General features: G+C 45.0%; 1 protein-coding gene across 1 annotated transcript; it reads left to right on the top strand.

Moving 5' to 3' along the window:
- Positions 1–26,307: 26,307 nt before the first annotated feature.
- Positions 26,308–88,311, top strand: WNT9A (Wnt family member 9A). The gene is made up of 4 exons (XM_051611767.1): positions 26,308–26,435; positions 66,343–66,602; positions 70,571–70,833; positions 81,550–88,311. Exons 1-4 carry the CDS (start codon positions 26,341–26,343, stop codon positions 82,021–82,023), a joined length of 1,092 nt encoding a protein of 363 aa, XP_051467727.1. The 5' UTR covers positions 26,308–26,340; the 3' UTR covers positions 82,024–88,311.
- The last annotated feature ends 55,868 nt before the right edge of the window (positions 88,312–144,179 follow it).

The raw sequence follows: 144,179 nt of genomic DNA, 5'->3' as shown, positions 1-144,179 counted from the left end.
GAATCACAGGATCACAAAACTATCGAGGCTGGAAAGACCTCTGAGATCATCAAGTCCACCACACCAGCCAGACCATGACACTAAGACCCACATCCAGTCTTTCCTTAAACACTTGCAGAAATGGTGGCTCCACCACTTCCCCGGACATGCCATTCCAGTGGCTGATCACCCTTTCCATGAGGAAGTGCTTCCTAATATCTAACCTAAAACTCCCCTGGCACAGCTTCAGGTTCCAAGAAGGAACCATCCAAGTCAAACATACTGGTTGAAAAGTAGCTTATGGATGTGGCAATGAAGTGGTCTCATAGAGTCATGGAACAGTGTGAATTGGATGGGACCTTAGAGGTCATTTAGTTCCAACCCCCCTGCATGGGCAGGGAACCTCCCACTAAACCAGGTTGCTACAAGCCCCATCCAACCTGGCCTTGAACATTTCCAGGGAGGGGGCATCCACAGCTTCCCTGGGCAACCTGGTTATAAATCTTGTGATGGTTTAGGTTAATCAGGGTTTGATTAGCATCAGACAAGTAAGACTGACTGATAACACCCAGTGCAGGTGACTGGTGACATTGCCTTTAAAGAACTTTATCACCATGCAAGGCTTCTCCATGGACTGCCACCTCTCTGAAAACAAGTTGTCCTCAGTGTTGTCCTGTTCCTGTGCAGGAATGATGACTTAAAGAGAGAGAGAGAGAGAGAGAGAGAGAGAGAGAGAGAGAAAGAGATTAAGGGAGTCTGAATATATCCAGGAAGAAACTGGGGATAATGTTGGGAGTGCCTCATGAACATGAAAATTGTGCTCAGCTTCAGTCACCCTCTGTCAAAATAGAAAAAAAAAAAGGAAGGGAAAGACAGAGAAAGAAGAGGAGCAGATTAAAAATACCAGGGTTTCATTGCCAAGAGGAGGAGGTGAGTAAGAGATGTCCAACATAATGAACAGGATAGAAATCAGTCAAGAAGTTATAATTTGTTCTGACTCATAATACCAGCCCAATGGAATTCAAAGCAACAAAATTAAAACCAGCAAAAGAAGATGCTTTTAAATATGGAGCTAAAGATTAAACTGAGAAACTCAAGACAGCACAGGAATTTAGCAGAATTCCACTAAAAAAAAAAAAAATATCCCAGAAGAACTTAAAAAGTTTTATGCTCTGATAAATCAAATAATTTGAGACTATATTTTGGAGAAGTGCTGTAATGACACCTCCAACATGGCTTGGAGTCTCTGTTTTGGGCCTTTCTCGAGGTCTCTTGGGGATGTTCAACCTTGGCTTGCATTGCATCTGGTTTCTAGCATCTGTGAGGCTTTGTGGTTCCCTAAGAAATGGCACTTGACCAGAGATGGAGATGAAATGGAGGTGAGCTTGCAAATAAATTTCTCTTTCTTCCACCCACCCACACCATTCTGGTACACGAGCATTCACTGACTGCAAGGGATAACTGCAGAATATTAATCGTATTACATCTATAATTAAAAATCTTCATCTCAGATGAGCACCCACGGTCCTATGCTCATCTGGAGTGTACTACAGTCTGGTATTAGCTCCTATTTAAAGCTGACCAACTCAAAAAATTAGAATAAACAATTCCTCTGGCCATCTCAACCTTTGATGCAGTTAGCGAGTCAACAAAATCAAATCAGCTGATTCCTTTTTTTGTTTGTTCGTTGGTTTGTTGGTTTTTAAGAATTTGATTCCTTGGTCAGATGAACAGGAAAATGCACCACTGTTTGGAAAATCCCCTTGAGACATATCTTGCAACCCCCCCACATTTTCTCATTGTTCTCAGGTAGGCCCTTACAGTCTCGACCACCATGAGAGCCACGCTCTGTGGGGAAGATTAGGGGTGTTCTTTACAACAGTTGTTTGGGTGCAGATGATTTTTTAAAACTCCATCTCAGGTTTTTCAATATGGTGGATGGGATGTATTTTCCACAAACATAAAAAAACCCCTATTTTTAATATTTTTTTTTTCTTTCCCAGTGTTGTCTGTATGGCACTGGCAACCACCATGGGCTTGCCATGCTCATGTGCTGCCCTGGCAGAGGAGAGGGCAGTGACCTCACATGGAGAGCAGACCTCTTCCTTTTCCCATCTTCTCTCCACTCCTCAGAAAACACAGTGGGCAATATCTTCTGTTCTCCCAGCTCCTTGTGCTGTCACTGATAAGCCCACTTGAGGTAGCAGAGGAAACTGATCCCTTGTAGAGCTGGAAAAAGACCCGTGTCAGACACTAAGCCAAGGACAAACTCAGGGGAGGACATGCCCAGGCTCCACTGGTGCTCTACAAAGGGAAAGCACCATGTTTGGATGTGCCCTCAGCATCTCTGACCCAGGTCTTCAAAGATGTCAGATGGTGGTTAACCAAGGAGAGATAGGTTCCTTCATGTCCTGAGGCCCAGATTCTGAAAGGTTTCATTACATGACCTGAGGCTTTTCTACCTCAGGAGATAAATATACGTGGTGAGGATGCAACCATTGGGCCAACCATAATTGACCAAATTAGTTGTCTACCTCCCTTAAAAGCCATCTACAAACTGTGCCCAATTAAGGGTTCTCATGGAAAATGATCTTGTGGGAGATCCCTCACAACCAACATTAATGGGTTCCTCTCTACCCTGGAATTCCCAGGAATGCTTCTTCCCTTGCCATGGTGTTATTTTTATTTATTTTTTTTTTTCCATTTGCAGTTATATTTCCTATGCCCTCATAATGAGAACACCTGTGTAACCCATTTTGGTATTAAAATAAATTATTGGCAGCTGCCTTGTCTCAATATCTTGCAGCAGTGAGTTCCACTGGCAAATGGTGTTACCCTTACAGGCTGCAGAAGTGTAGGAGCACCTCACACGTAGTGTCCAGAACAGCACTGCCACCTTTTAGGCAATGATTCCCAAATTTAGCTACCAGCACGCCCTGACTGTGACTACAAATGTGGAATTTACAGAGGGAAAAGGGATCACCAGCAAAATATCCTGCTGCCTCCCTTGCTGTTCGTGCTAGACAATGATCAGGGGATTCCCATGAGTTTTGGGCAGTGCCAGCCATGCTGCACTCCATGGCTTTGCATGCAACTCCTGCACTGCTGAGAGGTCAGACCTCTGTGAAGGGGATTTGAACCCTTGTGTCTCATGGAACTGTGACTGTTGAGATTTGTGGTAGAGCCCCAAGTCTCCCGTGCCTCAAAGAGGCAGAACAAGCTCAGTCCACTCCAGAGCATCTGGAGCTACAGATCTAGATGTCTGGCAGATCCCTGTGTCCTGTGTTGGTGCAAAGCTGAGCCAGTCTTGACTAAGCAGTAAGAGGGCAGCACTCTGGAGCTATTGCTGCTTCTGGTGGTACCCATAGCCAAGGGTGGAGAGGGAGTGCAGAGCCCCCAGCTTCAACTTGCTGTGACACACGGATCCAAAATAGCTCTGAACCTTTGAAGGAGCTTCACTGTTTCACTAGGTGGCTTGTCCCGGTGGACTATCAGTGAGCACCCGTCCCAGCAGCCCATCAAGTATCCTGGCTGACAGTCTTCTTTCTTCTGACTTCTTCTCACCCTCAAGACAGCCCTCATCTGTCAAGAGCTGCCAAATGTAAACAGTCACTGCCACCTAGTGACCATGGAACAGTTCACACCTTCTGGAAAACTTTTCTGGCTTCCTAAGCGGGGGCACGTGGGAAAGGAGATGACCAGCAGGCCTCAGACAGACACCAAGCCGGTGTGTAGGTACATGTGAAGCTAATTTCGGGTGTCAGTTGAAGATGGCATTTATTATCCATTCGTGTGCTATTCTGGAGCAGGTGGGATGGGAAGATGCACTTCACTGGAGTGTCCTTCAACTAGATGCTCACGTCCTCAGCAAAAGCTGCCCTATCCATGGAGAGGATGATCTGGGGAGGTTTATGTACCTGTTGTCTTTTCAGCTTCTACAGTTCCCCCTTAGGCTCAAGCTAGAGCTGAGCCACAAAGGTGCATCTAACAGTTGTCATTTAGCAGAGCATTGTAGTCATTAAATTAATTGATGGTGTTGTCTTCTGCAATGTAAGAGGGATCCACTGCTAGGAAGAACTGGGATTTAGGAGATCTGCTTCTCAGCTACTCATCCTCAGTATTCCATGAGATGAGTTGTTTCAGGGTGGTCTCAAGCCAAACCTCAGATCCAAGTGACCCAGGGTAGACTGGCAAAATGGGACTGAAATTACAATTAGTCTCTGGTCTGTTAATGGTGCAAGTTGAAGTGTGGCCGTGTTGCTCCTTCCCATTGTAGAGTTGCTGAGAAATCCAAACCTGAACCATCACAACTTTGTATAATCTCACCATACTGCACGGGTGAGGCAGAGGTGGATTTCCAGCTCTTGAAGCCAGGGACAATATTTTATTCTGCATCAGCCCAGCGAAATGCAGCTGCAATCCAGGGCTAAGTGTGGTGGCAATACAATGTTGGTGCAGCTTCAGGAAATCTTGCTGTCCAAATCAGTCCTCTAAATCCAGTGTCGTGCACTGGCTGGCCAGTGATCCCAGGCCGTGTGCTGCCTGCCTGCTGATGCTAGGCTGGGAAAGCTCTTATTTGCCAGAAGATGGCACTGGTTCTCCATGGAGAAGCATATGGGAACAGGTGCATCCCTATCCCAGCTGCTTGTGCTCCTCAGTTCAGTTAAAGCCCTTATCCAAGGTGGTCATTCCTGGGGATCCTGCAAGTTGCTGGCTGATCAGGGGTACAAGGACAATTTTAGCCCCACCTGGCCAGAACTCAGGTCCCAGAGGTTCACATCTCTTCCTATGTAACTAGTACAGAGCATGCAGACTAGATTCCTCACTTATAAATCCATGAAAAATCCACCACTTCCTGCACTATTTTACTCCCTCATCACAAAGCCTGACTTTAAGGAGAAAAAGCACCTGAAACAAATGGTTTGAGCTTGGCAGGGACCAGGACTTTTAGGTGAATTGCTGTTTCTGTCTTCACTTGCAAATAAGTGGCAGCCACTGGAGATGTATGTCTGCTCATTTCAGCAGATGCTTTGAGAAGCCCACAGAGCTCATGGGAGAAGGGGGAAAATGAGGAGCATCATTCAGTGGTAGATGACATGGTTTGAAGGTCATAGTGCTCTGGATCAGCTTTGTGGCCAATAGATGGGGCCATTTCCACACCTACTACCTTTGGGTCCACCAGAGCAGGTTCTCCCAGTGCCCAGAGGACGGTGATGTCCATGGGATGATGGCTTCCTCTGTACGTCCCTAGTAAATGCTGTCAGAAGGGAGGTCAATGCTTGATCTTTCCTTCTCCCATTTGCAAAAGACCAGCAGAAAGGCAGGAGCAAGTTTCCTGTTGCTCCACTACTTTCCCATGATACAAACCTGCTGCTTCTCCCAGCAAAGCCTGGAGAAACTCCCTGAGGGCACCCTTGTTTCCTCAGGGGAGAAGAAAGGCTTTCTTAGCCTGCCAAAGCAGGGGACCCCAGCAGACAACAGCCCTGAGCTCTCCTTTATGCTTTCCACACCCCCCAGGACCAAAGGCAATGTGTTCACTCTATCTCTGAACTTTCCACCTGTAGTGACATGGGACTTCTCTGTGCCTTGAGGAAACGAAGCTATTAATAACCTAATGACACACGGCACTTCTAAGAGGTCAGATGCTCACTGATGAATCACAGGATTCCCAGGCTGTGATCTGGGCCTAGAAGTGGATCCATCAGAATGGCAGAAAAACCTACTTCTCCCACATCTGGAAAAGCAGGGAAAAATAAGAAACACTAGTTGGAGAGGGAGATGCAAACTCCTCCAGTTTATTCCAGTTTCAGTGGTCATTCTGGGTTCCTTGTGCAGTAAGACCTCAACATGCAAAAAGCAGAAATAAAGGCATGCACAGCAGAATATTCCTGCTGATGAATTAAAACCCAACATTAAAGAATAGCCCAGCAAGTTTCAGTTTTTAATCCAGGGCATGTCTGAGTCACCCAACCACACTCCAGCAGTGCAGGTAAGTGCTAGTCCTTGATTATTGCAAGGCTACTGCCAGTCACACTTGTGGAAATATTTCTGTTTTCAGCCTTTTATCCCCTCACAAAATCACTCTTCTTGCTCAGAAATCACAGAAAGACAGGGGAGCATGGCACTGGTTTCCACCAGAAAGGAAACTTCAGCAGGACAAAATGGACATACACCACTTGCATGCACACAATATGCATCTATTGAATGAGGTGTCCTCTCAGCACCGTAAGTCTCTCTGAACATCTGCACACCACAAATGTACATACATTTTCAGCTGAGGAAACCTTCCCTTCCTAGAGGAGTCAGCCAGTCCAGAACAGTGAAAGGTGTAATTTCAAAGAAACCCTTCCACCTTCTGGAGGCAAAGAGTCTTCCTGGCTGCCAAAAATAAGAAGAAACCTATTCCCATTGTCTCTCTCAAAATTCAAGTCTTGGGCTTCTTGCACGGAGAAAATACCAAACTCTGCAGCATAATGAAAGCCTTCTATCTGTCCCCATGTCCTTATTTTCTCTCAAGGCCAACCACTTCACCCAAAAGCCTCTTCCCAGCCTCTAGGCTCCTACTATTGATTCTGGCCAAAGCTACGAGGACAGCTACCTTCAGGATCAATCATAGAATCACAGAATTGTTTGGGCTGGAAAGAAGGGACTTCAAGATCATCCAGTTCCAACCCCCCCCGCATGGGCAGGGACACCTCCCACTAGACCAGGTTGCTCCAAGCCACATCCAACCTGCCCTTGAACACTTCCAGGGATGGGTTTTCCACTGCTTCCCTGGACAACTGTGCCAGTGTCTCACCACCCTCACACTAAAGAATTTCCTCCTAATTTCTTACCTAAATGTCCCCTCTTCCAGTTTTGATCCATTATGTCTTGTCCTCTCACTACAAGCCCTTATAAAAAGTATCTCTCCAGCTTTCCTGTAGCTCCTTCAGATACTGGAAGGCTGCTATGAGGTCTCCCCAGAGCCTTCACTTTTCCAGGCTGAACAGCCCCAGCTCTCTCAGCCTGTTTTCATAAGAGAGGTGCTCCAACCCTCAAGCCATCAAGGCCACCTTCAGTAGCTGAACCTTCATTCATTATACAAGCATCTGCTGCTGTAGACCTATTTCAGCACTTTCCAGCTTGGCCTACATGTCCCAAGCTTTGCTGCAACTTGCAATTACATGAGCCTTTACAAATATCAGAACGATTTTGCTTCAAGACAGGACCTGAAGGATGGACTAGGTCCAACCTGTACTAAAAGTGCCAACAAACCTTGGCCAACTCATGCATACTTTTGAGGATTTAAAGAGAGTGGTTAAAATAGATGTCTGCCCAACAGCAAAGGCCAGGAGCAACATGCTCTTGGAAGCTGCACATGTCTTCAGCTTTTTAACATGCCCCAGTGAAGGGAATGAAGGACACAGGCTTAGCCCTGCAGGAAGCATAACAGCTGCATCCTTGTCCTCAACATGGAATCACACAGACCTGCTGGGACAACCACACCAGTCCCTTCCTACCACCATCGTGGTGCATGGAAACCTTGTTTTGCCCCATGTGAAGTACAGAACGGTAGAAGCATTCAGGTTGGAGGGATCTCAGGAGGTGTTGGGCTGAAAGAAGGATGAGGACTGACATTGTAAAGAGATGGATGGGAAACACTTGTTTGGCCTGAAGATGTGATCCAGAAAGAATGTGGAAATGGAGGAAAAAGAAGACCTGGGCTGATAAAAAGGTTAAGAAGGGGATTAAGAACAACTTATGCAAGTTGACCATGGTGATCTTTTTGTTTTTCATCCATGGTGCTGTTTGCCTGACTCCAGCTCATATTAACAATCAACATTGTGCTTCAGAAGCACAAAATCTCTCAGTAGATAACCTGCAGGAGACCCATGGCCCACAGCTGATGGACTGTGGTGTGATGTGCTTTGCCCATGTCTTACCCTTACAAATCACAAGAATGAAAGTCTGGTCATGTAGTGGCCAACTGATCGAGTGGGCTCACTCCTGACAGATGAAGTAGGTGTGCTATAGCTTTGAGACCACACCTGGAGTACTGTGTTCATCTCTGGTGTCCCTGACATAAGAATGACATAGAGTTGTTGAAGTGAGTCCAGAGGAGGCCGTGAAGATGATCAGAGGGCTGGAGCATCTCTGCTGTGGAGACAGGCTGGGAGAGTTGGGGTTGTTCAGCTTCGAAGAGGCCTTAGAGCACCTTCCACTACCTGAAGACTTTACAGGAAAGCTGGAGAGGGACTTTTCAAAAGGGCATGGAGTGATAGGATGAGGCGGAATGGTTTCAAGCTGAAAGAGGGGAGATTGAGACTTAGCTATGAGGGTGGTGAAACACTAGCCCAGGTTGTTCAGGGAAGTTGTGGCTGCCCCATCCCTGGAAGAGCTCAAGGCCAGGTTGGATGGGGCTTGGAGCAACCTGGTTTGGTGGGATGTGTCCCTGCCCACAGTAGGGGCTTTGGAAGGAGATGACCTTTAAGGTCCATTCCAACCCAAACCATTCTATGATTCTGTGATTCTTTACTGGGAAAACCAACATTTTCCATATGTGAGGCATCTGAATGTGATGAAGCTGCATGTCCTCTCACTCACAGGAGCACCTGAAAATGTCTCATGCTCCCCCATAGGCTGAAGCCCCTCTGAACTTGTGTGAGGAACCACCTTGGGAGTGTTGTGCTGTGAGTGCTTGTGAACCAGCAGCATGCTGGCATGTTTCAGAGTGGATGCTTCATTGGTTAGTCCCTGAACTGTGGCCTAATATGTGTGAAGGCTGACAATGATTTACAGGCCAGGGTTGGTTTGCATGCCCACACACACACTCACAGGTGCCAAAATGCCCTTGCGTGCCAGCAGCTTTGCACTCCCCTCCATCTCCTGGGATGTCCTGGCATGGCACAGGCAGGTTCTGCCTCTCTGGTCCAATTCCATCAGCTGTGCAAGGAGAGGGTGAAGACCAGATTGCTTCCTTCTTGCTCCCCATTGGGGTCTAGCAACAAGCAAAATAGGGGAGAAGAAGGAAGGGCAGGAGGGTGATGGGGATTGGGCAGCAGGAGGAACCTGGGGTGAACCCTGCACGTCACATGTGAATTCCTGCAGCAATTTTAAAATGTCATATTGCATTTTGAACTTGTGTGTGCCAGGCTGGCCACAGTGCTGCCCACGTCTGCCCTACAACTGAGCCAGGACCCTGTGGCAATACCTGTGCCACTAGATAAATTATGCAGCTGGAGCATGCTCTCTGCATCTGAGGGGAAACAGCATGACATGGACACATGCACATGCCCACATGGTGTCCTCTTTCCAAATTATCTCCTGGGCAAATTATACTTTTCCCAGAAATGCACTGGAAGATAAGAAGACTCAGTGGATAACTATATATATATATATATATATATATGCAGAATCATAGAATCATCATGGTTGGAAAAGACCTCCAAGGTCACTGAGTCCAACTGTCCACTCAGGGAAAAAAAAAAACCACACAAAAAAGAAAAAAAAAACAATCCCAAACCAAGCTAAAACCCCCAAACCCCCCAAACCATAAAACCACAACCACACACCCCACAAAACCACCACCAACATACAACCCCAAACAACCCACCATGCCCACTAGAGCATTCTCTGAAGTGCCACATGAGCATGTTTCTTGAATACCTTCAGGGATGGTGACTCCTCGACCTCCCTGGGCAATCTGTTCCAGTGTCTATGTGATGCTTTCCTCCAAATATACACACGCACTAGTTTCATGTAACAACAAAAAACCTTGACAAAAGCTCCGGAACAAACCAGTCCTGTGACTCAGGCACATGGACCATTGTTGTGGAATGACTATTTCTGAGCAACACAAAGAAATAGGCCTGAGCATCCAGCACCTGCAGTGCTGAATGTTTTCCTACTATGTTGTTCTCAGAAACCCAACACTGGTCCAAAACTGAAGAGAAGATGAAAACATTAAAAATAACATAGGATAAAGTAAACTGTAAACTAGTGGTGGGAGCTCCTGCAACCTTCCTGGCAGGCAGGGGAGGATGTAAATGCAGAACCATAGTAAGTTGGCTTTTAGACTTCTAAGATCAGATTTTTCTTCTCATTCCCTCTCAAAGCTGAGGGCACCAGGCGATCACGCGCAAGTTAACCTGACACTTGTGGATCTCTGGGCCCCAGAAAATTCCAGGAAAAAAGCTTTGCTGGATGCAGCAAATTCAGGTAACATTTACTGACATTCGAGTCGTTCCATGTGGCTTGACTGGGTCCAGGCACATGAGTAGGAGATAAGCAGTTCCTGTATGTCTGCCAAGATCTGTTGAGTGATTGCCCATGTGTTTTGTGATGGTGGGAAGTGCCATGGCAGCTGAGCCCCCTTCACTGACATCAATCTAGGCTGCTCTCTCCCATCATGGTACAAGCAAGAGACTCGGAGATAACAGCTTGTGGCTGCCTCATCCCCTCCACTGTCCCTATCCGCCAGATCTCCACTGATTATAATGGGATCTTACATATCCACTTGAATAAAGACCCCAAATCAGCTACCTCAGTGTAGATGTCTAGTGCTATCTGAGACACCCTGAGGCAGCAGAGACACCTCCATGAGCCTGGCGTGCAGGATACAAGACCTTTTGAATTCAGATGTGTGACAGCTGGAAGCTAGTGGGGCATCCACAGAGCATTTTAGATGGCAGTAGGTACCTTTGGTTTGAGCAACTGAGTTGTGCCTCCAGATGTAGCCACGAAAATGTAGGTGCTTTAATATGCAGCCAAATCACACTCCTACAGCTCTTTCAAAGTGGAGATTAATCCAAAGGCTTCCCATGGTCAGCAGAGTTTTAAAGACAGCAGCAAATCAGAAGAAAACAGCCAAACGGGTGAAAATCTGGCAACTGGGATCTGAAAGTGAGTCTTCACCCTCTGCAGAATTTTCTTGGGCATGAGTTCTGTCACCAGCAGTCTCCTACTTAGCTATGAGTGAGCTGCCCTGGGCTGCTGCCAGTCTTGCCCTTGGCCACAGACCTGACAGCCACAGAGCTCACGTGAAGCACTTAGGAAGCAATAAAATAAAACCATTTGTTACAGGAAATGGTGGACGTTCAGAAGGGGAACCACCGAGAATCAATGTCAATAGCTTTATCCAAACTATTTATACAGCAATCACATTGTAAAGAAATGGAAGTTTAAACTCTGAAGCTCTTTTCTTAGCTGCCAATTGGTGTGGTAAACACTTCAGATGTGTTGGAAAGAGATATTTGGGTAGGGAGAGACCTGTTGCTTGCATTGCATTGCAATGATCAGCACTGTGCATTTTTGGAAGGACAATCAGCCTTTCTCTTCCCTTCAAAGCCAGGTTGGATGGGGCTTGGAGCAACCTGGTCTAGTGGGAGGTGTCCTTGCCCATGGCAGGGAGGTTGGAACTAGGTGATCTTCAAGGTCCCTTCCAACTCAAACCATTCTGTGATTCTATCACTCTATAAAATTAGGGGGCACAAATAGACAGGTGTCTATTTCTCCTAGGTTAATTTTTTGTGTGTGTTACTCTGCTTTTCTACCTTGATAGTTTTGCCTTTTCTCCATTGAGTAAAATACTCTTTGTTGAACTATATTATTTGCCTTGGTTAGCAGGGGAATTTTAGCTCACCAGGCACTGGGGCGTTCCTGCACGTTCCTGGGGTTGGAGGCCCAAGCTGATGTTTTTTGAGTGACCCCTTCACACCTGAGCCCAGTCCACGCTGCTGCCAGCCAGGCTGGCAGACAGGTCACACTAATATTTAACTTCAGCCTGTGTCACTGCATTCAGAGCCTGTTCTTGCTTCCCCTCTAGATGAGCAGTTTATTCCCTCCCTTTCCCAGCAGTGCAAGTGGACACACTGACCCCATCACGTCTCTAGTGTCCCCTACACTAAACAAGTCTATTCTTGCATTGCTCTTCACAGTTACTTTTTCAAGAGCTATTTCCATTTCAGTTGCTATCCTGTGACCCTCTCAAGAGGGGACACATTGCTCCTTGAAGCAATGGAAAGTCTGAAACAGGTCAAGGTTTATTTTCACTAGGAAGGACATGGTGATTCCTGTGCTGGTATGAGGATAAGGTCCCAAACCAGGTAAAATCCATGCCTACATAGTGAGATGACTCTGTCTCATGGTCCCTGAGCAAAAGCAGGAGGGAAGTCCATCTTTTGTTACCCTTTGTCCACAGTGGGGTTGGCTATTTTGTCCAAGGCAATGGGCTCATCTGGAGTAGCTGGGCTGTGGGCAGTGGGCAAAAAGATCCATGCCAGCTCAGAATGTCAGTGTTTATCTCAGTCTACTTCCTTGTGAAGAAACTACAGACATCCCTTTCCCCACATTTTTAGGGTGCAAATTAAGCAAGTAACTTCTATTCCTGTCCTCTCCCCATGACCTCTCCCCATCATCCAATGCAATATTCACTTCTTAACAACAAAACAATCTGGTGAGGCTGTGGTGTTGGCACACCTCTCCAGACAGGAAGGGGACCTTTACTTCAAAGGTTACCCATCCATGCCCTGGAAAGCTGGAAGTACTTCCCAAATGACAAGTATCCGCCAGGGAGGAACAAACACTCTAAGTGTTTGTAGACCATTTTCTTATTACCTCTTACCCCCCTAGATGATGACATGAAGTCAAGGCCATTGTTCCTAAGTGGACTTGAAGTATATTGACCATATTGAGTCACAAACATTTCCAGACAGCTGAGGGGAGTCCTTTGTCTGGACTGTTAGCCAACATTGTCTGAGATGTGTCTTTTTTCATCTAGTGGTAAATTCCAAGTTTTCTCAGTGCTGGGTTGCCTGGCTACATGCTTTACCAGATATGAAAATCATTGCATCCTACTCGGGGTGATGGGAATGCATCAAGGATAGTTATAAAGGGTAGTTATAAAGGACATCTCTCTGGCATATTGGTGGTTGGTGTTTCCTCCCATCAACAACTCATAGACACCTGTCTTGGGAAGGGACAAATTATGCTCTGGAAGTGACCATCTTGAGAGAGTGGTGCAGGATGTTCAGTTTAGACTATATGTAGAATTAAACTCCTATCAAATTAGGGGAGCTGGGAGGGAAATCACCATTATCCTCAACCAGCTAAAGTGCATATTTGCCACTGTCACATAGACAGGGGTTTGTAGGTCAAGAAGTAATTATGCAGTTTGATACAGTAAATCAGAAAATTGGATCCAGTGACTCCTGCCTTGACCCTGACAAGCTCTGACTTCTCATTTGAATGACTCCAGGTGTTTCAAAACTCAAAGTAGTGGGGTATTCCTTGTGCTAGAGATGTCCAAGAAAGAGACACCTCCTAAATAACACTAGACAATCAGGGACAATTGTAAGAACAACTTGGCTGCCTGACTTGAAGGTCCACAACATTTCTCCCGGATTTATTCAGATAGGATAGGATGCAGGGGTGAGATGTGCAAGTTTGGGATCCAGAAGCTGGGAGTTGTATGGTGTTCAAGAAACCAGAATAAGAGACTACCAAGATTTGAAATCCTGAATAGTTTTGGCCCTCAACCTGACTTGCTGCTTAAGAGAGATTTGAGCGAGTCTTGCATGTCAGCTTGCAGCCACTTGATGTCTGATAGCCAGCAAATGTAACAGTTGGAAAAGGGTCTGGGGTTGAAATAGTCATTATATGTGGGTCTATGTGTTTCTATACGTGCATTTTTAAGGTGCGTGCACGTAAGGCTGTGTTTATGTACACATACACACATTTGTGTGTGTTACTGCTCCCATTGCTGCCACCAGTTTGAAGTCAGAGCCTCACAGCCTGGCTTTTCTCCTCTCTCTTTTTCTCCCAGCATCAAATACTTTCCCCGCTCACAGCTGGGAAGTCAGCCTGTCACATGAACTGTAGGCAAGGAGCATTATCTGCCTGGGTTTACTTGTTGAACAATGTAAGTAGATGATTAACCATTAAAGCAACAGAGTTTGCTGACCCATTAACCAAATAGGAAGGCTCTCTGGTTGGCTAAACAATGGGGCCCATACAGAAAGCACCCTGACTTGTCCATCTCGGCAGCGCTGCTGCTGACAGAGCCGTGCGGATATCGCGACGCAATGAGTCCCTTCGGGCTCTCACGCAACCAATCGTGTGCCAGAGGCTGGTGCTCCCCACATTTTCATCTGCACTCTGTTGACCTTGGAAACTAATCTTGCCCGAATCCATGCTTTGTATTAAACCCCATGAGAATTAATAGCTGCCGCTCATTTTCCACCCTCACTTTTGCACGCAGGGTGCCTGTGGTTTCAGGAATCATAGGATCACAGACTGGTTGGGGTTAGAAAGGACCTTAAGATTATCTAGTCCCAAGCCCTCTGCCATGGGCAGGGACACGTTTCACTAGACCATGTTGCTCTAAGTCTCATCCAGCCTGGCCTTGAACACGTCCAGGGATGGGGCATCCAGTTTCTCTGGGCAACCTGGAGCAGTGTCTCACCACGCTCACAGGAAAGAATTTATTCTGAATATTTAACCTGAATCTCCCCTCTTTCGTTACTGAGCTTTCTCTTGCGCTCTTGTGCCTTCTTGCCAATACTCTAGCAAGTTGTCCTCTAAGAGACTAAGCATATTTTGGCTCTCAAGCCCTGCCCTTCAGGGCTGTGGCTCTGGAGATGTTGCTCAGTCAGTCTCATGTGGCCTCCAGGCATTGATCCAGGAGGATCTGGATCACATCTGTCAGCCACATCTTGGTGTCTTGGATAACCTAGGTCCTCTCAAATGGCCCAAGATGCTTGTGTTAAGACAACTGATTCCCATTTAGAGATTGTACTGATTCTATCCCTGCCAACTAGGATGAGAGTTCAGATTCTAAAGGGAGAAGAATTGCCCTTTAGGTCTCACTGCATATAGTAGATCTCCAGCAGCTATGAAAGGAGTCTAGAGTCTCTAGGTCAGATGGAGGTATCTAGTCTGTAGACCTCTACATCCAAACCAGTGAATCTCATTTAAGGATTGAATGGAAGACAAATCAGTATGTCAGCTGGTGGATTTTGAGCCAGATCTGGAGTGACCAGGTTGGTACACCAAGGATGAGCATCCTGCCCTTTAGACTGCATGCAGATCACAGCTTAACAATGTGGAGGGACTCTACTTTTCAGTGCTCTACTTACCAGCTACCCAGACTGCCCGTGTCACATCACAGACATTAACCAGACAACACAGCCTGGGAACTCTTCTAAGATTTGGACTCTTGAACTCTAGGAATGTTCAGCCTTTCTGCAAGAGCCTTGTGGACATACAAAGCTGGCTGCTGAGAGACAGCAGAGCTTCAGGCTGTCTCTTGAACCAGCTGTATTAGGTATTGAGCTTGTAATCTAAGACATAAGGCTACAGAGAGGGAAGAGAACAGAAGGAAATAGTGAGATGGCCTTGCTCCTAAGGGGTTACACTAGTTCAAGCAGCACATGCTGTCATCATCTTTGGTCATCATGATGATGGGGGTCCCACTCCCAGTGATATCTGAATGGCAACACAGAGTTCAGCCCCGAGTCATACCAGTGGCTGAAAATGAAGACCACCCCAGCTGCACCAGCTACCTCAGTACTGGTATTCAGATTTTCCACAGCAGTGAATTACCTCTGTTTCTCTAGATGGAAACAAGTGGTAAATGATTTCAGAGATGTGGTGGGCTGGGATAAGGTTTGCAAGAGCTTGAGCTGCAGCTGGCACATTGCAAAATTATTATTTCATCACTCTGGCTGTGCAGGGAGATATTAAACATTGAACAAGCAAGCAGAGAGCAGGACTGGCAGCAGACAGGTAGCGTAACAAGAATAATCCCCTACACTCAGGCAGTCCTAAACTCAGGAACATTTAAGTCTTTACAAGCACCCTGAATGTTCAAGCTCCCTTTACAGCCAATGGAGACACTCAGTGCAGTTAATGGGGTGGGATTTAAATATCCAGGCATGGTAATCTAGTGCTATTTGAGATATCCTAAGGTGTCCTGGTGACTTCCAGTTGCTGCTGCAGAAGACACGGGTCACCTGTGTCACAGCTGCATATATGTCCAAGGTGTCCAAGACCCCCTCGCTGACAACAGACACCTGCCTTCCAACTGTAATGGGGCTCAGGTGCCCAGCAGACATGGGACATCTTCTCTGGAGACCTCTGAATGGAGAGAGCTGTCTTCTACTCTGAGGGTTTTTGTGTTTTGCCATATAATTGGAAGTGTTCCAGGCCAGGTTGGATGAGTCTTGGAGAAACCTGGTCTAGTAGAATGTGTCCCTGCCCATGGCAGGGAGGTCGGAACTAGGATCTTTAAGGTGCCTTCCAACCCAAACCATCTTATGATTTTATGATACCCACCTGGGAGCATATTGGCTGACCAGCCCCATGACTGTGCTCCTGACTTCTGAGCTTGAATTTCCTTTCCAAAGGCTCATTTTTGCTCACAGGAGCAGGGACTCAGTGTTGGGGAAGCTTCTTCCAGCTCAGGGCTCACGAGCCAAAATCTGGCAGTCTACTCAAGCACTAACATAGGTAAAACCACCCAGCTGCTGGACTCTTTGGCTGAAGACCAGACAGATGGCAACCTTCAAGACAATGACATTTCAGTTACAGCAGCAAATTGTTAAGTCCCACTTTCAAAGAAGGCAGTGAAACAAACCCCTTTTATTAGCACGAAACATCCAAGAAATGAAATAACATGACCAGAATCACCCCTTGTCTAAAAATAAAAACAAAGAGAGAGTTTTCAGCAGCCCTGGAAAATACATGACCCACATTCAATGGGTGGGCTTGATATTGTGACTACAAAAATATTTTTGCTCAGTTTGTTTCTGGCTGTTTTGCAGCTGCTGAGTTGCCAGATCTCTTGGCTGGGTCCCTTCTGCTTCAGCATTCAATAAGTTGGGTTTGCTGGGTTACTCATACAGCCCGATGAGACGGCGGGTGGCGCAGGACTTGGGAAATGACCTCCTTGGTAAATCTCCTAGAAATATCCCATCGTTTTTGATGGATCATGTTCTGTCAACAGTTGCAGAGAAGCTTCCCAAAGCTGCTTAAAAAACAACCAACATCTTCTTCTTGCTTCAGCGTTTCGAACAGGGAGTAGCGTGGCCGAGGAGCAGCGGTTTTGTTCCTTTTTGTTTAAGTGAAGTGTGGCTGCTCGCAGGATGGAGGAGCACAGGAGGACAGGTCCCTGGGGACATGCCTGCCATCCAAAAGCTGGCAGTAGCGTGGTTTTGGACAAACACTCTTGGTTCTTCTCTGCCCAACCGCATGGCCCAGCATGGAGGAAAGGGAGGTGGATCTCCTCGGGACAGCCAAAGGGAGGCTGAACCCAAAAAACAGAGGCTGGAAAGTGGTGACAGGAGTAAGTTCAGGTAGATTGGAAAGACCAAAGGGGTTTGTTTGTTGTTTGGTTGGTTTTGTGGTATATTTTTGTTGTTTGGTTTTTTTTTGTTGTTGTTGTTTTTTTCCAGGTTTTCCAGTAAAAAATAAAATCAACGAAGAGCACATGTCCTTTTGGCTCAGCTTGTAGCAGCCCATTTGAGCTCTGCTGTTGGTTTTGTTTCCTTCTGGCCACATTTCACTCCCCCCTTTACTGACTTTCCTTTGCACATTGGGACTTTTTTAAAAAGACAGCATATAATTTTTAAACAAAAAGGTCATATTTTGAAATATCCGAGGAAATCTGTTGGCATTTTGGACCTGCCTTGAGAAGGTTGCAGGGAAATGTTTCCTTTTTTCCTCAGAAATGTTCTCCCACCTTTTCTCCAGCCCACAGTATTTCAACACAAATTTATGAATATCTTCTCTCCCTCCTGAATTCCCATTTCTAAACAATTCACTACGCATAAAAAAAAAAAAAATATTAAAAAATAGAGAAAAGACATTACCCAGGCCTGTTCTTCATCCATTGTTCTTATGATTTCTTGTTCTTTGCCATGTTAAAAATGGATCCAACATCCTTTATCCCTTCTCAGTGGAACCAATGGAGAGAACTGGATCCAGGATGAGCATCCACAGCCTCAGTCACCAAAACACACCCTGCTCTTTCCCTCACTTCCCATGATCATGCTTTGACATTCAGCACACTCCAGCCCATCTCACATGTCTGGCCCCGTGTTGCAACCCATGAAGTCCAGGAAAAGTAGATTCTATGACCTGTCATAGGAGAGACCCAAAATTAATCGGCAGGAAGAAAATAGGAATCAATAAGAGAATTTTTTCCTTCTTAAACTTTTTTTTATCAAGGTGCTAGTTAATTAGGAGAACTTTGGAAAAAAAAACAACCATGGTGGATAGCAACATCCACAGACCACTGGGGCGGCTGGAAACTAGTACAAAACATCAACCAAAAGTAATTTGCCAAGATCTAAAGAGGTTTCTATGTACCTCTCTCCAAGGGGACACCCGTGACTTCATCCAGGGACACAGAAACAGGGGCCAGCTGGACTCTTGAAATGCAGCCTCTACTCCCCATTGTCTTTTCTTTTCCCCTTTTTTTTTCTTTCCCTTTTTTTCACACATTACCATTCCTCTCCTCTTCTCTTTCAGGGACCATGGTTAACTGGTTTAATATATGTTTGAGGCAAAAGCCCTTTACTTGGGTATGTCCCTGGTCATTGCCATCAGGCCCTAAGATACAGACACAAGGTGGGTGACCTTAAAGATAGAGGAATAGTTTAGCCCAGGGCACCTGTCATCCTAAGGATGAGGTAAACAAGAGGTCCTACAAGAGCAGAGCTCCTAAGGTCTCCTATAGATCCTCATCCTGACATTTCCCCTCACAGTAACCCTTGTGTCACCTTCAGCTCTCCTAATATCTACCCCCACACACGCACAGCCCCAGTTTCCCAGCTTCCCTTCTCCAGCTGCTCTCCTACCACCTCCATTATCTCCCTAGTCTGCTGGTGAGCAGCCAGTCTGGGAGCTGCTTCAGGGCTGGCACCACCTTACTGGTGTTAATCATCTCCAAGGAGCTGCTGAGCTCACACAGGGGCCTCTCCCTGCATCCTGCACCCATTCAGGTCTCTCTCTTCTATTTGATTTTTCCTAAGGGAGGAAAGTGTCACCAAAGTCACTGTTTTACAGCAAGGGCACAGGCAGAGTGTGAGAAGAGTCTCTGCTTCCTTGGCTTTATTTCTTCAGACCTTAAAAGCACCTCCTGCAGCTGTGTCTAACAAAAACACAATCATTCCTGGCATGCCTGGTTGTCATAAAGACAATAAGGACTTTATTTTCCACTGGGACTAATTGCATTAAGAATCACTCTGGCCCAGACTATAAAGTCCTCAATTCTCCATGAAAGCACTAGAAGAAAGGTGTCCATGTAACAGACAACCTGTCTGGGTTTGCTCACATAACTGCTTCGTATTACTTGTGTACTTTGGAAAAAAAAAAATCCCTTGCCAGAGCAGAGCACAACTGAGGCAAAACATGCAATGGAACAGGTGGCAAAATCACTGTCTTTAGGTCATTTAAAAATAATTACGCCAGCTCTTGGGAGCATCAGTGAAAAGAGATGTCCTTTACTGCCAGTGAGAAATTGTTGGACCTGAAGAGAAGCATTTACTGGGCTTTCCAGAAGTGGGAGATAATTTATGATTCCAATTTTTTAAATGATGTTTAGCCATTCAAAATTAAGATGTTTGAAAACATTTTGTTTCACACACATACATATATAATATCAGCAAGGCCTGAGGCTTGTGGAACCCTGATGGTGCTTTCCTATGGTTCAGGCCCATCAAAGATATTTGGGGGAGTCCCACTGAGTCTCCCTCTGCTCTCCACCTCACTGCAAGACCTTATTGCCTGAAGGGCAGCATCCTTACCTGCCCCTGGGCATGATTTGCTCACAGGTTCACCTCATGGATGCTTTCAAAGCTCTGCAAAGGTATTGCTCTTCACCACCATGGAGACTTTGTACTACAGGAGTCCAGAGAGCTTCCCCTGAGTGGGACATATATCTGCTGCTGGAGGTTGTTGAGCTGCTTCTGGTTGGACTGCCCTAATTGGGATTTCTTGCAAGCCTATGCAGATGCTGGGTTATTACTGTCATTGCACCTCACTCCAAAGGCCAAGAGCAAATACAATAGGGTATCAGCAGTTCCCATGGGCCAAGGTGTGTACAGTGTGCCTTGGGATGTAGGAGACCTTGCAAAGGATGCACAAAGGTAGACAAGCTGCAAACATCTCACCAGTGTACGATGTTTGTATGTTTGTATGCCTCTTAGGGAAAGTCTCTGCACCCACCTGAGCAACACCACAGAGGTGATGGATTTGGTCTTTCTTTCAGTTTAACTTTCAAGTAATAGCCTCTTACACTAAGGGGCGAGGACTGAGTGCTCCTAAAATCACCCCTTACTCTTCTTGCACAAGATACAGTGCTTGGAGGAGCCTTAGGAAAGCTGAATAGTTTCCTGTCTCTTTTCTCTTACTGGCATAACAGAAGAGCAGAATGCCTGCTGATTGCTCTTAAAAATCAGTAAGAATGGAACTGCTCCTGTCGTGGCGTAGGGGCTGGACTAGATGACCTCCTGAGGCCCCTTGTAAACATATTTTATGAGATTGCCTGATTATACCCAGACCTGGCAATGCTCAGAAAGGATCTGCATGAGCCTGTTACCGTGGGCCAGGAGTAAGGTTCTTAATAAGATTTAGCTGCTGTGTAACAGATGCCTATTGGGACCTGTTGGTTAAGTCCCTTTCAAAGTATTTTAATATGGGTCCTGTAATCAGTTAAGAGAGGGGATCTCTGATGGGAGTGAGGTTTAGTGATTGAGATTTGGTGTGAGGGGCCCTCCTAGGGGTCAGTCCCACAACAGCTTGATGCCCTGGCCCGATTCTGGTTCTGTTTCCATCACACTTGCCTCATTTGGGGCTACATTTACAAAGGAGCAAGCAAAAAAACCCAACATTTGTAGCCCAATGAGTTCAGCAGGGTCTCCACAGCAAATAGATCTCAGAGGACAAAGCTGGTGGTCCTGCACCTTCTGCTGCTGGGGGAACACACAGGTTGCCCAGTGTGGTGGTAGATGTCCCATCCCTGGAAATGTTCAAGGTCAGGTTGGATTTGGCTCTGAGCAACCTGATCTAGTTGAAGATGTCACTGTTCACTGCAGGGAGGTTGGACTAGGTGACTTCTAAAGGTCCGTTCCAACCCAAACCATTCTATGATTATATGATCTACGATTCTATGATTTCTCTGTCCCTGCATCCAGCTCTGCCCCCGGATGGAAAGGAGGGAGAAGGTGCTCCATGATGGAGAATGGCTTGCAAACCATCATGGCATGACAGGCTCTCATTTGGTCTTTGCCTGCAATAACACTGAAGTAATGGTCTGCAGCTGGCTTCAGTGCCTTCTCTTCATTTGGAAATGGGGGGGAGACACAAGTCACAAGTGGGGACAGGGGTGATCAGGATCATGCTGCTCCTTCTTTACAGTGATTTGCACTATCCAGAGCTCTGAGGAAGCAGGGATGCTCTCAGATTGGCTTTCAGTAGCCTGATTGAAAGCAACAGGCATGTTTTGTCAACATTTCTACCCCTCAAAATCATTGACCGTGGTGGAGATATAACACAGCACCCCACGGCCTGAAGCTCAGAGCTGTCCCCAGGGTGACACTAACTGCCTTCATGCCTGATGGAAAAGAAGAGAGAGTCTGGCTTCCAGACTGCTTGTGATCACTCAGAGGGAGGAAACACCCTGGAAGTCCACGTGATGGCGAAAAAAGAGTAACTGGAAATGAAGGAGGAGGTGGTGGTGGGGGGAACTTGCACGGTGTGACCCTTGGGATGGTGGAATAAACGACGTCCCGTGGGCAGGCGGCGTTCCCGGGTCTTGTCTGTTATTTCAGACTGTATCCGGAGGGCAGATAAATGCCAGGCCCACTTCTAATTAAGGAAACTGAGGAAGGGAAATGTGAGTGGCTCGTCTTGGAGGCAAACTATCAGGAGGAAATGCAGCTGGAGGCTTCTCAGCTATCCCAGGCACAGCCTCAGATACCCAGCCCAGACAGAGCCTGGTGAGGTCCCCACCTCTTGTTGCTTTGCTTGAGTTACTCCACTCTGGGAGTGAGTGCCAATTATCTGGTGGGGAACCCATGCAGGACTGGCAGCGAGGGATGAACGAGGTGACCTCATGGGTATTTTCCTTCCCTCTCATACTCCTATGACTCAACCGCCCCGCTGAGCTGGAGTTGCTGCCCTGGAGAGGTTTGGTTCATGGAGTGAGACCTCAGTGAGCTGGTCGAAGTCCTGGCCTTTCTAAGGGGAGCTGCTTGGAGGGCAAGACAGAGCCCAGTTCTGTGCTGCAGAGAAGAGCACCTGGAGCAAAGCCACAGGGAAGTAAGGGGAATCCCAAGCAAAAGACGTGCTGGGTTTCTTGCAAAAACCATGGTGAGGATGGTGGTGGGGGTTTCTCTGGAGTGGGGAAGCCTCTGGAGCTATGCAGGCAGACTGAGCCCTGCCTGAGAGCTGAGTCATGGAGAAGGAAAACTTGAAGTCACTCTCCAGATCTGCTCTAACGTTCTTCAGAAGATCTTGATGGTACAGCTGCAAAAGCCTTGTGCTGTCTGAGGATGTCTCCTTGACTATGATGGCTGGCTGTCACTGCTTGGTGTCACCTGTAGGGCTGGGAGGTAGAGCTCACCCTGTCAGTGGGCTCAAGATGCAAGGTCCCTTTTCTGGGATCCTTGCAGGTCACTTCACCAACTGTCTTGCATGCAGAAGCACGTTACAGAAGCACAGTGGTGGGGCTGGGGTTAGGATGTAGGTTTTCCATGGATGCTAAAGTAGAGGTGGGTCCAGCAACAACTATTCTGGGGCTTCTTGCCTAGCTTTAGCATTCATAGAATCATAGAATAGTTTGGGTTAGAAGAGACATTAAAGACCATCTAGTTCCACCACCCCTGCATGGGCAGGACATCTCCCACTAAAACAGGTTGCTCCAAGCCCCATCCAGCCTGGCCTTGAACATTTCCAGGAATGGGGCACCTGCAGCTTCTCTGGGCAGCCTGTTTCTGTGCCTCACCACCCTCACAGGAGATAATTTCTTCCTAATATCTCATCTAAATCTCCCCTCTTTCTACCCATTGCACCCTGACATCTTTTGATCCTACAGAGGATGTCACGGTGCTGGCAGTGACACCATTCCCTGGTGAAGATTTTGCCCCTCTGGAATTATCAGTTGAAATGCCAAACACCTGGGCCACTCTGCTGCTTTGCTCTGCTCTATGGTCTGTCCCCTCCATCCTGGGTATAAAACACTCTGCTGAAAAATGCCCACTTACACACCAAGTGCAGGCCAGTGTGTCCTCACTGCCCTTGTCAAGGCAGCACTGCACTGATGTGGCACTGCCCTCTGCTGTTGGTGGCTATGGGGACACGATCTAAGACCACTACCACAGAGAAGAAACACCCAGCTTTTGTTCACCCTGGGGACTGCTGAAGGACCTGGAAAGCCACAAAGCTTCCCCAGGGGGATGCTGCACCCAGGACCACTGGAAGGTCTCCAGGCATGACAAGGAGCATCTGCGAGTACCAAATCTCTGGAGGAGTCAGCACCCACTTGGGCTTCCCCTTTCCCCCAGCTGAAAGGAGAAGTGGTGACTATTTTTGGTGTTGTCTCACTTTGGAAAGAGTGGCACACACCCCACAGCATCACCCCAGCTATGGCACCTTGATCAGGGAAGAAGAAGTAACAGCAAGGGTCACACTGCCTTTCCATGACTGGCTGAGTGCCCTGGAGCTCTGCCTCAGGGCTGCCTGGCGTCACTGGAGTTTCCTTCCACGTGTTGGGTGCAGCAGCTTCTTGGGGACACGTGTGAAGACTGGCTCTTAAACTGTGTTTTCCAGCAGGGAAACACTCAGACAAAGCCTCCAAATAATGTATACATATAACCTTGCTTGCCTTCCCCTCCACCAGCAGTCCTTCATTGCTTTTTCTTAAGTTGGAAGAGCTTGGGTGGGAGAATGAGGACACCCAACATGGTTTCAGAGATGGTCCTCATCTCCCAAACTTTCCTTAGTGAAAGGCCTCTAGATGGGGCTTTAATGCAATCTTGCTGCTGGTCTCTGCCAGGCTGCAATCACCCACAGAGTCCAGGGGCTGCTCACAATCCAGCACTCACGGGGGCACACATAGTGGTGGCACAGTGTCACTTCACCCCAACCATCGGGATGAGGGAACTGAGATATTCCCAGACCTTGAAGAATCATGCAGATTTGAGGAAGCCACTTGCTTCATTGGGTTTGACACTCCCCCTTGCATGTTTCAGCCACCATCCCGAGGGGTGCAGAGCTGCAGTGGGAGCCCCTAGACCCCCTCCCCAGGTGTGCACGTGTGGATGTGTGAAGATTTGCGTGGTGCAAAGTGGGCTGCTTTTCCACAAGGCTGTTTTGCAAAGGTTTGCTCAGGGACTGGCCTAAGATGTTTTATATATTAACAATTAAAGCAGCTTTTCCCCCCGGCCCAGCCCTCCCCAGCTTTTATAAGCAGAAGCCAAACAGTTTACACAGTGCTGGGAAGGCTGGAAATGCCAGAGTGCAAGGCCCAGTGTCACTCCAAGGGCCACTCCAGGACAAAAAGTTCATCCCCTCCCCTGTGTGGTTCCTCAGTTAGTTTGTCTGCAGATTATGAGGGTCAGAAACAGACAAATCCCACCACAGCTCTCCAAGGGTCTCACTGACTCCTCATGCACCCAGTTGTCACCTGCTGGGCACAGCTCTGCAGAGCTGAATGGTTTAAACCCCTGAGAATGGTAGCTTTTGAGATGGGAATCCAGTGTCACGTCCCTGCGTGTCCTCCTGGGGACACAGTGGGGGGTGGGGTTCAGCAGAATGACACACAGGCACGCTCAGGAGGAAAACCTGTTTGTTCCTGGGCAGCAGCGGGTGCAGAAATTGCCTCGAGAATGACGGGTGAGTGTGACGTCTTCAGTAGCCCTGGAACAACTTTGTCACCAAGGGCTGACATTTAGGCCATTAACTGCTTCCCAGCTGGGGTGCTCTTCAGCCTGTCCATACCTCGGGGTGACTGTGCTCCCCTCTGTCCAGCAATCCCAGCTGTCCCTTGTCCCCAGCAACCGCTGGGGTGCATCGCCCTTGCACAGGGTTGGGAGTGAGTGTGTGCAGAGGGGTGTGTGCTGCCTTTCCACACCCAGCAGCAGCACAGTCACCTCTGTCCGTGCTGGCTCACCCCTGCCCATCTTGCCTTCCCATGGCTGCCTGGTGCTTGAAATATCAAGCAGCATGTTTCAGCCTTGCACAGCTGCCCAGCTCTTGCAGGATGGACCAGCACTTGCACCCTCAGCCCTTGTGTGACCACCCAGAGGCTGCACCCTTAACGTTTGCACAACTGAGTGGCTGTTGCACATCTGGTCCGTGCAGAGCTGACCAGCCCTTGCACACCTACCCTGTGCACAACTACCCGTCTCTTGCACAAATGCCCTACCCTGGCATGTCCAGCCCTTGTGCGACTGCTCAGACCTTGCACAGCTGTCCAGATGCGGCAGATCCACCCCTTGCACATCTACATTTTGCACATCTGCCCACCCCTGGCACACCCAGCCCACGCCTGGCACATCTAGCCCTTGCACACCCAACCCTTGCACAGCAGCCCATCCTTGACACACTCAGTCCCTGCGTGACTGCCCTGACTTGGCATGCCCAGCCCTTGCACACCCAGCCCTTGCACGACTGCCCAGCTCTTGCATAGCTGCCCAGACGGGCCACATCCAGCGCTTGCATATCCAGCCCTTGCACACCCAGCCCTTGCACGACTGCCCAGCTCTTGCATAGCTGCCCAGACGGGCCACATCCAGCGCTTGCATATCCAGCCCTTGCACACCCAGCCCTTGCACGACTGCCCAGCTCTTGCATAGCTGCCCAGACGGGCCACATCCAGCGCTTGCATATCCAGCCCTTGCACACCCAGCCCTTGCACGACTGCCCAGCTCTTGCATAGCTGCCCAGACGGGCCACATCCAGCGCTTGCATATCCAGCCCTTGCATACCCAGCCCTTGCACGACTGTCCTGCCCTGGCACACCCATCCCTTGCACACCCATCCCTTGCACACCCGGCCGTGTCACACCCAGCCCCGGCACCTCCCGGCTGCCATCCCCACCCTCTTTGACACCCCCCTCCCCGTCCCGTCCCTCTCCCCTCTCTCCGCCGCGCCGCTTCCCGCTCCCCTCCCTCCCCAATTCCCGCCTCCCGGGGGAGTGTCCCACGTTTTCCCTGCCCTCCCCCGGCCCCTCCCCGCCCCCCCGGCCCCGCCCCGGCCCCGCCCCGGCCCCGGCTGGGCTCTCGCCTCCGGCCGCGCTATAAGAAGCCCGGAGCGGGCGGCGGGGCCGTAGCGGGCGCGGCGGGGGAACGAGATGAGCAGCGCCGGCGCCGCTGCAAGATGCTGGATGGACACGTCCTGCTGGGCTGGCTCTCCTCCTGCGCGCTCCTAGGGCTGCTCGCCTGTTCCCCGCGGCCCTCCGCCGCCTACTTCGGGTAGGTGCCCCGGCTCCACCTTTTCTTTAATTTCGTTTCATTTTGCGCATCTCGCCCGCGGCGGGGATGCTGCCGGCGCTGCCGCTTCCCTCGGTGGGCGCGGGCATCTCCTCCGCCCGCTCTGACACCCCGGAGCCCCCCGAGAGAGGGGGCCGGGAAGGACAGCCCGGTCCCCTCGGCTCTCCGCCCGTGCCCTCTGCTCTCAGCTCGGCGCCCCTAATCCCGTTGCCGGGCTCTCCGGGAGCTGCTGTGATTTTTTTTTTTTTCCCAAGCAAAAACTCTGCGAGCGGGAGAGCGCCTCGTTCTTCCCTTCCACGACGGAGCGGCCCCGAACCGGGGTGGTCGGGGAGCTTGGCTCCCCTTGCGTGCTCTGACCCCCCGACCAGCATGAGACAGCCCCGAAAAACTTGTTTTTTTGGCCCTAATTTAAGCACGTGCTTCAGCATCAGGTGCTGGCAAGTGGGTCCCGGCATCACTCCGGCCACTTAGTTGTTTTTTGGGTTGGTTTTTAATTTTTAAAAAAATTTTATTGTTTGGGGGGGTGCATGCTGCTATCAGCAGCCCGGGACGGTGCAAAGCTTGTTCCCGACAGAGGTGAGGGTGAGCGCGGAGAGGCGCGGAGCCTCCGCATCCCCCGGCGCTCACCTGTGCGCGGTGCGCAGGCGGGACCAGCAGGGGGCGCTACCGGCCCGGGCCCCGCCGCGCAGGTGGATCCGGTTCCCCCATCTCGCCCCCCTCCTCCGACCCCCTCTTCTCTCTTATTCCTTGGGAAGCGATGGCTGAACTGCAGGAGCCAAATCCCCCTCTCATCCCTTCACCTTGAAGACCCCCCGCCCCCAGCCACGTCACGGGGGCTTCAGCCTGCAGCAAAGGGTAGGCTTGGCTTTCCATCTGTGCAGCCCCCCTTTGGGTTTTGGGGTGTCAGTGTAGCTGAGTTTTGTTTGGGTTTGTTAGTTGTTTGTTTGTTTCAAGACTTATCCCAAAATTGATTTGGTTGGGGAACGGGATGCAAGCACCTGATAGAGCGGTTGCAGTTTAAGTTTCATCAAGAGTGATGGTTCTTGCTGCTTTTTGGGATGTTGTATTGTGGCCGCTGGTAGGAGCCACTGGACCAGCCCTGGAGAACGTTTTAGCAGACCTCAGGTTTCCCCCCCTCCCTCTTTCCAGTAAAACAAATCCTGGTGTTGAGGCTTGTCCATTGCTTGTGGTCTGGCAAAGTTTTCCAAACAGTGCTACTTACATCTTCTGTTTCCAACTCAAGAACCATTTGACTTCCTGCTGCTGGGGCTGAATTTCTGAGGAAACAGCCTGTTGTCCGTGTGCATGTTTTTGGGAAAAGCCCTCTTCTGCAGCATTACACTCTGCTGAGCCTGTAGGTCATGTGTCTGCTGAAGACCACCAGCACTGTGTAGTTGTACTGTGCCTCAGGGACTGACAGGGCTTGTAAGGGGCTGGGTTGTAACTTTCCTGTTAATCCAGGTGGTGCTGGTATCTGCTGTAGTGCGGCAGGTAACTCATTCCAGTCTCTTACTTCTGGGATTTCTCTTCTGGCCTCGTGTGGCTGGTGTAGATTTTAATTTCATAGTGAACATGTTGAGCTGCGGGAAGTGTGCTGCTAGGTCTGTCCTGACCACTTTGGGTTATTCCCTCTGTCTCAGTATGGCTGCTGTTTCTGATTTGGGACTGGCAATAAGGAGGGGGAGAGGAGATGCTGCCAGATGTGCACCCAGCCAGATGTCTGCTCCAAGTGCTCCAGGGCTACTGCAGTGTGCAGTGAAGTTTGCTTATGCAAAGCATTCTGCTTGCTGATTAGAGCCACAGAGAAGCAGCAGCATCTGCTGCTAATCTCCTCTTTATTCTTCTGAGAAGCCTAAGGCACAGATTGCACTTGCTGAGCTGCTGGGACACCAGGCTATAGTCAGTGGTGAGGTCCAGGGTCCCTGCTAATCCTCAATGATATGTGATCTAACAAGTGTGTGTGGAAGAGCCGAGCCCTCCTTGCTGCAGACTTGTGTGTTGGGAGAGAAACAACCAGCTTTTACCAGGTAAGATTTTGTTCCTGCAGAGCTGTTGGTGCCTCTGCAAGTGCCTTGTGAAGGCTGGTATTAGTTCTTCTTGCTATGGCTTGAAAGTTAGATGCATGTGTGAATGAAATCCTCCAGGTAAGGAAGCACATCTGGATTCTAATATACATTTTTCCTAAACCTGGATCCATCACCCTGAGCTGAAACAAAGTTGTCTCAGTTAATGCAGCACCCTTTCTATGCAGGGGAAGGGACACTCCTTCCCAGCTGTCATCAAAGCCCCCATGACACCTTTTGGTGTCCTGCTAGATAGACCCTCTGCTCCAGGTGCTACCATCCCTGTTGGAGGAGGTGGTGGGGCACAGAGCACAGCAGGTGGCTGTGTTGAACAGATGTCACACTTGTAGCTGCAGCTTAGCTGCTCTGTTCTGCAGTCTGGTGGGGGATAGGGACAGCTGTGGATGATCCTTTCCACCCCATCCCCACTGTCTTATTTCAGGGAAAGAATTCAGTGTCTCCAAATGTGTGGCCTGGCGGGGAATTAGTGCTTGGGGGACAGGAATCAGGCATGGTTACATGATAACAAGATTGTGTCAGCATGTAGTTATGTCTGTGTCTGCCCCACAGGGGCAGCTAGTGAGGGGGAGGGCAGATGCTGGGGTGGGAAGGCCATGGTTGGAGGCTGCTGCTTCTCTGGTGTCTTAGAGGGTTGTGCAAGCAGCCAAAAAATGATAAATGCACTTTGGAAGTAGCTTTGGTGTATGTGAGAGAAAGTGTTGGTGCAGATGGGGCACTTGCTACTGTCTTGTTCCATCTTCAGGCTGCCTGGTTAGAACAGGTGCCTCAGGTAAGTTCACTGTCTGGGGTGAAGGGAGGGACAGGCTTGTCCCTTGCACAGGGTTGCACTGGCAGCCTCAGTGCTGCTCCCTGGGTGTTGCTGACCTCCCTGGTGCAGGAGAGAAACAGGTGCCCGCTTGATCTGAAGCTGATCTAAGAGCAAAGGCAGGACCTGAAGTGATGCTGATGTGCAGCTGTGAGCAGAGTGGAGTCCCTATAGGGGACTCCAGCTCAGGGTGGGGTTTGTTAGCCTAAATTACTGCAAAGCAGCTGAGAGGGATGTGGTGATGCTACAGTTCCTAAGCCTTGCCTGATATGAGAACTCTTGATGCCATGGAGGAGAAAGCCTGCCCGCAAGACTGAGCAGGACCTGATGGCTTGTTCAGTTATGCAGCAGGATGCCTGATGCTGAGGGGTGTTTCAGGGTAGGAGTGTGTATGGGAGACTGTTGCTGGCTGAGTCTACACCAGAGGGGGAGGCATTGCCTTCAGATCAGCGGCAGCCGAGACGGGCTTGTTGCGATGCACTGGCTGCTCTGAAAGTGAGCCTGCTTTTTATGTTCAGCCTCTGCAGCTGGGCTGTCTGAAAACTAATTTTCACCATATTACAACTGGCTGATGGGGGTAGTTTGGAGCAGCCCCAGACTGCTGGGATCCCTGAGAAAGCATTGCATTTCACTTCTCTGCTTTTCTTGTGCCTTAGAAACTTTGGGTGTGGGTATCTCCCCTCCCTCCCTTTCCTCTGAAATGTGACTTTGGGGTGGTGGAAATGCCATAGTGGCATCTGGGAGTTGTTGGGTCTTGCACTACTGGGCTTTGGAAGTGGCAGATGACAAGATTAGCCATGCTGGGGTGATTAACTTCAGTCCTGCAGTGCCTTGGTGCTTGCGGGAAGGCAAACTGGCCCATAGGAGCTTGCTGTTTTCCTGAGCTGCCTGGAGGATCCAAGGTTGCAACCTGTCCAGCCCATAAATCAAACACCCTCTATTTATTTCTGGGTGTTCTGATTTATAGTCTGACTTGGTTTTGCTGCACCCCTCCTTTTTTTTTTTTTCCTTGCTGGAAGAAATGTTGGCTTCTGCAGGTTGAAGCTTGCTCTGCTTTCCTCCAGGAGCCGAGCAGCTCTGCTCCCTCTGCAAACACTTGTCAAGACAGTAGTAATGTTACAAGTGCTTCATGCTTACATAGTGTTTGTATTGACAGATTGCAATGTTCTTCATAAATGTAACTGATCCCTACACTGCACGCAGGCAACAGGAACCCTTAAATACTTGAGTGGGGGAGAGGGAGGGAAGGGAAGCATAGCTTGCCCTAATTTACCAACACTTTGCTGGTGAGAGCAGGTTCCTTGCTGCATGGTGAGGTTTCTCTGGTGTGGGAAGTGCAATATATTTTTATTCCTGTTGGCAGGTGCAGAATAGGTACCCTGCTGCTGGGGTAGAAGTATTACATGCCCTGCAACTCAGGGTGTGATTCTGCTGAAGTTGTTAAGGAAAGATCTGAATACTGGACTTGAAGATATATTCAGGGGTTGTGACCACCCTGATGAGGTAGGCTCTTAAGGGTGCTGTGAGTTAGGATGAGTTTCTGAACTGTGGCACCAACCTGAGTGTCCTCTCCAATAGAAGGAAGCCCACTGGTGCTGGCAGGCTTTGCTGCTTGTTGTTTTTTTTTTTTACAGCCTGTGGGCTACTGTAGGTACTAACACAGCTCATGCCTATCAAGAATTTCTGTACCTGTCACTTGATGGTAGTGTGGGGCCACACACTGGCATTTGCAGCTCCGGCTGAAGGCGTGTGAACTCCTCAGGAAGCTGCTGCATAGCCAGGCCACAGTGTGTTGGCTTTCCAGACAGGCCAGTCGTCTCTGGCGTGTGTGAGATGGAGCAGCTGGTTGTCAGCACAACCCAAAAAAACAAAACCTGGACTCGGGTGGTGAGGGAGGAATGTGGCACGCAGGCAAACACAGCTGGAGTGTAAGGAGGCAGCTCCTGGGGCTGGGAGGGTGGCTTTGCCATCCCACCCTGTGGTGGTCTGCTTTTTCTAGGTGGTGATGCTGGTTTTAAGGTGCTGGATTTCTGGTTTTCTTGGGAATAGGAAGGGTGTGCCTGACTTTTTTTTCCCCTGTTCCTTTTGAACTGGGTGAATTGTCACGTAGAGACTGATCTGTCTGAGTCCTGACTGGTTTCTCTCCCAAAGTTGGCCTCTCTGGGTCAATTGAAAGCTGTGTTTAACCTCCATCCCTTTGCAAATGGGAACCTCATGGCCAGAAGAAGCCCTTACATTGTTGATGCTTGAAGGTGGCACTGGAACTGATGAAGCGCCGTAAGGGTGGTGACAAACACAGGAACATTTGGAAAAATAATTGTATGCAACTACAGTCCACCAGACTTCCATCATCAGCCCTGGGGAACCAGTTCAGTCCCAGAGTAGAGTGGGAAGTATCTGAAAGCTTCCTTCATCTGCACTATGATCAGAGGATGGAACAATGTTTATTCAGACATGGATTAGTGAATCTTGGACTCATGTACTGGATTGGCCATGTTGCTTGAAACTCAGGGACCACTACCTTGTGCCTCAGTTTCCCTTTCTTAGAAAGACATTGAGGCCATCTCTGAACTCAACTGGTTAATGGACACAGTGGCTGCATACAATGGTCACCAAATACTGCATGTTTTCTTGGCCAGGGTCACCAGTGCTGCAGATGACTCCTCAGGGGGAGAAGATGGCTCATTAGGAGAATATTAAGTGATACTTGGGAAAGCAGGAGGAGGCCAGTGACTTTTTTTTAGTGTGACTGGTGATGCAGAACTAGAGCCCAGGAGTCTATGGGACTCTGGTCTCCTGGTGAAAGGCTTGGTCAATGATTAACTTGCTTTCTGGAAGCTGCTAACAACAATAAAAGGGAGTCCAGCCCCACAACCCAAACACAAAAAGCCCATGAGTGTTTAATAATTAAAGGCCTTGTGCTTTATCAAGGGGTAATGAGAATCGCCTTAAGGCTTATTCAGTGGTGGGTAATTGAATTAGATTGTGGGATTGGGAAGGGGGAGGGTTAAGTGGGAAGTCTGGAAGATTGCACAGAGAACCTGGTGTGGTGCATCTTAGTTTGAATCTTTCTAATCAGACTGGGTTTTGTCAGTCTTTGCTGCTTTCTTCATTTTTTTTTTTCCTGTTTGCTTAATCCACTGTGCTTGCAGACTTGGTGTAATTGCCTCCTGGAGATGTTCCTGTCCCAGGGATGCTCCATTGCCTTCATTTAGGGAGATGCTGACAGTGGTTTTATTCCTGGTGTTTCCCTAGGTGAAAAGATGATTTTTAAAGGCTCCTTGAGATTTTTTTTTTTGGAAAAGCCAAGCCATAAAACACTGAGCTATGTCATCTGTATTCGTGGAGGAGTCTGACCAGCAAGAGGAGTTACTGGACCAGTGAGCATCACCAATGTTTCCTCTGCATGAGGCAATTTGTGATGCAGAGATGCACAGGGGTGGTAGGACCTTAAACTCAGTTCAGAATAGGTGAAGTCTACACTTGCCTGCTCTGTCTGCCTCTTATGTCACCTGTGCATAGCTGCTTTCTAAGAGGGACTTAGGTTGGAAGGAGGTTTTGAAGATTTTTTGAGACTGAGGAGAAGCTACATTGGTATATCTCCATGGAAGAGACTGTTTTGAACATGGTATGAGACTACCAGAGATGTAAACTTCTGCCAGAAGCCCCATGTGCATCCTCTGCTCCAGGTTCATGGAGCAATGTGGCATCTTCAGGGCTTGAGTTTTCTGGTTGCTTGAGTGCTCTAGCATACATGTGGGACAACTCATTCTTATGTTTACTGCCTGAGACATTTGAGACAAGGGTCAATGCATTCAAACATCTTCATCTGGTGTATGTGAAAGGTCTCTCTATGCCCTAACCATGCAGTCACAACTGCCTCCTGGAGAAACCATGCTTGGGTGGGATGGCACTTTAGTCACACTAAAAGCCTTAGTACCCTGATGGCCCAGGTAGCAACCTGCCAGCTTCCCAGTGCTTCACTGAGGGTGTGTGTTGAAGCAATCCAAGAAATCTCATGTACCTGGCTTCCCAGACTGCAGACATGCTGAGCTGCTGGCTTCCCTCCATAACGAAGCAGCCTTTCTCTGTGCAGCCAAAAAAAGCTCCCTGGTGGCTTGTAGCATGTTAATGCAATTGGTTTCTCAATCTTAGCAACCATCAAGCAGAGAGCCTGTTGCTTCCACTGTTAAATGCTGATGGGAGGCTACTGCTTCTCCTGCAGAACGTGGTTGCAGGGAGATTGGTGCTGCAGGTCCTGGACCAGCACATGATCTGGCTGCAGGTAGGGTATGTTCTCCTAACTTGCCAAGCCTAAAGGTGGGGAGCCAGCTCAGGTCAATTTGAGCAGGAGCTAGAAATGACTATGATTCTGGGTGGAATGGATTTAGAAGCTGTGTTTTGGTTGTCTAGTCTCAAGTTTTTCCTCTTTTCCCCTGTTTTAAACCAAGCTTTTTAAGGTTCCCTCCGAGCATGGCTGTAAGTGCTAATGAGCCTTATCTCTTCAGATACTGTCATAAAATACACTTATGAAGTTTATCAGCTCAGTAAGCTTTACATTTTATTGTAATGCATGTTTGCACTGTGCTAAGTGGAACAGGGAGTATTTTGACTACATGGATAAACATAGCAGTTACTGGATTTGCTTTGGCTGATACAAAAATCTGGCTGTTTTTTCCTTAGCTGTTGCAGAGAACCCTATTTCAAATGGATCCAACAGCTCCTGCATGTGCTGTGTGGTCTTCCAGTCTTCTTGTGACCTTAAATCATTCTTCTAAGGTGTGGGGAGTATTTAGTTAATTCAGTTGTTGAAGGATTATTTGGGGGAGGAAGGGGAAATGATAGGTTGAAAAAACTTGAACTCTTCTTTTTGGAAAGAACACAGAGCAACACAGCTCTTCTATGCATCCACTGTAGAACATGCAAACTCAACAGTATTTGACATGAATGCTGAGTCTGTGCTGGCTTGGAAGGCAGTGTGGAGTGTGCAGTGCATGTTGACGTGATGTCAGGCTGTATGGGAGTTGGCATGAATTTTAGGAGTGGGTTCATTTGGCCTAGATTATTAATTTAGTATTAATTAGGTGGCCAGATGCTTGGAGTTTTGGGAAAGCTAGCTTGTGTTGACTTCTGCATTTGCTGAGCACTGGGTGGACGAGTTTCACAGTTGCAGCAAAAGTTTCCGTTCTTGGAAAAACTGTTCTGAGTCTTCCAGAGACTGAAGCAGCATAACTGGCTGTTTACTGTGCAGGAGGTGGCTGCTTGTGCTGTGCAGCAACATCTGATTTTCCCCTAGATGTTCTGGCTGCCCCATCCCTGGCAGTGTCAAAGGGCAGGTTGGATGGGACTTGGAGCAGCCTGGGCTGGTGGGAGGTGTCCCTGCCCATGCAGGGGGTTGGAACTAGATGGTCTTTAAGGTCCCTTCCAACCCAAACCATTCTGTGATTCTATGTGACTGAAGTACCAAGATGACTATAGAATACCTGAGGTTTACTTAAAGACCTGTCAAGTGGCCCTGTCTGGCTGGGACTAAATGGGCTAAAGTTTAGCCAGAGCTGTGGTCTGCTGTTGAGCTTCTCCAAATTGTTGAGCAGTCTCCCAGAGAAAGTAGGGTCAACCAACTGTTGCTTCCAACACCAAGTTTTTTTTGGAAGGGGTCAGCTATGAAGCAGAAGAATTAGCTTCCATCTCCTCTTGGTCTACTCATTTTTTTCCTCCATTGTTTGAGTCCAGCAAAATGAAGTTTCCTTTCCTTCCATACACAAGAGTATGTCTTGAGTCTGACCCCTGAGTGATGCCTTCATGTGTAACATACAGGTAGGTGTGCCAGACTGCTAAGTCTGTAGAATCACAGAACAGTTTGGGTTGGAAGGCACCTTCAAGATCATCTGGTTCCAACCCCACTGCATGGCAGGGACACCTCTCACTAGACCAGGTTGCTCCAAGCCCCATCCAACCTGGCTTTGAACATTTCCAGTGATGGAACACCCACACATTCTCTGGGAAACCTGGGCTAGTGTCTCACCACCCTCACACTAAAGAATTTCTTCCTGATATGTTACCTCAATCTCCCCTCTTTCAGCTTGAAACCATTCCCCCTCATCCCATCACTCCATAACCTTGTTAAAAGGTCCATCCTCAGCTCTCCTGCAGCCCCTTCAGGCACTAGAAGGTGCTCTCAGGTCTCCCTGGAGCTGTCTCTGAGCTGAAAAACCTTTGATGCACAGAGCCCATGGCTTGACACTGAGTTTCCTGCTTCTGTATCTCAAGCACCTCCTAGCTTCTTCCCAAAAGGAAAGCTGGTGATGACTCTGCTCCAAAAGCATCAGCGCTGCCAGATGAACACCTAGCAAGACAGACTCACCCATGTCTTCAAGAATACCTGTTCTAACTTTCAGCCAGGGCAAGTTATTACCCTTTAGCTTTCACCTCCACAAAGACCTTATTTATATTCCCTGCTGTCATCAATCAGCTGTAGGTGACAGCTTCCCCAGCTCTGCCTGTGGGAGTGTGCTGTGCGTTGCTACAGCGTGTGCAGGAGTGCACTGGTGCTCACTGACCCCTTGGAGGCTTGGCTGGGGGGGCCGTTGGTGGGGCTGCAGGATCACCAAGTGCTCATGTTACAGAGGAGTGCCCATCTGCTGAGCTCTGGCATGCACAGCCTGGCAGGTTGCTCTCATTACTTGCTTGCTATGGTGTGGGGTTTTTTTGTTGACTTCCCCACCTGACTGACTAAAAGAAACTGCCCAGGGGCATGGCTATGCCCTAGTCCTCATGGTCTGCCTACAGCTATATAGAATCATCCAGTTGTTTTGGTTGGAAAAGACCTTGAAGATCATCAGTTCCAACCATTAACCCAGCACTGCCAAGGCCACCATTAAACCATGTCCCTCAGCACCATATCTACATGGCTTGGAAATCTGTCCAGGGATGGTGATTCCATCACTGTCCTGGGCAGCCTGTGTCAGGGCCTGAAAACCCTCTTGAGGAAGAAGTTTATCCTAATATCTATACCTAACCCCCCCTGGCACAACTTCAGGCTGTTTGCTCTTGTTCTGTCACTCCTTACCAAGGAAAAGAGACTGACTCCTCCCCTTGCTCCAACCTCCTCTCAGGCAAGTCTTCCCTCAGCCTTCTGTTCTCCAGGCTGAACACCCCTATTTCCCTCAGCTGCTTCTGGTCAGACCCTGCTCCAGCCCCTTCCCCAGTTCCATTGCCCTTTTCTGGATATGGTCCAGCACCTCAGTGTCCTTCTTGGAGTGAGGGGCCCAGCACTGAACCCAAGATTTGAGGTGTGCCCTCAGCAGTGCTGAGCACAGGAGAAACAGTCTCTGCCTTGGTCCTGCTGGCCACAATATTTCTCATACAAGCCAGGATGCTGGCAGCCTTCTTGGCCACCTGGGCACATGCTGGCTCATATTCAGCTTCTGTCAACCAACACCCCCCAGGTCCTTTTTTGCATGGCAGCTCTCCAGCCACTCTTCCCATCTTGCTGTGTGAACCCCTGCTGAGTTGGGTGCATTGATTGGCTTTCACTGCTATGGTGAGCTCAGCCCTGTAAGTGTCCTCATTGTAATGTCTTCTCTGTGGGTTCATTTTTTTTTTTAAAGATTGGTGATCTCATGCTTGGGATTGCAACCAAACAAAGCCAGGCAGCCCTGGGGGGCATAACTGCACTTCTGTTAGAGATTGCAACTGAAGATTGTAGATGACTCTAGTTCTGCAGTTTCAAAGGACCTCTTGTGGGGCTTTCCAGCTCCATATTTTTTTGATTACTGTTAGTAAACACCTTGCTCTCTGAAGTTGCCAAGGTGAGGCATTCGATCTGTGTGCTCATAGAACTGTAGAATCATTTTGGCTGGAAAAGACCTTTAAGATCATGAAGTCAAACTGTTAACCTAGCACACTGCCAAGTCCACCACTAAACCATACCCCTGTAGTGCTTCTTGGCTGTGCTCGAAGCTGAGCTTAGAGGGCTTCATTTTACTCTGGTGACAAATACAATGCCTCACTGAGTGTGAAGACTTCAGAGCACTGCTAGGATGTGGGTTTTTTGGTAGGGATCTACCATGCTTCACCTTAACACTGCAGCTCCTCCCTCTGTCTGCAGGAAGGGTAGATGCCTGCAGAAGGTCTACCAGATCCTTTCCCAGATGGTCTTCCTTTCCCCAAATTTTGCTTTGACTTCAATGTCTCCTGACTCCCATGGAAAAGCAATCTGACCTGTCTTCTATGGGTGGGGAGCCTCTTCTAAGGACTGAGGTGTGTGAGTGAGGACCCAGCATTGCAAAATACTTAGGCTGGGTTGGAAGGGACCTTAAAGATCATCTAGTTCCAGCCCCCCCTGCATGGGTAGGGGCATCTCCCACAAAAATGTGCCTCCACTTGAGTTTAGCCTAGGAAGGCCACAGTGTACTTTGGTGTTTCTCAGCTTCTTTACAACCTGCTGCTCTCAAGCCTCAAGCATGACTATCCTGACTCATCCAAGTTTGCAGACGCCTGGATACCCCGCTTCCATAGTCTCAAAGGAGGCTTCCAGTGTCCTTCCTGAGGTGCAGGAGCATCTGGACCTCCCTGACCTAGGGCATGTTGCAGCACTGCCAGCCCCTGCCTCTCTCAGTGACACAGCTTTGGAGCTGAGCTTCTCCATCATATAGAACCAGCTTTGGTCTTGCTCAGGTGGGAGTTAAGATGTGAATGAAAGAGCTATGACAGTATCTGGGAGCCAATTTCAGCTCAGGGTGGGGTATTCAGCTGGGGAGCCAGGGCAGCTTGATGTGATGGCACTTAGGATTAAGATCCAACTTGGGAAAATCCTTTTGAGCCAGCCCCATTGATGATGGATACAGGGAAGTCTCCCAGAGTAACCAGTGACTTCAGTGGAGCTTGCCCAGCTCAGGGACACAGTTCATGTTACTGCTGTGCTGCAAGTCCTCCTGTGCTGCAGCTCTGCAGGGCTGCCCATCTCCCCTGACAAGAAACCCTACCCTGGAGCCCCATCCCCTCTGGGGACAGTTCACCAGAACTGATACTTTATTTAAAAGAACTGACTTGTCTTGCTTAATCTTGACAAAATTCTTTTCTAGCCCTAATCCTCTTCCAGTGTAAGGTGAGATCTTGAAATACCTGGCAGACTTATAGCATAGCTCTTTCTGTGTCTCTGGACCTTTCTCTAATCAAAGGTGAGGGGGGTAGGGATGTTTTCAGCCGTTGCCAAAGATAAATCTCCTGCTGGGAGCTATTTCCCAGTCTGTGGTTAGCAAGTTGATCTGAGAGGTCAGAGGTGAAACAGCCACTTAAGATGAGTTACAGGGTCTAACCAAAGATCCAGCACTTCCTTTGGCTCATTAACATGGCTATGTTGCATCCCTGGTGACTATTTCTATCTTCTGGCTTGTCCCATGTTGACTCTGGAAACCCAGAGGCTTAGCATGGGTTTGAAGAGGACTGAGGCTGAAGAGCTGCTCTTGGGAGAGGGTGAACTGGACTAAAGAGGGCTTTGAGCAGTGCCTGGGGTCAGTGTTGCAAGCCATAACCTCCCTGCTGGATTTTGTAGCTGATGAAAGTGTTCATAGGCAGAGACCTGTCTCTGCAAAGTGCAGGACAGATGCTTGGCCTAAGAGATAACATACAGCAAAAGGACAAAGGGTAATGACTTTAAACTGGAGGAGGTTAGATTTAGTTTAGACATCAGATGTGTTTGAGTGACCTGCCCTAGATTCTGTGGTGGTCCTGCTCTGGCAGGAGGGTTGGACTTGATCTCCAGAGGTCACTTAATCCCCTAACATTCTGTGATTAGAAAGGTTGCCCAGGGAGGCTGTGGCTGCCCCAGTGCTGAAAGTGTTCAAGGCTAGGCTGGATGGGGCTTGGAGCAACCTGGTCTAGTGGGAGTTGTCCCAGTTCCTGCAGGGGGGGTTAAACTAAATAATCTTTAAGGTCCCTTTCAACTCAACCCATTCTATGATATAGTGGAGATGCCTTAGAACTAAGAGTTTGTCTCTGGGGACCTTGTGATCCTAGTCTCCCCCAGTTCATGGACTAGGTTCCCTGTGGGCTGTCCCAGACACTGGCTTGGTGGGAGGTACCAGGTTAAGAGGAGAGCATCCTCCCTCATCACTGCATCCCTGGAGGCTCTTGCTTGGGCTGCTGCAAAACTCATGGAAAATCTGAGAGCTGGAGCTGGCGTTTGGAAGGGGGAGGGGAGCTTGAAGGCTTGGCCTTCTGACTCACCAGACTTTAGGATTGCACCAGGCTTGATGACCCTGTTCTGTGGTGACACTGGCCTTATTTTTTACCATGTCCCCTGGCTGGGGGACATGGGTGGGGTTGAATGCTCTCCCTTGCAGACCAGGCTGTAGTCAAGAGGGTACCTTATGGTGGGGAAATGGTTGGTGACCCCACCTGCATTCAGAGGCTGATTACGGTAGGATGCTGATGAGCTGCTGTCAGGGGTGCTGTGCTTCCATTCTAATTGGACACATCAGCAGCACAGGGGCAGGAGCTGTGGGGTAGGCTTGTCCAAACAGATGCTTTTCCCTGTTTGTGTGGGGCCGTTGACTGTCACCAGAGCTCTTTGGAGCACTCCTTTCAAGTGCTTTCAATTGAAGTGGCTCTAGAGCTGGTGTCTGACCCATCTGGATGTGTCTAGAAGCCTGGGGTAAGTTTTAGCCGATTGCTCCATGGGAGTGAAGGCAGCAGAAAGTTTTCCAGACCTCTGCATGGCTTTGGGCACATCCATTAACCTCAGGGTACTTCAGCTTGTAAAATGGGGCTGTTCTTGGTGGGAGCAGCCTGTGAACTGAGTCAGGGACTTGGTGCACATCCCTTGGCTGTTCTCAGGATCACAAAGGGCTGCTGGACTATGGATGATACCTGAAAGTGTCTTCTATAGATGCCTGATGAAGCAGAGGCCTCTGGGTTGGAGTTACTGCTCCCGTTGCAGCAATAAAGGAGACTTTAAGACAAAAGTACAGGGGATCTACTGATTCCCCAGTGATCTCTGAAATGATAAGAAACAGGAAACCCCTGGCTTCAGCCTGCAGGACCTGACTGCAGAACAAATCTTGTACCTGGGGCTTCGTTTCAGGGGTTCAGTGTTGCACCCATTATCCTTTTCCAGAGCCTTGCTCAGAGATTCATGGCTGGATTCTCAGCACAGCTGCTGCCCTTGCATAAAGCACCAGCCCCACATTTCTCTTGCTACTGCCAGCTGCCTGAGAGCCTCTGTTTGTGTATCTAAAACTTGAAGGCTGGAGAAGGAAGAAATCTGACCAGTGCAATGGAAACCTTCAATTCCCTGTGGTCCCAAGAGGAGAGTAGCTTCAGGCTGGAGCTAGGAATGAACTTCACTTGTACACTGCCTGGTCTCTCCAGGAGGATCAGCCAGGAAAAATATCAACAGTTCCATTAAAAAGTCTGCTGGTTTGCTAAAGTAGTGGAACAAACATACCTGTAGGCATAACGGCCTGAACCACACAGGAAACATTAACTAGAATGAACACACACAGACTTTCTCCCTCTCCCCCTGTGTATCCACCAGATAAAAACCACTGCGCATCCATGGTGATGTGTAAATCAAACAGCAGCTGGGGGATTATTCTTAGCTGGGGAAGAACTGGCTGGGATCAGAGGGGCTTGGTGCTCTCCTAGAAAGGCAAAACCTGTGCTGAGTCTGCTCTGTGCTGCTGCCTGGTCTGGGTGGGGGGCACCTGTAGTAGTAACTGGAGCAGGATGGGGGTTTGGGGAGGTTGTTGGCTCTTCGAGTTCTGTTGTCCCTTCTTAGCTTCCCTTTCTCTGTTTCTATGGGAAATGTGTGGGTTCAAACTGGTTTTGACCTAACCAGTGGAAAAGCTAGGGTGGAAACCAGTGACAGCTGAGTAACACTCTGGGAGCTTGCAGAAGAGTGGGGTGGGTGTGATAGCACAAAATGGGGAAACCAACCACCCCCAGCCATTAGTGTATGGTGGAGATGGTCCCTTCACTCCTCTGCTGAACCCATAGCTCCAGACATCTCTGGGATGGAGGGTGTGGGGACCTGCAAACATGTATTCCATATTTCTGTGAGGGGATGTGAAATTCAAGCATGGCTTGAGCAAGAGATGCTGCCAGCACTTTTTGGAGTAGCAACCTGGTCTCTGAGCTGCCCATAAAAACAACTTCTCCCTTGGCCATGCCCAGTATATATGGCATGTACAGGAAAATACATGTGGAAAATGCCTTCAGTTGCAACCAGATGGCACCTGTCAAGCACAAGTAGACATTTCTATTAGTGTTCTTATTTGAATTTCTTGGACCACTCCCAGCCTCTGGATAGCAAAACAGCCTTGCTGTAGCTGTCCTCCCAGAGCAGATTGATGTGACTATTGCATGCTAGAGACAGTCTCTCTGCTCCCAGGCCTCATCTGCACAGCCACTTAGCACAACTAATCTGAACTGACTTTTAAAGTGGATTAGTTCAATTACTCTTAACTAGCCCTGGTGGAAACACTCTCCTTGGAGATTAAAGATCCTTAATTCACTTTAACATACTTGATTTCAATGCAAATCGGGCTAACCTGAATTAAAGGGCACTTTAGAGCCTTGTGTGGAGGCACTCCTTCAAATTTGATGTGGTTTAACCACCCTACTTTGCATTCCTGTGCTCAATTCATTCCAGTTAACATTGCTGAAGTGTCCCCTTACAGATGACTAATATAGGCAGCCTCTCAGATATAAAGCTGCAAACACATTACTGAGGCTAATGTGTGAACTGGCTCCTGTGAAGAGCTCCTGCATCTGCTGATTTGGTCTTTGAAATTGCCCAGTTGAGGTGTTTCTTCTCTTTTGCCTGTTTGGTTTTTTACTCTTCATTTTTTTCCTTTCTGTGAGTTCCTTTTTCAGTTCTTCAGACCAAGTTCCTTGCTTTTTCACTTAAAAATGCAGGCTGGTGAGTCATGCACCAATTTTTCTCTGCTGTTCTCAACTCACTGGATAAAATGGGAGCACTTCACCACCAGCACATTCATCCTCTTAGCTCAGTAATTTAACTCTCCAGTTGAAGATGAGCTGTGCTTGTGAAAGAGATTGGCTTCTGTTTCCCTGAAGCTTGAGTGCAAAATAATCATTGCTTCTGTGACAACCTGAGCAAGCATCTCTTGCTTTGAGGAGAGCTGGGTAGGACTGGATTTTTCTCTGTTAAGTGTCAAATGATGTAAACACTGGGGAGAGGAGGGGCTTCCTGCCAGTGCCATGTGAGGGGAAGATAATGGCATTGTAGAATGGTTTGAGTTTGATTTGGGTCCTTAAAGATCATCCAGTTCCAACTTCCCTGCCAATGGCAGGGATGTCTTTCACTAGACCAGACTGCTCCAAACCCCATCCGACCTGCCCTTGAGCACTTCCAGGAAGGGGGCATCTACAGCATCTCTGGGCAATCTGGGCTAGTGTCTCACCACACTCAGAGGGAATGATTTCTAACATCCGATGTATATGTCCTCACTTTGATTTTGAAACTGTTCCTCCTTGACCTATCGTTCCATGCCTCTAATGTCCCTCTACAGCTTTCCTGTAGCCCTTTCAGGTACTGGAAGGCTGTTATAAGGCCTCCCTGCAGCCTTCTCTTCTCTGAGCAGGGCAGTAAAATGATCACAATGTAACTTTTTTTCCTTTATACAGACCTTAAACCTTTAGCTCTACTTTCTGAAGAAGAGGGGGGGGGGAAGCACTGACCTCCTCTGCAGATGAGGCCCTCCAGCCCCATGCCTGTGGTCCATTAACCAGTTTAATACCATCCTGACCCCTTGGGCTTTACAGGAGATCCTTGTTTTGTTGCTCTGGACCCAAATTTAATCTCTGCTGTGTGGCTGCCAGCCAGCTGGGGAAGGGAGGAGGTGACTATTTGTCATCTTCTACAGGGATGGTGGCTGAAGAAAGGAAGGGTTAAAGCCAGTGAGTGCCAACATTGCTCTTGATGCTGCTTCTTCAGCCTGCCAGAGTGAAGGTTTATTTTGCTATTAGCCCTGTGTAACTTCACCCTTCTCTCCTTGAGTCTCCCCCTGTTTATGCTATTTCAACTCCACTACTTAGTTTATCATCAGCTAAGAAGTAGGTGAGCAGTTTGGGTGGTCACAGGAGCAGTTGGCAGCTGGATCAGCTGTTGGGGGTTGGGGAGGAACAAACTTTCAGTTTCTTAAGCTCGAGTTTTTCCATGGCTCCTATGGAAGGTCACCTGGTGTCCTGCAGGCTGTGGACAAGGGAAAAGGCAACGCACACAAGTGGGATGTGGATCCTGTTGCACTGGGGCTGTGAGATTGCTCAGTGCTGCAGCTCTGAAGCCCCTCAAAGGACCTACTGTGCTGCCATGCAAAGCCTGCAGCTTTCTTATGGCCATGCAGATGGCGGAGGAGAGGCACGCCCAAAGCTGCCAGTGGTCCCTTTCTAACCACGTGTTTGGAGATGTTCCAGTTTGTTGGGTTTTATTTTGAGGAGCAGAAATGGACACAACATCCTGCCATAGCTGGATTATAAAATAGGTCTGGAAAAGCCCCTATTTGCAAGTGTCTGAGCAGTCACTGGCAGACACTTTCCCACACCAACCTTTCAAGTGCTTGATGCTCTGCTGTGAGCCTGGCTGCTTTCAGCAGTGCTTCACTTCCCAGCGATAAAGGTTTTCCTCTAATAGGTGATGGAAGTTTCTCTGGTTGAACCATAAGCCATTTTAATCTTATTTTCTCACTGCTGAGGAACTCCTTCCTTCCCTGTAGCAGTTTGTGCATGGCTGAAAGAACATTGTCCTGTTATTCTGCAGTCCCTGACCTCCTTCAAGTTTGGTCATGAAGCAGACACACACTGACAACGTGGAGGGTTGCTGATGTAGTCATGCATTACATTTGGTTTCTCTGGCTAAATCTGGAGCAGTAATACAGATGAATAGCCAGGTCCTGGGAGGTTTTTTTGTCTCAAAAAACACCCTCAAGAAGGAGCACTCCAAGTATTCTCTAACAGTATGGGGAAAAAAAATCCAGTTTTATAAATATATCCTTAATTTTTTAATTATCTTAGTGAGACAGACATCTTGGCTCAGCTTTGGAGGCAAGCCCTAATGAGTTTAGCACCACGGGGTGTTGGTGTTGCCTTCTTTAAGATATGAAACCATTAACCTCAGCTCTAGAATCTATGAAGATTTTCTGGGGGTTATTTCTCTGGGCAGTCTGGAAAAGAGTATGACAGCTGAGGACACAGCACTTTTTGTGTAAGCAGCCAACTTGTAGCTTTGCTCCTGAGAAAACACCAAGGTCTTGCTGAAAGGAGATGTTTCACCTAGGTGCAATTTTTAACTTGGGGTTGATGCTGTCTTTCAACCTCATGATCCATGAAGAGGTACGTTAGTCATCCTGCCAAACTGTGCCATCTGCAAAACCTTCTCTCCTAGGGATGCCTGGACAAGCCTGGGGAACCTTTCCAGTGCAGTTCTTTGAAGGCTTCTGTATTGAGGCCATGCTTATACAAAGTAGGCTTTTCAGTAGAAGCCAACAAATAAGTTTGCAGGTGCTGGGAGAAGAGGTACTCCTATAGAAAAGAAGCCAGCTTCTCTAAGGAACTGGTGTCTCTCTGTGCAGCAAGCTGTAGGTGAGGTTCTGTATTAACTAATTAGCTTCCTGCCTCTGTCTTTGGGGTGTCACCCTTACTGTTTGTGACCAAAAACCTCAGACTTCAGTGACTGAAGGCAGCTGGCACTAGGTGAAGTTAGCAAACATCCTCTAAATGAGGGAGGCTAATGAGCTGTCTTTGAAGTGGGAATTGCTCACATCAAAGAGAAACCCATAGTGTGGCTTTACTTCCCTTGGGGTTCTGAGGGTGGTAGTGGTGAGCTCCAGGGATACTCTGGTGAGAAGTCAGGAGTGCTGGAAACCTAAACACAAGGCCTGCATAGGTGAGCTGCATTTTGGACCAAAATGAAACGAGTCTGCTCAAGATGTGACTTCCATCGTGCAATGCTATGATGGTTGGGCAGGATGGTAAAGGAGCTGCTGGAGCTACCCCTTAAAATGGGTTTTCAGTAGGTAGAAGAAATCTGGTAACACCAAAACTGAGTTGTCCCTCCTGTGAGCCTGCAGTCTGAGGGAGGCTGGCCTGTGGCATTCGTGAGGTCTGTGGGGTTTCCTTGCTTTGTCTCCAGGCTGGGTAAATTGATCCTTTCTTTCTACTCCTGCAACCTGCCCATAGGATTGGAAATTACCTGCTGTAGAAGATGCCCACATTCCATCAAAAAAAATGAAGTAAAAAGTGTCAAAATTGGGAGTGATGGATCGAGTGAGTTACATGTGTAAGTGTTTTATGGTATTTTGTGATTTCAGGCTGATGAGTACAAACCTCAGAGGCTGAATTAATTCTTGCTGTAATTGAGTGATGGCTGGGAGGAAGATTGTGTGGAGGAACCGAACAGAACTAAATCTGGAGTAGTATCCAGGCTACTACTAAGTCCTGTCTCTGGCTACAAGGACTGTTTTACAGGATACCCAAAAGAGAAATTTCTTTGCAGTCTAAGATCTTGTCCAGTTAGATGGTGAGGCCAACATCTTCTCCCATTCTTAGAAATGCACCTTTTAACAGAAATGTGATCTCTTAAAATCACAGAAGACTTCTAAAATCAATACAAATCCCTGTTGTAGGACTTTTATACATCCTGCTTAATGGGTTCAGATGGGAACTATTTCTTGATCTCTCGCTGCCCTGTTTTCAGCAGCCTCTGGACACCCTGTGGGCCATTGCATTTAGCTGCCAGTATAATTTGGTAAGGATTTGTCCTTTTTAATGGTTTCTTTCCCACCTCACTTCTTAAAGCTGCTCTAATTCCATATTGCCCTAATTGTGATATGCAAATTTTAAAAGGAAAATTGCAGCCAATGTATTTTAAGATTCTTATGGGCAAGCAACCTCCTGCTTAATGTGATAAATTTGGGCAGCTTTTCTCACTAAGGAAAAGAAAAAGCCTTTCGAATCAAGAAAATTATGTAAGCAAATCCCATGAGTGTGCTCTAAAATTAAACCTGCCTCACAAGCTCTGGGGACTTCACTGTGAAACCAATTAAGATTATTTTGTGGAAACTGTAAAGACTTGCCGGGGGTATCCAGTGGTGTCCTGAAATTCTCTTCCTCAATTGATCAACTCATCCATTTGATGTGACCCAATATAAAAACATAGAATGGTTTGGGTTGGAAGGAACCTTAAAGACCATCTAGTTCCAACCCCCCTGCTATGGGCAGGGACACCTTCATTAGATCAGGTTTCTCCAAGCCCCAACCAGCTTGGCTTTAAATGCTTCCAGGGATGGAGCATCCAGATCTTCTCTGGACAACATGGGCCAGTGTCTCACCACTCTCATAGCAAATAATTTCTTCCTCAGATCTCATCTCAGTCTCCTCTCTTTCACTTTGAAGTCATTCCCCCTTGTCCCATCATTACATGACCTAATAAAATGTAGTACCATATAACTGTCAGAGGACATTCTTATCCAGGACCAGATCCCCAGCATCCTAAAAAAGCCACAGTTTTTTTTGAGCCCAGAAACTTCACGGAAACACTGCATCACCTGTCCTGGGCCCTCCTGCAACTCCTGCCATGCAGCATCCTACTGAAAGCCATGAGTCTGTAGCACAGTAGAAGCTCAGTGTGGCCTGGCTGTGGTGGAGCATAGTAATGTTTTGTGATTTGTGACCAGAGGTGTCTGGTAGGCTTTGTAAGCCTAGAGTTTGCAAGTTGTCTTACCCACACTCTGCAAATGAAGTTATTCTGAGATGAAGTTGACAAATTGAGTCAGAAAGGCTTTTATTTGTCCTCTTGTCTTGAACCCATGTCCTCCTTGTTCTATATGAATTGTAAAAAACACTCTTCTGTGTCTTAATCCTCCCTTCTGTTTTATTATTTAATATCTTATCTGCTTTTCAGTCACATAAAGCACTTTTTTCTGTGGTACATGGTCAAAGTTGCTTTGGAGACCTCTGTTCCAGTGCTGTGAGCTGTTTTTGAAAAAGGTCAATATCATCTTCCAGGGATTTGAGTGTCCCCATGAGGATTCCCCATGGGGACTCTAGTGCCAAACTTCTTTCCAGTTTGGTGAGAGGGAAGGGAAGACCCTCATCCTCTCCATGTGGTTGCTAGCATGGTGTCTCCAGCCACAGCAGGAGTTAATTGACCTCCTTAGTATTTATGCTGAGGCAGCTTTGGGCTGTTGATAGGCTGGGGTGATCTAGAGAGGTTCACAGCACTTCTGGCTCAAGCCAGATATAAACACCTGGAAAGTCTTAGCACAGAACACCTCTCACATTATGCCTTAGTTCTTCTAATGTCCAATAGATCTGTCCACTCAGCTGCACAAGGTATTTCCATCTGGGGGAAAAGTCTCCTCTAATTTTGTTTTACTCTCTTATTTGCAGACTGACAACAGGTTTCTAGCAAACATAGAAAGCATTTGTTAGCGTTGCTACGCTTTCCTTTGCCTGACTCGTTCTCTTTCCCTCTTGACCCTTGGTCATCCTGAGCTTTTGCAGCCTGGAGACGCTGAAATCACAAATGTGCAAAATACAAGATGGATAAACATCTTAATCTCATGGATACTTCTATCTAAATGTTTTGGGAGGCCTTCCTTCAAGAAGGATTAGCCAGTAACGGTGTCTGAAAGGTCGTAGCCTTGCTTTGACTTGTGCTGCTGCTCAAGATGCTAAACGTGTGTGTGAAAGCTTCAGCAAAAGGCCTGAGATGCCATCACTGTTCTCTAAGGCTCCAGGGAGCATCTGTGTGTCCTCCTGGGTTTTGGACATTCATCTTGGAGCTCTGCCTGCCTGTATTAGCCATTGTGATAGCGTTGCCTAGCGCACCCAAATGTGACATGTATCAACTGGCATTTTGGCTGCACTAAGTGTAAGATTTTTCCAGTGTAGGTTTATATCTGAGGTTTTCTTTTCTCTCAAGTGTGTGCATATTACTGTTATGATTTATTTTCAGGCTGTAACTTTGGTTTTATCACTTGAAATACTTTGGAAACTTGGAGGGCTTTTTTAATTAGTTGCAAGCACTCTTTAACCTGGAGGAAAATTCCAGTGTGAAGAACGCATTTGATTCACAAAGAAATCATGTTATGGAGCTGTCACGGAAAGGTTTCCTCCCATCTTGGTGTTATTTGGGTCTTAAATTTTTTCCCTGAACCTGCCTTTTGCTTTGATAAAGTTGACTTTGCTTCTCAATAACTCCAGAATAGACCAGTTTGTCACTGAAGTGTCAAGGCTATCAACGTGGATAACCTTTGGTAGAAAATTGAGTGGGAAATCATGAGCCTAGGAAGCTGGTCTTGAGTACTTAAACTTTTTTTAATACAGGGTGGAAGAAATGAATACAGACAGTGGACTTATAAATAAAAGTTTTGTGCTATGATGGGTTATTCTTGCTCTCTTCTGTCCTGAGACCTGCTAGTCAGCCTGTAACAATAAAAAAGTGAATGTCTCCTTGTTCCTTTGCTATAAAATATCTTTCCCTGACTTGAGTTTCAGCATTGCTTTTTGCTTCAACTGTATATGTACGTTATATGCAGCTGGGGCACTTTCAACCACTGCTATTTTGGAGCTGGAGAGGGGTGAACTAGAGGGATTCCTTTCTCCACCACTGAGAAAACAAGTGTCACTCTGGGGATTGTGGTGGAGAGAAAGCTGGCAAAGTGAGATCCTGCCACTCTTGTTCCTGTGGTTCAGCCTGTAGCACTGCAAGTGTAATCCTGCTCACAGGGTTTCAAGGAAGTGAGGTGTGAGACTTGTGGGTTAGTGTCCCTTGGGGACATTGGTCAGGGGATGCTGGGTGCTTCCATAACCTCAGGGAGGGCTGAAGATAGCTGGGGAGGTTGGTGGAAGGCTTGGCAGAAGGCACATGCTCTTGCAGGGATGAGAGACTGAGGCTGGGGGTGGGACAGTTTTCTTGATATGGGGCCAACTGGAAAGTCTCAAGTGCAGCTGAAGAAAGGGGATGGGGAATGTGACACCGTCTACCGGGGAAGGACATAAAACCGAAGGGAAGGACGTAGCCAAGTTTTGTTGCAGAGCTATAGGGTTTCAGCTGCTGCTTCAGCAATACTCTTGCGCAGTCATATGCTTAAAGCACTGGGAATTCTAGTTTAGTTTGTACAAGGAAGCCAAACAAAGATCTCTCCTTGATGTATGTATCTAAATTTAAATTTCCTTGAATCTCCTAATTATTTCCCTTCAATTTGTGTTCATACCTTGCTTTTCAAACATGCTTTGGATTCAAGGGAAAAACTACCTCACCTGAGTTGGAGTGCAAGTACCACTGGTGCTTTGGCCAGCTTTTAACATCTTGTGCCCTGACATTTGTCTTCTGGATGTTATCTAGTATTGAGCAGGCAGCTCTTGTCCTTCTTACACACTATAGTGAAAATCTGCAAGTTGTTTCTTTTCTTGGAAGCATGAGAGAGCTGGACAGAGAAAATACAAGTGGTCTGTGAAGATGTGCAGCAAAGCTGTCTTATGGAATGGGCTTAATATGTGTTTTAGGGGGTGTTTTTGGTAGTATTTTCATGTCAGACAAATTCTACCTGCACTAAAGCATGGTCACAAATGCACTTAAGAGAGCACTGGAACAGGCTACCCAGAGAGGCTGTGGAGTCTCCCTCTCTGGAGACATCCATACCCCATCTGGATGTGTTCCTGTGTGGTCTGCTGTAGGTGATCCTGCTCTAGCAACGAGCTTGGACTAGATGATCTTCAGAGGTCCTTTCCAACCCTGACCACTCTGACATGCTGAGTCTGTTCTTACTCCATTATCATTATGCCTAGTTTTTTGAGATTTTGCTGTATAGCTGAGAACATTTGTGACACTCGGAAATTAAGTTAGATCCTTCTGATTTTTATTAAACTATTTTTAAATTATTTTTTACCCTGTAGGCTCTAATTCTGCTGGGTAGTTCTCATGTAGTTGTGCTCAGTATCATCCTGGGGATGATGACTCAGTCTCCAGACCAACTGAAAGAGGTGGGATGTGGGAATTGTAAAGCAAGCCCACATGCAATTTGAAGACAGATGGCAAGTCCATTTCAGGCTGGAGCTGCTCTGGTAGCTCTAATGAGCATCTGTTGATGGAGTAGTCTAGGGAGGGGGTTCTAAGTGTTATTTATTACTGATCATATTAGGATATGAAGGGCTGAGCTGAAAAGGAAAATAAAGGTCGTTTGTGAAGACTTACAGCAAAGTTGTCTCACAGAATAAGCCCCATGTGTGCTTTTATCTTTTTTTTCCTCTATGTAATGGTTTCACATCAGACAAATCCCACCTGCACAAATTGCCACAGTTTGTAAGCTTCACAGTTTAATTTGGGAAACTTCAGAGGTGAGCTGTATAGTAACCTGAATAATCTCCTCTGTGCATGCACACTGCAGTGGAATTTTGTTTTGTGATTGCCTGCAAGATTTGTTCTGCAAAATCCTGCCTCTTTCAGTAAATGGGCAATTGCTCAATGTTTCTCTTTACCATTCTCATTAACTGTCTGGCCTCCAGGATTATTTAGAGCACACTATCCAGGTTCTGTACAATGGAAAACACATTTGGTTCCTCATGGGTGTTTTTAAGATGCTGTCTGAGACACAGCTGAAGAGAAAGCTATCAAGAGCCTACTTATCTACACCAGTCTTTCTGATGCTGGAAGGCAGCTTCCTTTTCATTACTTCTGAATCCTTAGATTTAGTGTAGGTCATCCTATATTTAGTTGTCACACTAGGGAACCACAAAGACTCAGCACCTGGAAAATGAGGCAATCTAATGACATGTGAACAACTGTAAAAGCACTTTCACTGAATGTACCTTCTATCATGGTTCTACTATAATGAATTTTAGTTCTCAAAAGTGATACTCATAAGATCAGTTTTTTTCTCCCACGGTCCCCTGCCCCCTTTCCATCTAGTTGTCCTGAGGGAATGAAGACAAGATGGGAATCTGGAATCTCTATCTCATGCAGTGCTCCTTTGCAGATTGTGGCCACATAACCTTTTTAGATAGAATTGATTTCCTAATGTATACATGTAATTATGGTGGTGTTTCCTGGCCCTTGAGTGGCTGAATTGCAAGTCCTTTGTATATAACAATTTTTATCTTTTCACTTCTAGTTCTCAAAGGAGTTCAGAAGGAATAATATAGATTTAAGATTTTCAAATCTCTTCATCTCCATTTCACAGATGGACTCTAAAATTCAAGAGGAGTTTAGGGATATAGATCATTATTATTTCAAATAAGATGTCAGCTAAATGCCTTTGTGAATCTGGGAATCCAAATGTGAATCTGACCATCCAGCTCTGGACTGGGAGATGGATGATGTATTTTCAGACCACACAAATGATTTGTGCTCTAAAATAGAATTTCTTTCTTGTAGAGCTGAGTACAGAAAGTGCACTGGCTGAGTTTTGTTCTTCGCTGTTGTTTTTACCTAAATGTGTAGATGAGTGGGTCTTCTCTCACTTGGAGCTTCTCACCTCAGTGTAGTTTCTCACAGCCAGCTGAAACCTTATGCCATTCATTCAGCTGCAGCTTGGTAGTATTTCTGAAGTTAAAGATTCAAATCCATAAATTTGTTGAAAAGACACAATTACATCTCTGGGGGCTAAGAAAGGAAAGCATTAAGGCAAAGGGTATTGGGATATATTTTCCTTCTTCCTCAAGTTCTTTGGGGGCTGTAATGCTGTGTTAGATATATAGTGACCTTTTCCCCTTCAGTCCTTGAAAATGGCAATTATATGGCATAACTGAAAGGTCAACTCAATGTTGCACCATGGTGGCTTTATCTATCTTAATGCTGCTCAGCAGGTGAAGGTAGAGCATCATGTAGTATGGACCCTCAGAGCTCCTAGCTTACCTCCACAGCATTTTGAATAGCCAACAGCTAAAGGACTGTCTCTCTGCTCATTTTGTTAGCTGTTGGTGGGTAGTTTAGAAATTGGGAACTTGCCCAGATTGATTGACTGTGTCTTGGATGATATTTTCCTGCTGGGCTAACTCTAAGACTGCATTCTCTTCCCACAGGGCAGTTTTTCCTCAAGGTGTTTTCTAGCATGCTGTCGTGCACTTCTTTATTTAGAGTTGAAAGTGCTTTGTTTCTTTCTTTAGTTGTTTGCAGGGACTGGGAGAGAGTGATGTAGGGACTGGCATAGGTATAACATTGAGTAGCTCTGCATTTTTTGGGACTTCCTTGTCAAGCATGAGCAATTTGCAAATCAAATGGCTTTCTTTGCCTGGTTTGCCACTTCTGAGCTCATATTTTAGAGGCAGTGGTTGTAACTCAAGGCTTTCTCCAAGCTGCTTCTTGGAATTTAAGTGAAACAATCCCAGCTTCTTGAAGCATATGTCTCCTGGAGCTGGGGAGCTGTTCTCTGCTAAATGAATATGGATACAGCTGTGGCATCTCACAGTGCTGCACCTTTATGTCCAGTCTTGAAGTGAGGCTCTATCCCCCAAAAGGAATTTGAAAGCTGTCAAAATGCTGTGAAGAACAAGCTTCATATTCAGTGAGGGTTGGGCTGGCGAGGTAGAGTGTGATATAATATGTCTTTGCCCTCTTTAGTCTTTCACCCCTTCCAACATCCAGGCATACAAGAGCCGATTCAATTCCTAATCTTGGTGTAACGAAACCACCTCGTGGTTTCTGTATTTGAGTTGATCTAAATTGGGATAGCAGGAGTTCCTGAATCCAACAGCTTTAGGCTATTTTAGGTGGTGAAAATCTGCCATTGGCACTATGGAAAGCATTTATAAGTAACAAGCTAATTATGTAAAATGCACACTGTCCACTTGTTAAGATCTTCTTAAAGTTTCATAATCTAATCAGAATTTGCTATGTATAACACTTGGCTTGTTGTCCTTCCCGTGCCTTTTTAATGCAACTTAGTTGGATGGATGGATGATCAATACAGGAAGGAAATATTTTCTTTAATACTGGTTGGTTGAGTGTGCCCCACGTGCTTTTTAAATACAATGCATAAAGAATTTTTCTTTGAATTACTGAGCAAAAGGGATTGCTTTGAAGATGGATGATATGAAGCCTTGTCTGTTCAGTGGCACTCATAGAATAAAGCTTTGGCTCTCCCTGAGCTGTTGTATTTTGGTTAATATGACTCTTCATATAGTCTCTATATAATATGATAAAGATATATGTGCTGAAGTGATGAAGTATTCTGAGGGTATTCACTTGAAATGTTGGCAAATTTCGATCCAGCTGAGGTTCTTACTGATATTCTTTAGTCTGGTCACCTTCAAAAGATGAGGGTACTGCCAGCAGCCCAGGTCTCTTGATAACCAAGATATCTTTAAAAGCAATTTATTCATCACCTGTGATTACCCACAGTTACAACATTTGCTTCCCTTCCATGAAACTCTGCATGGATTCAGTCTTTGAGGAAGGATGTCTAATGGTGTGGGACCTGGGTCTTTCTTGCTGGTGGTAAATGGATGTCAGGACATCGATGGCAGATGTTCACATTTTTCTGTCCTCCTTCCCCTTACTGCGACAAGCTGTGATGTGGAGGAGCAGTGTTTTGGGATGCTGGAGGAGAAAGTCCTTCTATCACTGCCATCCACTGAACATTGCTCTGTGTGCTGCCCTTGAATCTGAAGCAAAAGACAGGAAGGTTTGTGCCGTTGGCTGGCTCCACAGGAATCTCCTCTAGGATACATCAGCAAGAATGTAGACTCCTGCACTGGTGCTTTATCCTTGTCTGATGAGTTTGAAACCATGGCCAGAACTAGTTTTCTTAGCTGAACATCTGACAATTGAAGTTTCATTTGAGGCCCATAAAGCCTCAGGACTGCAAAACTCCTTCAGAAAGACACTCATGAGAGAGTCTTTGCCATGGGATGACATTTATGCAAGAGCTTTTGAGTATCCTTCTGTTGAGTGTTGTAAGGAACGGGGTCTTCATGTTCACAGTTCATTCCCACAGCCTCTCTTGGGGCTCAGAACGAGGATAAACTTCTACCATCCCATCACCATAATGTGTCTCATGCATCCTGCTCTCTCCAGTGTCCAGAAAGTTTGTTTTTTCACCTGTTTAGTTTTTAAACCTGCCATGAGGATAATATGACATTAGAGTGGAAAAGCTATCGCTGCTGTGCAGGGGAGGAATTGCAGAACCTTAAACTGCTCCCAGAATAGATCAGATGATGTGTCAAACTGCCCAACCATCTAAATACTCCAGGAGCTGACCTCCGTGCGATATATAATAGGGGCTGGGTAAAATGTTTTGAGGGGAGGGGGAGGTGAAAACTCCTTCTGCCTGAATCTGCATGCTTGTTTCTAGAAGTCATCGTTTGTCCAGAAATTGATTAGGAGCCAGTCTCTGCTTCCAGCTGGGCCATTCAGGTCCTGAGTATAAAAGCTGGGGCTGCAGGAGGAGGAAGCAGCTCATTCTCCAGTTGTTTTTCTGTCCCAGTGAACTCAAGGAGCACTGTGCTTCCTTCAAAGATTCAATTTCAAACCTCCAGCTTCTGAGATTTGTGTTGTCTGGAGAGCAACTTTTATTTTCTCTTTAGCCGTGGTGTTACTTGAGCATGTGTGTGCATAGGGATATCTCCAGGCAGTGAGGGAAGCTGCTGCCTTGGCTACAAGGAGTTTCTTCCCTGGCTGCCAACCTCTGTGGTCTGGGCAAGGGCAGCTTTGTAACTGCGGTATCTGCTGAGAACAGAGTGGGCAGTGTTTGGGAGGGACAGCACGATTTATCCTTCGGATGGGACGGGGAGGGAGAAAAGAAGGGGGCAAGTCCTGCTTGCATGATGTGTGCTGAGGAGCTGTTAAATTTGGGAGATAAAGGCTTAACAAAAGGACTGGCTGAGGTGTTAGGGGGACGAACGGGTGATTCATTATGAAGTCAGATGTGTTCCCTGGCAGGGATGGGGTGGGAGAGACTGACACTAACACATGGCTGGCCGCACTGCGGCGGGAGCTGTGCGAGGCGTGCCCACGTCCCGGCACGCTGGGGGCTGCCGTGGGTGGGAGGCTGGCTGGGGACAGGGCAGGATTGCTGCTAGGACCATGGAGGTGGGGTTGACAAAAAGGAGAGGCAATAGCCTCTCTGAGGAATGAGTGAAGTGCTCTGGATGTACGAGACCTTTAGCTCGATGCTGCCAAGTGTTGGCGTGTGGCATAGAAACACAGAACGGTTTGGGTTGGAAGGGACCTTCAAGATCATCTACATTCAAATCCCCTGCATAGGCAGAGACACCTTCCACTAGATCAGGTTGTTCAAAGCCCAATCCAACTTGTCTTTGAACACCCAGGGATGGGACCGCCACAACTTCCCTGGGCAGCTTGCACCAGTGTCTCTCACCACCATCACATTAAAGAATTTCTTTCTAATGTCTGACCTAAATCTCCCCTTTTCCAATTTAAAGTCATTACCACTTGTCCTCTCACTACAAGCCTTTGTCTGAAGTCCTTCACCAGCTTTCTTGTAGGCCGACTTCAGGTACTGAAATGTCTTGAAGGTCTCCCTGAATCCTCTTCTTCTCCACCCTGAACAACCTCAATGTTCTTAACATGTCTTCATAGGAGAGCTGCTTCGGTCCTCTGATCGTCATCCTTGACGTTGCTGAGGTCAGGTTTTGCTGTTTCTTTGGAGAGTGTAGGTGAGTTAACTGCTGCAGGAGAAGTAAAGTCTTGCACTGCATCTTATGAGTTCCTTTCTTGGTGCTGAGAATGTAACTGCCATAAAGGGTAGAACCAAAGTTTTCTTCAGCCAGGCCTGGGGAAGCCAGGGGAGAAATATCTGGGGAAGCCAAGGAGAACGGGGACAAGAGCTGTGTCTCCTGGTGTGTCCTGCTGTCTCTTGGCAGTCAGGAGTTTAGAGGCTTCCTGAGCCAGAGGCTGCATTCAAGCCCTCATGTTTCATCACCTGAGTGAACCTCCCTTTCCTGAATTTGTCTAATCCCTTTGGGAAATCTGTTCATAGTTTTGGGCTTCACAACATCCGGTGGCAATGAGCCTTGCCGTTTAACGATGCGCTGCTTGGAAGAAAGGCTCCGTTCTGGGAGCGTCTCGCATTTCTTCTTGGTATTTTTTTTTTTAATGCTGTACTTGACCTGAGTCAGCAGGTCTGATCCCTTCAAGGGCCTGAGTAAAGGGCTCTTTGTGGAGCCCCCAGCCCTGGGCAGATCTGCAGGGCTTCTTCAGGTTTCATGTCAGTAACAGGAGGTGTTTTGGGAACTGGAGCTCCGCTAGTAAAGGAGTGGCCTTACCCCACAGAACCACAGAATGGTTGGGGTTGGAAGGGACCTCTGGAGATCATCTAGTCCAAAACCTCTGCCGGAGCAGGTTCACCCAGAGCATGTGTGATGCTTTCAGATTCTGCCTTTGTAAATCTGCTGGGATAAACATAAAGCAGCACCAGTGTTAAAAGCACCATGAGCAAACATTTTTGGTTGGGTTTTTCTTCTTTGTTTAGATTTTAAATGCTAAACATCCTTTGCTATGTGCAACTCTCTCCAGAGAAGGGATGCTACTGAGAAAGATCATGAAGTTCGATTCCCTTTGCTTGGATCAGAGGAGCAAAGCTATTGCTGCAAGTTTACTTCACAGATTATTTTCTGGCTTTCGGGAATTCAGGCTTCATGGCAGGAGCAGATGTGACAGAGTTGGCATATGGCTCAACCTTGTTTTGTGAAAATTGTACCATTGAGCACCTAGCCTGTTTCCTTTGGTCTGCTGGCTTTTGTTGCACTTCTTTGTGTGCTCTGTTACATCTGTGGTGGTCCCCAACCCCACCAGAAACAATTTGCCAGCAAGGCAGGGGTGGAGGGATGTTTGTGTACATTTTCTGCAAGTGTGATCTAGAAATGTCCCTTATTTTCTGTGTCATGGAAAGTTCTTAGGCCCTATTCTAGATTAAAATGAACTGCTCTAACCCCTGGTCAAGGATGGATCTGAGTTGTTTTATTACTGCAGTAGGGATCTGAGAACCTAGAATGGCAGGATTTTCAGCAGTGTGGACAAAAAACAACCAAAACCCCATAAAGCCAAAAAGTCCTCCCTTTTTCCCCAAAAAAAACCCCACCCAGTCCACCAAAAACCTCAAAACGAATTAAACCCCCCCCCACGATAATAAAACTCCCATGTTATGGTAGTTTTGTCTTCCTGCTGCAAGGTGGTGTTACTATGAGGCATAGAAATGTTGTGCATAATGTGCACCCTCTCACCAATTCACCCTCTCATGGAAAATATCCTGAAAAACCCCTTCTTCCCTCCCCACCAAGGGCAGCTGAAGGGGGTTCGAAAGCCTTTTTATTTTCTTGTCTTGGCCTTATTTCTTCATCTTCTTCCATCATGTTGCTCCCACTTAACTGCTTCCCTACACCAAAACTCCCAGCTACACGTTGCCTACGGTCTAGTGGGACCCGTGCCAAAAGAAATGATGTTAAGCTGAAAATAAAATAAAAATAAGCAGTGGCTGGGATAAGGAGCAGGGGTGGATTGAAGGGTGGGGGTCTGGGAGCTGTCTATCCAAGGAGGGGGGTGTCAGTGGTGGTGAGGGGGGGTGGCAATTCCTGGCACAGGCTGTGAAGGGCAAAGCTAATGCCGTCTTAAATCGGGAGCGAAAGCCCCTGTTGCTGCCTGGCCCGTGCATTCCACTGGCACCGCGGTTCACCGACCAGTTTTAAGTTGGGTTGAAAATCCTTTGTAAATCTCACTGATTGCTGTTTCATTCTTGAGAGGATGAAGGAGAGAGGAAACAACCTACCCCTCCTCTTCTTCCCCCTCCTTTCTCCGTTTCTGCTCACTTACGGGCAAAATGGGTTGTTCCAGTGGAATTAGGTTGTAGGCAGCCCTTGGGGTTGAGCTACCTGAGACCTCCCAGCCAAGGGCTTAGCTAATGGTCACTGAGTTGGAAAAAATGGATGCCTGCTCCTCAAAACCCCTGCAGCTTTTTTGAAAGGTGACTTAGTGCTGGGAACTGTTCAGCAAAAGCCACAGGAATAGCAAGGGAGGGTTGCAGACATGTGTAGAGCTTGTCCTGGTATTTCCCTCTCCTTGTGTCATTTCCATGCTGGTGAAGCTTAATCATAGACCGGTTTGGGTTGGAAGAGACCTTGAAGATCATCTGGTTCCAACCCTCCTGCCATGGGCAGGTCCCCTCCCATTCCAACCTTCCTGCCATGGGCAGGGCCCCTCCCACTAGACGAAGTTGTTCCAAGCCCCATTAAACCTGAACACTTCCAGGGATGGGGCAGCCACAGCTTTTCTGGGCAACCTGTGCCAGTGTCTCACCACCCTCACAGGAAAGAATTTCTTCCTAAAAATCTCATAAAAATCTCCCTTCCTTCAGCTTAAAACCATTTCCCCTCATCCTAGCCTTACTTTAAGGGAGAGCTATTCATGGCCTGTGCACATCTTGTGCCTTGCATAGGTAGAAAATGCTGCAGCAGCTACAAGTATTTGCTTGTGGTGCGTCTGGTCACCACAGTGCAAAAATAGTTGTTCCTCATGGCACCTTGGTCTCTATGCAGGAATTCACCATAGTGAGAACATCTCCATCTCCAGTCCTTCACATCTGAACTGAGTCACGTATTCCCTGCTCATTCACTGAAGTATTTTTCCTTCGGTTGCTATATTTTGTCCTCACAGCCTGTGTGCCAAACTTTTTTTTTAATGTAATTTGTACAGGAGAAGTTGAGGGCATGTTTTGGCAGGAAATTGCATGGAAGTTTATTTATACATGCAGCAACCATCCTGTATCTGGGAGGCAACCATCTGTGTCTTACCCTGTTCACAGAAAAAATCCCTTCTGACCTGATGTGACAACTCATTTTTAAGGGTGGCAGGGTCCAGCTCTCTTCTCAGTGCAGGACAGATGGCCTTAGGGGGAGTTTCTGTTGCTTGGAACTCTGTGTTCACCAGCCTGGGAGAGGTCCTCTGACTTCTATGTGAACTTTTAGCTAAGGGTAAAACAGGAAACTCTAGCATAAATTATTTCTGTGGTAACACCTGAGTCTGAAAAGAGCTGAATAACTTGGGATGAGAGTGGTTGATGTGTTAGAAGTGTTCAGGAGAGCGCTGTTGGAAAGGGAAGAGCTGCAGATTTGCAGCAGCAAATTCTTACTTTCGGAAGCAGCTCTTAGTTCCTCTTGTGCTGGGTGCTGGAAATAACCCTTGGTAGGACCCAAAAGCCTGGAAGGGATGTGTAGCAGGATCTCTATATGCCCACTCCTCAATCTCCTGGCCCAAGATGCTGAGAAAAGAGGCTCAGAGAAAACCACTGCATAGATCCACCCATGCAAAAGAGTGATTTAAGACAAGTTTGAATGACTGGACCTTACAAGATTCTGCACTTTAATATCTTCTGAACAAAGAAAATCTGTTTAAGCATACTTCATCAGGAGGCTGGAGGCTGATGCTTCCTTCCTTGCTAGGTGGGATCTATTGGGATGGAAATTCCCCCATGCTGTAGCTTTTTTCCTCTCTGCCCTCCTAAATCCCACCACTCAGAAGCAGATCCAAGGATTTGAAGGCATTTCCCTCTCTGCAACATGTACTCTCCATTGAAACATCAGAGTAGGATACAGCTGTTTTCTCCCAGCACTCAGTGAGGTTTCAGGACTCTGTTCCTGTTTTGTGTTGGTGGAATTTTTAATGTCATGGTCTCCATGGTAGGAGGGCTGTTACTTGTCTCTTTGCAAGCAGAAGCTGCAACTAAGATTTGGGCATTATTAACTAATGAGGGAGCCCACATTTGAGAGGTTGCCACCTAAAGAAAAGCTCTGTGTTTGTGCACAATGCTGTTGAGGGGAAGATATGGACCAAAATAGCAATATTTGTGATGAGAGTAGCTGAATTTGTTACTTGAGATTCCAAATGTGGTTTTTTTTCACTTTAATTGTCTCCAATAACAAGACACTGTTGTTTATAAAGATCAAAAGGGAGAGACAAGAACAAAGCACAGAGTTGGTTGGGAATGACCTGAAAGGAAAAGAACTGGTGCATGGTTAAGGCACAGTGGTCTGTGCGTGATGACGAGGGGAGGAAGCCTTGCAAAGTGCCAGGGTATGTGCAGTTTTAGTGGCTGGGAGGAACACTTTTCCTCCTGTCACCTTCTTTGACCTGCACAATGTCACAACACCAGGTCAGAGGAGACGGGTGGAAAAATTACACTGAAGAAGATTTGAACTAGAAGTGAATAACTCTATCAGAGCAATCCTGATGCAGGGACTTAACACTTGCTAAGATAACAGGATATTGTGGAAGCTGAGAAATCCTCCCTGAGGTTTGCAGGATACCTTAAATTATTTTTTTGGTAAGAACTCAAGGGAATATGAGACCTTTTATTATTTATTTTGCATGTGTGTACATTAGCCAAAATAGGAAACCTTTGACTCAAAGAATGGCAGAGAATTTTGAAACTATCGTGTGTGAGTTGGATTTTGTAGCCTTAGCAAGATGGCAACAGGCATGGATGCCTGAATGCTGGGGTGAGCCCTGCATGTTGGAGCAAACCCAGTTCTGACTTTGAGGGGTAGAAAAAAAAATAGAGAACTAATTAGTAGCAAAGAGGAGAAAACTTTCTCTGACCCCAAATGATATGGGGGTCTACCAATGCTTCTGACAGCTCTGGGAAGAGCAGAAATGAGGTTGGTGAGTGCTCTTCAGACAGTTTTCATCAAAGGAGATTGAATTAGTGTGAGCAGAATGGTGGCACTTCTACCTGTGAGCACTTAAAAACCCAAACGATAACCCAAAACCCAGTACAGTGCAGAATAAGATAAATGATTCTTTGATAGCCAAATTTTGCTCCAAATATCAAGTCTGCATCACTCACAATGGAATTAAGAGTTTTTTCTTGGACTTTTTTCTTCTTATAATTCAAATAGCAATTAGCCTTTGTGGGATGGGGTTCCACAGTAAATCAAATTAGGAAAGCTTCACGGTGTGGGAGTGTGTGGGGGGACATACCAAGTGATGGTGGGGGAGAGAGAGGGCAACTGAAGGTTGTTGGATGCAAAAAATAGTACTATAGGCCTGGTGTCCAGCATAACTCAGTCTTGAGTTATGGAGTTGTTAATTTAGGCACTGCAGTGAAGGTTTGTGTTCAAGTTGTCAACTTTTCTGAAACTTTTTTTAATTATGAAAAAAAAGGGAAGAAGAGGTGGAAAGAGAAGAAAAAGGATTGGAAGAGTAGCAATCATGCAGGAAAAACATGAATGTAAAAAGTTAAAATAGAATCAATTCAGTCTTTGTACAGGTGTAGAGAGATAAATCTTCCAGTGGAGAAGGAAGTGCTAGATAGGAATGCAGTATTTCAGCAGGCCTGTCATTCCAGGTGGGTAGAGCAGAGGCATTTCCTTGCAGAAAAGCAGCTCACCTTGGCTCACATCTCTGGTGGCACTTTCAAAGGAAACTCTAAAACTCAGTAAAAACTGAGTGCACTCGTAGGTCTGTGCAGGTGCCTTATTTCTGTTTCATCCCTCTCAAATTCTCATCAGGAAAATCCCCATTTAAACAAGGGAAAATACATGGACACTGATGAAAGTGTGAGCTGACGAGGCAATAGAAACTCTTGACTTCTGAGATGGGCTGAAAGCAGGACTCATCTTGAATGGCCTCTCAGAAAGGACAATAATTCCATGGTGCTACAGATAAAACTTGGCTATGCAGCTATCTGTGTGAGCTGTGCAGCAGCAGGGCCTGTGTTTGGGATGTCTCCCAGGCCTGGGTGATTTGAGTCTGAGCTCCAGGAGAGCAAAGCAATTAGCAATGTTTGACATGAAGTTTACAACCAAAGCAGCTGAATGCCACTGGTGCTAAATGTGCAAACTGGACAGGTTTTGCTGTGTGCAGTTGGTGATGACAAGCCTTCCGGTTTCCTGGCTTCTGACTAAGAATTGATTGAACTGGAAGGAGAATAATGTAAATGATATTGTAAAGGTTCCTCTTGGATATGTGGGTATGGCACTGAGTAACCTTTCCTGAGGCCTGGAGGTCACACAGGTCCCTCCTGAGGTCATACAGTGCAAGTGTGCCACTTGGAGGAGATGTCAGGAAAAGACTGAAGCAGAAACAGTCTTGTGACTGTGTAGATTCATATTGCTCTTACAGAGGTTGGAGTTAACTTCAGGAGAGTTAAAGCCTAGTGGGTTGTTTGCAAGGAGCTATCTGGTCTTTCTCCAGCTTCCTAGTGGACAAACACACCTTCATCTTACCCTCAGTCCCCTCAATCAAAAATAATACAATTGCAAAGAGTGGGGGCTTTCAGTTTAAGTGTAACAGTTGTGGATCAGGTATGTAAAAAATAAAATAAACACCTTAATTTCTCCCCCATCCTGAAAAATTTCCTTGGAAGGAACAGCTTGGTCTTTGTGAGGAGCTGAGAAAGAGTCTGACTCTGACACTGTTGCCTTACGGGACCTCACTCAGCCTAGGTTGCATAAAAGGGCTTTATAGGATTATAAAGGTTCCATGCAGTGGCAGCTCCAAGGCAGCATTTCAGGTGGGGGCACCAGCTCTCCCTGGCTCTGCCTGCACTTGTTTATTATCGATGCCATGCTCTGAAAAATGCCACCTCACTCTTCTTCCTGGGGCTGCTGGAACGTGTGTGCAGGTCTGAGGCTGTTGCATTGGTTCCCCCCTGCTGAAACGGGCATGGATCCAGCACCAGCAGGTGTGGGGGGAGACGTGTGTGTACATGTGTTGCTTTTGCTCATGGAGGTCTTCACCTGGAGGAGGTTCATTGCTTGTTGGCTAAGAAAAGCCTCTTCATCCCCTAAATTTACTGCTTCTCTTGTTCTGGAGATGCTTTCCTAATTCACTGGCTTCACTCTGATTCAGACCAGCTTGAAAGCTGGTGAAGTTGTTCGAAGCAATAAGCCAGGAAGTGATGGACAGGTCTTGGCTCCGTGTTCCCATGGTGCGTTTTTCACCAGTTTGGATTTTCATGGCCCCTTTTCTCTAGCGGGTGAGGATTGGAAAGAGCTGGGTCAGGAAACAGAAAGTGGAAAAAAGGTTTTCTTCTGTCTTCCCTACAAGAACATCAAGTTGGTGTCTTGTCTTCAGGGTGTTTTCTTGGGATATCAGAGCTGGTGAACTCCTACCTAAACCTTTTACACGAAGCAGCAAAGATGGACATTGCTGACAATTTTCTATTGTTTCTCAGGACTTTCCACCCATTGGCTCCTGGAGGGCTGTCCTTGGCATTGTGCTCACCACAGATCCTGTTTTCTACTTTCTCCCTATCCCAGGCTTTTGCTTTTGTTTTTATTGAGGTGTATTGTAGGACCCACTTTGGAGGTACATGTACTTGGGCTGTGCACCAGCAACTATGCTTTTAAGTATTTCAAAGGAGAAGTGTGGGGAAGGCATTCAAAATCACCAATTTCTCTTTAGAAATCTTGGCTGTAGTGTCAATTCCTGTGTCCCTCCTCAATCTTCTACATGATACTTGGAATGTATCTTTTCCAGAACATTTAGTTGAATAGTACCTGCTCAGTTGGAAAAGTAAACTAGGAATGGGAAGCTGTAGAAAATTCTTCAATGCCTCTCCCTCTTCTTTGCCAGCTGAGGGATATCTGTTGTTCCAACTGTGAAAGCTTACAGGAATGCAGAAGACAGATTTAAGTTAGACATTAAGAAGAAAATCTGCATTGTGAGGACGGTGAGACACTGGCCCAGGTTGCCCAGAGAAGCTGTGGATGCCCAGTCCCTGGAAGTGTTCAAGGGCAGGTTGAACTGGAGCTTGGAGCAACCTGGCCTAGGGTGAGGTGTCCCTGCCCATGGAAGAGGGGTTGGAACTAGGTTGTCTATATGGTCCGTTCCAACCCAAACCAGTCTGTGATTGTATTGATGAAGGCCAGGAAAAAATGTCCTGGAGACTTTCTTGACTACTGTGTGAAGCTCTGACCAAGCCACCATTCTCATGAACAAGCCTGGTCAGAGTTCAGGTTAACAAGGCACCAGGGCTGGGTGATGTCCTAGCTCCTTGGGGAGCAGTCGAACTCCAGTCTGTTCAGACTGTCCGTCCCAGTTCAGACAGCAAAAACATAAGGGTTAACATTCCTCTGTACTTGAGATGGAGCTTGCTGTTTGGCCTTTTGGATGCTTTTAGCATTTTGGGGGAACAAAATTTGGGGAAAATGTCCATTATTTAGACTAGTTTTCCACATTTCCCACAGACCTATGACTTCATTTTTAGCATTGCAGGTTGGTGGTGGTTGTTGTTGTTTCCTCCCACCCTGCCCCTGGAAATCCTAGTACATTTGAAGGAGAACATTTCTCTGCCCAATTCTTTGTTCTCCTAAAAATCCAAACCCAGCCATTATTTTTCTCCCTTTCTTAGCCATCTGATGTGAAATGATCAGTAATGATTATGTCTGTACAGGATGTTGCTGGCTGTGGCTTAGGTCAGGATTTTGTGCCCATTGTGTGAGGAAGTTTGGGAGCTGAAGCATCCTAGCTGCTTGCCCTTGGGGACTGTGCTCCTGGTAGGAGGTGTCCCACTGATTACAGAATCACAGAGTTGTCATGGTTAGAAAGGACCTCTAAGATCATAGAGTCCAACGGTCAACACACACTAAACCCCCCACTAAAAAAACAAGCAAGCAAAAAAAAAAAAAACCCAAACAAAAAACCAAACTCCAACCTCAGTCACTAAAGTGTGCCTTGAAGTGCCATATCTACAAGTTTCTTGAATACCTCCAGGGATGGTGACTTAATCACCTCCCTGGGCAGCCTGTTCCAGTGCCTGAACACTCTTTCAGTACAGAAATTGTTCCTAATATCCAATCTGAACCTCCCCTACTGCAACTTCAGGCTTTTTCCTCTGGTCCAATCATTATTTGAGACAAATCCTTATTAAAAAAAAAAGAACAACAAACCACTGCTCCTGCAGGGCAGGTGGGATACTAAGGGGTCTCCAGAATCCCTCTGTGTTCAGTGGAGGGGGTGAGCATGAGCTCTGCTCCCATGCCCACCACTCCATGCACCCCAGTGGTCCTGCAGTGATGGAGATGTCTGCGACACATCCCTGTGCAGGATTGCAATGGTTCAGCAAGTTTTCGGTCCTGGCTTTAAGCAATTCTTCCTTTTTGCCTGGGGAAATGTCTTCAGGTCCTTCGAAAACTCTACATAGTGATTCCCATTGACTGTGTGGACTGGCATCTGGCCGGAAAAGGGCAGAGCCAGGAGAGTGGGGTGCAGGCAGCCTGGCCAACAAACTGCTCATGAGCCCAGCAGATGTTCCTGCAGCCTCACTGATCTCTGGGGCCAATGCCAGCCTGGTCCTTTTCCAGCAGCTCGTCACTTGACACTGGGAACAGTACGCTGGCTTCTTTTGTTGCACATTGTACAAGTCAAGGACCTTGTGCTCGGACAAGGCAGGAGAGGGGACATGTATTTCTTCAGGCCATTTTTTAGGTTTTGAGTCTGTTTGTCCCTGGAAAAAGCTTTTGGCAGTATTGCCTGTAAAAGTGTATCCTGCTCTCAGGCTGTGGCTTGCTAGATTTTATGTAAGGTTCTCTTCTGCTGGGGGCAAAGTGTCTGCGTGTGCTTTCTCAGTGTGTCTCCCGGGGCTGGTGGGATGAATCACCCTCTTCCCCTTCCCAAGCCAATTCTACTTGATGTGCTCAAATGAGAGTGGCTGTAGCACTCTTGTCTTTTCACTCATTTCCCAAGTTCATGCAGCTAGGTACCTTCAACTATTTATTCCCTATTTCATTTTTCGACACATCCCTGTGGTGGAAATAGCCAAGGTCTTGCGTCCAAACAAGTTCTGTGAGAGCTGGTAGAGGACATAAATCCAAATGTTCCTTCTTATCCTTCTCCTCTTGCTCCCACCTCGTGCACACACTGCAGAGAGAACCTTGCTATAAAATCACTCCATGCCCAGGCATCGGCAAGTCCACATCAGTGCTCAGCCGGGGAGATCCCAGTTGCACCCCAGCCCCCATTTCCTACCATGGGCTATATTCCTCTGTCCTCACCTCTGTGCCCCTCTGCTCCTCACAGGCTGACGGGGAATGAACCTCTGACCATCCTCCCTCTGACCTCAGAAATGGAGGAAGCTGCCGTCAAAGCCCACTACAAAGTCTGTGACCGCCTGAAGCTGGAGAAGAAGCAGCGCAGGATGTGCCGGCGGGACCCCGGCGTGGCCGAGACCCTGATGGAGGCCATCAGCATGAGTGCCCTGGAGTGCCAGTACCAGTTCCGCTTTGAGCGCTGGAACTGCACCCTCGAGGGTCGCTACCGGGCCAGCTTGCTGAAGAGAGGTGAGAGGGGTGGGGGGTCTTGGTGGAACACCTCCTACACCCCTCAGATTTTCTGGTGCTTTGCAGAGTGGTCATCCTAGTACATCCTTTGCCAGCTGTGGGTTACCACCTCCCCAGAGGTCCAAAACCAGCTTGTAGGAGGTAAAGACAAAGCCATGCTCAGCTGATCCATGATAGTGCAGAGCAGGCAAAGGATGTGCTATATGGCAGTAATTTCTGTGGTTGTACTAGTGAAGCAACCCCTGTCCACTTCCCATTGCTGGCCATGGCTCCTCTCTTTGGAGCCTGGAGATGTTTGTGCATGTGTTTGCATCCAGTAGCTATGGTTCCTCCTTGTTTCTCCTGAGAGTTAAGCTGTTGCTGACGGGGAAGGTGTTGAAGTTCCCAAAGCTGGTGGGTTTTTTTGCTATTTTTTTCTTTTCCTATATAAGTTTGATATAAAACTTTCAGTAAAGAAATTGGGAAAATGCTTTGTTAAGGGAAATAAGGCAAAACAAAGTCTTCTGTGCTGTCCTGTCAGTGGGGGCAATAGGAGCCCCATCATAATGCAAAGCAAAAGCCTGCAAATATCTGTGTCTTGTTACTGCCCTACCCAGGGAAAAGGTCCCTGGGTGTGAGTGGTGGGTAATTCCCACACCCCTTCCCAGCAGCTCAGGTGGAGATGGCCAGAATCTGAGAGAGTATTTTTATCTCATTCTTTTGTGCTGCCTTATATAGTTCAGATTTTTGGACCTTTTCAGTAAAATCCAGTTCTTATTTCTCAGCTGAAGCTAACAGTGCAGCAGGACCATTTTACAGATAGCTTGCCGTGGGTCTTGAGGGCTTTGGTGACTTCCAGAAAGTCCCACACTCAGTGATGGAGCTGAACCTAGAAACCTAGGGTCCAACGTACTCAAAGATAACAGGAGAGGTTTCCAAAAACTTCCTTCCTTGTTAATTAGAAAGGAGTAATTCAGAAGCGCTGGGGCTTAACTAATGCAGTGTCACTGACTGCAATGGAAACAAGGAAAGTCCTTATGAAACCCAAGAGGTCCAGCCAGAGCTGCAAGACATTTAAAAATATCCCCGCATGCCAGAGGAGTCCCTGGATTAGTGGCGCCTTGGGAAAGCTAAGCACTTTCTCATGCTGACACCTGGAGGCCACAGCTTGTTCCTTCAGATGTGCCCGTCCCTCTGGGCAGCGCTCAGCGAGGGGTATTTCAAAGTTGAGTTGCATTAAAACACCTTGGAGAACCACCACCCCCAGCCCTTGTCAGGACCCTGTGTAATAAATGGTATCTCTGAGAGTTGCAAGACTCTGCCTGCTGTCTCATTCTTCCATGTTTTATGCCCCTGCAACATCTCTGCCCTCCACTGATGCTGTAAATCCTTCAGATGTTGTTCTCACTGCATAACACACTGCCCTGTAAATCTTTCTCCTCCTCTCCAGGAGCTGCTGGTTCCTGGTTCAGCATTGTGGCAAGTGATACCCCAGGGCAAAGATGCACATGTATCACCCACTAAGACACAGCTATTCAAATACATCAGTGTGTGCTTGCTTCCTCTCCTCCAGGGCCATTGCAGCTTTAAAGAAGAAGATATTAAAAAAAAAAAAAAAGGCAAACCCCCCACATTTCACCCAAGAAAAATTTCTCCCTCCTTTTTAACTCTTGGTCACCAGAAGAGCCTGGCTGCTGGTTTGCAGCTTGGGCTGACACGGCCCGTTTCTTAAAATAGTGAGGGATTGTTTAAGGGACTTGTTATCCTCTTTGGATACTCACAAACAATTTTGGAAATGGCTGAAACTGGATAGCTGTGGACGGCAGGCTGCTGATGCGTGGGGGGTTAGAATGCCTGCATTGATTTAAAGCTCATTATCTTGTTACAAAATATCTTGGTGCAATCAAATAGTGCGTGGTGGAGATGGCTTTAAATCTGACCAGCGCCAAATGTCACATGGACTTGCTTGGAAGCTGCCTGAGCTGCCTGTGGGTGAGATGATACCCGTGCTGATGGGCACCAGGAATTTGTGAGGCTTTCAGTGATGGAGAATGGGAGGAGTAGAGCTGAAGTGGATGGAGAGATTGATGGAGGGGGTAGAACCTGGCAAATGAACCACTTCTGGCTTTCTGTCAAACCCGGTATGCATCGTGGTTGCACAGCACTGAATTTCTGCTGAGATTTCACAACTGCTTTGAACACAGTGCTTCAAACCACTTTGCCTTCAATCAGGTTGTAGATCTGGGCTGTCTACTGAACCATAACACATCTAGGTTGTTTGCTGCCAATTGCAGTGTCTCAGACTCTCAGGGGACAGTTTACATGCCCTATTCCATCAAGGACCTCCTGGTAGCACGCTGATGCCTCCCTATTTCATAGCACAAGTAGCAGTGGTGGCAAGAAGCCACTTCTACAACCCAGGGGCATGGAGGCTTGGGAAGGTTTTTCTCCAGCAGTGGCATCTCTCTAACAGGCATGTGTGGGCAGTCTGACCTAGGGTGTAATCTAGAAAAACTTGAACCAACCTACAAAACTGAAAGCTTCTCAGAAGACATTTAGTACCCAGGGGAGTTTGGTGGTCTACATACCCATGAGTTGTGTTGTGAAAATTAAGTAAAGTATTCTCCCACCATTCCCAGTGAGAGAGTTTGCAATGCTGAAAATGTTATGGGATGCCAGAGGACATGATCTAACTTTGGGGAGAAGACAAAGAGGGGAAAACCCCCCAAATTTGGTTAAACAACCCTGATGACTCTTTATGGTGTCCTCAGTGAGTGTGGAGATGAGCCTTTTTTATCTTAACCTTTCTTCCTGTGAGGGAAGGGTTCTTGCTGCTCTTTTCCAGGTGAGCAGTAGAATGGTTGGAGAATTTCTACCACAACCTACTTTGAGTCAGGCCGCTTGATAGGACCAAGCCTCAGTCTCCTGGACTGGATTTCTGTCTGTCTGCTGCTGGAATTCAGCATCATGCACCTGGGAGTGTTTTGGGAAGGCAGGCTCTGGGGATGGGCCAGGACAGCACCCCATGAGCTTGCTTAGACTACCATGAACCTCCAAAGGAACAGTTCCAAAAATGACCTGGCAGTGTCTCTGCATGTCCTTGGTTGACACACCAGCTTACAAATATATCCACTACTGTCACCATCCACTTGTGTTATTTTTGAGTGGGGGATTTCTTGAGTAGGATCCAAGGCTGTTCTGGAATTGCATCTCAAACATGCAGTCGTTTACGGCTTCCATAGCCGGAGAATGAGGAGCTATAAATACTGACATGTTTGCTTTTTATTTCTGGCTTTTATAATTTGGATCAAAATTGTGGGTCTCTCTGGGAATCAGTTTACCTGTTGGAGGGAGCAGATGCTGCTGCATCTCTGCAGGTGAGCATGGAGGTGTAAAAAGGAGTTGTACATGGAAGGTCTGAGGTGTAAACTGCTTTTTGAAGCATTTGAGATGACAGGCTGGCTGTTGTGCTTTCCAGTCCTCAGGTGCCTTCAGGCACCTTTTTTAAAACAGGTTTTTGGGCTGGAGTGGGAGTCAGTGATACTTTTTTTTCAGTGGGAACGAGAAGGCAAGGAGCCTTGATGTTTTCTATTCTAACCACCGGATGGGAAGTCTATGCTGGGTTCCTGCTATTTGGTGTCCCTTTGGTAGCAGTATTGCTGTACCATGGTGATGATACCTCTGTGGCTCGTCCAACTCTTGCTCATCTCTTTCTGTTTTCAGGCAGAGACTCCCTGCAGAGTGACAGCCACAGAGCTGTCCAGATTTCATTTGCATTTTTTAATCGTGGCTCATGCTACCTCTGTCCATTGTTCCTTGCCCTCCACTGTGTCCTCTCCACCATCAGTGACAAGCATAGAGCTCAGCACGCTTTGACATCTCTCCAGCTCTTTTCACAATGTTTTTTTTTCCTCAATTTCCTGATGTTTTTTCTTGGTTTAACCTTTGGTCCAGCTGCAATTAAAGCTGCCTCCTTTTCTCTCCTACAGGTTTTAAGGAGACAGCCTTCTTGTATGCCATCTCCTCTGCGGGGCTGACACACGCCATGGCCAAGGCTTGCAGTGCAGGGAGGATGGAACGTTGCACCTGTGACGAGGCCCCTGACCTGGAGAACCGTGAAGCTTGGCAGTGGGGTGGCTGTGGTGACAACCTGAAATACAGTAACAAGTTTGTCAAGGAGTTCCTGGGGAGGAAACCCAACAAGGACCTGCGAGCCAGGGTGGACTTCCACAATAACCTTGTGGGCATGAAGGTGTGTTGAAGACAGCTCAGGGTGGAGGTTCAAGCCATTGTGGGGGTTGTGGGGGCAATAAGGTGCTGAACTTGTGTGTTGAAATAGGAGCATTGGATGCAAAATGCTTCTGCTGGAGGGATGACGTCTCAGTTGTAGGACTATGGCCTGTTTTTGTCACTGTGCTTCAAGAGTTGTGAAAAAATGTTGGAGGGAGATCAGAGGGAAGGAAAAAGGACTCTCCAGGTCTAGAAAACATGAGGTGAGGCGAAAGACTGATGGCTTTCCATAGGTAGAAGATGGTCTTAGAGTGCAAAAGGATGGAAAGGCAGGTTCTGGAGGCTTACAGCGAGGTAGGATGAGGAAGGGATTTATGCTGCCGTAGCACAGGCTGAGGGATGCTTTTCTTGCAGTAGTTCAATAGAGCATGGATAGTGTAGCATCTCCCCAGCCAGGTTTCTTTAAAACTGGCTGGACAAACACCTGGCGGAGAACCAGGGTAGAAATATCCTCTCTGACTCACCTCAGTCCTGAAAGTCCCTCAACTGTATTATCTGGCAGCCTTCCACTCTGTCTAGAGCTGCTGGGTTTGCAGCTGACAGTGTATGGGTGAGTACTCCCTCCTTTTTTTTTTTTTTTTTCCTTTTTCTTTTCTGATCCTTACCCTCTCAACTAGAAGACTTCCTGCTCTTTATGTTCCTCCATGAGACTTTACCCTCCTGCATGGAGGCCTCCCCATGGGACTGATAGAAAGGATAATGTGTCTGGAATCTCTGAATCATTGAAGCAAGAAGGGGGAAAGGATGGGACTCTCCAACTTCTCCCCTAATCTGCTTGCCTGTACCTAGCCTGGAGTTGCTCGAACATGAAAATCCCTCAGATTGGCCAGCACAGGTGCCTAGGATCAGTGTTTCATTGCACCAACCTCGAAGAGGGATATACTGTAGGGCTATAAATAGCCTTCCAGCCTTGTTATTGTCCGTGTGATTGGATGGAGGGTTGGGGCTGGGATGGGGGACCTGAGTCTCCAGTTTCCCAGGCAAATGCAGCCCAGCCAGTTGTGCATTCTAGGAATCGCCATCCCAGCTCAGTTGTTCCTGTGTGTATGCGTAAAATGTCATTCCTTACAACAGAGTTGGAGCATCAGAGAATGCCACCAGTGAGTGCTGGCCAGCAAACTTCTCCCCCTTTCCCCACCACCAGATGCTCCTAGACAGCGCTGAGATCAGGATTAGAAATATCCTGGATTTAGTTGGTGTCAGCCAAAGCCAGACAGCTTTTCTGCCTCTGGATTAAAAGGCTCAGTGTCTCTGAACTCCTGTTGCAGCTCTTTGGCGTGTGAAACAGGCTTTGCAGGGTGATGAAATTTGTTTTAATCCTTGTGATCCGTTGTTCCCAAGAGTCTGTTGAAACTCCCTGTAGTTGGCTATGTAGCAGATGGGACTAAAGAATGGAGAAGGTGGTCCATAGAGGTTATGATTTCATGCTGGAGATTGCTGTGAGATGTCTCCACTCTCCTCCACTTCCAGAGTCATATAATACTGATCATCAAAACCTACAAGGCTGTGGCTTTAGGTGCTATTGATATGTTCTTGTAATTCCATCAGTATCTCCTAGCAGTGCTGGGGCTAAAAAACTTGCCCAAGGGACTTGACATAACTCCCAGTGCCTTCCACCTCAGTAGCTGCAGTCAGGATGCCCTTATGGCTGAGACTCAGTCTTGGATTTAGGTTAGGTGTCCTTATTTATCATCTCTGCTCTATGGTCTCCATGTGACACTGAGCTAAATGAACTCAAAGGGTGAGCTGGAGGGAGTCAATTTTCTCTTTCTTCTTACCCTTTCTTGTCCTGGTCCCACTGTGAGCTTGTTCCCAGGGGAAGGGGAGATGTCAGAGACTCTGTCTCATCCTTTGCCTCCACTTTACTTGGCACAGTCAGGCCTAGGTCATTGGCAGTGGTTTCTAAGCACTAGTGTAATATCTGCAGCTAAACAGCTGAGTAACAGTTGTGACGGTTGTCCAGACACTGAGAGCCCTCCTGGCAATCCAAGTCAAAGACCTTTGCTGCAGGTCAGTGATCCAGTGTTCCTATTTTTGTCCACCGATGCCGTGTCTGTTGAGTTGGTATTGCTGTCTGACAGCTTTCCTTGCCGATCTGCAGCAGTGGTTGAAATGATTTCTCTGTTTGTGTTCTTAGAATAATTGTACCTTAGTCTGGTTGAAAGGTTAGCCAAGCAGCCCACTAGAATCTCAACAGCATCATGAAGCCAGGCAGGGAACAAGCAAACTGCATGTTGAGAAGGAAACTTTGAAGAGAATGGTGGTTTGAGATCAGGAGAACATACACCATGAGATCAGTCTCTGATCTGATCTCCAGATCGGGAGAATATACATATAGGCAGGATGTGTGGATCTAAACCAGTGGCACAATATGGTATCATTAAGATGATCAGAGGTGTTCAAGTCAGAGATGAGGACCCAGGCTGGCTTTGTAATTGTGAGGTCAAAACTTGCAACACTTGCTTGAAATATCAAAACTGTTTTGAAGCCTGAGCATTGGCCTCCATAGTGTGGTTGGTGTCTCTGACATACTTACTTGTGTGTAGATTAATATCAGTTTCAATCTGCTTCTTTCCTCCTGGTCCCACTGGCAATGCCGTATTGGTGGAGGATGAGAGCTGCTGAGCAGGTGGAGCGAGGTTCCCTTGCTGAATTTCTTGATATTTTCCCTGATGAAGGCAGTGGGTTAAATACAAAATTCAGCACGTGTCCTCTTCTCAGCTTTCTCTGTGGAAGCTGCCCATCGAATAGCTACTGCCTTACAGGCTTTCCAGCTACTGAGCAACAAGAGATGCCAACCTAGTGACTATGTCTCTACAGCTACCTGAGAGGTCACTGTAGAGAGGTTGGTGCTGGTCTCTTCTCACAGGTAATTAGCGACAGAAAAGAGGGAAGGGCTTTAAGCTGCAACAGGGGAGATTTAGACTGGACATTAGGAATTTTTTTCACAGCAAGAGTGGTTAGACATTGGAACAGGCTGCCCAGGGAGGTGGTGGAGTCACCATCCTTGGATGTGTTTAAGGGTCATTTGGATGTGGTGTTGGTGGATATGGTTTAAGGGAGAACTTTGTAGAGTAGGGATGATGGTTGGACTTGGTGATCCCAAGGGTCTTTTCCAACCTGAATGGTTCTGTGATTCTATGGGAGTGTGAAATCACTTTGAACTAACCTAGCTTGATTATTTGGACAAAAACTTGTATGTATTCGGTGTGAATCAAAAGACTGAAAAAATTTGAACTTGAGCACTCATTATATAGCTATGATGCTTCTATGGACTCTAATGTGTTAAATGTCTCTGTGAGTTCCAGAAAGATTATGATCATTTTAAGGGGGAGTTGAGATGCAAACTGAGTGCCTTTCCCCAAGTTATCAGTAAGCTGATGATGGAGCAGGAGACTGAAGCCAACTCTCCTGAATTTCTGCTCAGCACCCACTGTGTTTTGCCTCTAACCAAGCCACAGGTTTTATGTCAACTAGTGGAGCTATACATGCAGAAATCTAACCCTTTGCTGCACTAGAGACTGCTTTGGACTGGGCTAGAAATGGACTTTCTTTCCCTGTATTTTGCTACAGGAGCTTGTTGCAGTGCCAGCCTCTGCTAGTGTGTGTCATCTACGTATGGATGTCCACATGTGTGTTCCCTGAGGGGGTGGAGGAGTATCTGTTGAAGATACAGCACAAGCTTGGTGGTCTCTCACTGATTCTTAACAACACACAATCTTTCCTATCTAATTACTCCCAACCATGGCAAAAACGTATAAAAAGTCTTACGAGACCTAGCAAAAAAAGGACCTGTGCTTAACTGGCTGATTTGGCAACCAACACTATACCCTTGCGGTCAACACGGCAGTTTCTCCATGGTGTCACACTAGCAAACAATCCACGTATTTCTGCAAGGGTGACATTATCCTATCCCACCTAGTTTTAGTGTCTCCTGGTAGACGTTCTCATTTAATTATTATTTTACTTCTGTTTTTTACAACCTTGATGGGCCGACTGTAATTTTGCCACCACCAATGAAATAATCACTGAACATGTTGTGCCCATGATGGCTCACAAAGTTATATGATATGACCTCAATTGCTAATGAAAGGGCGAGCTTGTCTAGGGTGAGGATGAGGTAATTAGACCAGGACTTCTCCAGCCTTCTCTTTATTGAAAAGTAGGAGCTCTGAATAGACCACTTATTAAAAAAGCAATTTCCCTTCCTCTGCCAAATCTACTCTAGCTCATTCAGCTATTCTTTCAGAGGGGTCTTGGGTGGAGAAGGGTGTGTGTCGGGGGGGAAATGTGTGTGTGTCAAGGGGATGGGGGCAGCAGTGGTGAGAGAAGTCAACTGTATTCAAGCTCCATTGCCAGCAATGAAGTTTCTTGGTTATATTAAACGAAGCACAGGCAGCCTTGCTAAAGCTCTCTTCTTCTCTATATCCTCCCCCCCTTTTCCCCCTTGTACACACAAGTGCAGCCCTCTTTCTTAACCCATTAATGAAAAGTCGGAATATTAGAGCATTCAATTAGTTCCACTGGGCTTGAGTAAGTGATGTTTTAATTAAATTTGCCCAGTTTCTCAGCAAAGTATCATTAAACATGACTTTCCAACTCTCTCTCTGGAGCGTTGCTAAGTTTCTTAATCCCAGGAGTGCTGACCTCTTCCAGAGGTATGTCTGGTCAAGCATGTCTTACAGATCCAAGGGGCACTATTAAAGGGGGCTGCTGTTACCCAAGAAAAAGAAAAAAATGTCATGTTTTCATTCTCTTTATCCTTCCAGATGGAGGGACACAAGCAAGACTTTGCCTCCAGGACCATGAAGTCAAGTGTAAAGCCCCAGTCTCCTGGAGAACAAAGAGTGTTTAGCGCAAAACTATAGGAGAGTAGAAATGGAGAATAAGAAAATACTTCCCTCTAGCAAGGTCTCTTTAGGCAATATTCCCTTTGAAACTGGTTCCCTTCATGAAGCTTCCTTTATTGTTTTCTACAATACCAATGCATATGTTTTGGTCTGTGCAGTCTATATGTACATTCCTGAAGGATTCTAGTAGAATCATGGGATGGTTTGTGTTGGAAGGGACCTTTAAAAGTCACCTAGTTCAACTCCTTTTCAGTGAGCAGGGACACCCTCAACTAGATGAGGTTGCTCAGAGCCCTGTCCAACCTGAACTTGAATGTTTCCAGGGTTGGAACTTCTACCACCTCTCTGGGCAACCTGTGTCAGTGTTTCATCACACTCATTGTAAAAATAATCTTCCTTAGATCTAGTCTAAATCTCCCCTCTTTCCATTTAAAACCATCACACCTTGCCTTGTCACAACAGGACCTGCTAAAAATTTTGTCCCCATGTTTCTGGTAGGCCCCCTTGAAATACTGAAAGGCTGCAATAATGTCTCCTTGGAGCCTTATCTTCTTCAGGCTGAACAACCCCAACTCTGCCTGTCTCCATAGCAGAGGTGCTCCATCCTGCTGATGATTTCTGTGGCTGCCTCCTGTTGAACTTACTCCAACAGATCCACATCTTGTGCTGAGGCCTCCAGAGCTGGACACAGTATTGTTCTACTTGTCATCCCTGTTGATGTAGGGTTCAATCCAGACCCATCCTGAGACATGTTATGCCTGCATCTCTGAAAAAGTGTGGGATGCTCTGGAGATGATAGTGGGAGGTGGATGGATTTTTCCTTGTTGTTGACTTGCTTTTTTGGAAGCCCATGCAAGGAATAGCTTTTTCCCTTAGGTGGTGCTGGCAGGGATCTATCTAAAGAGCTGAACGTGCCTCCTGCACTAGAGATGGACTCACCATATCAGGTAGATGTTTTCCCAGCTATCATCTGTCTAAGGAACATAACGAGCTATCACGTAACATGTTATCAGAGCATGCCACCCTCTTCATTTCTCTATCTCCATTTTACAGAGGGAAAATTGAGACTCAGAAAGATTAAGTGACTTACTAAAGGTCACACACAGGCATAACTTGCACCCTGGTCTCCTGTTGCAGAGACAGTGTTTACAAGCACTGTCCATTTCATCTCAAACAGTTCCTGCTAGCAAACATGATTCCAGTCAATCTCCAGAGTTTGTCAAAGAGGCAAGCTTAAATGCTAATCCTTCTGTTCTCTTGCAGCTCCAAAAAGTGTAATAATTGCCCTTTTTTGATGAGACAAATCTGTATGAGCTTGCTAATACAGTTGGTGCATGAAAAAAAAAAAAAAAGGACACATCATGCATCTTTTTGGTGGTTTCTCTAGGGGGATGTGTTTGCAGAGGGAAATCTAGCATCACACTTTTACCAAGGTACAAATCACCTCTCTGAGACTAGTCCTTGATTTTATATACCCAGATCAGTTTGCAGGGCCACTGCTAGTATTAATTGCTTCAGGTCATGACAGGTAGGAATGCATAAGCATGTACTCTGGATTTTCCCCTCCTTCCTTCAGGCTGAGATTAGCCAAGACACAGTCTTTCTAAGGCCTGGAAATCAACACTCTGGAAAAAATTACTTGCTGTGTCCCATAAGTAGTTGCAGTTGTTTATGTAGAGCTTTCTGAGCATGTGAAGCACACTAGAAATACAGAAGGGGAAAAAATACTTTTAACGTTCACAATTTAAAGTAGGGTTATGTTATTCTGTGTTTAAGTGTTAGTGAAATAGGCATTAAAAACCTAAAATATGTGTGCTCATATTTTAAAGGAAGGGTAGTGTAAAGGGAAAAATTCTGAAAAAGCAGTTGGAGAACAGGCTGAAAAGAAGGGTTTGTTTGTTTGTTTTGGTTTTGGTTTCTTTTTTTTTAACAAAACAGAAGAAAAAAAAATGAGGGGAATGAGAAAGAAACAGAACTTCTCACAATCTGTGAAACTTTCATAATTCAACCAATGGTGATGGCCAATATTAAGGGACAAGTCTGGTTATTTGGGCACTGTGAAGAAAAGGGGACTGTGGTTACTGTCCAAACAAACATTAATACTTGAGCTGAGAAAATAATTAAGCCTATTTAAATGAGGGAAGATATGTATATAGGCGACGGAAGAGATTCCATTATAAAGAAGCATCCCAAACCCCTTTCTAAGGGCAGGCTTTTTCCTGGATGAGCTTAGCTCTAAAGAGGCTCATCTGCTCCCTCCTCTCCTGCAAACCATAGCGAATGGTTTGAAGCCTTGGAGCTGCAGCCCAGCCATGACGACAGCCGAGCTCTAACCGAGGAATTCCCACGGCTGCGTGTCCGCTTCGGACTGCTGCTACCCAGACAAGAGTTGTCTGAAAAACCACTGCCAGAGCCCCGTGACCCAGCTGGGAATGAATGGGAATCTGTCCTCAGCGTTTCAGCTAAAACACTGAGAAATTGTGTGTTGCAGCATGTCTGAAACTGATCATTATGGGGGCACTTAGTCTGAGCTTCGTAGCAAACCATTGTTGTGAGGAAGGATTACATGTTGCATAGCAATGCTCTGCTGTGATCCCTTTTCCCTATGGCTCTTGTAAAGCTGTTTGGGCAAGCAGTCCTGCACTGCTATCTAATTTCCTCTTAGCAGCAAGCACCAATAAAGACAGTTTGGTCTTTATCATAATTGTTTTCCTCATTCTGCCTTTGTTAGTGTTTAGTATTCTTACGACAAGTTCAATGGGAGTTCATGTTCCTAAGTCAAATGAACTGCTCTAAGAGTTTATTTTCCTCCCAAACTGTTCTCCTATTTATGAGACTACCAGACCAGGTGATTGTTGAGAGGAGAGTGGGAGGACACAACACTTTAAACATTTTATTCAACTGGACTTTCATGGTAGATGCTCTCTGCAGCATATAACACAATAAGGATTCAAGTGCATGCTTGTGTTGTTACTCCTGAGTAATTACAACTCTGCTACTCTGTTACCTGTGGTGTTTAGGCCACAGGGAAGTATTTTGTGCTTTGGATTTAAGCTAATACATTTTGCTTCATATTTGTGACAAGATAGAAACACGCATGTGGCAGCTCACCTTGGTGCAGATGAAGTACGATTGTTCAGTAAGTGGTGATTCCATGTGTGTTCAAGAGAGGTTCAAGTCTACGTAGGATGGAGGCAGATCAGTCTCTGAGCTGTGATGTGGCTTGAAAAAAAAAACAGAGGTATCTCTGGTAGCTATGGCTCTGGAAATGACAATGTTCTGTTAGTCTTATTCTGCCCTTGTGTACCCTAGACTTTTTAGGTAATAAAAGTTAAGTTACTCTAGCCTGGAAGTACTTCTATTCCCTACCCTGGAAGTCTGAAAGCATGATCTAGCCATTTACCCATTAGTCCCATGGCCCAGTCAGGAAAGGTTTCTTCAGTACTGCTCCAAGCAACCTGCTGACTTGGATATGTCTTACTTTGCCTCCTGGAGCAATGAGATGGATTTAAGTTTCTCTGACAGGAGCCTGCAACAAGAGGAGGAAGGTTTTTGTGGAAGCTGAGGAATGAGACAGGAAACAGAAGGGCTTTGCCAGGATTCATTTTGGCTCATGGATGGTTAGGAGCCCACAGGAAGTTCTCCATCACACGTTGCCTTGAGTGGCTGCACCATGACTGACAGAAGCAGGGGAGGTTGGCTGGAGAAGAAATTTTTGTAGGATTTTCACTAGAGCTGCCTCAAAATATTCTTGAGCCCTTACTGGTCCTTCAAGAAGAAGGTTTATGGTGTGGTTGGGATGCACCACACTTGCACACTGGCCATATGAAAATCCACATGCTGGATTTCATTAATTTGCACATTCATGAGAACTAGGACAACGGAAACTTTTTATGCTTTGGTCCACCAATGCACAACATCTAAGCTCTCCTAGGCACTGCTTAACAAGGAGCTTAGAAGCAGGTCAGGAAAAAAAAAAAAAAAAAAGATGGAAAAAGCCCATAATTAATCACAGCCTGTTCATTCCAGACAAGGAGAGGAGGATTCATCTGCTTAAATATATGCATTAGTATCCTTTGAGAGAACTTTATGTTCCTGGAGGGGCAGCTGATGATGAAGTTCAATGTTTTACAGTACCTCAAATAATGTTAGATGCTGATATTGAGATACCTGAATTCTGCTAACCTGGTTTGGGTTAAGATACCTAAACCAAGATATCTCTATGTGTGATAACCTGTTAGTGGATGGAGGTGTAGTCAGCACAGTTGGTGGAGCCTGCAGAGCTATTCCATAGACCTAGTGCAGGTGTCTGCTTCCCTGAAAGATCCCCTGTCTGCTTTGGTTCCACTAAATTGGGAGGAAATTTAGAGGTTTTTCTCAAAGGTAAGCATTTAAACTCAAATGTCTGCCTCAGTGAGGTCAACCCTGGCTGGCTGGTGTGATTCAGGTGCCTAAACATACATACCTACTCCTGACTGAAGGTTTACTGCTATCTGCTGACTGCCAATCCATCAGGATCTGGATTTCTGACATGTTGTGCTATATCTATCAGACCCATGTGGATGCCTTGAATTTACTGCACCTGCAATGTCAGCTGCTGTCCCACTGCACTATGGAGAGGGGGCTCCAGATGAGACCTGTCCTGTGTCCAGGTTCCCTTCCTGCATTTTGTGATCATGCCTTATGTAACCAGCTCTAGATCCAGCCAAGCTTGTGCACGGGAGGGTGTCTACCAGCCAACCAATTCCTACTGCTTTCTTGCTTTTCAGTAGAATGGTGGTTGTCTCCTTTTCCAGGTGGAGCAGATGCGAATGAGTTGGCAGAGGTGGGAGGGTTTAGAAAAGCCCAAACTGCTGAATGACTGTAGTGTGTAGCCCTTCTGCAAGTATCTCAGCAATTTTGCCCAGTTTGCTGATGGTCTGGGCGTGAAATCAGGTAAAGGAGCTTTGTTTCGCATGAACCCGGCTCTGACTTCTGGATGACCAGTGAAATGTGACTTTACATGAGGGACAGCATGGGTGAGGGTTGGATTTTTTTCCCCTTGGTGTTGAAATGTGTTCTGTACGCTCTTGTCTAACATTGTGGGATTTCTTGCAGAGTTGGCTAGACACTTTGGCACGCAAAGCGTGACAGCCCCTAACCAAGCCGGCCCAGCTGAGTCCTATAAGCAGCAACACATCTCTCCCTGCAACCCGTCACTTGTTTGAATGCTACTGTGTATTATTGGATTGCATTTGAAAAGGTCTTGGCTGTCACAGGAATGAAGTGTGACCACTGGCCAGGCTTTGCTGAAGGCTGTATTATGCAGTGTCTTTCTAAAAATGTCTCTGTAATATCAGGATTAGGCCAGACCCCAGTTCTGAGCCCATGACCTATTGCACATTTGCACATGGTGCTCAGCAGGACTTCTGCAGCCAAATAATTAAGAACTGGATGGTCAGGAAGTGGACTGGAGCCAGGTCTTTGCTGTCATGAGGCCATAATGTTGGCAGATGCCATCATGGGCAGCAGGAGGAGATTTTATTTTTCTCACTTTTACAGATACCACAGATGCCCAAAGGAAGGGCACTTTCAGTGGTACCTTGACAGGAGGCAGATCTGTAAAACAAACTTTGTTACAACTTGTTTTTTTTTTAAGGGCTGGTTATACTTTAACCTATTTAAAGTTAAAACGTAGACTATTTTTGGAAAAGAGCAAAAAGGTATTTTTTTGTGTTGTCATCACCTTTGTGTTCCAGGATTGTCTTCTAGAAATGTGGGGGTTTTTGTGTCTGTGCCTTGATTTCTTTCCCCATAACTGATTTTCTTTTGGGGCTGTGTGTCTGCAGGTGATCAAAGCTGGAGTGGAGACAACCTGTAAGTGCCACGGTGTATCTGGATCCTGTACTGTCCGAACTTGCTGGAGGCAGCTCTCTCCATTCCATGAAATAGGGAAGCAGCTGAAGCAAAAGTATGAGACATCGCTCAAAGTGGGCAGCACTACCAATGAGGCCACAGGGGAAGGAGACATCTCCCCACCCAAGAAGTCCATCCCTGGTCACAGTGATCAAATCCCAAGGACTACGGATCTTGTCTACATTGACGATTCCCCGAGCTTCTGTATGATGAGTAGATACTCGCCTGGGACTTCGGGAAGGAAATGTTACAAAGACAAGAACTGTGACAGCATCTGCTGCGGGCGAGGGCACAACACGCAGAGCCGGGTGGTCACCCGTCCGTGCCAGTGCCAGGTCCGTTGGTGCTGCTATGTGGAATGCAAGCAATGCACCCAGAGAGAAGAGGTTTACACCTGCAAAGACTGACACATCTTCTGCTTGATGGCAACCCTCGGTGATGGGCGACGGTGATCTATGAGAACTACATATGGAGACAAACAGGGTTTGATTGACCTTCTGGGATCTGAAAGCTATGTTGAGACATAAGCACTTTGTAGGGTACAGGTGACCCAGCTGTGTTGCTGTTTTGTTTTTGTTTTTGTTTTGTTTTCCTGTAGACTGAATTTTAATGAGGTCCAACCATGTGGAAATAAGTGCCTGTCACACTGGGGTTAGACACCAGTTGACCTTCACCTTAGTCATCCATGCAGTTTGATGGATCGTTCATCCTTGGAACATCTTGATTTTTTTCACCAATCCTCCATGAACTCCTGGGCTAATATATTCTCTTTGGCATAAATAACATATACTATTTTATTCCTGAAGCCTACCCAACTGCTTAAAGAGCTAAGCAGATATAGAAGAAAGATCTTTCTGCTTTGAATGTGATGGTACGGGAAGTGGTCATTTTTTTCCCCTTCTATAACTGGTGAGGAGTGTGTAGGGAAAGCAGGAACAGCCTTGATGGAAACAAGGCTCTGACAAAGAGACCCACTGGGAGGGTAAGCTTTTTAACAGCTACTCCAGATCTCCATACTTTGATCACCAAATACAGCTCAAAAAATGTTGGGTCCACCATATTGCAGACAGAAATATATCCAAGAAAGCGGTTGGGAAGACAGTAGAAAACCAGATGTGCCTGTTCCCTTCAGTCCAATCAAGTATTCTTTTTTTTAAAGAAAAACATTTATTCAAATGCCGTTTCTTTAGCACTATGGCTGTCTTGATTTTTTTTTTAAATAATTTTTTAAAACCACTAGATGCTTTTGTTTTATTTTCACTTCGTGCATGATTTATTTTTCTCTCCTCTTCCCACCTCTTGTTGATCTAATTCACCCTGTGGTAACCGCTTGAGAAATCTGAACTGGAACTTTTTCGTCTTATGCCAGCTGAATTCAGACATGTCTTTCTGAGTAGAACAAGTGAAATTTGAGTGCATCTTGGAATGCAGTGCTGTCTTGCAGTGTACAGCAGCAGTTTGGGACTGAATCAGGCCTCTGGAGGAGTTGACTTTTCTTTTACTAGGTCATCATTCCATTTACTCTCATGGTGGTACATGACACAAGCTGTATGTAAACCTTATGACCTTAAGATTTTTTTTTTAACCACTAGATCAAAAACTGTATTTTAAAAATATAACTGCTCAATGGTAACCAACTATTGGATTCAGAACAAGTAATTGACGTAAAAGGCAAATTTCCAAGTGGCCCGAGAAGCAAAACATGACTGCAGTGGTAGATCTGTGAAATAGATGACAACCTTCAGCATTTCTTTTTTTCCTTTGAAGAGGATACTTACAATCCAGAACTTGATGTGGCAATATCCTTCAGTCATATAAAACTGGATTGGAAGCAGCCAGTGAAGTCCTCTACAAAGCTTTCTGAGGAAACACTGGAGAGCAGAGAGCATTTTATTTTTGGTAGCATTTTTTGATTGTCCAGCAGTAGCAATTTCCACCAATTTTATATAAGCCATTGATCTGTTTCTCAAAAGAGAAAAGCTGGCTGGAGTTTTTCAAGCAGTAGTAGATATTAGCCAAGCAAAAAGAGAGCAGTTTCCCAAGATGGACCATTATTTTTCAAGATTTTTTTCTTTTTTCTTTTTTCTTTCCCCGAATAGTAGCCACTAATATTTAAGCTGTTCATGTGCATCTACTGGGAGGAGAAAAGACTATTATTTTTTTTCTTGGTAACAAATACCTGCAGTCCAGCCTGGGTTGTTGACATCAAATCTTGGGGTAGAGGCATGGGGAGGGACAGGATGTTACTGTTGATAGCTGTATGGCCCTGTGAAGTGTATTATCACTTACGTGGATGTTTGCTTATTTGCTGTACAGTTTTGGAGGCTGGAGTAGTGGTGGAAAAGGAGGAATCTGCACAAGGTGTTTGTCCCTTCCACCATGGCAGATGCGTGGTGGTGCATTCAATGCAGGAGGCTTGCAGGAAGGTCTCATGGTTTCTGGGAGATGCACTGCTTTGAAAGCCACCCATGAGCAGTTTATCTAATGGTTTAAAAAATAAACTGACTAGAAACATATTATTCAGTGTGTGCATGTGTGTATATATACACACATGCTGACACTTAAATATATATATATATAAATATTGAACAAACATTTATTTATTGTAAAGCCCTTCAGAAGGACCTTCTTATGGTTTCAATGTGGTATTATGTTAAATTCTCTTTCTCCCTCTCTCCCTCTCTCTCACATATGTGCAAACTCACTGTTACGTTTTTGTGTGTGTGCTAGAATAGCTTTTCCCCTCCAATAAGGCCAGATCCAAACCTGCTCATAACATGAGGATTTTGGGGTCTGAATTACTATTTCTGGCTCCATTCTTTTTTTTCTTTTTTGTTTTTTCTTTTTAAATATTTTTTTTTCTAAAAGAATGGGCTGCAATTTATGTGCATTATTATTATTATTATTAATTATTATTATTATTGTTATATTTAAACCATGGGCCTAATTTTTCTTCTTTTCACTGGTGTCTCTGTTTCCATTGACCTCGCTGGAGTAACTCCACATTGCACTGGTGTGAGAGGAGAATGAGTCCCTAGATGCAGAAGAGAAGGGAGGTGTTGGCATCAATATCCTTGCAGAACAAATGCCTGGGTCCTATGGGTTAGGGTACCTTGGTGTGTTTGGCACTGGGGAGAGAGAGAGAGAGATGGGTGGGCAGTAAGGAAGAGTGTCAAAGCTTGACTAGAAGTAAGAGGCAAAGAGTGAATGAACTACTGAGTGAAAGAGCTCTTCTGTGTATTATAACTCACGCACTGAAGCCTGGATGCTTTCTGTAAGTATTTAAAAAAAAAAAAGAAAAACACACAAAAAAAGACCCCACCACAAAAAACAAATTGTATTTATGTTAATGTGGATATATTACTTGCCTGTTGTATATTGTAAATAGCAAGGTTTATTCTCCTGTGGTTAAAAAAAAAATATAAATAACTAAATAGTAGCGAGGCACATGTGTTAAATGTATAGGCAGTGTATAAAAAATACTAACATTCTGAAATCAGGAGAACTTGTCTTCTTGGCCTTTTGACCTACGGTGGTAAAACATATGTGGGTTATTTTTCTTCTTCCCCCCACCACGTTGTGTGTGTTTTGGGTGTGGGGGTGTATTTAGTTCCAGCGTTTTCCAATGTTTTCCTTATCTTTGAAGAAAAAATGGGGAAGAAAGCCTCGTTTTGGAAAAATCCAGTGGAGCTTGAGTAGGATGAAATGAGTAATATCTGGCAGAAATGTCGTCAAACCCTCTCAAAACCCTCTTAAGTGCTTGACCTGGGTTTTCTGCTGGTAATGGATGTGTGTTGAAACTGAATTTTACCCATGGAGCAGGAACTTTTGCTTGTGCTACTCCATACATGAGTTCAGACAACCCTAGATGAGAGACCCTGAATTACTCTATAAAACATTGGGTAGTGTCCTGAAAAAAATGGTTTTGTGTCATCTGTATGAAAATGGATTTTTCCAGAGAGGCTGATTCTACCATCACACCACTGGATCTCCAGTGCAATTCAACCACATTACTCATTTTTTGTAAAACTACTACAAGAATGGACTTGGGTCCCTGAACCTTTCACGGTGTCATTTCATATGAAGAAAAAAACAAAAGTGCAAAGCAACTTTTCCCTTTTTTCTTACCCCCAGAGAAACAGGTTTTTTGCAGCAGATGTAACTGGAGAAGGACGGGTGGGTGTAAGGGAGGTCTCTGGTTTCTGATCCCCTTTCACCCCCTGTCTCCCCAAAAGTGTCAAAGTGTTGGTTCTCCTAAGCTGATCCAGCAAGACTTGTGAGATCAGTTTTGGGGTGGGGGGGGGGGGTGCAACCATTATTTATATAACTTTTTTTATTAATTTTTTTAAAAGAGAAGTTAGCTGATGGAAGAATATTTTTATTGAATAGTGCATTTAGCTATGTCAGAAATATAAAAAAAATATATATAATATTTTTGTAAACAAGGCAAACTGAAAATGTTTGCTGTTTTATATTAGAATTTTCTATTAAAAGAAATAAAACCCCACACAAATAATTGTTGCACCCGTCATCTGTTTTTTTTAACAAGCTTCTATTCTGTGTGACTGACTCATATATGCCAGATGTGGGGACATGCAAAACAAGTCCTAAACATTACGTTCTCATTGTCTTCCAGCTCTCAAAAGACTCCAGTTAGTGAGACAAGCAGTGTTTAATTAAAGGGGTGTTTTAAAAATTATTCTTCTAGACAGTAAATATGAGTTGTGAAGGATGAGTAGCTTGGAATTAAAACACAAAATTCTGCCCCCAAAATTTAAGCTTACCCATTTTTCAGTCATGCATCCTGGTCTTGAGATGGCTCTGGATTAAGGGAAGCCAAAACCTATTTACAATAATTAGATGTTTTTCTCAGTTGGCCTGGGAAGAATGACTCTTAAAAAAGTTGTTGGAGAAACCAAAATACATCTGAGTATCTGGGAAGGTTAAATGAAGAGGACCAAATTCCAGGCTTGCACTAACATGAGCAGTTTGTGTCTAGTTAGATGGGGCAGTGCAAAACTGGGAGCTGGAGACTTGGTCTGCTGAGGTTCAGGAAGCCTGTTGTTCACCTTTGGAGAGAATGGATGAGTGATGGACCATCTGTTTTCAAAAGGGTGTTTGGGATTGCTGGTTTAGAGACCTGAGCAGGGGGCTAAATATTTTCTGAGCATTTTTTTGTGGTCGGCCAGCTCGTACACATCTGCCTCCCCTCAGCCTAGGTCTTGGATTTCTTTGTTTTTCAGCTGCCCTATTTTTGCCAATGTTTATTAGTTTGTTTGGCTGCAGTAGGATTAGAGGAGAACCCAGATGAAGGGGCAGATTTCTCAAGGGTACTTTTGTGGAGTAGATACTGCTTAGGGTAATTTTCTGGTGGATTATGGTGCCTGTGAAAAATTCCTCTGTTGATGTTGCAGTAAAATTTGGTCTGTTCTGTACTGGATAAAACAGGTGCAGCAAAGCTCTTCCTTCCTCGGTTTATTTGGTTCTACGTGCACATCTGTTGGGTTGAGTCTGGTTTCCATGGTTAGCTCGTCCTGGCTTTCACTCTTCAGGATGCTAACTAGGTGATGAATTTTGGAGAGCAACATTTCCCTGCAAGAGAAATAGTGCCTTTTATGACCATTGTTGCTCGTGTAATTTGAAGGAGGCTCAGGAAGGCACAGGATCAGGCCTGTAGAGATCTGGTAATTGCCAGGTCTTTCAAGATTAGGGTCATGGATATTAATATTGGATAGCTTTTAGATCTATTTTTAGCTGATGAACATTGAACTTGACCAAACTATTTACATATTGCAGCAAAGAGAATATTTCTGAGAAGAAAAAAAAAAAAAAGGGAATCTCTGGTACTTGTGGGTGGGGAATAAAAGCAAGTGGGTATTGCAAGCTCAGATCATCTCTGGCATCATGGTAGGCTTCCTGTTACTACATTTCTTCAGATTCAGGGACTGGGTAGGGTGTAAGTTAAGATCATAGATGATTCAAGGTGAACCCAAGAGACAGGAGATTCCTCCCTCATCCAATCTTCCATTTCATCACGGGGTTGCTCAGGAAAGTTGGCAGAGATGTTCACATGCTTGGCTTAGTGGGATGTTTGCAGTGGGCCTGGACTCAACCCCCTTAAATAAGGAGCCTGTTGTGTGCAGTCAGTGTAGACACCTCTAGGTGTTTTGGCCCATATGGAGGTGCCAGCTTCTCTCTGTTGACAACAGAAGGGGATAAAGACATGTTAACCCAGGTTAATAGAAGTGGGGATGAATTCAGGACTAATCAAGGTATGTGTGGATAACCCTGCCAGCTCCCCTTGGGCATGGAACCATCTGGAGCAGCAATCACCAAACCAGCACAGAAATTTTCCCTCATTCCACCTCATCCCAGTCTCTAACAATGCGCTTTAAGACCTGAATGTAAAGTCTAGGATTTGTTTTGCACATTTGGGATGGCATTTCCTTTTAAAGGGAGGTGGGAATACTAACATGAAGGATTAGTATTTTTCTTTCGTTTTTCGTTTTTGGGTTGTATTTTTTTTTTCCAATGTCTTATGGGAGCCTAAGTTATTTTTCTCTACCTCATATGTACAGCTTGTAGGTATAAATCTGATTCTGAGTGACTGTTGAGAATGTATTTAAGTTATTTAACATCTTTGTATAACAAAAAAAGCCAGAACAAATGAAACAATAAATGTATTTTAAATTATACTTGAAATGTGCACTTCTTTCTTCCCATCTGTTGAAAAAGGCCTAAAGTAAGTGATTGTGGGAGCCTCTGTGCCTCCTTCAACACTACTCTTGACCTCTACTCTTGACCTTGGGTCCTGGAGCCAGCCTGCTCATGTGGCTAATGTAAGCCTCAAAAGACCATAAGCCCTAGTACAGTGGCAAGCGTGTTGCCTACATGAGAAGGATGGTGTTTTTCCAGCCTGAGGTCACAATATGCTTTAGGAGAGGTGAAATGATCCCCACTAATTGGTTGAGAGGTGGAGACCTTCATCTGTTTGGTCTCATTGCAGTCTTCTCTCCCTTTGAAAGCCCCCAGGCTTTCAGGGGAAGCGATGCTCCCAGCCTTCATAGGAGCAAGTACTCTCCTTTTCTCTCTGCACTAATTATGGCTGCAGAAAGCAAAGCCAACAGGTCCTTAACAAGCCCAGCATGGTCCATCCTTGCCAAGTGAACTCTGAGATCTGTGCATTTTAAGTCCTTGAGCTGCCCCCCAATCACAGCCAATGTAGTGCCTCAGAAGTTTAAATGTAGTTGTCCTTGTAGTGTTGCCATGAGCTGGAGAACAGTATTTGTGCCCATTTTGCATGAAGATGGAGTGACTTGTCTACAGCAAGGCCAAAACCCCTGGACTCCTGCTCTCCCTTTTGGATCTTCTATGCTTCCAGTGAAACAGCCCACAAAGTATGGTCTGATTCAGGACAATTACAGAGTGCTCCAGTTTGGGCCAGTTGCTCTGTGCCAATAGTTTGAGTAGACCAATGTTAAGCTCAGGAGGTTGATGGATTCCATCAGCTTTTCATGGGATAGCGTTAGTCAACTGATACTTTGCCAGAGAAGTCATGATACCTTTGCAGAATGTCACTGTCACGATGTGATTGCAAAGTTACTCTCACCGAGTCATTGGCTGAAACTCATAATAGGGAGGATGTGGCCAAATTTAGTCTGGCTAAACAATGACAATGAGAATAAAAGGTCATTATCCCAGGCTACATGTTGTCTTGCTTGTATATTTCTTCACAGTGGCTCCCTAGAAATATATAGTACCTAAAGTTCACATCAGATGAGCTTTAAATAACCAAAACCTGCTACTGTTCATCTTACAAACTACTAATGACTCAGACATGGGTGGATTTGGTTTACAAAGCCTCTGAGAAACAACATAATCCACTCACACATAGGTGTGTGCAATGAGATGATGCTTCTCTGGACCACAGTTGTGGGATGGTTCACAGATGCTTTTTCATGCGAATGAGGAGAAAGGCTAGAAATCAAGAAATCAAGCAGCAGCCACTTGATGTCCAAGTGCTCAAGATGTTTAAAACAAAGAAAAAATAATAAGAAACCATGAACTAAACCCTAACTTTGGAGTAGACAAAACTTGTGGCAGAAAAGGTCTTATTAAAACAGCAGGTGATGGGCTATTAAGTAAGAGGCTATTTAGATTACTGACCTACTGCCTGTTGAGGCAGGCAACCAGGCACAAGCAACCTCATCATCTCCCTCTAAGGTCAGGTGATCATGTTAACATAAAGTATCTTCATGGAGTGGGGTGACAAAAAGTACATAACCAGTAATGGTCGTTCAGCTGGCAGGAGGTAACTTCCTGCCTTGAAGTAACTTAATGGCTTTTGCACATGTGTCCAGTTACTCCTTCTCAATGGTTTGGCACCCTATGGAGGCAGCTAAGAGTGGTCCAAATGATTCAAACAAGCAGACAGCCAACCCAAGTTGCTTGGCAGGCTGAATGGACATGTGACAGAAAGACTGAGCTTGGAAATCGCTTTAGCCACAGCTGTCCTTTCCATGTACCCCTGATAGATTTCTGTACACCTCAGGTTAGACTGTTAAACAAGTGCTACTGTGCTCTTGATGGTGTGCTGGAGAGAGTTTTAAAACTCTGGCTTGTGTCTCCAAACTGTTCACAAATTCAGAGTTGGTTATTCAATTCTCTCCTTCCTATGAATGCAAAATTCTTTCCTTTATTTTGCCCACTGTCATCAGCCGATGCCATCACAGACACCCAATCACAGAGGTTAGAGAGTACTGAATCAGGCTCCTCAGAGAGGATGTGGAGTCTCCTTCATTGGAGACTTTCAAGACCTGTCTGGATGCCTTTCTGAGTGATCTGCCCTAGTTTTTGGTCCTGCTCTGGCAGGGGGGTTGGACTCGGTGATCTTCAAAAGTCCCTTCGAACCCCTGACATTCTGTGATTCTGTGTTTCTGATCTGATTTACCACTGCAGTGCAGCTATAACATTCCAGGCCTTTAACCAATCCTTTAAGAGATGCCTTCTCAGTAATTTAAACAGAATCAACACTGTCCATCCTCAGAGATGCTGGTCTCATTATCCAGTCTCATGCTGATGTTGGTATTGTATCACACTATCACACTCCCCACAGCTTATTGTCTGCAGCATCCACCCAAGGAAATGTTTACTAAATCAGTGAGAGCCCTGCAGAACCAACACACCTTCTGCTTTTGTTTTGCTTTGTCCCTTCTTGTGATGAGAATTATCAGCTCAAAGTTCTGAGGAACCAGACAGATACTTTGGTTGATGATTGGTCTGGGTAGTTTTAAGCAAGAAGAATGAATCATAGAATTATAGAATCGTAGACTGGTTCGGGTTGGAAAGGGCCCTTAAACCTCACCTAGACCTACCCCCCTGCAATGAGCAGGGACATCATCAACTGCATCAGGTTACTCAGAACCCTATCTGAACTCATCTTCAGAGTTTCCAGAGATGGGGCTTCTACCACCTCTCTGGACAACCTGGGCCAGTGTCTCACCACCCTCACTGTAAAAAGTTTCTTCAGAATATCTACTCTAAATCTCCCCTCTCTTAGTTTAAAGCCATCAACCCTTGTCCCAGCACAACAGACCCTGCTACAAAGTTTGTCCTCATGTTTTTTGTAGGCCTCTTGAAGTAATGAAAGGCCTCAATAAGGTCTGGAGCCTTATCCTCTTCAGACTGAACAATCCCAGCTATCTCAGCCTTGTGCTCCAGCCCTCTGATCACTTTTGTGGCTGCCTCTGGACTTGCTCCAACAGCTCCATGTCTTTTTTGTGCTGGGTACTCCAGAGCCGTAAGAAGTAGAGTGGATGACTGGAGATGATAGGATTGGAGATGGGGATCCATGGTGTTACATCTGATACACCTCCCATCAGACTCTGCAGCATGTCTCCCTGCCTTCCTCAGCTTACCAACTGACCTTGCATTACACTTCCTGGCAGTTGGGTAATGAGAAATCCCAGGCTTGAAACCTCACAGGCTTGAAACCTCACAGCCAGCCTGGCCAGACCCTTAAAGAGCTGCTAATGTGAGTCGTAAAGCCACAGTAGCCTAGGATGGAGCAGCAGTTTTGACAGCTGTTCCCACAGGGGAAGTGGGTGAAGCTAGAATGTGTATTGTAAGAATCTGGGATTGAAAAAAAAGAAAAAGAAAAAAAAGGTATCAAACGAGAGATTTCACCTCCAGAAAATGAAAATAGGTTTCTTTCCCCCTTCTTCCCCATCGCTTTCCTTAGGGCCACTGCTGGATCTTTGCAAGAAGGTGGTTTCAGCCTCTGTGGATGTGCTGAGCAGCAGGGGAGCATGGGAGCTAAATAAAATCCAGTAGAAAATAGAGATGACTTTAGCTTAGAAAGGACTGAACTGAACCTCTTATAAGTTTCTAACTACATTTCTGAGGAATGTCTTTTTTTGTGGACCTGTGTGTGTCATTCGGCTAGGAAACCAATGCCTGAGCACAGACTGATGTAGAAGAGAATGTCAATTTGTGGGGAAAAAACCCCAACAAACAACAAAAACAAACAAACAGAAAGAGGAGGAGGAAGAAAATACAACAAGTGGACAATTTTTATACAGAGCTCCCTCTTAAACAGGCATGAAAGATAAACATCTGATTGCTAGTTGGACAAAAATAAAAAATTAATCACCAAGAGATGAGATGGGAGAGTCAGGTTCCAGATATGGAATCATCATCACCATTACCATAGCTCTAGCTGTGTAGTAGCTTTTGAACACCTCATTGTAGAGGTCCTAACTGAGTTATGGAAGAGACAGATGTGATGTCAACTCTCTTTCAGTCTAAATAGGAGTACAGAATCGGAGTTACATTAAAAAGGTCTGGAAAGGAGATGTGACTTGCCCAAATTCTTACCTTGGTCATTTTGAGAACTGGGCCTGGAATCAGGTAGTGTAAGTGCCCTCAACACTATATGAGATGTGGGGGTACCAGAGATGGCCAGGGAAGAGACACAAATCATGTTACACTTCAGTGTTCGTGTCCTGCCTTTCTGCCATGGAAAGCAGATGGGATAGCAGCATCATTCCTGTGTTTCCCTATGGATTTGCTTCAAGACTGGCTCTCCAGGCTTATACTAGAAGCCATCTCCACCCCTTCTACCAATTACCAGTCTCACAGTGAGAATCAAAGCTTGCTGGAGATGGCATTAAACATGACTCCTTTGTGTGCTGTTGGCTACAGTACTGGTGGGCTGTAGCCAGGCTAATAGAGGGTACAGCTGCTGTCAAAGGCACAATGGGGCATTTCCCTCAGAGCCTGGGATACAGAGATAGTGAGAGGAGATGCAACCAGTCAAATGGAAGAGAAACCATTTCACTTTCTATATCCTCTCCCAGGTCATCTTTGCCACTGCTTCCAAGTGACACAGTGTCAGTATAGGGAGTGGATTAGACTTTCAGGCTACATCTCCACTAATTTATTAATCATTCTGATGCCACCTGGGGTAAACCAGGCCACATCCAACCTATTAAATACTCTTGCCTTCTAGAACAAGGTGAATCTATGCAAAATGTCTCCTGGGAATGACCCTTGGCCCATAATAATTCTTGAACCATGGCCAGGAATTGCTTGGGAGTGCCCTTTTACCTGAACCAAAAGCACACTAGGGATTTTCTAATATTTTAAAAATATATTCAACCAAGCTCCAGTGCTCAGGAATGTTCCTTGACACTCTTTAAATCTGCTAAAATAGATGCAGAAATTCAAGTGCTCTACAAACAATCTTTACACACTAAGCCTGGAGTATTTTTTGGTCAGTCCTTTCATCCTGCTTGTAGGGAAACCACATCTCAGGAAGGACTGGCCTTCCTGCTTGGCAGGACTAAAGCAAGAAACAAGAACATCACAGCTGCTCCAGCACATCAGTTTCCAGATACCATGAACTGATTTCTGTAATGGTGAGAAACTACAACTGGACCTCACAAAAGTCATCACTTTTTGGATAAGACAAAAGCAGACCTTGAAATAAACCTCATGCCAAAAGAATTGGAAAGAGAGTCAATTAATTTGAGTGCTTATCACTGTTTCTAGGCCCTGTGAAGCCTTCTTCTGCTTCAATCAACATGCTCAAGGGCTGAACAGCCACAGCTTCCCTTAATTATTTGAAGTACCTATATAAGGAATGCAGGTAGAGAAAATTCCACCTGGAGTTAATGGAGGGGTAAATCACATCTGGAGAATAACACAGAGGGTAAGTGGTGCTTTTCATGTGCCTCTTTCTCCACTGACTGTTCATGCCTTGAGTTATTGATGTGCCTGTGTTTAGGCTCATGTATTTACATCCTCATATCATATAAATTTAATGTCTGTCAGCACTCACTGCAAGATTACCAAAACCAGGACTGATATAAAACTTTCAGGAGACAACAGAAAGACTGTAATTGGTTCTGATCAGATTGTGAAATCCCACATCCACATAACTGATATTAAGATATCAGTTATAAATATTAAAAGTCAAGTCCAGATTCTGTGTTTCAGTCCATTCTCCACCTTTCTTTTAATGATGAACTACCCAAAGTCTCTGATAGTAACCCCAGTTTGCTAAGTGCACTCTAGGCTTATGCTTTAAGAAGTTTGATATTACATCAGCTAAAACAAAGGTGGAAGAGTTTCAAAGCTCTGGTTGCCTGGGACCATGTCCCCATCTCCAGGCTCTGCTATCTCTGTCTTCTACTACCTCCAGCTCCCACTGGCTTAAATAAGAATTTAGACTTAACATCAGAATGACACTTCTGTCCTGGATATGCTTTCATTTATGGCCTTCTCAGCTTCCCCAGGCAGAGTTATTTTCCAAGGTGCTAATTGCAGGGGCACTCTTAATAAATTATCACTCATATCTCCCCCTCATTTGCACAGAAGAATCCCTCAAGGGATTATGCTTGTTAAAGCAAGGACAGGCTCTCTGTGAGTGATGTCCCAAGAGAACAGGGCAGGCTGCTAGGAGGGCTGAGGAAATAGAAAACAAAGGTGTTTTGTCCCTGAGATATAAACTAGAGGGACCACCAGCCCCAGCCAGTCCCCCAACATCTACTGCACGAGTCTACCAGGTGACCCAACTTAATGATTCAAGCAGAAGAACAACAGACCCTGCATGTCTGAGATTTAACTGTTTTTGTAAGGATTAAAGTTAAAAAAAAAAAAAGGTTAGTTGCTTCAAACAAAGTAGCACTTAAACTGAAGTATTGGACACAGCTGTAAAAAAGAATAATAAGGAAAAAAAGGCATAAGGAAGACATTTGAGACACTAGTGGGTGTTCTTTACCTGATTTGGTGTCATGTTTAATTTTTCAGACTGGCAAAATGTCCCAAGCATCAAGGCTGATCTGCTGTCTTGTTTTCCATAGAATCATAGAATCATCCTGGTTGGAAGGGACCTTGAAGGTCATCAAGTCCAACCATAACCTTGTCCAAGTGGGTGGAGGACACTGAGCTGCAACAAACTGCCCTGTGAATCCTGATGGGTGGAGGTTAGATTAGGACATCTGCTTGCTGGTCTCCGTGTGGTTGTAGCCTAATATATACTCAGCCAGTTTATGGAATAAGTAAGATTCCAGTGGGGTACAGTCTTTCAGGAAGAGTTGGCATCATGGCTTTGCCTCCCCTCTCCACCCCCCCGCTTCCTTGTGCTGTATTGTCCCTATACAGCTTCATCATTTCTGAGCCTGGTTAGCCCTGTAAAGCTTCTATAACTTCCTACAAAGGCCTCACTTCTCATACTCTGATGTTTCTCATACCAGTGACCTCAGCTCCTGGCATGGATAAACCAGGCCTGTGACTTGTGAGCTGAGGGAAGATCCCCAAAGAATGCACACAGCCTTCCCAAGGTATTTTCAGCAATCATAAATAACAGTCTTTGCAATCAGCTTTATGGTAGAAGTTACAGTGTTACATGCTTAGATCTGTAGCATCTTTATTAGCCATGAGGCAGTCCCACGACTTCTTGCCAGTTCATGATTTTTGATAATATTTGATGTCTAGAAATGAGATATTTACTATGTATGGGGAAAAAATGGAGGTTTTTTTCATTGTTCTTTTTTTTCTCTGTTTTTTTCTGGAAATATGTTATATGTTTTAAAATACCAAATTTCTAATATTAGAAAATGAGTTGTAATTAATTCCTGTTTTTAGGGGAGGGATGTTCTGCATTTGGTCTGGAATTACTGGGATTTTCTTTGCTTTCTTCTTCCCTTCTTATTGGTTTCTTTCTCTCTCTCTCTCTTTCTCTTTTTTTTTTTTTTCTTCTTTTTTTTTGTCCTCTTTTTTTGTCCTATTTTTCTTTCCTTCTTTCAGAAGGCAAAATAGTAAAAACCAAAGCAGACAAGGGTGTTGCTGTTGTGATTGTTGTAGCTGGAGAAATCTGTGATAAGGTCTACCCTGAGCTGTATTTTGGACCAGGAGGTGAGCAGATCCTAGAGCTATCTTGATTAACATTTGAAGGGTCCTGGACTAGCACAGTCCTCCTGGGGGTGTCTGTATGTCTGTGTATGTATCTTTACCTTTTTCAACTCCTTATCTTTATGGTCATGTCACCGTGCTGGTGGAGCTTAAGATACCTTCATCAACATGGGTGCAACTGCCACTCCTTGGCGTGAGAAGGAAAGCAGGACAGGTGAGACATTTCAAGACATCTCAAAGGATATGAGATACCTGTGTTTGGGCAGTTAAGTTCAGCCTTGAACCTCCTAAATGACAGGGTAGAAGATACCACTGCTTTAACCAAACTCAGAAGACTCCTGGTGGTCTTTTGTGATTTTTGGCAGTCAGAAGTGATTCAGCCCCAAGACAAATACTGCAAAGAGCAGTGAGCTACACCTGCCTGCCAGGCCCAGGCTCCCTTTGCCTCCTTGCTGAGTACCTTCCTGCCAGCAGTGATTTCCCCACCACACCACATTTGCCATGCAAGCCTGCAGGAGGCCAAGTTCACCTTCCTATGCAGTGAAGGGCTGGTCCCACCTCATGAGAGACATAAGCCAATGCCATGCAGAATGGGGGGAAGCTTCTGCAAAATGCCAGCAGCAGGAATCCCCCTGGGAGCCCAGACCGATGCCCACAGCAGTAGCCCAAACGTCCCTTTTGCCACCAGGTGGAGCCGGGAGAGAGCTCCTTGGAACGGGCCAGCTGATGACACCCTGAGATGGTTGCACAGCCCCTGTGGTTACCTGAAAAGAGGAATTTTCGTTTGGCTGTTTTTTCCCACCCTCCCAGCCCAGGAAGCTGATGTCTTTCTTAGTGAAAAAATTTTCTCCCAAATACCAAAGAAAGGGGAATCGGGTGTGGTTTCTTTTCAAAGAATGAACTCCTGCTGAGAGGTAAATCTGGCCGTTGCAACCATTCCTTGCCATGACGGGTCCATTCCTTGAACTGTTGCCTGGGAGGAAGAGCTAATGCAACACTGTTGCTGTTGTTTATCCCATGCACGGTATCAAGGTTAGCTCCTCTCTCCTGCCTGCAGTCACCTTGCAGCTTGAGACTGCCCACCCAGGCTTGCTGGAAACAAGGCTGGGTTCAAGCCAGTCTCATGGACCTTCTACCCACATCCCTCCCAACATGCTGGGGAGGTCATATGGTAATGGGCTGTAAGCTGAAAGGCAGTTGAATACTGTACCAGTGTTAATACCTACTGCCTCTGAACAGGGCTCATTCCATGAGAGTCACATCTACTGTCATGTGATGATTTGGGGCCCAACAAGGACCAAATTCACCTGCAGCAGGTTCAGAAGGTGGTCCATTGCTTGTATGTGCTGTTAGGAGTTCATTGGGTGGATGAGGGCAAGCAGCTCAGCAGGCTGGACTACCATCTGGAGCTAGGACTGTAGTGCTGTGCTCAAAAGCCATTCATAGTCAAGAGCTGGAGAAATGGAAGGTGAAACCAAACTGAGGTTCAGGGCAGGAGGATGACTCTCATGTTAAAATAAACTTCAGGAAGTCAGAGAATGAGATAATAAAGGGAAAGGCAAAGGAAAGATGGGGTCCTGGGACAGACCAAGTGTTAGAAAGTATGAGCAAGCATGGCTGAGGGAAAGTCAGGAATTGGAGATCATTCAAGGAGCCTCTCTTGTGCATGTTATGCCCAGGCAAACCTCAGTTCCTGTCTGGGTGAAAGAGTGGCAGGTTCATCAGCTGATGGAGAAGTGGTTCATGGACAGGTCTCCTGTAGCCCCTTCAGGTACTGGAAGGCCACTATGAGGTCTCCCCAGGGCCTGGAGCAGAAGTTGTGCTGCTGACAGAGGCTGATTGCTCAGAGGAACTTCTCTAGATGGGACCTTCTCACTCTGCAGCCTGATCCCAGGTATCTCACTGTTAACATCTCCTCCATCTTTCAATGCCCAACACATCCATGGTGCATTCACCGCAAGCGAGGAGAAGGGAGGTCACTTCACCTCACCATCACCCATTTAAATGACCCTCACTGGTGAGCGGATACTTGGACAAGGAGAGAAACGTTTTCTCCCCATGTTCACTCACTTTTGCTTACCCCCAACCAGTGTGTTTGTAGCCTGTATTTTTTCTTTCACCCAAATGTGCCATTCCTTCCTCAGGCTGGTTTATTTCTTTTCCATATGCTCGGCATCCTTCACAGGGCTGCTGGAAAGGCTTTGCAAGCTACCATGGAGGTAGCAGAGGTAATAAAATACACGTTACTGAATGTTATGCAAACAAGTGAGGTCACTGTGTTTAGTAAATCTGTTTTTCCCCCAACTGATGATAAAACCTTGTTCTCTGAGAATGCTGGAAAGTTTAATGCCTTCCTTTTTCCCCCTCTCCTTCTTCTCCTTTATTCATGTTTCATTCCTTCTTTTGGTTGCCCTTGTGAGTATCCCACCTATTTACCCAGTGCTTATTATTGTTGTTAGGTAACTGGCAGAGACTGACATCTTGGTGAGCAGTTTTCCAGCCCACAATACTGCCTTTTTCTCAGCCCCAGCAAAGAAGCTGAGGACCACTAATACCAGCTTTATTTTTGTTGGCACTTCCTAGTGCTGGAGCCACCCAGTCTCTGCTCTCAGAGTGGTTCTCAATCAATACTAACTGGCTGACAGTGCAAGCAGCTTCCCTCTGCAAATAATTATTAATCAAATTTGGGGAGCTTTGGGGGAGAAGGGTATGCTATAAAGTTTTAAATGGGAGTGGATGGAAGGTTGCATGAATTGAGTTTTGGCAGAGGGGATAGGTTTTTATGTCATGTAAATGTTAATAAGATCTCAAGAGCAGAGGGATGAAAGATGCCCTGCATTGGTAACCAGGATCTGATGTCACTCCTGCCAGTGTTGAATGGGAAAGATTCCTTCTTTTGGATTTTGTAGGGTTTTCTTGTTGTTGTTGTTGGTTTTGGGTTTTGTTGGTTTCCCCCCAGCCCCTTTCTCAACTATTTGACAGTCCACATCAAGCCTAGACTTAATTTTAAGTTCTGGAGTAGCTCAAGATGTATGTCAATGCTTTCTTTAATTTAAGGAACATTGAAGTTCTTAACTGGATAAACATCTTTACAAAATAAGGGGTATCAGAATTAAAATTCTGAGAAAATTAAAAGAATTGGCTCTATCTAAACACTGGTAGAATTTGGCCATAGGTCCTGTACTGCTCCTGAATGTACTGGTTAAAATACTTAAATTCCTTCCATTTAAAGGGAATCTTTCAATTGCACTGTGATAATTTTCTGTGAAATGGATCTTCTGGGAAAGGAATAGTTGGGCTGTTTAAATTCTTGGAGAGCAGAAACAAAAAGTGCTCTTTCTGACCTTGATATTGCAAAGACCTGTCTGAGAGCCAATGGGAACTTTTCTGAAAGAATGTTTTCCTGGTGGAAAAAGCCAATTTGATAAAACTGACGTGGTTTGCAAATGTTAATTCTGATGAACTTTCATTAAAAAAGAAGTTTTGGGTTTCAGTTTCAAAATGTGTTTTGATTTTTATTTTCTATTTCAGGTGCTGTAGTGTTTTTATAGAAGCAATAAACCTCAAATTCAGTCCAGAACTTTAATGGCACGAGTATTTTTTGTCAACTGCAAGTGTCCTTTTCTCTCAGAGTTGCATCTAGTAGGAAATTTTGAAAATATTTTGCTTTCCTTTGAATCCAGACTGGAATGATACTTGAAAGCATGGGATTTAGCACAGAATGGAAAATTTGATTCCTCTCCAGCTATGGTGCTTGCAGGTAACAGGCACTTTATGGTCCTTTTTAAAAAGGACACGGGAACAGATTGTGAAGTAGACTTTCCAGGAACATGGTAGAACCCCTTGTTGCTTGAGGAATGCTAAAGCTGATTTGACACAGCCCTGGAGAATATGTTCTTGAGGGCAATTTGGTATTGGCAGGCAAGTGGATGAGTTGACTTCAGACATTCTTTATGCTTCCATGAAGGGAGGACAAAATGTTTATTTTGGTTTCAGGGTTTAATAGGTTTGGAGATATTTCAAGCTACTGGAGGCTTAATAATTGAAGTATTCAGCACAGAGACTTCTCCATATTTTTAATTTTTTTTAATTTTTTTTTTTTTTCAAGAGGACCAAGAGCAATCTGGGCAGTAACAGAGCTACAGACATCTATACAAAACCTTTCTCCTGTTTGGGCCACAAAACACTTCTCCACCTGAAGAATGAGCTTCTAGAGGGGAATGTTTTCTTCCTTCCTTCCACAACCACACTATTGAATCTCCTTCAATCTTCAGTCAAATTGACCTGGGAAGTGTTTAATTAGGGAGAAATAAAATTCATCAAATTACTATTAATCCATTGGTTGTTTCTTACAGTAGTGATGATGTCTCATGATTTCCTCTTCTTTCTGGTTGTCCTTGACATTTCCCTGGGGCTTTGCAAGGAGCCATGTTGTCTTCAGAATGTGAAGACTTTCTTGCCTTTCAGTTTTCTAACTGCATGTCAGGAAGCCAAAGTCCTTGGAAATGTCAACTCAAAGAGGAAACAGGTGATGGGAACTCACCATGAGTAAGGCTGGATGGTGGCTGCAGAAGTCTGGTGTTCCAAGAGCTTCATATAAATATGTCAATCTGTTGGAGCATGAAATGACCCTACTGGTAAACTTTAATTTATTTCTTTCCCTTTTCTTCCCCCCTTCCCTGCCTTTCCTGCTTTTTTTAATTGTATGTGTCCTTTTCACTGCCCAGTGGGTTGTGTGTTTTGGATGAGGAGACACCTCCTGCTCCCTCGTGACGGGATTCGAGAACGGGTCCACCAAGAGCATTAGGAGAGCAGATAAAACCTCTGGGAATCTGTGAATCCAAGTGTGAGTCACCAGAAGAGTTGATTTGAAAGGACAGCTGTACTAACATTGACTAAGATGCCTATTAAAAATATTGGCAGTCAAAGAAGGATCACTCAGTATTTGATCATCCATTTTGGAAATTAGCAAAACAATCTACAGACATTCTGAATAATATTTTTATGTCAAGATAAGGACCTTTCAGTTGTGGGTGGTTTTTTTGCTTTTTATGATTTCCTCCTAATTTTCTTCAGGAAATCATAGAAACACAAAATAATCCTTCTTTGATGGGACTGATATTTGAAACAAAACCAGAAGCCTAGAATGTGTTTCATAAGCCTAATTATGATTTTCCCCCATGGTCTATTATTCTTTTTTTATTAGCTTGTGACAAATTGCCTGAGGGCTCTGGGAAGTGAGCAGTTAACTCTGTGCCCTCTGGGACTCAGTTTGGGGGTGGTTTAGTGCCTGGGTAATGCACGGGGCTTTTGGGGCAGTTGTAGCCTCAAGGATTTTCTTTGAGATTCCTTCCAGGGAATTCCAGCCTTCAGCCTCTGTCAGTTGATACTTTCTTCTTTCCCCCTTAACACATCACCCTTGCCAGGGTAGGTGTAGGGTGTCTGTTCACTCCAGAGATGGGAAGGTGTCAGGACTGGATTCAGTGTGGAAACCTCTTGGGACCTCTAAATGTTGCCCTTCTATATTGGCCCCCATTTCCCCACATATCTGCTGGCTCAAGGGTTGTTGGATATAAGGGCTGACTTTGCTATATGAATACAAATGATATATTTGATGAGAACAAAATCATTTTCAATGGGGAAATCATCTTCAGCTGAGGAGATAAAAAGTGTACTTTACCAGACCAGAGAAGGGGAAAAAACTTCTTTTGCTTTTGTAAAGACCTAGTTCAAACATTTCTTTAACTGAGTGAACTAAACAGAGAATGTGTGTATTTTTCCTATGACTCCATAGCCCATTCTTTTCATTAAAACAAGGAAGCAAACAAAAGTTTAAGAAAGAACATGCTTAAAATTGTAATTTTATCACAGCTGGATTTGCTTTTGCTTTGTCACTGATACTACAGTAGCTCAGCTTCCTGATGTAAAAGAACCCTCTACAGACTATGAAGCTCAGAAGAAACAGGACCACCAGCATTTCTTCAAGCTCTGTGCTATCAAGACCTTAGCTTGCAAGTTTGTGTGAGCCTGTGTGTAAAATTCTTTGCACAAGAAACCATTTTTTTGTTCCAGTACGAGAGATGTGCTACTTTGTTGTTATTGTTTTTTGGTGTTTTGTTTTTTTGTAAGCTTTCATGTATTTTACTCTGCATGAATAAAAAGCTGAGTTCCCTGTGTGCTTGTCACAAAATAACAGACACATGCAGGCTCATGGCAGAACAGCCAAAGACCTTGTATCTTGAAGAATGATCAAGGATATATTGAAATGTGAATTTAAACCTTCCATGACCGAGGTGAGGTGCAGCACACTGCAGCTGCTGGAGGCAGGGTGAATGTTTGGTGGTGCCCATGCCATGACAGCTAAATGTTTCTTTTTTGCTTTATCTTCTTGGGTTATCTTTCAAAAGATCCTCAGTGACTGAATATGATTTCTGTAACTTAATGGGCCTGGTCTTGTCCTTCCTGTTTCAGAGGAGATGAGCAAGGGAGAGGAAAGATCTGCATCCTTTCATTGCCTTTGCCCCTTCTAATACTTAAGGAAAACCACACTTTCTCCAGAGATGGTTTACATCACTCTGGTTCAAGACAGGCTTTCAAAACCTCTCTCCATCCATCTGTGCCTTGCAAAAAGTGAGGGATATTTTTGCCTTTCCTACCCTTGAGGAAAATGGGAAGAGCTGAATGTCTGCTGAAGGCAACTATTCAAACAGAACCAGAATTTTATTCTTCCCCAAGGTACATAGAATCACAAGATCACAGAATGGCTTGGGTTGGAAGGGACCTTAAAGATCACTCAGTTCCAACTCCTTGGCATGAACAGGGACACCTCTCACTAGACCAGATTGCTCCAAGCCCCATCCAACTTGGCTTTGACCACTTCAAATGGGATGGGGCAGCCACAGCTGCTCTGGGTAGCCTGGGCCAGAGTCTCACCATCCTTACAGGAAAGAATTTCTTCCTCATAGCTAATCTCAATCTCTCCTCTTTATCCCATATCTTATCTTTTTAAGAAGTCCCTCTCCAACTTTCTTGTAGGCCCCCTGCATGCTCTCTCCTAAAGTCAGCTTCCCCCTTGCCACTATGGTACCAGATAACATGCAGATTTGTGCTACTCTGATGAAATTCCATTTTCCTATACTGCTTGTGTTGACAATCCACCAGTGAAGGTTATTAGATACCATCCCTAAAGTCTGTGGCACATGGGCCTGTTCTGAGAGTATCAGTTGAAAGCCTCTCCCCTCTCCAGCCAGAGCCCACCCAGTGAGAAGCAGGCTGGTAGGCTGACTAAACTCAGATTATTCTGTTCAGAAAGCTACACTTTTAATGGATTAAACGTCTCTGTGTTTTGTGGTTGCCTTCCTAAGAAAGGGAATAATCAGAAAAGCTTGAACTTTAATCTTTTGATTCAGAGTAATTTTTCTTTCCTCCCTCCTCCCCGCCTTCCATCTCTTCTGCTTTTCTGAGTATAGAGAAGTAAATTTTGTCTCAGTGATATTTCTTTGGCTGAACATGATTCAGCACTACTGGTGCCCTAAATCAGGGTAATCAAAATAATCCTGTTCTTTTAATTCATCCACTGGTCCCAACTCTGTGTACTACATATATATTATTTTTCCTACGGTTTGGCTCTGACACCACTGAAATACTTCAGCAAAATATCAGAACTGATGTCAGGAATAATCCAGCATTGTTAGTTCCTCCTTTCATCCAAAGCCAAACACCTGCAGCTCTCCACAGGCCTCAAAGAAGACCTTGCTGTCTAGAAATGTCCAAACTGGACTCCTTCTCTGCTGCAAGAAGTGGATTTGTTAAGGGGAAAAACTCACGTTGTGGATTCCAGGAGAACCACAAAGAGGGAAAAATAAAGCACACAACTAAAATACAAAGAAGAGGGCCAGATCCTCAGCTGATATAATTTGTGAGAGCCAATGTCAAAAGCTATCTTGATTTACTCCAGCTGAAGCTTTGGCCTGGGTTCTTCAATCTAAGGCTCCCAGTGGCTATGCAAGGATATGGTGTCAGCCCTGCTTTTCCTCACAAAGACCTGCAAGTGGGGTCCTGGGTTCATTTTCTCCATGTCCACTGAGTTCTACTGATCTGCACCAAGTTCTGCTCAGCAGAAAACAATGAGCTTGCTCTCCATCTGCCAGCCCACCCAGGCTGCTATATGTTACTTCCATGGGTAGGGATGATGATGCTGCAATGGATTTACTTCTTGAGAGACTGATAAACTGATAAGGAATATGGGAACTCCACCAGAAAGGTGGGTAATATCAGATAGTTAACACTCTGCTGAGGCCCATGCAAAATTTTGCTTTCTAAATCTGTTTTCCCTCTGAGGAGATTTTTCTTATCATTTCCATGGCTCTGCACCCACCAAACCCACTGGAACACAGAAATTTTCAGCTCGGGTGCAATATCCAAAGCCATACTCACACCTTATGTTGTTTAAAGAGCTAGGCTGGCATCTCCACATGGTGCCAGTCCAGACTAAATGATAGTTCAAGACTCTGCACTATATTCCACTGCTCAGCCAAAATGTTGCCTAGATTTTGAGCCTTTCATGTAGAAAAGAAAAAAACCTGCTGATGTCCATATAACCATTAAAGGTTATATTTAAGAATAGAGGTTTTGGTGCCTAAGTCTTGATATACAGGAAGTTATATATATATATATATATATATATATATATATATGCAGCTTTTTTAAAAATTTGGTGGCTGCTCCTCCTGCATACGTGTACCTTGAGAATATGAGCTCTGGGAATCAGCCTCAGCAGTTAAATACTACACCCAGTCTCTGTATGCTGATATCAGGGATAATATATCAATTCCTTGTGTGAAATGTTGGCTTTGGGAAATCACTAAAAGTTCCTGGGAAGTAACCAGCTCAAAGTTTCAAGGAATCTTACTGAGAGGCTATGACTAACAGAAAAATAACAAGGGCCAAAACTGGTTTTCCAGCAAACCATTTATTATCTTGGGTAAGTCCCCTATTAATTTTTATGGTGCATAAATACTAGAAAACCAGACACGATTAATTAGTGATGGGTTTTGGTCTTCTTACTCAACTCATTTCTGTCCAAGCCAAACTGGGATTATTTTTTTTAGTTTGTTTGTTGGTTTGTTTGGGTTTTTTTAAGGTCTAGAGAAAAGCACATATGTGGATAGACTGATTTTGTTGTTTCTTTAATTTTCTTGAGCAAGTCTGGTCCCAATTTAAATTAGTGCATTTTTGTTTTATTCCAGCTCCTGTGACTCTCTGTCACAAGATGCTTCACATCTACCCTACTCTGTTGGTAGCTGACACATGATATAGTGTTTTATTAATAGACATAGGATCTTGGAGAGTGAAGTCCATTTGTCTTAGATTTTGACCCAACATCTATTGCCTGAAAAGATTCTCTTCCCTTGTCTTCAATGGGCAACTTTAAGGTGGCATGCAAGAACCTTTTTGTGAAGTGCCTTGGTGACATGGACACAATGCTGGAAGCACAGATCCTCTCAGCCAGCTCTTCTACTGCAAAAATAGGAGAAGAAAGGCAGAAGACAACAGACCCACAGCAGATCCTTGCCCCATATCTGCACAGAGGGCTCCAGCAGCAATAAGCATTTTGGCTGCCAGAGTGGCATCAACATGTTCCACCTCTGATATAGCTGTCCTTGGACCTGCCTTTCATCCCTCGTGCCTCAAAGGGGCTGTTAGAGGATGGATGTGCAGGGACCCCTCTGTTGTGAGCCAGACTTATCATGGGAGATGGGGCTTCTCTTGACCTTGATCACGTGGTGTTTAAAGAAAGCATATCTGAGAGACACAGGGGCTATAAAGGATTAATCTGTTGTCTATCTCCTTGCAGTCATTTGCTGACAGGTTTCTTCCTCATGTGAAGTTTGTTTTAAGGCTTATATGGTAGGCCTATCCTTTAAAAAAAAATAGATAAATGCACCAAGAATATGATCTATGAAATTCTTGAACCTGAGAGGATTTGAGTGTAATGAGTTATTGGCCATTGGGACCAGTAAAGGATGATATATCTCTGAGTACTGCATCTGCCAGTAAATCACACAGACATCTAAGTTTTAATCACTCTGTACTTTGAAAGCAGGCCTTAGGTATTGTGTTAACCCTTCTGTTGTCAGGCTGTAGTGCAGCACTCTCTGTAGAACTGGACAGTAGCTAGTTGGAGAACACAGAAGCAGTGGGAAGCTAGGGCTTCCAGAGGCCCACAGGAGCTGTAGAAAGAGCATTCAGTGAGATCTCGGTGTTTACCTCTCTTAGGTGACAAGAAAAAAAATAAAATCAAGCCTAAATATCTAAAGCCTGTTTGTTTGAAAGCCTTTGAGATTGGACCTACTGGCAACATGACACAGCAGGGGCATGGCTGTACAATACACCCTCAAACCAACAATATGCTGCTGTTTCCACAAGTCTTGGGGTTGTGTCCGGGCAGTTTTGCAGGTGAAGCTTTTCTGTTCCGATTCCTACAAAGTCAGGAAACGAAATTCATCTTGCAAGGTGTTCTGTATCCTCTGCTGTTGGGTGATAGTTTAGATTGGTTCTATCAAATGCTGGATTTAGGTGTAAAATGAATGAAAACCTCTCTGTTCATCTATGGGGAGGGTATTGATGCTATCTGACTGGTTCCAGCTGAGAGAAGTCATTAGGCACCAGATGCTAATCACTTTGCATATGGTGACTAATGACTGGCAATAGCCAATTTACATATTTACCTCCCAAATAATGAATTCCTCCTTTTTTTTTTTTTTTTTTTTTTTGTGACATGAATGACCTGCTTTGGTAGAACCTCTTTTAGCTAGAGGAGTGTGTATAGTTAGCCTGAAGAGTTGGCTAAGGCTAGGGCTGAAAGTTTTGAAGACTTCTTCACCCTTAAATGAAGAAGATGACAAGAAGATGTAGTGGCACGTCTTCTTCTTTACATTGCTGGGGTATCTTTCATCTCCAATTCTCAGTGTTCTACCTCATTCTCACTCCTAGATGTTGTGCTGTCAAGTCATCCACCAGTTTTGATCAACCCATCCAGGTAGGTTTGGATGTTTGTTTTTCTCCCACCACTCTCTACTTAATGAAATAGTGATTAAACAGGGGAGTCAATTCCAGAAGCCAGTGTAAATCAGAGCATAGAAATACAGTGGACCAAAAGTGTTTTGCCTACAGGCACTGCCAACCCTTTTGAATGAGAAGACAAAGTGAAAATTGGAGATCTGTGTGTTTAGACCACAGAGCTGGGAAAATGGAGTTGACTGAATGTAGGTTGGTGAGAAATGGTGTGAAAATTACATGTCTTCCAGACTCAAGCACAGCTGTAGAGCACCCAAGGGTATGTGCTGCTTTGGGTTTCTGCTATTCTTGGCTCTCTTAGTACCTCTTAAGTGGCAGATGACATTTTGAGAGTCTCCATACGTGACATGATCCGTGTGCTCTGTAAAAACTCCATGCAGGATTAACGTGCTGTTTGCTTAGGAGAAAATCTCAAAGTCTTGGAGAGGCTGAAACTCAGTGTCATTCAGGGGAATTCACTCACAGAAGTTGCCCGAGTAGAGCACGGAGGAATTTCAGAGCCTTGGGAATGGCTTGTGCATGTACAGCTTGACCTTGTGTACATAGCACGTGTGATATTATACACAGCAGATGAGCAGATTGCACAAGGAATTCTTTACCCACTCTTAGTGTGTTGGTTATTGCAGGAGGGATAAGAGGGGTAAATGGTCTCTCTGGGAACAGCCTGCCTTGCTTTTCTGTTATACACCAGTGATGAATGGTACGTGTGGGGGCACGGAGATCTCTAAAGAGGCTGTTTTATAGCCTGGTGACTTTACCAGTAATACCTCACTCTTTTTTTTTTTTTTATGTTTACCTGAAATCTCTGTTGACATGACTGTTTAACTGAAGGCAGACTGACTTGTGGCTTAGGAAATCTAGGTGCAAGTCCCAAGTGGATTTCTGGACAAGCCACTTTAATCTCTCCATGCCTTGGCTTTCCTCTCAGAAGTGAAATGTTTTGGTTTTAAACAAAACCTTTCCCCCTCCTCCCAAAAAGTTTTTCCTTCAAGATTTTATATTTTAGATGGAAAATTTCTAAAAGTTGTTGGGTTTTTTCTTCCTGGTTTCAGTTCCTGTTGGAAAATATTTTTTTGTGGAAAACACAACTTTTCTCATAAATTGATCTGAACTCTACCAAAGGAAAGTGCAGTATGAGATCTATTATTCTTGTGGTGCATTTGGGGTCAGGCTGCATTCATTGGTCACGTAGCCTTACCCAGTGTCCTCCCTTGGCTTGGGAGTGCTGATGGGAGAGAAACCCTCAAGGACACGGTTTTGGGTTTTTTTGGTCTATTTGTTTTTTTAAACATTTCCAACCTCTTCTTAAATGCAGGCTTCTGCTCCTTTTCCAACTGTTTTCAAAGGGAGCAATCCCAAATCTGTTCTTCAATATATATATATTTTTTTCTTTTTCTATGTGGAAGTACCACACACAGCTCTCATTACCCTCCTTTACCTCTCCCCACTCTTCATCCTTTCCCCCAGATCCCTCCCAAACACTTGGGTTTGGCTCATTCCTGAAGCCAGTTTGGTTTTCCTTCAAGAAGCCTTTCCGCAGCTCTTGTTGCAAACCACACATTAGCAAGGCAATGAGCTTCTCCAACCCCCTTTACTCCTTTTTAGCTCCTGTGAATAATAACAACAACAAAAAAAGTAAATACATCTCTCCTCAAGAATAACAAACGTACTTTCCCTGTCTGCAGAACTAAGTGAAAAAAACAGGATGTTCAGATCCTGAACCAGAAATTGTTGGGGTCATCATCCTCAAAGTTTGTAGGATGATGGTGACTTGCAAGGAACTGTGCAACTGAGTGTCCCCCCAGTGCTGAGCTCTTCTACCTTCCCTTTGGTGGATCTGCTGTCTGGTTTGGAGCAGAATCCATGACCTGGATGGGAACGTTTATTTTAAAAGGGAAGCTGGAGTCTAATTGTCCTTTGGTTTTGGCTGTGCTGTAAGCAGAGCCCTGGTGTGTGTCTTGCAGAAAAGAAGCAAACCCAAAGCTCGTCAGAGATGATTTGCTTTGGTTTATTTTGTTTAGTTCTCATGAAAGTAAAACAAGAGAAAAATAGTTTAGAAGTGGGGTGTCTGAGCACAGAAGCTAGAATGTGATCAAGGAACATGATCAGAGAGGAATTTTATAGCTGCTGGCAGCCATCACTCAGTATGTGTTTGTACCCAGGGCTCAGATCTGAAGCCAGGACCTCTGTCTTCTCATCACCAGACTCAATGGGGAGTCAGGACTCTAAGCAAGATGCGAGGAGCTTTCTTGAGACTGCAGTAATGAAATGTAATGATTACTTAGAGGTCTGGGTTTAGAGATGGGTATGTATCAGTGCATTCATCTGCAGAGAGGCAGACTGGAAGGCACACAAAGTATGTGGGATCTGACTTTGGCTTTGCAGGAGAATTCTGTAATTGAAAAACACTGTAAACTTTACCAAGAATCTAATCCCCTTCCTTACCCTCTCTCCTCCAGATTGCTTGAATAACATGAATCATTCCACCCTGTACGTGTCACAGAATGAAATTTTAATCTTAAAACATTAATTTTTTTTTTTATTATTTCTGGAACAAAATGTTATCAAAATCGAGTTATTCCCATGTGATATTTTCATCTATTTTCCTGAAAAAGAAGATTGCAGAGTAAAATCTCCTAAAGGCTCAACAGCTATCTAGATCCTAACAGTTTGTTGGCATCGTTCATTGTTTTGTCACTTCTGCTAGTTAAAAAGCACTGATAAAAACAACCAAACCACAGTCAGACAGCACTGTAGTGCCCCACTCTGCACCACTGGAGAAGAAAAGACTGTGCTGAAGTCATCATTGCCTCAAGCTCAGGTTCCTTTTTGGTACATACCAAAAGCTGAAGGTGTTCTTCAGGTCACAGCTGTCAATGTTGGCTTTCAAGTGCAGGTATTTTCAAGTGATGACCCTCCTTACTTCTTTAATTTTCCTTTTTGAGGCTGATGTTTTGGTATTTACTCAGGGTTTCCCGTATCTCCTTCCTCTGTCAAAAAACCCTCTTCTTCCCACTTCATTTTGTACATGTATAGCAGTACCTTGAAGTAAGACTTACATTGTCTAGTGTAATTATGGTGAAGTTATTATTTCCATAAATCACTCCAGAACCCCCCTGCCCTTTGGAATTTCTGCACATCCTCAGAGAAAATCCACCCAGATCCATTTTGGTTCCATTTTGCCCTGTTTCTTTACCTCCCCTGCAATGACCTCTGTTTCCTCCGGAGTGAATACATTTTGCACAATGAGTGATATTTTCTCTTCTACTCATCCTTTCTTCATTTGTCAGTCTGCCCTGGAATGCAGGATTAGGTGTTGTAGTGCAGCATTAGGAGCCATAAAGGTCTAATATCCTGCTTTCCAAAGTCACTCTTGGGCTCACAGGCTTTCCTAATGAAAGAACCCCCTACCCCTCTGCTCCCTCCTCCTTCTCCCAGAAAAAAAAAGATTTAGGAAACAGGTCAGGGTCTTGTCAAGAGTGGGAAAGGGGGAGGGAAATTATAATGATAAATAAATTAAAATCAAGCTCTGTCCTGCCATCCATAGGAGTCAGGAGCCCTTTTGCATTTGAGACACCCAGCAATTACTAGCTAATCCATTTGGCAAATGCGAGATGGTGCATAGAGCAATTCTTCCCAGCCCAGATTTTTTTGTGTGTGGGGAATGTTTGCTGACTGAATTAAGGAACAAGCAAAGAAAATACCCTCCTTGTTTCCGCCAAGGCAGCCAAGTAGCTGGACAGAGCTGCCGGCTCCTTGGGTTGTAGCTTTGGGAGATGGAGGCTGCTGAGCCTCTGCATGCCTGGGAAGGCTGGAGGAGGAAGGACACTTTTGGGAAAAATTCCTGTTTGCACCTTGGTGCTGAGTTGGCCTTCTGCCTGTCAGGGGAAGCTAATTCTCTGTGTTTTCATGTGTTATTGGTCACCGTTCAAGGCAGGCTGAAGCAGAAAGCTGAGAGGAGGAAGGACATTGTGCTGTAAAAGAGAGGGGTGGGGAAACCCAAGATGCTGAAGCACTGTAACTCAGGGACCTGATTCTGGAGGACTCTGGACTGGCAAGGATGGGAGTTGGCATGATTCTAAGCTGGTGAGGTTCGTTTTCCCATTCTCTAGGTGTCCTAGGAAAGCTGAGGCTCTCCAGAGCACCTAGAAGGGATGTATGGTCTGATACTTCCCTGTTGCTGATGCAGCTTTTTGCACCCAAGGGTGGAATGGCTCCTTAGCCTTGCTCTGCAGATTCATCCTCAGTTCTGCAGAGGAGTCCTCTCAGGACTGAGGGCTACAGTTACGTGTGTCCTTTGAATGCTTCACACCCTTGTCTGAGCCATGTGGTAAAACGAAGCAGGTTGAATTTGCAGTTAGTGTCCTGGTCTGGACCATAAGAAATACAGGTCTGAGTTCAGCTTTTTCCTTAAAGTTCATACCTGTCAAATAGAATCACAGAATGGTTTGGGTTGGAAGAGACATTAACAATTATCTAGTTCCAACCCCCCTGCCATGGGCAGGGACAACTCCCACCAGCCCAGGTTGCTCCAAGCCCCATCCAACCTGCCCTTCAACACTTCCAGGGATGGAGCATCTACAGCTTCTCTGAGCAACCTGGGCCAGTGTCTCACCACCCTTACAGTGAAAAATTTCTTCCTAAGATCTCATCTAAATCTCCCCTCTTTCAATTTGAAACTGTTCCCCCCTCATCCTATCACCACATGCTCTCCTAAAATGCCCCTCTCCAGCTTTTCTGTACCCCTTTCAGGTACTGGAAGGCTGCTATGGGTATTTTCATAGTAATCTTGTTTCCTATCTATACATTTTAGAAATTATTTATTCTTTGTCTAAGGAGCTAGTGATCTGAACCTTGCAGGAAACCAAAGAGCTGCACAGGCTAGAAGGCAGGAAGGAAATAATTCTGTCAATTGATAAATCTCAGAAGTTGTTCATATACTCTGGTTTTCTAGAACCTACAGCTCACTTATTTGGAATCTTTTCCAGGCTCTGATGAGAAATTTTACCCTGATCCTGACAGGGCCTTAGACAGTACCTGTCCAGAAAACAAAGAGCTTTTCTGCAATAAAATGACATTTCCCCATTAAAAACAAATACAATCGTTTGTAGCTTTTTGAAACCAAGACATGTCTCACCAACAAATTCCCAACCAGCCCCATCTGAAAGGCAGACAGGAGAGAGAATTTACAGGTTAATTGAGCAGGATTGTCATGCTCTACTAAGAAGTTCTGATTCTGCCAGGTCAGAAGTCTTTAAAGGGGAACATCTCCAATAAATGGTAATATCTCCAAAGCATAAAAATATTTCAGTCTGCTCTGGTTATTTAATCAATATTTCATAAAATAAGAACAGTCCTTATTTCTGCTCTGGACTAGATAGCTCTTCTGCCTTCTTGGTTATTTGAATTTCTATAATGTTCTCAGAAAGATAGGTCTAAGTAATTCATATCAATCCAAATGTGTGTGAGAGTGAGTAATTGTAGGTGTTTGGAAAAACATTAAGCTTACATTTTAGGCTTTTTGCTTGTTTCTTTTCTTGGTTACTATATTTTAACATGGAGAACATTCCCTGAGATTATTTTCAGTAACCTCAGCACTGGTTTCTAGAGCTGTGTAAGTGACAGATAAATCAGGAGACAGATAAATCAGGAGACAGATAAATCAGGAGGCATATAAATCAATATACTTAAAAGTGCCTGAGATGTTAACACCATGTCCCACAGACTCCCATCTATCACTGCCTTGGGGTTTTGTGGAATGTGTACATACATTTCTCCATGAGAAATGGTCCAAAGTCACACTTCGTTACACCAGTCTTGTCCCAGAAGGAACAGGGACAGTTAGTTTAAGGCTAAAGTTGGATTGAGCTGGAATATTTGAGAGGGTTTTCTTTTCATTTTCATTCTCAGATTTCCACAATCGTCATCAGGAATCTGCTAGGGGCTCCACTCTGTGTATTAAAAATAAGTTAGCGCCCAGCTCAGCAACTTCAGTAAGCTGCAGTGATCTGGTGGGAGTGACAACATTTCTCCCACCCAGCCATGGGAAGTGCCATAAAAAGTAGGGAGAGTTTGAAATGAAAATCCATGATTGATGGTGCTCACGAGGGCCGTATACCTAGAATTATTCCAGTGTTCATAAACTTAGGACATTCCACTCAACAGCTCAGAGGAAAGGTGTCCCTTTGACACCTTGGCTGTCCTCCAGCCTAAACTCCAGAAAGACCTCACACAGGGCCACAAAGAAGCCAAATGAACATGAAATAACCTGAGCCTTAGGCCACGGCATGTCAAGACCCAAAGGAATGATGGAATGGTTATTAGTCTGGGAGAATTACTTGTTTCCATGAATGTTGTGTACAAGGTACATTTGTGAGTTTGATGCTATTTGTAATGTGAGATTATAGACTGTACTGATAGCTTGGAGACCCTAAACTCTCTGAGGACTAATAGACCAGGAGCTCTCCTCCATCTTCCTTTGCTGTGGTTGATTAAGTCCTGCTGCAAGGTGACTTGAACTGCAGGTAAAAAACCCCGTGTTGCCTTTCTAGGTTTGTTCTGCCATTGTCTGTCTACTTGGACTCCCTGGCAAGGGCACAAGGCGTATCTTGTAAGGGTTATGAATTGGGCTACTAGTAACTAAAAGGTTATTTCTAGAGAGCAGAAGTCTCCCCCATGTATTCAAACTAGCTAGGTCCTGGATTTGACATCAGACCTGATGTGGGTTATTGGCTGGTTTTCTCCTTGAGGATTTATTAGCTTATTTGACAGGGGCTACTGAAGATACCTACAAATAGTTTCAGCTGTGATAGATCAAGATGAGTCCTGAAAAGGAAGAAAACAGAATACACCTTGTCTTGTCACTGCAGCAAATTTTGCAGTATTTTTCTCTGAGCATGGCTCATGTATTTTAAGGGAACGTTTGTCCATCTGGTATTGATCCTCATAAAACTGCAGTATTTATTTATATATATAATAGGAATTTTATAGGAGTAAAGAAGTTCATAGGGGATGGTGAATGTGTTAGGGTTTTACCAGCACTAGGAGATCTTAGAAAAGGATCACTTTCTGCACCACATCCTGGGGATGATGGATACACTTTGTCTGGGATGATTTTAGGGATAGAATGTTTGCATTTATAAAGGGTATGGAAAGATCCCAAATGGAGATGGAAAGGAAGGTCAAAATGAAATGTCCAAGAATGTGAGCAGAAATGGCTCAACAGACACAACTTACATCAAGGGCCTCTTTTGCCTCTACATTCTCCAGATCAGCTCCAAACTCCATATTTCTTTGCTGTCACTGCATTTCCCAAGCACAGCTGGGTACCTCAGCACACAGTGATCAAATGAAGTAATTAACAGTGTTTTCTGATCACTTTACCTGGAACTTGCTGCAAGCCTAGGAGTGTCATTGAGGATAATGGAAAGAGTGAAGTGGCACCTTTACTTTCATCCTGTTTCGTCCCCCACTTTCCATAAAGTGTGGAATTTAAGAACTGGCTCTCAAGAACTAGCTCTAAGTCTAATCGTAGCCTTTCTTTTGGATTTGCTGGTTTGCTCCTTTGTTGTATTTTTGTTGCAGCCCCCAGACAACCTGAAGGGATTGTCTTTGGGTTTTTTTTTTTTTGTACAGCTCCAGAGGACTGGACTGTGGAGGAATTAGCTTGATCACACATACGGTGTCAGTGATCCGGGGACCCAGCTGGACATTCAAGGGTTGAATGTGGCCACTGGGACAATTCCCTCTAACCTGCTGCATTTGCCTTGGAGAGATGTCTGTGAAGGCAATGCATGGAGTCCAGCAGCTAAACATGTCCTGTCATTTGTCTGGATTATAACTGGCCAGAAAATGGTCAGTGTTTGCTGTTATCCCATCTGCAGACCTTCTGAGAAGGGTCCCAATATTGACATCCAACCCGTACCACCTAAGGAGTTGGATCCACTTGTCTTATGGAAAATGTAATGTAAAATGCTCCTTTTCTCTCCTTCCTAGATGGCTTGTTTGAGAGTAGTCTGTCTTGGCTGCAGTGGTCAAAGGCTCTAGTGTGCTAGTGATGAGTGACGTGAAATGAATTTGTGGTCTCAGCCCATTTCTCAGTACACTGGGGCTGCGTCATCCTTCCCAGCTGGCACTAATTGTTGGGGTATTCAGCAGAGAAGCCAAGCCCTGCTCTGTGTAGGGGGTTAATTATTGGTCAGAGTAAAGGAAGATGCAGTGGTTGGGAAGTGGGAAGAGGTACAATGCTCTGACCCTGATTAAGTGTGGGTTTGTGGATAAAGCCATCTCCATTTCTGAACCTCCACGAAAACCAAAGCAAACAAAATAAAACAAAGTAAAGAGAATCACAGAATCATTTTAGTTGGAAAAGACCTTTAAGATCATCAAGTCCAACCATTAACCCAGAACTGCCAAATCCACCACTAAACCATAGCTCTAAGAGCCACAACTACTCATCTTTTAAATTCCTCCAGGGATGGTGACTCCACCACTGCCCTGGGCAGCCTGGACCAGGGCCTGATAACCTTTTTGGGGAAGAAATTTCTCCTAATATCCAATCTGAACCTCTCCCCCGGCACAACTTGAAACCATTTCCTCTTGTCCTATTGCCTTGCTTCAACCTCCTTTCAGACAGTTAAAGAGGATGGGAAGGTCTATCCTCATTCTCCTTTCCTCCAGCTTGAACACCCCCAGCTCCTTCAGTCACCCCTTGGAAGACTTGTGCTCCAGACCCTTCCTCAGCTCCATTGCCTTTCTCTGGACAAGCTCCAGCCCCTCAATGTCCTTCTTGTTGTGCGGGGCCCAAGACTGAACCCGGGATTTGGGGTGCAGCCTCACCAGTACTAAGGATCTCCAGGCTAGAAGAGCTTCTTTAGTGTGTGCTCCAAAAGTGTCTAAGGGAACTTGAGAGTCAACACAAATAATGGAAAAATATATTTATTTTCTTGTGCTGCCTTGTTTATACCTACATCAGTGCTTGAGTACCTTTCCTTTCCCCTTTTTCCATCCCCACCCAGTCATGTGACAGATTTGTCACAACTTTAATCATAAACTGGAGCAAGGGGGACCAACATCTGCTTTTGAAAAGAATGCTCCAGTGTGCTTGGGTCATCTAGGACCTGAAGGCTGATCTGGTGTAAGTGGGAGAGTCACGGGTTGAACGAAACACTGGTACTGGGAGGTTCAAGTGAGGATGCTGAGAGATGACCAGCAGCTCCCAATTCCTTCCTTGACTCTTCCACTGACCTTCCACCGTTCTGATGGGGTGGCTGTGCAGACGTGGAACATACCTGTTAAAGCTTGATTATGGTTCTTAGCCCTGCCTGGGGTTAATATTTTGTCATCAGCAGGATATGCCCGAGATTTAGGGCAACCAACAAGATTCAGATGACCTGTCTGCTTTGCATTCATCTCGGAGGGCTTTGTACTCCTCAACCTACTGCATTGTAAAGGAAGATTGGAAAGATCTATTTGGCCCAGATTTTCCCAGGGTCTTTTCAAATTATTAAATTATAAGTAAATGTTAGTAATATTCCCACCCATTCATTTATCACTTGATTTATAATGAACATAAAAGATTTAGTATACTAAGAAATTCTTAGATTCTCAAACTGGCACCACGTTCTTCTAAGTCAGTTGTCTGGCCTCAGTATCCTCCAACTCAAAAAGAAAAGGCATTCACTGTCATCCTAGTTTTCTAATATTGACTTTAAAGGTCTTTGCTTTATAGTCCTTAGCAGCCTGCATGATGTGGCAGAGGACACAAAATGCTTTAGCATCTCAGCACTTCACAGAGATAAACACATCTAGTAAGATAGGCAAGAACACTAAAATGCCAGTAATTTAGCTGACTCTTGTCCCATAATTTCTGATTTAAGGAACTCTTGGTCTGCTCTTTAGCATGTTATGATAAGCCTGCTCCATTGGGTGCCAAAGGTTTCCAGCCAGTCATTCCAATGAAAGTGAAGGAGACAGTTTGACTAGGAAGATTCAAATCGATCCTGGGACTCAGTCCAAAATAGAAACATATTTATTTTGATAATATGATTTCTAGTTTTAATTAAGGAAATCTTTGGATCATCAAGTAGCCCTGTGGCTTTGTAACAAGTACAAGAGTTTCCTGATATCTGGCTTGGAGACTTGACTCCCTCCTCTGTGGCATGTTGGTGGGATGGGGATTCTTTCAGAGAAGAGTCATCTGATGCACATCCTGTACGAGCTGGTTTCATGGGCTGGCTCTGCCCAGCAGTGATTCACTGGGGGGCAGAAAGGTTCCCGGGATGGTGTCAGGAGGGAGAGGTTGACAAGCCTGTTGTGACTTGCATGGGGAGAGGAAAGTGATTTGTCAGAGCTTCAGCAAAAGGGATAGTTGATAGGGATCCTTTGTGCGGTCAAATACCAGCCAGGCTTTGCCTGGAAGGGGGTGACATTCCACTTGGGAGGGAACCCAGAGGGGTTCGTAATGTCGTGTGACAGGACACACAAATCATCTGCTCCTGGTGTAAATGGTCCTGCAAGCCCTGACAGCAAGTTGCTGCTGTATTTGGAAACTGTCTTACTCATGCCTCTGGGACGCAAATGATACAACTCCTGGCTCCCCCGTCACCCCATCCCCATATTGCACAGGGCCCTAGGCCAGGGCTGTGTTGTGCCACTGCCATGTGGGGAAGGTGACAAGCAGCACCCAGAGTGGCTGAGGCTATGACAGGAGGGCAATAGCATGTGGAAGCAGTACTGGTGGAGGGAGGCTGAAGCTCTGTGGCAGTACTGCTGTGCCTGTGCCAGCTGTGGCTGGGGTGGATGGATGGGGCAGCCAGCTGTTGCTCTGCTGGGGAATGCAGCTTCCTTTCCCTCCAGATGTTCCTGCTCACCAGCACAGACAAACCCAGCCACTACCCTCCAAAAAGATCAATATTCCCTGACTCTAATATGTATTTCCCAAGGCACCTTTGTCAGGGTGGCAATTGGGAACTTAGCTGGGTGGATGTTTTGTTTAATAATTAAGGTATATATGTATAATAATATGATCAGGTCCCAAATAATGAGCTCAGATTTTTTCCCCATTATTCTTGCTTTCCAGGGAATGCTGGCAGGTTTGGCTCTGTGCATCATACCACAAAAATCTCACTCCTCCAGAAGAGGGCTAATACACGAAGGAGCTTTCTACCAGGCTGATGTATCACACATGCTTTATATATCAGCTTGGATTACTTTAGTCCAGACAAAAGCATGAAAGATACAGGGAGGGGCATGGCTTTGGGGGAGCTTTAATTCTTGCAGCCATGGAGAGCAGGGCTCTACAACATGGGTAGAAAGGCTCAGACACCACCAAATGTAAGAAATTATATTTATGAGTTCTGCTTAAAAATTGTCTCTGAAGCTTGTAGAGCAGCTGGTGTCACTTTCAGCCAACATTGATACAACTGAAACACATACAGCACAGGCAGGAGCAGGAAATAAACCATTATGGACAAAGGTTTGCTGGATGAAGGAGCAGGAAGTAAGTGTTGTGTGGTCCAGGTTGCCTTTTTATAGATTTATGTCATATTATCTACACGAAGTTAGGACAGGTATTAATCCAAAGGCTGAAATGCTGCTGAGGATGGGAGTAAATTGAAATGTCTTCAGCTAAACTCCTCAAAAGGACATTAATGTAGACTCTGTCAGACTTCACCTTTCAGCAGGTAAACACCTGAGATCCTGCCATTCTTCTCCAGCTCTGAGGATGTCCTACAGTCACATAGTTGACTTGGAGAAGTTACCTGTGAAGGAACACCAGTGGTATAAATTTAACAGCAATAGAAAGAAGGATGCCTGTAAGAGGAGCTTCCCAGTAGTAGTAATTTAAAATTTATTGCAAGTCCCAAATATTTGAGGTTTGGTTTGTTTTGTTTTTCCAAACATGATTTATAAGGTTTTCTATGCTTATTAAATGCTTGTTAAGAAACTGCAGGGTGCCTTGTCTTTGAGTTTTGACTAGGAATCATTAACACTCACTCAGTAGGGTTTCACCTACAGAGTCTTGGATTTTATGCCAAATTAATATATTCAGAGGAGTCTAAGAGCGAGCAGCCCTGCAGCCTGCTGTGAGCATCAACCCGAGGGTGTTGAGAGAGCTGCTGATGTCATTGGAAAGCTGCTCTCCCTGCTCTTTGAGAAGTTATGGAGATAGGGAGATATCCCTGAGGACAGGAGGAAGGCTAAAGTCACTCCCACCTATAAGAAGGGTTCAAAGGAGGACCCAGGTAATTACAGACCCATTAGTCTTACTTCAGTCCCTGGAAAGGTCATGGAGCAAATCCTTCTGGGGACTGTCACAAGTCAACCTGCCATACGAAGAGAGGCTGAGAAAACTGGATTTGTTCAGCCTTGAGAAGAGAAGGCTTCGGGGAGACCTTATCACCATGTTCCAGTACTTAAAAGGTGGCTACCAAGAAACTCTCTATTTACAAGGAGTCACGTGGAAAAGACAAGGGGTGATGAGCACAGGTTGCTCCTGGGGAGATTCTGATTGGACACAAGAGGTAAATTTTTCACCATGAGGACAGTCAGACATTAGAACAGTCTCCCAGGGAAGTGGTGGATTCCTCCACATTGGACAGTTGTAAGTCTCATCTTGACAGGGTGCTGAGCCATCTCATATCAACTATAGTAGTACCTAGAGAGACTGGACCAGATGATCCTTGAGGTCCCTTCCAACCTGGCATTCTATGATTCTATGATTTAAGCTGGTGGCAAATGGACACTATCCTGGTGATGTCCATCTCCTGCAATTGTCCTACAGTGAGGAAGTCTTCTATCTGTCCTCTTAGAAAACCAAAAATACAGCTTTTTATGGTGAGATATGGTGTGAAGATGAAAGATTCAGCAATGCATGGAGGTGCCCCTAAGCTACCAATGATGTGACCATGTCAGCGGGGCTTGGAACTGAACACTTTATTGCCTTTCAATGTGGTTAAGTAGTAACATCTCTCCTATCTACAAAGAGGCTGTTAGACTCGAGATAATTCCCTTGCAAATTCCTTTGTATAGCCAAGGGCTGCATTGCATGGATGCACTAGCTCACTCCCACGTTAACTTCAGGCCTCTCTCGAATGTTTTCCCTGGTTGGTGTAGTCACCAACATACCCCAGACTGCCACCAAATCAATCATAAATGGTTGGTGGAAAGATTGAGCTAAGTCAAGGCCAGCTTCAGTAGGGAACTGTCCTTCTATGTGCTGCACAGTACTGAAGGACAATCTGCAGAAGGTCCCAGGGCTGCTATGGGAGCTGTATTGTGGCTTTTGGTCTCAGGATCTATGAATTCCCTGGCCCTGAGAGCAACAGTCTTCTTTTCCTTGCCAAATGGTCACATTCGCCTTTGTTGGGCCACCTTTGAGCTAGACAGGATAAGAAATGACAGCACACATCTGGGAAAATCCTGCAGATCTTGTGATCTTTGGGCTGTAGGAACGGCTGCTGGCTTCTGCTGCAGAGCTAGGTTCTCCTCCCCAGTCCCCTCACACAACAGGTACATCTATATGTAGATTTCACTTGTTCCAGCTTTTACTGGGGACGTGAGGCTCGCTGGAGCCCAAATGAGACTTGCAAAATCCAAGAAGACAAAGTCAGACTTGTATTAGTGGTGTGGAAAGAGAGGTGGGAGGTCCTGCTCCACCTTGTCCCCACCAGCCCAACACAGGTTTTACTGTTCCTTGATGATGTATTTTCATTGCTGGAGTAGCTGGAGAGTGCAGAGCACATTTCTGTTCACTCTGCCACTGCCTGGGTTGGCAGGAGGTGTTGCTAAGCAGTCATTGTGAGTGTTTGTGTACACTCAGCACCAGGTTACCATGAAAATTTGGGAAGGACCCACCCTGGAGGTGATGTTCTCACCAGCACGAGGTGAATCCCTGAGCAGTTTTCCACAGGCAATTATAGGAAATTGCAAGGAAATGATAATTCTTTGCAAACACTGATTTGATTTGTTTTTCTAAACAATGCCAAGATTTGTGGTGTTCTTCTACCGCGTAGTAGAAACCTGATATGTTATCAGCAGGGATAGTGGCAGCCCTGCTTGGAGTAAAAGAGAGAAGGAGCTGTGCTGTTGAGTGCTACAACATCATCACACAAATTCATTTACAGCATCACCCAGGGACAGGGAGTGTGCGTGGAGTAACTTTATCCCTACCATTTGTTTGGAAATTGGGAGCAGATGCAAACAAAACCCCTCTCTTGGGTGCTTTCAGGATGGAAGAAACCAAGAACCCCTTGCTCCTCCAAATCTGACTCAACTGCTGCTTTGCAGGAGTGTCTCACTAAATCATGAAAATCATATCACTGACTTTAGAGGTTTGCTGAGGTCTGAACAGGGAGATGGGAAGAGATTCTTAAAACAGAGGCTCCTGGACCCACGACAGGACTGAATGTGAGAGCAGTTCAAGGGAAGTCTTAACCAGCAGGAGGCCAGAACAACAGTGCTGGTGCTGTATCCTGATCTTGCATCAGTGGATTTACAGCTGGTTCCTTTCCTGGAATGAAAAGATTAGAATCACTGGAGCTGCGTGTGTGTCTTCCAGCAAGGAGAGCTAGGTATGCAGCAGCTGTAAAAATAAAGAGCCCTCTCAGGCCATAGTAAAAAGTAGTAAAAAGGTTTGGAAACTGTTGAAAGTGGGGTGGGGTGGGAAAAATCTCAAATTTCCTACCTTTTTTTTTTTTTTTTTTAAAATCTACATTTCAGCATGTCGGTTTTGAACTTGGCTTGAAAGAAAAGGAAGAAATTTACATGAAATTGGGGTGGGGCTTTAGATTTAAAAAAAAAAAAGTTTCAAAAATGCCTTGAATACTCAAAGAGGTTCTGTTTGGTTTTGTATCGTTTATCTCGTTGCCTTTCCCAAGAGCACTGCTGATACTGGAGAGCCTGGCTGCAAGAAATCAAGGATACAATACTTGATGAGAGGAATTTCAGTGCAACTTGACAAGATTAGACTGTGTGCTTAGTTATGTGGTTAGTTCAGCCTCTATTCACCCTCTGGGACTTCAACCTCTAGGAATCAAGAAGGGAGCATGCATGGATGTACCTGCTGCTGACCAGAGATCTGCCTGTAACACTGAACTTGAGATTTCCACTGAAGTATCGATTACTGAAGGGAACAGAGTGGAAGAGAAGAGAAATAAGGAAAATAGTGGCCCAGCCCAGTTTAGCAAGATTGTATTAAGAACTGGTAGAGTGAGTCTCATCTGTTTCTTCTGATAGAACTTTGTATAAAGTGGGTTTAACAGAACAGGCAATGGCTGTTCTGCTGTTCAATGTATGTTCATAGAATCATAGAATCATAGAATGGTTTGAGTTGGAAGGGACTTGAAAGGTTATCTAGTTCCCACCCCCCTGCCATGGGCAGGGACACCTCCCACTAGATTACATTGATCAGGGTGCCATCCATCTTGGCCTTGAACACTTCCAGGGATGGGCCTTCCACAATTTCCCTGGGCAACCTGTTCCAGTGTCTCACCACCCTCACACAAGAAAATTTCCTACTACTGTCTAACCTAAATCTCCCCTCTTCCAGTTTTGATCCATTACCCCTTGTCCTCTCACTAAAAGCCCTTGTAAAAAGTCCCTCCCCAGATGCTGCCAAATTTCTTATTTTCCTCACTAGCCTGGAGATCTCATGAAAACTGAAATTTAACACTTGGTGCTTGGTTGAGGTTACAGTGAGAAAGCTTTTTTGTTTTCTCTTTTCTTTGACCTAACCTGGAGTGTGGGACCTGTTAAGAGAACCTTTCATTTCACAGTGATGGCACTGGTGAGAGATGTTACTGAGAGCTGCGAGACCCCTCTTTCTTTTCCTCCTACCTGGGTCTGGACAACTGGCAACCCAGCACCACCAGGGACTTCCCTCCTAGCCCCAAACTAGCTGCAGACACCCTCTTTTGTCACTGTCATGTAAGAGAGGCACTATCTGGGGAGGTTCACACCCTGCTCTGCAGGTAAAGTTAGTGTCAGGGAATGAATGGGATGTGCCTTGATAGCTCTGCCCAGCTCAGGATGACCACACCACTAAGTTATTTTGATAAGTCAGTCATGAATAGGGTGATTTATCTGGTGGAAGAAGGCTTGATGTTTCTGGATGTGAGACCCCTCCAGCTAACTGCAAATGCTTCATTCCCAGCCTCTGAGTTCCATCATCTTTCTCTAATACCCAACCCAGACTGGAACCACCAGGAAAACAGGGTGGACTGAAAATGGCTGCTTCCCAGAGACCGTTTTATGATGGAAACACAACTCTTGCCTAACAATAAGTTCAATTTCTTAATATCTTTACTCGTCTAACAGAAAGTGTTAATTGCAAACTTACTGGCTCATTTATTCTATCTAATTTTAGGTCCCTTGGTCATCACCAACCTCTTTGCTTACCTCTAGGCATGTCCCTTAGCTCAGGTGGCCATGGACTGTCCTCCTAGAAAGGTGCCCTTTGGTTCTGGGTCCTGTGGGCAGGAGGGCAGCACAAGCATGTTTAATATTTGGTTCTTCTCAACTTTGTTCTATTTGTTTTCTGGAGATGGAAACTGCTCTCCTGTCTCAATCTTCAGATCCAGAATCTGCTCTGACTCTTGAGCAGTGGCAAGAAAAAAGCACAAAGAACTCCTAATCAACAATTATGGAAAGCTGCCTTTGGAAAGTTTCTTCCTGACTTGCATTAGCAAGAAATCAGTTTATTTTGAGAGTTTCCATGGCCTCCCAAAAGTACATGTTACAATTCCTTATTAGTCTTTTTACAAGGTCATTATTGATCAACATCTATTTTAGGTACATAAGGACAACATTTACATTTGCAGAATTGTTTGTTATATTAAGAAATTTTACTCCTTAATAACTTTTCACAACCCCTCACAGAATTAGTTGAGCAACCCCTGAGATTAGAGGCTGTTTTGGACTTGGTCCTAGAAAACAAGCCAAGTATGATAAATAAAATAAAACATCTGGAGGTCTAGCCATCAGAATATCATCAGATATCCACTGATTCTGAGGCATTCTTATGTATGAAAGGTAATAATCTGAAGTATTGGGCTTTTCATAAAACATAACTCTCTGAAAGAATGTAGAACAAGACAAAAATAATGTTGATCTGAGTTGATTGTCTAGAAAATTTACTATGGAAAATCATGAGGTCTGTAATGAATAGTTGGATTGTTTTAACAAGCATCTGTGCCAATAAAATCTAAACATATATTTAAAAAACAAAGATAACAGAAGTCAATCTTGCAAAGCAGGGTTGCAAGGAACAATGTGAAGGATAAACACTGTTGAAAGGGCAAAAAAGGCAAATAAGGTTCTAATTAGTGGGAGGGACTGAACAGATTACACAAAGAAGATAAAAGCAAGGAAACCTAATTGGAAACACAGCAATGTAATATCAAACAATCCAAACTATGTTATCTAGTACAAATGGGTTGTCAGCTCTTTCCACAGGCAAGTGGTGAGTAAAAGGTTGATGATCTTCAGGTCAGGAGACAGGAAGAGAGAAGAAAAAATACTAGTCATGACTGAAATGCCCACTTCCCAAACTGAGTAACAGACATATGCAACCATACCCCCATGGTGAAGGCTGCAGTTCCACTCCTAGTCCTCGTGGCAGGACCGCTTCATACCAGCCCTATTGTGGCCACTGGGACTAGGGAAAGGATCATCACCTTGTGCTTGGCACTGGTGAGGCCACACCTTGAATCCTGGGATCAGTTCTGGGCTCCTCACTCCAGGTAGGATGGAGGGGCTAGAGCATGTCAAGAGAAGGGCAATGAAGCTGGAAAGGGGTTTGGAGCACAAGTCTTCCCAGGAGCAGCTGAGGGAGCTGGGAGTATTTACCCTGGAGAACAGGAGGCTGAGGGGCAACCATCTCTCTCTCTTCAACTGCCTGAGAGGACATTGGGGCCGGGGGGGGGGTCAGTCACTTCTCCTTAGTAACAAGAGATAGGATAAGAGGAAATGGCCTCAGGTTGTGCTGGGGGAGGTTTAGATTGTATATCAGGAACAAATTATTTACTGAAATGCTTGTCAGGCCCTGGAACCAACTGCCCAGGGCAGTGATGGAGTCACCCCCCGTGTAGGGATTTAAATGACGTGGTGCTGAGGGACGTGGTTTAGTGGTGGCTTTAGCAGTGCTGGGTTGACAGTTGAAGTCTTTCCTAACAAAAATTGCTCTATGGTTGATCAAAGATATGATCTTCATATATTTCAGTGCTGGCAGAAATAGAAACCTAAGCTCAGCCTGACCACTGCTACCATGTCGTCTCTCTCTGGTGGCCCACGGAGAAAAAGTATTTCTCTAAATTTGAAGTGTTGAAGCAGAAAGCATAGCTGAGTTCTCTCACTCCCCAGCCAGAAAAATGGTGTGATAAGTGCTTCTTAAAGGTTGGAGAAAGATCTTATGTTCAATTAGGCATGATGTCTACGAACAGACATCTAATCAAGGGTTTTCAGGCTCCTTTTGGGAATAAACTCTAAATGTAGATTCTGAGGAAGGATGGACAACTAAAGGAGCTGCAAATCACTCCCCTGAGTTTGTGGTGCCTGTATCTATCTTCTGTGCTGCATCTGGGGGCTGGGGTATTGTCACTTTTTCACTATATGCAAGCAACCTTCCTAAAAAAATCTAGTGATCCTCAGTGCTGTGTGGAATTGTCCTTCTTGGGGTCAGCTTCAGAATTAAATGAACAAGAAAAGTGGCCCATTTTTACCCAGACTCTTTGTGTATAAAATCAAGGGAAGAGTGAAGATCTAGGAAAACACTGTGTAGTGAACAACCTACTGGCTACTTATCATCACTTTCTGTCTTCAGGGGTTATGATTTGCTTGAGTTGATGTCCCAGTCTGGACTGTCAATACAGTCAGACTGAGCACTCGTTAGTGAGTGTTTGGTTCTATGGGGTTCAGCAGTCCCTGCAGCTCAGCTGCTTTGCTTGGGTGCCCGAGTCATGCAGCAACAGTTTCACTTCTCTGATGTGACATGCAAGCTGCTCTCTAGAAGTAAGATCACTTCTGCAACTGGATCCTGCAGCACTGGGTTGGATGCCAGGCATTACTCAGCAAATTCACCCCCTTGCAGAGAACACAAGGGTTCCTCGTTGCAGTTACATAGATTTGACTGTTCCCTTTCCAACCAGCAGACTGCCAGGCACTGCCAGCTCCTCTAGAATTTAAAATACAGGCATATTTGTGGTAATTTCTACTTATTTTGTAGGGCTTTGCTCAGCAGTACTTGGAACATGTTTTCCTCATGGATTTCTGGCAAAAGATTGTGAAGCTGTGATGCTTTTTGTGAGCAAACTGTTCCTTCCTTCCTTCCTTCCTTCCTTCCTTCCTTCCTTCCTTCCTTCCTTCCTTCCTTCCTTCCTTCCTTCCTTCCTTCCTTCCTTCCTTCCTTCCTTCCTTCCTTCCTTCCTTCCTTCCTTCCTTCCTTCCTTCCTTCCTTCCTTCCTTCCTTCCTTCCTTCCTTCCTTCCTTCCTTCCTTCCTTCCTTCCTTCCTTCCTTCCTTCCTTCCTTCCTTCCTTCCTTCCTTCCTTCCTTCCTTCCTTCCTTCCTTCCTTCCTTCCTTCCTTCCTTCCTTCCTTCCTTCCTTCCTTCCTTCCCTCCCTCCCTCCCTCCCTCCCTCCCTCCCTCCCTCCCTCCCTCCCTCCCTCTTCCCCTCTTGCCTTCCTTCTGTCTTTCTTTCATCTTTCTCTCTCTGTATCCCTACCTCCCCACCATTCTATCAATCTATTCTATCTCTGCTCTAACCAAGCTCAGTCATTCCTGGGGTGGCAAATCTGCCTTTCCTTCTCAAGGATCAGCACACAAACACCCATCCCGTCTCTCAGAGGTACTTCCCATGTTTTTTTTCCAGATTTTGCTGTTGATTTTAGTAAATTAGAACATGGGACCATCTTTGCTGTGAGTCCCCTTCAAAAGAGCTCGTTTTGCTTCAAGACAGAGGCTGCCTTACATTTTTTTTTAATCTTTTAAATAGGAAAATACTAAATTTGAGCTTGGGTTTTCCCTCTGCTGTGCTGCTCCTAGCAAAATGTCACATGTGCTTTCCTCTTCTCTCCCCTCCATCCCCACCCTTTTTTTGAAGTCCTGATGAATGTACAGATATAAAAAGAGGACAGTTCTAGTCTTCCATAGTGACTTCTGGTTTTAAGTCAGTGCTTAATTAAAACTTGTCAACACTGTTCACAGCACCTTTGGTGTTGCAAAGAGATAAAGCACCTCTGATTAACAATGTGCACATCAAGTTTCCCAGCCTGGCCTGCTTGCCTGGGAGCCTGATGGTGCTGGTTGCTTGAGTACTGACCCAGAAATAAAAAGCCAGTGGTGAAACAGAGCTCTCCTTACATAAAAACAGGAAAGATGGCTTCAGAAAATAAATGCTGTCTCACATTAGCATGTGGCAGACTTTTGAGGTTATTGCTGGTGGCCAAATATAAAAAGCAGGTCTGCCATATGTTTTCTTGACAAATTTTAAGCAGGGGACAATGCTGTGGTTGAGGTTTGCATCTCAAATATCGAATGACAAAGGAGGATAAAAATCTGGTGCAACAGCCAAAGGTCAGGAACGGTGGTGCAGACACAAGTGGAAAGTTTGGAGGCAAGGCAAAGGTTATGAAGTCAGCAATGAAATCAGATGGCTCCAGCAGCCCCTTGGGGTTTAGTTTCAGCAAGTTGAGTTTTGCTGCATTACAGATGGAAGCTTGCTTGGTTTGTCAGGTTCCCTACCAAATTACTGCATGTGTGGGTGTCGGTCTCCTGTGATGATGGTCTCCCTTTCTTTCCCATTTCCAAGAAAACCTTCTTCCTAAAAGCCATACTGGATGACAGGCAAAGTCAGGTCAGAAGGGACTGAACTCCAGTGCCTGCAGGGAGCCTACAGTAAAGCTGGAAAGGGACTTTTTACAAGAGTATGGAGTGATAGATCAAAAGCGAACAGTTTTTAAGTGAAGGATTGTAGATTTAGATTAGATATTAGGAAAAAAATCTTTCCTTTGAAGGTGGTAAGACACTGGCCCAGGCTGCCCAGAGAAGCTGTAGCTGCCCCATCCCTGGAAGTGTTCAAGGGCAGGTGGGATGGGGCTTGGAGCAACCTGGGCTGGTGGGAGGTGTCCATGCCCCTACCAAGGGGGTTAGAACTAGATGAGCTTTAAGGTCCTTTCCAACCCAAACCAGTCTGTGGTTCTATGATTCTGTGATAACTCCAGATCACCTTCTCAAACCTCTTGCTCAAACCAGTGAATATAACTCACTGCCAGGAAGAGAGCTGGTGAGATAAGCTCCCACCTCAAGCCCTTGACAAAGGGCAATGAACTTTTGTCTGCAGCTGTTATAAAGGGCAGCCCTTCTTAAATCAAGCAGGATGGCATTTTGCTCTTCATTCTCAATCCTGTGACAGATTATAATGGCAATCTTGAAGCATTCCTGACCAGCAGAACCTTTCAATCTCTGATTTCAAAATACCCCAAAGTTGTGAAGAACAACCTTTGTTTCTCTAGTTTCAGAGCTTAATCTGAATTGGGGATCATTCCCCATTTTCAGAGAATGAAATAAAAAGAGGGGCTCAGTGAGCACAATGAAAGACCTGGAGGTAAATCACAATTAAAGAGCAAAGAATCGGTACAGAAGACAGTACTGCTTAAGTGTGGCTGCTAAAGAAAATACTATCAATGTCTCCACTACCTCTGCATTATTTTTTTGTGTCTTGTACCCTTTCATTCCATTATCTGAAGCGTGGCAATGCTAATATCCTCATTCTGCAAGTGGAAACTGGAAGTGGTATAAAGGAAAGAGTCAGGTTCATTTCGGTCAATATTAGCAATCTAAAATTTGATGTCTTATCTAAGTTGGCTATTTCTACTTTTTTCTGGGGTAGCTGAAGCTGGATATGTTTATTTAGAGGGCAAACCAACTGATTTCACAGGAGCTTGTCTTAGATGAGTCCTTGTCGGGTATTGTCAGATGATCATTCTGATGATTAGAAATGAAATAGAAGAGGGATGATGCAAATTGAGCTAAATACATAACTTCCAAACATTGATTTGAAGGACTATTTTTGTTTGGGATTCCTATTGCAACACAGAAGAATTAATACATGCAGTAATAATAACAACTACATAAACCTCCAAGTTATACTCCAGCTTTTGATATGGCCTCATTTTCCAAAGAAAAACTTTGAAGCCTGTGATTTCTGTTCACTGCTCCTGATCACAGGCTTCTCATTGGGAGCATATGAGACTGCAGAAGAGTTTACAAGCCTCAGTGTGATGAGTGCCCCTCATGACTCCTGCTTCAGTGATTTTTCTAATTTCCTTAAATCAGCTTGATGGCCTGACCTGGTTGTACCAGCTCTAAAAAGCTGCCACATCTTCAAGATGACTTTACAGACAACTCCTCTAGGGATTTCTCTGGATTATCAGCTCTTTTCCATCTGGTCTAGTTTTTAGATTACTCTTTTCTTTCCTCTCCTTTTGTTTAGATCCAGAAAAAAAATCAATAAATATCCCAGCAAAAAGCATTCCTGGAAGGTTAGGGTGTATGGAGCCACATTAGCCATTAAAGTTGTCTGCATGGCAGAGTTCCCAGCCAGTAGACCTGGGGGTGGGATTTCTCTCATTTTAATGTCAGATGTCTGCAAATTATTTAAGTCTGTGCTTGTTACTCAGTTCTCTCTTTACAGTGAAGGCAGCCTCCCAACACCCATTCATTCCCTGGCCTCCAGGTTCAATTTCATTAAAGGCCTCTATAATCCTGTTTAAAAGAAAAAAGCAAAAAAAAATTAAATAAAAATAAACAAACTAACAAAACCAAAACTAAAGAAATAAAAAGAATTCTCATTTGCAACAGGTAGACAGATAGAACTTGAAGACTGCCAGACAGTGCTGTCTCTGAGTATCTCAGGGACTTTGTAAGTCTATTTTACCTCCACCTGCTCCCTCCTCTCATTGGTTTTTCTCACCAGAGACTTTCTTAACCTCAATCCATTGCTGCTGATTTTAGCCCCTGGAAGGTAAATAAAGAGCAGCTAAATTTTCAGCAAAGTAGGGTCAGTTCCAGTTTCATTGAAAATGTAAAGCCAGGTGCTTTAAACACACTTTGCAAGAGAGAGTTAAGTTACCATAATAAACTGACTTGCACTGGCACTAACTTGCCTAGAATGAGAAAAAAGAAAAATGATGTTCATCCAATTCTATACAATTTGGCAGGAGATGGGAAAAGCAGAGCAGGGTTTCTAGGAAAGTGCAAGGAAAGTCACTGCTTAGAAAGCTGATCTGGTAAATCTTGCTCTTTTAGTTTAGATGGGTTTTTTAGTTTGTTTTGTTTTGTTTTGTTGTTTTCTTTTCTCCCTTGGATTCTTACAAAAACACACAAGCCAAGAGGGATTTACTTCAGTGTCTGCCACACTGCACCATTATGAATCCTGGTCCAAAAAGAAGCTTTTTACAGATGATGTTCTACGTGCTGAGCATTTCTGTGGCCCTGTTCAATTAGATGAGAAAGTCATGAAGTGCAAAGAGCACCAAACATACTTTCCTAAAGCTGCAGCCACGTAGAAAGCCAGACTGCAGCTCATGCGTGTCTGCTGCTTCTGCAGATATTGAAGTTATAACCTTAAAATGAGTGTCAAGCCTCTACATGCCCCTTGCAAAGTTAGTCAGTGGGACAGGAAAACCTCTGCTTGATTTGGAGGTGTGAAACCCATCTTGTTCCCTGGTGCCTCTTAGGCTCTCATCTTTCTGCAATGTGTCTGAACCTTCTCCATGTGAGTGTGGTCCTGGATGTGGTTATCTGGGAGCACTCATCCAGTTGTCTGGTCCTGCTTGTTGAAGGGTTTGGATGTACAGTAGTAAAGAGGGCTGAGATCCTGGTGGGATTTTTCTCCACTTCCCTCAGTGCTGGCTGATGAGGCTTTGACTTTTCCTCTGGCTCAGGCATCTACAAACTGTGGTCCTCTAGAATAGGTGAAAGCAAAGAGGACAAGGATTTCTTGAGCTTTTTTTTCCTTTATGGTCCCATCAGGAAAATGGGAACTAAGGGGTAGAACAAGAGGAAATGGCCCCAGTCTGTTCCAGGAGATATTTAGATGGGATATTAGGGAATTTTTCTTTACTAAAAGGCACCGGAACAGGCTGCCCAAGGCAGTGGTGGAGTCACCATAATGGAGGGATTTAAAAGATATGTAGCTGTGGTGCTCAGGGCCATGGTTTAGTGGTGGAATTGGAAATTCTGGATTAACAGTTGGACTTTATGATCCTAAAGGTCTTTTCCAACAGAAATGATTATGCAATTAAAGGAGAATTCATTTACAGATATTTGATACTTAGGAATAAGTACATTAATAAAAAAAGTAAATGCTGATGTTTAAAATTAACTTTATGTAAAAGTAAGATGTGATCAATGTTTGAGGGATGCAAAAACCTGTAACTTCAGTTCAACAAGGTACAAAGAAGGCTTTGGGGAGTCTGTAGATCAAAGCACATAATGAACACAAGTTCAGGGTTTAGAAGCACTGTGATGGAATGGAGAATTTATCTCACTATCTCATCACTACTACCAGGATAATGTTAATACTAACTTATCTAGTTTGAATAAGATAAGCATGTGTATCTACTACTAAAATAGCATTCTCTTATTTGATACAAGTACAAAATATATACCTTTTTCCTGCTTTGAAGAAGCTGGCTTTCTTATTTCTTCCAGGGAAGTAATAATTCAATATTTTCCCCAAAGATATATTTTCCAGCTAATATTTATATAATTTAATTTAAATTTTACCTTTATTTTATTTAAGTTTTATCTAACATTTTTCTAGTACCATACCTAGAGCAGATATGAGCATGTGTGTCTATTATTTCTATACATGTTCTCTTAAACCACTGCTTACTTTATTTTATTACATAATTTTAACAGTATTTTACATTAATCAATCCCTATGAATTATTTATTTTACACACTTGCAGTCGTCTCAGAAAAGTTTATCAGAGAGCTGAAGGTGTAATCCATCCCAAAGAACAAGATAATCTACTCCTCTAAAAGTCAGGATACATTCTTGTCATCATAAAAAACACCCTTCCATCATGGGATGGAGTCCTCTGAAGAGCCTGGCTTTGAAACTGGTTGATTGATAGGAAATCTTGGGCAGACTAAGGATCTGAGCAACCATCAATCTGAATAGCCCAGAAGATACTCTAATTTACTTGGGAAGACAAAACAAAACCAAGAAGGTAAAACTAAAAGGTGTATTGGACAGGATTTGGGAAAAAGGAAAAGCAGCACATCTTGATTTCTGCAACAAAGAGAACATAACTATACAAAAACATAAGCCCTCTGCTGAGAAGCTTATGGTTTAACAACTTGTCTAACTCAAGTTATAAAGGCAGCAGCAGAGAAAAACTCCCAAATCTGTCCAAAGTGTCTTTGCAGTGTTTTCACAGCTTAAAGAAAGACACCTCCTTTGTTTTGATACGTGGGAGAAGTGGGGGTGACTCTTGCAGAACCTTCAGATTTGATGATGAGTATTTGGCCAAAACACCACTCCACCAACCACGTTTTCCTGGGGACTGTGGACAGAAGATTGTGAACGGTTTAGTAAGTTGTCATGTTGTCAGATGAATCGTGTGGACTTGACCACAAGTCCAGCTGTAATGCAAAGGAATAATTTGTTTAAGTTGTCTTCAGAGCTCATTTGCATGGATCTCACTAAACTGGAGAAAGGGCACAGATCCCTAAACATAGATACCTAGTGCCATTTGGGGTTCTTGGGAGTGTAAGAGATCCACAGAGATCAGACAGGTCTTGCAGAAGACTCATGGTCCTCCAAATGCTGGCTACCAGCTGGAATATCCTAGAGCATCTCAGGTGGCTTTGGACACCTATGTTTAGGTAAATGAATCGTGACCTTTAACCATCAGAGCAAGCTTGGAGTAAGGAGGAATCGCTCTCTCTTTCTGAAGACAATGCTTTCAGGTTGCTCCAACACATTTGTGAGGGTCTGACCATGCCCTCAGTCTGATTGTCATCCCAGCTGCAAAGATGGAACAGTAGACACAGTATTTGCTTACTTGCATATTGCACATAATGAAGAAAAAACACCTAAAATACAACCAGAAAGGGGAAATCCAAGGGTTGTAGGTGCTTTTCTCCCCATCTTTACCTGGAGAGATGTTTATGCATCTCTCAGTCTGAAAGACAAGTAATTAGGAGGATATCTCAGGATTATTTCAGAGCAAAGAAAGGAATAATCCCCAGAAGTGCAGAAGAAACCTTAAAAAGCCAAAATTCAGAAATGTCCAGTACAAGAAAGCAAATAAAAAGAGACTACTTTTTTTTCTTTTTTAAAGTCTAATGAAGTTTAAGTCCATAAGGTGCCTGGGATGGGAGGGGGGAAGGCAGAGACTGGGCTGACTCATGTTTTGTGAATGTTTGGGGTTAACACCAGTGTGTTTGGCAAATTCTTGTGTGTACTTAATATGTGTGAAGGAAATTATAATTGGTCCATAGATGATTTGTTAACTAAAAATAGGGCTAAAGCTGTAAAAATATTTGTAACATAAAATTTCAGCAGGTCTTCATCATTCCTTAGTGCTTTTCTCAAAACACATTGCTAACTATGGGGTCTCTAAACACCTCTCCATGGTAATTTATTTGAAGGCTGATGGCAAAGCTGAAGATGAATTTCAACACTTTGGGTGAGATCTGCAAAGGCAGTTAAACCAGATGAGGACCTACCAAACTAATAGTGCAACTCCTCCTTAATCACAACATTGAACTGCCTCACTGACTTCAATTTTAGCCTCTCAGTGCCCCTTGTTTGGAAAAAAAACTTGCTCTGGTCTCGTATTTTTAAGTGAAGGAGCAGAGCTGAGGTTTGGCTGCCTGTCTGAGCAGTCCTCGGTGGTTGAAAATGTCCCCAAAGCAAGGAACTCATCCCAGGATTTGTTAATCACTTTAGTACCTTTCCAGCTTTAATGTTGCATGTTGTTACCAGATTTGGAACTTCTTCCTTCTGGTGAGATTGTCTTGGCCACTTCTGAGACAATAGCAAAAAACCTGCTAGGACACCCATTTTCCATGCACCCCAGATTGGAATGTTCCCAGATGTTCTTAGCAAACTTGTTGTGAGAGAGGAACCCTAAGTGAGTCACCCCTGTGTGGTTCCACTCATTACACGTCACATCACCTCATTTTCTTGGGTACCTGAAGGGAAAATCTCAGGCTGAACTTGAAATTGATTGAAAGTCTAGTTGAAGTTGGTGGAAACAATTCTCTCTTGACCTTCATGAGCTTTGGCTGGTATCCAGACCCATGATGTTCACACCTTTTTAATGCAACCTCTGGCACTTGAGTCATATAAAGCTGGGTGGGGGGAAATGTCAGGTAATGCAATGCAAGCAGCCACCCCTGAGGAGACGAGCTGGTTGGCTTTCCCCAGCTCTGCCATGATTGAGCTCAGAGTTTATGAAGTGCTCCTTCTCTGAGTGCATCCAAACTGAGCAGCTTTTTTGTGCCTGTGACTGGAGACTGCAGAACATGAACTGCCACCAACACCTCTCTGTTGACCTCAGCCTTGCTGGCCTCTCTCTGCTCTCCACAAGCTCGGCCCCTCCCAGTCACACCCCTCTTCTTCCTCTCCCCGGTCCCATGACAGGACCGTGACTGGCTCCAAAAATCTGTCAGCCCGAGTTCCTACTCCTTGAAATTATAGATGGTGGTTTACAAAGTGGTGGAGGTCTGCTCAGTGTTATCTCCCTGCCACTCCTCAAAAGCCCTTTATTAATAGTTGGATGAACTTGAGCAAATCCTTCAAATTCCTCTGCTGTTCTCTTTTTGCCATCCTGTCTCGTCTCTCCTCTGCTGTCCTGCATCATTCACCTCCCAACCTACCCCCTTTTTCACCTCCCAGCCCATGAACAAAAGCAAGAATGAAACCAATGTCCCTTCCCCAGGCTGTTCGCCAGTATTAGCAGCTTAAGTTAACACATGTTAGCTTAACACATTAGTTGCACAACGTGCAACTAGAAATGAGTACATGTATGCACACACATGTGCAAATGCATGTGTGTTAAATCACAGGCTTCACAACCTGGTTTGCATCTTGCAGCAGAAAGGGTGGAGATCATGGGAGGAAATCTGTCTGGGAATGGGAGAAAACTGCAAGTTTTCAGTTAATTTAATTTTTGAATTTCAGTACCCAGTCTATCTCTCTGTGTTCAGTGGTGTATTTTTTTTTCCTTCAGGAGCAGAATTCTGCTGCTCACAGGCACTAGATTGAATTACAGGACTCATCTCTCCTTCATGTGAAATCAGCAGTTACGTGGGTCCATATAAGCTACCCAGCCATCAACTTCGAATCAGTACAGCTTGGGTTGGAAAGAACACTTGAAGGTCATCTAGTCCAATTCCCCTGCAATATGCAGGGACATCTTCAACTAGATCAGGTTGCTCAGAGCCCCATCCAACTTGACCTTGAATGTTTCCAGTGACAGGGCTTCTACCACTTCTCTAGACAATCTGTGCCAGTGTCTCACCACTCTCACTGTCAAAAAATTCTTCCTTATATCTAGTCCGTGTCTTCTCTCATTTGATTTAAAATCATTATTCCTTGTCCTATCACTACATGCCCCACTAAAAGTTTGTCCCCATCTTTCTTACAGACCTTTTTGAAGTGTTAAAAGGCTGCTACAAGTTCTCCCCAGAGCCTTCTCTTCTCCAGCCTGAACAACCCCAGCTCTCAGTGTTTCCTCATAGGAGAGATTTTCCATCACTTTGATCATCTTCATGGCCCACTCCAACAGGTCCACATCTTACCTATGCTGAGGACCCCATTACTGCAGGTGGGGTCTCACTGGAGCAGAGGAGATTCCCCCCTCAACCTGCTGGTCATGCATCTTTTATTGCAGTCCAGGACGCTGTTGACTTTCTGGGCTGTGAGTGCACAATGCCAACTCATGTCCAGCTTGTCATCCATTGAGATGGAAGGAGGAGAGAAGTTGGGATTGCAGTTGAACTACAAACTAGTTGTCCTGTAGAAGGCATTTCATAGCAATATGGGAAGCCAGTGTCCAGCAGTGCTGAGCAGCATGTCTGAGCCATTGCTTTCTTCAACTCAGATATTACAATAAGCAGCAAAGTCTGTCTTAGAAGGATCAAGTAGATTGGTTTTTATGATCCTCTGGTTACATCGATGCTTATACTGCAGCCTAGAGACAAGTTGTGGCAGAAAAACTTATGCATGTATTGGTAAACACTCTTACCACTGCTTGGCCACATGGAAACAACCTCCTGGAAATATCTCCTTTCCATGCTAACTCTTAAACAGCACCCAAGAGTCACTTGACATACGGTCAGTGCTAGAGAATAAATAGCATGAAGGACAAAATACCAGCATCCAGAGACAATCCTGTAATTATTTTGTAATTATTTTGCTGCTAGTGGAAGTCTGAGATACCAATAAGCAAAGGTAAAGCTTTGTGTAAATGGCAGTTCCCTCAGTTAAATTGTGACCTTTTCATATGCAGTGCTAATTAAACAGGGTTGGAGATACAGGTTTTAGTCTTAGAATAAATGGTCAGTTTATTAGATCGTGTCATTTGCAGATTTTTCATAGTAGGATCTCACTTTTTGTACATTTTTTCAGGAAGCAAGGTCACATCAGATTTTATGTTTTTCTTTAGGGAAGCAACATCACCCAGTCATCAGTATCAATACCAGTATCATTGGAGGCAGGATCTCAATGGTCTGTGCTCCTCTGTCCGATGGGTAGGCAAAGCTGGACTTCTTTTGATATATCCCTGTTATTAGAGGGAATAAAACCATGTTTCACTGGGGGTGACCAGAGTCGTTGCTCGCTTTTCCTGCTGTAGGAGCTTTGCTTCCCAGTCTGACAGCCAGATTTATCCAGACCTTGGCTATCTGAATTCTCCCGGGTTTTTGGGCTAGTGGTGGAGTCTGATCAACTTTAAAATAAATATTGCACAGGCTCTCTAGAGATGTTCCAAAAAGGAGAGCCTGATGTCTCTAGGTAGAGAGCACTGTGAAAGGCTCCCACCCATCCCAGGGGATTAGGAGACAAGCTACTGTCAGCTGCACTAGTGAAATGCAGGATGCATGGCTTTATCTGGAAAGAAAAGATACAGCAAACACCCTGATTTTGATTTTCCCTCTTTCTTTCCAGTTTTGGAAGTGTGTGAATGATGGATTTGTGCTGATTCAGGTCACTGCACACAGCACAGCAGAAAAAAAACAGTGCAAAAACCCTTAGGAACTCAGCCCAGCAGAGCAGTCCAGGCTCCAGTAGCTGCAGTAGCAGGTGGGCAATGTGAACTGGGCTTGGCCATCTTCAGCTGTTTTGAACATTTGCTGGTAGAAGGAGATGATCAGAGGTCATGTCTGTTATAAGAGAGCACTGTTTCCAGTTTGGGATATTAGTCATTAATTAAGAGCAGGTGTTGATTGTCTAGACAGCTATGTGAGCTAGCCAGAAAAAAAACCCAACAAAAAACAGAGTAGATTTTTAGGTGATTATTGACAAAAGGTTGGGAACTAACCATTTGTTAAATTTATTTTATTTTGGTTTAGTTTACAATGTTTAAGGATGGACTACCACCTTTCTTCCAGTGAGTCAATGAAAAATTTTATAAAATCAGAGAATTAACTTCAGGATTCACCCTGATTCTCTACCATGAAATGCAGATCAGATCCAAATCTGGCAGGATTTCACTCTATATGAGCTTTCAAATAGAAACATTATGTGTTAAGCTGATCTTGTCTGCTAGTTTTGAGTTTTTCTGGGAAGGAAACAACTGGCATCATTCGGTTTAGAATAAAGCCAGTGAATCCTTGACCACTTTCCCATGCAGAGTTGCACAAAAGTACTTAAGAGCCAGAGTCTATTAAGAGATGAACACCAACTAAACCTGTTCTGCTTGGATATTTGCTCATCTGCTAAATTTTCATCCTCTTGGAGCTGTAACACCTTGTAAGTCCTCACACCTTCTCAGCTGTGGTGCATATCTCTGCATAGGTGTGAAAGTATGGCTATAGCTGGATGGGTACTTGCACATGTGTACATGTATACTCATATTTTGCCCTATATTATTCTAAACTAACTCCTGTTTGAGAAGAAGAGACTGTGACCTGCTGCTTTGGCCACTATATGCTAATTTCTATGTTCCTGCATTTTACTTTGCTGAATCTTCACATCACAGTCAAAGATAAATTTGTTTGGAATCTCTAACATGCACTTTCTAACAGGTTACATCATTGATAGTGCTCTGGGTCAACCTCATTCTAAATACAATTTCCCCTTAGAGTATTTGTGTACTGTTTTCATTCTCTCCTTAAGTGGCTTGGTAAGGGACATACAGATCCTGTGCCATGAAATGTGGTTTATAACTACAGTATTTGGTCCTGGCTTTCTGCTGCCTCTACCCATGAAGAGCTCCAGCCCATCAAGTGATACCCCCGCTTTCTATTCATGGAACAAAGGTGAAATTCAGAACATGAGCTTTATCCTGCTCACTCAGCAAGGGGTTGTTGTTGTCATGAGTCTGAGCTCATTGGAAATGGGTGATAGGAGGCATCAGATAAACCATTTGACACTCAATGTTGGATTTATAAAGGGTTAATAACTTGCCTGGGTAGAAATTATATCTTGCATCATGTTTGGGAAGCACTGTCTGAGTCTGAAATTGTTTCATAACCCTGTTTTTGCTTTGTGTCTTCTAATCTTAGATGTTTGGAAGACAGATGTCTCAGTCTAGCCTGATCACAGCAGGCTGCCTTTATATTGCCTTATGAAAAGACAGCTTCCAGTGTACAACAAGAAGCATAAGACCAACTAGCAAAGCCCAAAAGCTGTAATAGTAATAATAATATGACTGTGAGAGCAGGAGATCTCACCTATATCCTGTGATTCTTCATGAGAAACAACTTGGGCTCTCCCACGAAGGGGTTGAAGCTTCTGACTCAGGTGTTTTCTCAGTGGAAATGGCCATTAGTTTGGACATCCTGGTCCATCTGTCAAATCCATGTCTTGTCAGTTTGGAGACCAGGATGTCATGTGGGACAGTGTCCAATGCCTTGCACAAATCCAGGTAGATGATGTCAGTTGCACGACTTAAGCATGTGCTGAACATACAGCACATTTTCAGATTCTTTGCTGAACGAAGGCTTTGATCTTAATCATTTCTTCACTTCCCCCTCATCATTTCTCATTGCTTTTCTCATCTGCTACTTCTAATCTAAGCTTGTCTTGTGCAAATAAACCCTAAATTGATGTAATTTGTCTGTGGTAAGGAGCACTGTTTATGTTGAACCAAGTTTGCTGTTTTGTCAGCATGGAAAGCAACCTGAATGGTCCAGGTGCAGAAGCCTGAAGCTTAGTGGCTTGAAATGAACATGTGGATTGATCCAGTCAGATTCTTATATTAATTAACTGTGCTTCTTAACTGTTCTCCTTTTTTGTCCCCTTAAACTCCCTGCTCCTTTGTTAAATGAAAACATTATCTTGATTCATGCAGTCTAGGTTTGCTTTCTGTCTGACACAGAACTGAAGTGGGTTTTGCTTGGCAAAGTACTGCAAAGGTTGCTGAAAAGAGTGTGTGATCTTTATATGATTTTTTAAATTCTCTTTTGTTTCTTGCTTTCACATGTGAAATCAACACAGATCTATAAATGAGGTGTCTCTAATTTTAACTATTCACTACTTTATTGGTGACAAATTTGCTGTAACTATTTCCTGAAGACACTTGCTTTTTTCCCCCATTTAAGTCAAGAGTTTGGACATTATTTTTCTATAGAAAGACCATTTAAAAAGTCCACTTCCAGCTGAAACAGCCTTAGTCTTTCCTAAAACATGTATTTGTTTAAGTGACTCCTACAGAAAAAAAATAAACAAACAAAACCCAAAAATAACCCGGGAAAAGTACAAGCCCTTCATCAGAACTTGGATGTTTATGCTTCATTAACAGCTTTGCCACAAGTTTCCTCTGTAACTTGTGCATGTTACTTTGCTTCTTTACCTTATTTCTGAATTGAAAATGAAAAAGAAAATGAATATGAATATGAATATTGAATATGAAAAATAATCCTTTTGTCTTTCAACACTGGCCATTCTGCATAAAGGATTTGGTACATATTTTTGAACAGCTATCTGTAGTTGAACGTCACTTAAAGATCCCTTTACAATGCCAGAATAGTGTACACATTTATATATAGACATAGATATTTAAGAATCAAGCCTTTAATCTCTTGATTCTTTCATCTGTAATGACCAAGATAATACTTGGTCTGTCTCTGAGCTCTTTGATGCAGGCTGCTTTTCCAACTCCATCACTTTTGAGAGTCCCTTGCTGAGTGAGGACCTTGTTCTTTGTTGCACCTACTACAACATTCACTCTTTCCTAAAACACAGCATATGTCTGAACTCTAACTGGTTTGTGAGATCATGTATTTGCTGTAAAGTAGAGCTAGAAAAACTCTTGGACCATTCAGTATCCAAAAATTGAATGGGTCCCTCTTAGAAGCCAGCTATTCATTGTTATATATTACTGACACAGTTTGGGGTTTTGCCCCTGGCTAATTTTCTGAAAGCTGCTCAAGCCCTGATCTGAGAACAGAGCAACCACTTTCCTTTTTGACTTCTCTGTGACACTCTCATTTCACAATGGCAACACGGTTGCTTTCAACATTTTTTAATATGTGGACATATGGAAAATTTCCAAAGCTGGAGCATGCCCTGAGCAGAAACTTTACGTCTGTTAACCTGGATATTTTTGTGTACATGAACCAGAAGCAGAAACAACTTTTGACTGTCTGCTGGTTTTACATGCATGTTTGGGAAAGAGGAAGAAGAGTCCCCAACAGAGAGAGACAAAGGGCTGGGTCTTAGTGGGTGTCACTACAGTCTGTTATTACAAAATAATAGTAAAAAAATAATAATACAAATTCTGCACTCAACTGTCTTGTAAATTAGACTAACAAATAGGGTTGGATTAATCTCTTACTTTATAAATTTATAGATATAGATGAAGAAGACCGTTTCAACTGAGATACTCTTTCGACTCCAAAACCATACTCCAGGCTTCCTCAGCTTCCCTGCCTGCACTCCAATCCCTGCTCCCAGCAGCTCCTAAGGATATTAAAATGAAATTATCTGATGCAAAACCATTTTTCTTTCACCAGAGCAGGCTGTGAGTCTCCATAAGGAATTCTCACGGGAGCCAGACTTGGAAAAAACTCGTCTAATTTGTAAAAGAGTCATTGGATGAGGAGATCTAATGGAGAGCAAACATCTGACCCAAGGGTGGCCAGATGTATCCAACAATGGTGCTGATGGCTTTTTGAATGCAGCAATGAGGTGGGTCGGTAGATCATAGAGGACCTGATATCTATTGATGTTCTTGGTGTTTTCCATGTTCTGTGATGCTGGTGGGACCTCCTATATGCAATGACAGAGCAGTTGGTAACAGCCCCTCCATGTGAATTTTAGGCATTCATTGAATTTGGTGAATTAATTTCTACTCTGATGTAGAGATCCTGAGATGCCTTTTTTGTAGTGACCAAGAACCTGCCCTCCCCAGAGTGGTTTGAGACCATCAGCCCCAAAGGTCATCAGATACTTTTTAAGCCAGGTTATTTGAACTGGTGTCGTGTGAACTTTCTGATTCTCCACCTCCCCTTAAACCAGTCCCCTTTTAAATGAGAAATGTATGAGGGGGTGATCCACCAGCCATCTTGCTGTCCTCCTCTCTGGCATTGGGCTCTGAAGGACCATGCACTCATGACATACCCTAATCCTAAGAAAGATACTTGTACTTGTATGGGTTGCTCAGGGAGGTTGTTGATGCCCCATCCCTGGAGGTTTTTAAGGCCAGGTTGGATGAGGTTTTGTGCAACCCGATCTAGTGGTTCCCTGTTCATGGCAGGGGGGTTGGAACTGGATGATCTTTAAGATCCCTTCCAACCTTAATGACTCTATGAGTCTATGATTATACAAGGGAAGACAGTGATTGTACAGAAGGTACTACAAAGTCTGGGTCTCTGGAATGATCTGGGTGCTAATGTTACTAATGACAGTAACATGATGTTGCTGAAGGGAGTGTGAATTGGCCAATCAAAGATGAAAAAATCACTGACTTGCTTTGAAACCTTTTCCTGTACTTCCCCCCTCCACCTAAATACCAGAATATTAAATAATAATGAAATTCTATCAAAACAAAGAAAAGAAAAGCAGCTAATTAGAAATTGTGGGGTTTTTTTGTTTCCTATATTTCTTGCTGCTGAAATTAGGGGAGAGAAAAGTAGGAAGGAGACAATTTTTTTTGCTGAGTTTTTACCAATTTAAACTAATTAATTTTTAAGTAGTTGGGACCACGTGAAACTGCTGAAAGTTCCTGTCGTGAGGAAGATACTAAGCATCACTTTGCTATGCAGATGATGGAGATTTGGCCTGTGGACATGGTTAAATCCCAGTAGCTTAATGAAAAACCCAAATAATTATATACTAAAGCATACCTGAATATATCTGGTCACAGACAAATTCCTGCCTCCATAGCTTAGTGACACAAGGGAAAACAGTCTTGTCTGCTGCCCCAGACTTCTACCTCCTAGTGATTTACCTTCCTTTCTGGGATGTTGCCAACCCAGCTCTAACTCCTCCCAGATTTTGGCTGACAGCAGTCCCTTTTCTTCTGGTCCTTAGTAGCTTTTCTGGGGAGTGTCTCAATGGGACTGTGTCAGTGCTGTAAGCTGATTCAGCCACCAGGCAGGAGGTTTTAGCCTGCCTGAAGAATTTGGAGGAAGAGTTTGTGAACTTCTCCATGCATAAACCATGCAAGCCTGTGGCCATAAATCATATAAGCTTGGGCACTTAGTGGTAATACAATAGCATTTGATGTTCTCCTTCGGATGACGCTGTGGTCATGTAAGGTGTTTGCAGGTGGGACAGGCTGGAGCCTCAGGGTTGGCTCTACAGGGCTTTGCCCTCTTAGGCAATGTGGCAAATGACCACTGTACACACAGACAGCTCCAGCATGCAGCAATACCTCTGGGCAACTGCTTATTGAACCTCCCAACACAGAGACATGATGTTCTGCATCATCTGAGTTTCTGAGAGAGGAGGCGTGATGCCCTCACAGCACAGCTGAGAGCTTCCCCCTGCCTCCTCCTCTCTTCCCTTGGCTGAAAATGAAGAGCATCTGTTTAGTCTTCTCCTTCCTCCCCTGTTCCCCTGAAGCATGACTCAGATGAAGGCTCTGGTTTTAGTGTTGGATGCTGTCTATGCTCCATTAGGGCCACAGGACGACAGCTCTTGTGCCAACAACAAGATATTCTAAAGGATTTTTCTGATTTGCTTCTAGCTGATTACAAGCTGATCATGGCGTTTCCTCCTGGGGCTTACTGAGTAACACCACCCCCTTCCTCTCCTCTCATATGTCCTGGGGATGAAGAGGCTAATCCTTTACATTAACCAGCCCATTAACTATTGTGCCTGTAAAAACACCCAGCCTGTCACAATTACTTCTGGCTCTGTTCCCTCCTGTCCATCAACTTGATCGAAGATAATGTGTAACAGGATAGCACAGCACTGCATGCTGTTGACACTAGGAAGAAAGGTCCCATGGTTGAAGTGCCACTCAGGTTACAGATGAGCTGGAAAATCCACCCACTCACGAGGGTGGTGACAGCTTTGTATACAAACTCTTGCTGCCTGTGATACTGAGATTGCAGAGGCTGAAAGTCTGCAAGTGCTTGACAGACAGGACTTTGATGAGAGCCAACAGGGAGAGGAGCTGGGTGGATGCTGCTGGAGGTCATCTGGGTCATCTCTTTTTAAACCTTGATGCTGTAGCACAAGTGGAATAAGTTATCGGCTTGAGATAAATCAAATGAGGATATCTGCTTACCCTGCAGCTCATCCTTTTTGTCAGACAGCACCACAGGGCAGATTGAGGACCTGGATGCACAACCACATTGTTGTGACCATGGGTTGCTCTTGCGTGTTTGTGCACATCAGGCTAAGGTTGGAGGAATTCCTGAATTCCTACAAACCATGACTAA

The sequence above is a fragment of the Apus apus genome, chromosome 2, assembly GCF_020740795.1.
Source record: "Apus apus isolate bApuApu2 chromosome 2, bApuApu2.pri.cur, whole genome shotgun sequence".
Classification (NCBI taxonomy): Eukaryota; Metazoa; Chordata; class Aves; order Apodiformes; family Apodidae; genus Apus; species Apus apus.
Note: the sequence above shows the minus strand (reverse complement) of the source record. Positions and strands in the feature narration are given on the sequence as shown.

What these genes read in the sequence shown, in the direction of transcription:
- WNT9A (XM_051611767.1), top strand. Translation starts at nt 26,341, where the DNA reads ATGCTGGATGGACACGTCCTGCTGGGCTGGCTCTCCTCCTGCGCGCTC. An exon ending in CCCTCCGCCGCCTACTTCGG is followed by an intron (nt 26,436 to 66,342) that starts GTAGGTGCCCCG and finishes TGCTCCTCACAG; the next exon opens with GCTGACGGGGAATGAACCTC. An exon ending in GGCCAGCTTGCTGAAGAGAG is followed by an intron (nt 66,603 to 70,570) that starts GTGAGAGGGGTG and finishes TCTCTCCTACAG; the next exon opens with GTTTTAAGGAGACAGCCTTC.